A 144,179-nucleotide genomic window follows, 5' to 3' on the forward strand; every position below is an offset into this window, starting at 1 on the left:
CCTTGCAATCTTGTTCAGATATTCCAAAATTCGAATAATCGAATGCTGGATAATTGAGATTCCTCTGTAGTACAGAAGTAATGATAAAGTAATTAAAATAATTAAAGTTACAGTATATGACATAACTCAAAGGTATAAATTAAGGTATGCTAGAATACCTCATCCAACTGGAATGCCCACTTTGTTTTCCCTGAAGTGGAGAAGGCTAAGAGGAGATTTGGTAGAAGTTTTCAAAATTATGAAGGGTGTGGACAGAGTGGATGGGGAAAAACTGTTCTGGCTCATAAACAGCTCGAGAACAGGGGCACACTTTTATCGTGTTTTTCAAAGAAGTAAATGTAAGGTAAGGAAGAACATTTTCTCACAGTAATACAGTGTTATAATGCGATAGTTCTGCTCTTGTGCAATCTCACGTTATAAGAAAATCATGCAATAATCCCGCCATTTAAACTATTCGAGCCAGAATTGAATTATAGCCAATGCAGGTAAGGAATGTTCATATTCTGTAGATAAGGGTCTAGATTCTTCAATTGCATTAAAGCTATTTTGCTTTGAAGAAACATATGTTATAGCAGATAGGATTGAATAATAAAACTCACTATCTGACCTCCCAAAGTTTGTCTGCTGTTTACAAGTCACATGGATGGATTGGTGGATGGTTGGGGCCCAACAACACCAAGAAGCTTGACATTATCCAGAACAAAGCAGCCTGTTTGATTAGCACCACACTTATCCCCTTCTCCACTGACACTCAGTGGCAGCATCTGCACTGCAGAAATTCACCAAAGATCCTTAGGCAGCATCTCCCAAGCTCTGACCACTTGTATTAAGAAGAACAAAGGCAATAATTACAAGGAAACGCCACCAGCTGCAAGTTTCTTTCGAAGCCACTCACCATCCTGACTTGGAAATATTAGAATTAGAATTAGAGTCTATTGTCACGTGTAATCAAGTGTGGGGATGCAGGAGTACAGTGAAAGGTGTACCATCACTATTCCCAGCACAAAGGTACCTAGGCACAAAATCTTAGATACAACGTAGAAAAATAAAGAAGCAAAGTTAAAAGTTCAACAATCTTTCATAAGTGCTTAGCTATGATGAGCTCGCACTCCCTACAAGGTCTTGATCTCCACGGCTTTGAGCCACTGTCCAGGAGGCCCCGGGATGTCTTCTCTTGCTGCTGCTCTAGATGCCAGGGGACCTCCCTTACATCCACGTTGGGCTCGGTCTTCACGAATTGGGCTCGATCTCCGACTGTCAATTTCCCGATCTAACCTCCCAGCTGCTGCCGCACTCACAATGAAGCTGTGATGCTGTCACCGCTGGTGCCTCCATGACTGAGATCTATCCAGAAGGTAAGTTCAATCTCCCCTACTCTCACAACAGCTGCAAATAATGGGAGACCTTTCACATTGCTCTCCCCACGATGGTTCGATGTCTCACGCGCTGGGCTCACTCTCCTCTATGCTGATCTCCTCCATGCAGCACAAACTCACTCTCCACAGAAGGTAAGCACTTTAATGTTAGAAAATAAAGCAGTAAAACAAGAAAAAGGGAGTAAAATCAAACAGAGCAAATGAGCTCCAGGCAGGAGCCCTTATGCAGCGCTGCTAGTCTGCCGCCATCTTGAATCCGTCTATCGCTCTCCATCACTGCTGCTGGGTCAAAATCCTGGAATTCCCTCCCTGATAGCTTTGTGGAGCAATCTGCAGCAGGTGGGTTGTGACAGTTCAGAAAGGCAGCTTACCACCACCTTCTCAAGGGCAACTAGGGATGGGCAATATGTGCAGGCCAGCCAGCCATGCCGACATCCCATAATTAAATTTAAAGAAAGCCAAGAACTGCAGGTGCTGGATCTGAAACAAATAAAAGCCAGAAATTGCTGGAAAAACTCAGCAGGTCTGTCAAGGTCTGTACTTGAAAACAGTGAGTAGTTTAAGGTATGGGTTGCACTGCTGGGAAATGAGATGGAACCAGACTGATTTTATTATGGTGCACTTTTCTGAACAAAGATTATCTAAATATGCAATTCCTTTGCAACCTTTCCTCAATTTAACCTTTCTGGTCATCATCTCTTCATGTGCCTTACCTTTCCAAAAGCTTTTTTTTTTGGCAGGTGTCCTCATTTTAAAATACTCATTGGACGATCTACAAAAATATTCCTAGCTACCTCGATGAATCAACCGAAATTATGATCAGCATAACATCAATTGCATCAATGCAAATAACATATGTTTGCAAACAGATATCAACAAAATCAATGTACCATGAGCCACAGCTGAGCAGTAGAACAGGTTCCTCACAACACTATTTAATAATGGATAAGCATAATGTGTAGGATTGTGAGCCTGCACTTCTTCTGGGTTATTTGGGGCAGATCTGTTCGCAGCTCCTGTATCTCCATGGAAGGAACTGTGGGGCACAGCATACAGTAGGCTCTTATTGGTCCATGTCTGCTGATGTGTGTAATTGTTCTGATTTCATGAGTGTGCATATCTTTTTAGCATAGTCAACAATATTACTTTTAGAAGTAGTTTCATTGGCTGCTGTTTGGATTTTGAAGCTCAATATCTTAAGGGGCCATAAAATTCCAGTACAATCCATTGGTTAGCACAATCATCAGCCTCATATCAAATATGCCCTTTGAAGATTTTAAAGTGGCATCGAGTTGTGTCTTGTATAGTTAGGGGTAAAGGGGCTTGATTCATTGAAGGTTGTCCAGGGAATAGTTTGAGACTGTTTTCTACATGTTTTACTGTGCAACTTATCTGGAAATGTCTGCTTGCAAATGATGGTGAAAGTGAGGACTGCAGATGCTGGAGATTAGAGTTGAGAGTGTGTTGCTGGAAAAGCACAGCAGGACAGGCAGCATCCATGGAACAGGAGAAATAATGAAGGGCTTTTGCCCAAGATTTTGTTTCTCCTGCTCCTCAGATGCTGCCTGACATGCTGTGCTTTTCCAGTACCACACTCCGGACTGCTTGTAAATGATATCTGTTTATCCAAGTTTTACCATAATTCATTGCTGATTACCCTTTTTTTGCCATATATCTTTATAAAATCCCTGTGAAATAACTCCACTAAGGCTGCCATCCCATCACCAAGTTTCACACATGCATAATACTAACCCAGCTAGCTCAGAGCCGGCCCTTAGAGTAAGCGGAACCTCTGACATTCCTGTTCTTTTTTTCTCTCAGAGTGAACAGCACCTCTGAAGAGACTTTTTTTTAAACCCCCCACACCACCGCCTAACTGCGGTAGTACTTATTTTTTCCCCAGCACCCATGGTGTGTGTGTGTGTGCAGGTGTGAGACACAGTGAAAGACACAAAGTGCACGAATCTTTATTCAATTTCCACCACCAGGAAGATAGGAAAAGCACCCGAGTGGCTAGTGACAAGCACTGCCCTTCAAACCAAAGGGCAATGCTGTGTGATCAGACATTCCTGTTCTTTTTTTTCTTCTTTTTTCTTTTCTTTTTTTTCTTTTTTTTCTTTGTACTCACCATTTTTCCTTTTTGTAAATTTAACCCCCACACTACCGCCTAACTGCGGTAGTGCTTATTTTTCCCCAGCACCCATGGTGTGTGTGTGTGCAGGTGTGAGACACAGTCAAAGACACACAGTGCATGAATCTTTATTCAATTTCCACCACCAGGAAGATATGAAAAAACACCCAAGTGGCTCGTGACAAGCACTGCCCTTCAAACCAAAGGGCAATGCTGTGTGATCAGACATTCCTGTTCTTCTTTTTTGTCGCCTGTTTCTTCTTTTTTTTTATTATTCTTTTATCTTTTTTCTTTTTTTTTCCCCAGCACCCATGGTGTGTGTGTGCAGGTGTGAGACACAGTGAAAGACACAAAGTGCATGAATCTTTATTCGATTTCCACCACCAGGAAGATAGGGAAAACACCCGAGTGGCCATTGACAAGCACTGCCCTTCAAACCACAGGGCAATGCTGTGTGATCAGACATTCCTGTTCTTTTTTTTTTTTTATTTTATTAACCAAATTACAAAACACAGTTTACAAAAAACAGTTAACATTTACAGCTGTTTACAACAGCAATTTTACAAGGGAGAGGAGCAGCAAAGCTAGGCACCAAACCCTACCACTCAACCAGTTTACAGGGAGATGAGCACAAACCCCAAATCCCAGTTCCACATATAAAGGTCAGCGACAATGACATTTGTACATAAAAAGCCAACCCAGTTACATAAACAGTGTACAATACAGACCCAGCAAGTCCCCGTCCCTCCCACCTACATTCCTGTTCTTTTTTTTTTTATTTTATTAACCAAATTACAAAACACCGTTTACAAAAAACAGTTAACATTTACAGCTGTTTACAACAGCAATTTTACAAGGGAGAGGAGCAGCAAAGCTAGGCACCAAACCCTACCACTCAACCAGTTTACAGGGAGATGAGCACAAACCCCAAATCCCAGTTCCACATATAAAGGTCAGCGACAATGACATTTGTACATAAAAAGCCAACCCAGTTACATAAACAGTGTACAATACAGACCCAGCAAGTCCCCGTCCCTCCCACCTACATTCCTGTTCTTTTTTTTTATTTTATTAACCAAATTACAAAACACCATTTACAAAAAACAGTTAACATTTACAGCTGTTTACAACAGCAATTTTACAAGGGAGAGGAGCAGCAAAGCTAGGCACCAAACCCTACCACTCAACCAGTTTACAGGGAGATGAGCACAAACCCCAAATCCCAGTTCCACATATAAAGGTCAGCGACAATGACATTTGTACATAAAAAGCCAACCCAGTTACATAAACAGTGTACAATACAGACCCAGCAAGTCCCCGTCCCTCCCACCTACATTCCTGTTCTTTTTTTTTTATTTTATTAACCAAATTACAAAACACCGTTTACAAAAAACAGTTAACATTTACAGCTGTTTACAACAGCAATTTTACAAGGGAGAGGAGCAGCAAAGCTAGGCACCAAACCCTACCACTCAACCAGTTTACAGGGAGATGAGCACAAACCCCAAATCCCAGTTCCACATATAAAGGTCAGCGACAATGACATTTGTACATAAAAAGCCAACCCAGTTACATAAACAGTGTACAATACAGACCCAGCAAGTCCCCGTCCCTCCCACCTACATTCCTGTTCTTATCTGTTAGCCAGGTCTCCCTGATTGGACCAGGTTAATAGCCCCAATCAGGAACTCATATTCTATGAGATCCACCTGTCTGATCTTGTTCCAATCACGACATTTGGTTTGTCTCTTTTGATATCAGTCTCATGTCTTTATTTAATTATTGCCTGTGGGTGTTCTTTTATTTTAGATTTTACTCGTCCTTTTGACCTAAGATACTTCCTTTGTAAGAAATTTGTTTCTGTCTCAGCTGACCTTTTTGTAGATTTCTTTGTAGTTCTTCCATTCCCTTGTTTTTCCTACTCTCCCAGGAGCTCCATGCTGTGTCAAGTCTTTTCTCAGAATTTAGCCTGTTTAATTTATAGTCTAATTCAATAATATCTTGTCAACCTTGTTCCTCAGCATAAAATGTAAGAGTGTGTAACATCCCTCCAGATTATGGATGATCTCTGAAGTTCCAGTCAAGGGAAGACCTGAAGTTAAATTTTTTACTTGAATCTTTAACATCTGTGTTGAATAAAAGGAAAAAAGACATTAGCAAATATTAAGCTTTTAATCAAAGTTGTGCCTTTCTTCCTGAATCCAGTGGAGTCTGTGTTGTGTCAATGTATCATAAAGGTCAGAAAATAGTGCAGTAAATATCTGATTGATGGATACTGATGTATTTGTTAATATCTATTATCGAAGTAACATGAAAGATTCAACTGGAGGTAAAAGTCTTCTGCAAGTAAATGCTTTGTGAAAATAACTATATTTTAAAAAGCAGAAATGAACCTATCCAAAATTTTGGAAGCAGTAGGTTACAAAATCAGACAGCTTACAAAATTTGATATAGAGCTCATCATGCATACTTAACGGAAACTCTTTCAAGATAAGAATGGCCAACATTTATTGACGAGAGGACAGTTAAGAGTCAACTGCATTGCTGTGGAACAATATGTTAGCCAGAGCAGATAAGGAAAGCAGATTTCCTTTCATAAAGGATATTAGGGTTTTTATACCAATGGTTATACAATAAATTTTAATTCTAGATTTCTATTAGATTTTCACCATCAGTGATTATGCAATTTGAAACCAAGTCCCCAGAAGCTTAGAACCCAATGTTTTGAATTCATAGCCCAGTGATATTACCACTACACCACCACCTTCCCCTCCTCCAGAAGATGGATTTTATTTGTGACTCCTGACCTTGTGGGTTACATTGGCTGCAAAGATGTAAACATAATAATGTGACATGACTCCTTAGAGAATAAGACTGGGAAACAATAATGAAGACCCAGGAAATGGTAGCAGAGTTGAATAAATACTTTACATCTGTCTTCACAGCAGAAAAAACAAACAGCATTCCAAAACTACTAAATAATCAAGGGCAAAAGGAGGAGAGGAAAGAAATACAAAAATGATCTCTTGAGAAACAGTGCGAGGGAAACTATAGGGACTGAAGTTCAATAGATCAGCTGGACGTGATGGGATGCCTCCTAAAATATCAAATGATTTTAGTTACGGAGATAGTGTGGTAACCTTCCAAGAATTCTTAAATTCTAGAAAATGTCCCAGAAGATTTGAAAACTGCCAAACGTAACCTTTTCATTTAAAAAGGGAAGAAAGCAAAAAAGAAATCTATAGGCCAATCAGTTTAACATTGGCTCTTGGGAAAATGTTAGAGTTTATTATAGACAATAATAATAGCAGAGGATTTAGAAATACATATGATCAAGAAGAGTCAGTATGGCCAAACAAAGGTGAAAAATTATTAGAATTATTTGAGAAGGAGCAAGAGGAGACAGTGGAGGTGTGTACAATTACAAAATTTTAAAGGCATTTGGATGGGTAAATGATAGGAAGGATATATGGGCCAAATGCTGGCAAATGGGACTAGATTAATTTAGGATATCTGGTCAGCACAGATAAATTGGACTGAATGGTCTCAATGTGGACTTCAACAGTTTCCTCATTTCCCCTTCCCCCACCTCACCCTAGTTCTAAACTTCCAGCTCAGCACTGTCCCCATGACTTGTCCGGACTTGTCCTACCTGCCTATCTTCTTTTCCACCTATCCACTCCACCCTCTCTTCCTTGACCTATCACCTTCATCCCCTCCCTCACTCACCCATTGTACTCTATGCTACTTTCTCCCACCCCCACCCTCCGCTAGCTTATCTCTCCATGCTTCAGGCTCACTGCCTTTATTCCTGATGAAGGGCTTTTGCCCGAAACATCGATCTCGAAGCTACTTGGATGCTGCCTGAACTGCTGTGTTCTTCCAGCACCACTAATCCAGAATCTGGTTTCCAGCATCTGCAGTCATTGTTTTTACCGTGTTTCTGTGCTGTACAATTCTATGATTCTATGACTCTAGGTATCAAGCAAGATAAGATAATGGAGAAGCAGTGGAATTAAAGCAATTGGACTTACAGAAAATACTTGAAAAGCACCACACGTTAAGCTACTTAAGATAAGAGCTGAAAATGTGTTGCTGGAAAAGCGCAGCAGGTCAGGCAGCATCAAGGAACAGGAGAATCGACGTTTCGGGCATAAGCCCTTCTTCAGAGCCCATGGAGTTGGGGATAGTGTTTCCCATGGCCCTAAGATATTTGCTAATTTATGGAAGACAAGAAATTTGGGATCAGAGGGGGCATTTTCAGGATGGCTATCTGTGACTAAAGGCAACTTTATTGGAACAAACTAGAGTAATAGGGGACTTGACAGGATAGATGTGAAAAGGCTGTTACCCCTTGTGAGAGAGTGTGGGACCTGAGTTCATAATCTCAGAGTAAGGGATCACCCATTTAAGATAAAGGTGAGGACGAAATTCTTCTCTCAGAGGGTAGTGAATCTATAGAACTCTTTACTGGAGAGGACTGTAGAGGCTGTGCCATTTTCAAGGCTGAGAGAGACAGATTTTTAATTAGTAAGGGAATTAGGATTTTGGGGAAAAGGTGGGAGAGTGATGGTGGCAGACCTGAATTTTCTCCTTCTGCTCCTGCATCTTATAGACTTAAAGTCTAATGCTAGGATGCAAAACAGGGAGCTGTGTTGTGAGATCACATGCTTTACAATAGCTTCTGCTTGGAAAGAACAGGTTCAGTGGGATCAAAGGCTTGTGGCTACTTTGGCCCAATGAGCTTAACCCCATCCATCAAAACCAATACCACAGCTTTTTAAAATTTGCGCAATAAATTTTCTAGCATATTCCTAACATGTTGAAATCAAGGTAAACTATGTTTGTTCATTTTACAGTCGAAAATACAATGGATTTACTACCTTCTTCGATTGCTTCCTCGTCTTACATTTCCCAAAGCCTCACATAGTATTACATTGTACTATTTTCAAATTTACCTCTTCTCTTTTATGCTTTTCAACCTTGGTAGAATCCTGCACTATTGGTTTTGACCCTATATCAAAAAATCACAATTAAAAGTATAAGGAACAGCACGGAGCTGACATTGTGTTTATTCAGTGTCATGAAAGGCATTGACCTCAATCATAGAAAATCAATCCCTCAGGGAAAGGTTTGCCAGATCTGCAATGTGTACTAACTACTTCATATACTTCACATACACACCTCAAGGACTTCTCCAATAGAATAGGGAATACCTTATACTTTGAATCCTAATAATACGCTGGTATGCAAGGTGACATATAACATTCCAAGTTTTACTGTCCATTCAGGCAGTTTATGTAATAATGCGAACTTCATATTTCCATTAATTGACCTTTCCTGTTGAATCCACATGCACGTTTATGAAAGACTATTAACAATTCCTTCGGATTAGTTATTCATGCTTCTGATTCAGAACCTGAATATTGGTCAGAGCTAATCCTTCTATGGGATGTGTTTCAGAGCTGGTAAGCTGGAACAATGGTCTGAAGATGTGAATTTAAATCTCACCACAGCAGCAGGAAAATTGAAATTCAGACAATTAAATGAATCTGGGATAGAAAGCTAGCGAAAGCAGTCTTGACCATCTTTCGAGTGGTAACATTTATCACTGGCAGTTTTAGTTAGTGTTCCAGTGAGTACAGAGGTGACTACTGAAACTGACAAATTCTACTATAGGTAAGAGAAGATACTGCAGACAGCTGAGGTTAGGATGAGTTTGCAGCTCAGATTTCCTCTCCATGTTTTTGCCTTGCTTCTGATAGGCACTTAATTCCAAAGCGACTGCATTACATTTTATTTAGGTAGGGAGGCGATGGCCCAGTGATATTATCGCTAGACTATTAATCCCAGAGACCCAGCTAATGTTTTGAGAATCCAGGTTTGAATTTCACTGCAGTAAATGATGGAATTTGAATTCAATAAAAATCTGGAATTAAGAATCTAATGATGACCACAAATCTATTGTCGATTGTAGGTAAAAACCCATCTGGTCCACTAATGTCCTTCTAAAGGAAGGAAATCTGCCAACCTTACCTGGCCTGGCCGATTTGTGACTCCAGACCCACAGCAATGTGGCTGACTCTCAATTGCCCTTTGGGCAATTTTGGATGGGAAATAAATTCTGGCTTGGCCTGCAAAGTCCTCACCCCAAGAATGAATTTTTAAAAAACTGTGAAGCAAATTTGGAATAAAAACAGAAAGTGTTGGAGAAACTCAGTATGTCTGGCAGCATCCGTAGAGAAGGAAACAGAATTATTATTTCAAGTCCATGTGGAAAGATGTTTTTCAGATTTACAGCATCCATAGTATTTTGCTTTTATTACACAACCTTTCTCTGGACGCAAAATTGATATCGAAACTTCTAACTTAAACTACTTTGAAGTGTCCTCGTAGTGCTTCCTTTGAGCATGATGAGACCACAGCCTAGACTCAAAATCTCTATAGCAGATTCACTATGGTACCTGAATACTGGATATTTTGGCAACATGACCAGCTCATCTCAGGTGTGATTACAAATGGTATGGATCCTTGTCAAGTTAGTAAGGGTGCCTGATGGATTCTCCTCCATGTGATCTTCAGAAGCTCCTAAAATCAATGTAAGTGCTTGATCTTTTTGACATGACATTGGCACACAGTCTAAGCATTAAGCAGTGTAGGCAAGGTGACTGTTTTGGTGCTGGTGTAACTGCGGTAGATGGACTGTTCCATGTAACTGTGTGGGTGCCCATGGCTACCCCTTTCGTCTGGAGGAAGTGGGAGGATTCAAAGGAGAAGTTATTGAGGGTGAGATGGAACAGTCAGTTATGTGGAACAGTCCATCTTCCGCAGTTACACCGGCACCATTTCCCACCTTTTCCTCTGCTATATTGATGACTGTATCGACACTAACTTGTGCTCCCACTACGAGGTTGAACAGTTCATCAACTTCACTGACATATTCTATCCTGACCTTTAATTCACCCGGACCATCTCAGACACCTCCCTCCCCTTCCTGGACCTCTCCATCTCCATCTCCAGCGACCAATTAAACACAGACATCTATTACAAACCACTGACTCCCACAGCTACCTGGGCTTCACCTCCTCCTACCCTGTCACTTGTACAACGTTATTCCTTATTCCCAATTCATCTGCCTCCACCGCATCTGCTCCCAGGAGGACCAATTCCACCACAGAACACACCAGATGGCCTCCTTCTTCAAAGACTGCAATTTCTCCTCCCACATGGTTGAAGATGCCCTCCAGCGCATCTCGTCAACTTCCCGCACCTCCACCCTCGAACCCCACAACCTCCAACTGCAACAATGACAGAACTCCCCAGGTCCTCACCTTCCAACCCTCCAACCTCTGTGTACATCGCATCATCCTCCGTCATTTCCCCACCACCAGAGATATATTTCCCACCCCACCCTTATCCACATTTCATAAAGACTATTCACTCTCTTGTCAGGTCCACACACCCCATCAACTCAGCCTCCCCTCCTGGCACCTTCCCCTGCCACAGCAGGAATTGCAAAACGTGCAACAACACCTGCCCCTTCACCTCCGTCCAATGCCCCAAAGAAGCCTTCCACATCCATCAGAGTTTTACCTGCACTTAATAGACAATAGACAACAGGTGCAGGACTAGGCCATTCTGCCCTTCGAGCCTGCACTACCATTCAATATGATCATGGCTGATCATCTTTAATCAGTATCCTATTCCTGCCTTATCTCCATAACCCTTGATTCCACTATCCTTGAGAGCTCGATCCAACTCTTTCTTAAATGAATCCAGAGACTGGGCCTCCACTGCCCTCTGGGGCAGAGCATTCCACACAGCCACCACTCTCTGGGTGAAGACATTTCTCCTCATCTCTGTCCTAAATGGTCTACCCCGTATTTTTAAGCTGTGTCCTCTGGTTCGGCACTCACCCATCAGCGGAAACATGTTTCCTGCCTCCAGAGTGTCCAATCCTTTAACAATCTTATATGTCTCAATCAGATCCCCTCTCAGTCTTCTAAACTCAAGGGTATACAAGCCCAGTCGCTCCAGTCTATCAGCATAAGGCAGTCCTGCCATTTCAGGTATTGACCTCGTGAACCTACGCTGCACTCCCTCAATAGCCAGAATGTCTTTCCTCAAATTTGGAGACTAGAACTGCACACAATGCTCCAGGTGTGGTCACACCAGGGCCCTATACAGCTGCAGAAGAACCTCTTTGCTTCTATACTCAATCCCTCTTGTTATGAAGGCCAGCATGCTATTAGCCTTCTTCACTACCTGCTGTACCTTCATGCTTACCTTCATTGACTGGTGTACAAGAACCCCCAGATCTTGCTGTACTGCCCCTTTACCTAAATTGATTCCATTTAGATTGTAATCTGCCTTTCTGTTCTTGCCACCAAAGTGGATAACCATACATTTATCCACATTAAACTGCATCTGCCATGCATCTGACCACTCACCTAACCTGTCTAGGTCACCCTGTAATCTCCTAACATCCTCCTCACATTTCACCCTGCCACCCAGCTTAGTATCATCAGCAAATTTACTAATGTTATTACTAATGCCATCTTCTATATCATTAATATATATTGTAAAAAGCTGCGGTCCCAGCACTGATCCCTGCGGTACCCCACTGGTCACTGCCTGCCATTCTGAAATGGAGCCGTTTATCACTACTCCTTGTTTCCTGTCAGCCAACCAACTCTCAATCCAAGTTAGTACTTTGCCCCCAATACCATGCGCCCTAATTTTGCTCACTAACCTCCTATGTGGGACTTTATCAAAAGCTTTCTGAAAGTCCAGGTACACTACATCTACTGGATCTCCCTCGTCCATCTTCAGAGTTACATCCAGAAGATTAGTCAAGCATGATTTCCCCTTCATAAACCCATGCTAACTCTGACCTATCCTGTTACTACTATCCAGATGTGTCGTAATTTCATCCTTTCTAAGAGATTCCAGCATCTTTCCCACCACTGAGGTCAGACTAACTGGTCTATAATTTCCTGCTTTCTCTCTCCCATCTTTCTTAAAAAGTGGTATAACATTAGCCACCCTCCAATCCGCAGGAACTGATCCCAAATCTATCGAACTCTGGAAAATAATCACCAACGCATCCACGATTTCTCGAGCCACCTCCTTCAGTACCCTGGGATCTAGACCATCAGGCCCCGGGGACTTATCAATCTTCAGACCTAACAGTCTCTCCAACACCAATTTCTGGCAAATATAAATTCCCTTCAGTTCAGGTCCTTCAGCCACCGTTACCTCAGGGAGATTGCTTGTGTCTTCCCCAGTGAACACAGATCTGAAGTACCAATTCAATTCTTCTGCCATTTCTTTGTTCCCTGTAATATATTCCCCTGTTTCTGTCTTCAAGGGCCCAATTTTAGTCTTAACCATTTTTTTGCCTTTCACATACCTAAAAAAGCTTTTACTATCCTCCTTTATATTTTTGGCCAGTTTACCTTCGTACCTCATTTTTTCTCTGCGTATTTCCTTCTTAGTAATCCTCTGTTGTTCTTCAAAAGCTTCCCAGTCCTCTGTTTTCCCACTTATCTTTGCTAAGTTATACTTTTTCTCTTTTAACTTTATATGTTTCTTAACTTCCCTCATCAGCCATGACCACCCATGCCTCCTCCTAGGATCTTTCTTCCTTTTAGGAATGAACTGATCCTGCATCGTCTGCATTATACACAGAAATATCTGCCATTGTTCCTCCACTGTCATCCGTGCTAAGGTATTGCACCATTGAACTTTGGCCAGCTCCTCCCTCATAGCTCCATAGTTCTCTTTATTCAACAGAAATATTGTCACTTCCGATTGTACCCTCTCCCTCTCAAATTGCAGATTGAAGCATATTGTATTGTGGTCACTACTTCCCAATGGCTCCTTCACTTCAAGGTCCCTGATCAATTCTGGTTTGTTGCAAAACACCAGATCCAGAATTGCCTTCTCCCTGGTAGGCTCCAGCACCAGCTGTTCTAAGAATCCATCTCTGAGACACTCCACAAAGTCTCTTTCTTGAGGTCCAATACCATCCTGATTCTCCCAGTCTACCTGCATGTTGAAATCCCCCATAACAATTGTAGTAACATCTTTGCGACAGGCCAATTTCAGCTCCTGATTCAACTTACATCTGACATCCAGACTACCCTGTTTGGGTCCTGTAGATAACTCCCAAGAGGATCTTTTTACCCTTAGAATTTCTCAGCTCTATCCATACTGACTCTACATCCCCTGATTCTGGGTCCCTCTGCGCAAAGGACTGAATATCATCCCTTACCAACATGGCCACCCCACCCCCTCTGCCCATCAGTCTGTCCTTACGATAGCACATGTAGCCTTGAATATTAATTTCCCAGGCCCTGTCCACTTGAAGCGACATCTTAGTTATCCCCACAATATTATATCTGCCAATTTCCAAAAGAGCCTCAAGCTCATCCATCTTATTTCTAATGTTTTGTGCATTCATATATAGTATTTTCAATTTGTTACTGCCCTCACCCTTCCCATCAACTCCTATTTCACTCAACCTTACAGCATGATCCCTTTCTGACTTTTCTGCCTCATTGATACAGTTGTCTTTCTTGACTTCCCTTGTTCTAACTTTCCCTTCAATTTCCTTCTTAAACATCCAGTTTGTCCCCTCCGCCCCCCCTACTTAGTTTAAACACAGCTGTGTTGCAGTAGCAAACCTGCCTGACAGAATGCTGGTCCCTAACCTATTTAGGTGCAAATCATCTCTCTTGTAGAATTTATGCTTACCACAAAACATACCCCAGTGATCCAAGAATTTAAATCCTTGCTTCCTGCACCAGTTCCCCAGCCACACGTTCAAGTCCATTATCTCCCTGTTTCTGGCCTCTCCAGCCCGAGGAACTGGAAGCAAACCGGAGATAACCACCCTGGACGTCCTGCTTTTCAGCCTTCTTCCTAGTTCTCCGAAGTCCCGCTGTAGTATGTTCCTCCTCTTCTTCCCGACATTATTTGTGCCGACATGTACCACCACCTCTGGCTCTTCACCTTCATCCTTGAAGATTTCCTGCACTCTGTCTGTGATGTCTTTAACCCTGGCACCAGGAAGGCAACACACCATCCTTAAGTCCTGTATGCTGCCACAAAAACCACAGTCAGCTCCTCTCACTATGGAGTCCCCTATTACCACAGCTCTGTGCGATGTCTGACTCCTCCGGTCAGCCTCCACGCCAACTGTGGCGTAATCACTTCACTCAACCTCCTTGTAAAAGACTCCTGAGCTAAAGCCTCACTCTTCACTCCACAGGAACTTCCTTGGACCCTCTTTTTGGGGCAAGTCTATGGACTTTTAATTTAGGTTAGAGGAGGAAGGTGGGAGGGAGGCCCTACTTGTAGGGCCTGGGGTCTAGAACACACCCACTCAAATAACAATCACTTACCTTCCTGACCGGCTTTGTGCTCCGACATCACTTCTGCCCAGCACCCGACATTCTCTGCTGCACTTCCACACATCATTTACTATATCCGTTGCTCCCGATGTGGTCTCCTCTACATTGGGGAGACAGAATGCCTACTCACAGAGTGTTTCAGAGAACATCTTTGGGACACCGGCACCAACCAATCCTACCGCCCCATGGCCGAGCACTTTAACTCCCCCTCCCACTCCGCCGAGGACATGCAGGTCCTGGGCCTCCTCCATCGCCATACCCTCATCACCAACACCTAGAGGAAGAATGCCTCCTACCACAAGGCATCAATGTGGATTTCACCAGCTTCCTCATTTTGCATCCCCTACCTGAAGCCAGTTCCAACTTTACAACTTGGCACTGCCCTCATGACCTGTCCTACCTGTCCATCTTCCTTCCCACCTATCCACTCCACCCATCTCTCTGACTTATCACCATTACCCCCACCTCCACCTACTTATTGCACTTTCAGCTACCTTCTCTCCAGTACACCCCAATTCCATTTATCTCTCCACTCCCGTGGCTCACAGGCCTCATTCTTGAGGAAATGTCATGACCAAAATGTTGATCCTTCTGCTCCTTGGATGCTGCCTGACCAGCTGTGCTTTTCCAACACCTGACTCTTGACTCTGATCACCAGCATCTGCTGTCTTCCTGTAATGTTTATATGGTTAGTCCAGTCTTTCCAGTCAATAGTAAGAACCGGAGTTTGGTGGTTGAGGTGGCAGAAAACTCAGCACTGATAATGTCAAGTGGAGATGGTTCGATTCTCTCATTGGAGATAATCCATTGCATATAATATATGTGATACATCTGTTGCTTGCCAGTTATCAGGTCAAATGTTGACCCGATCTACCATTCTCTCACCAATTTTTGCAAACAACATGTTCCCTCACTCTACACAATCACTTGCATTTGCAAAAATTACAATGATCAGCTTAAAGTTTTGTACTTAATTCTTTTTCCTGATGGACTCATTTCTGTTTGTTGTTCACCTTATGTGGTCTGCTGTTTGAGGCTGTGTCCTCAACTCCCATGAATCTACTTGGAAATATTGCCCACCTCTCCTGTATCAACTTTTAAGGTGATTATAACCCTCAAGCTGAAATATTGGGCCAACTCTGCATGTATAACCCTAAACATGCATTTATTAGCTAAATATGGTAGGCTGGTGGTGTGGCTTGAATTATTTGTCAAGTTTAGGTTTAAACATTCATTTTGGTGCCGAAGAAATTGAGTTGTCTTATATACTGTGTTGACTTATATTCTGTGATCTATGGCATTTGACCCTGAATTTATTTAGTTTTTTTAAACTGAAGAGTGCAGCTGTCTCGCTAGATTTTCCTGTTGGTTTGCTGTCACAAAAAGACTGATGTGTTATATATCGAAGCGAATATTTTTTCATGCTGATTTAAATAAATGCTGATATATTGAGTGTAATGTGATAAAAAGTGTCAATATTGTCAAAAGGCATTGCATTAGAAAGTACAGCAACCGACTTAAATTTCCTGATTCAATGAATAGGTAAGTCAATGCTAATAATTGATGATAAAAATTAAAATATGTGGCATACTAGCAACTACATTCTTTCCATTTATGGTCAACAAATAAAAACCTGCTCGTGATTGAGAAGCTTCTGCACTTCTCAGTGTTTGTAGTTCATATTTACATGGACATATTGAGCAGTTGACAGGAAATGGGCACACTGGGCTGCATTGTTGTGGAAATCTGATACTGTTCTACCACTGGGGAGCTAAGGCACAGAATTAGACTGCTAAGGAATTATGCACAGACACTTTGCCAGATTGTCAGGTCAGACACACCACCAGGTCACCAGTGAATCACTTGAAGGAATATGATTAGAGAGGTAATGAGTGTGACAAGTCCACTCTACTTAACTATCTATAAGCTGGACACATATTGCATGCTGGACCTCCAGGGAACTGAATGCAGATGGATTAAACAATGTTGGTAATGGAGTGATACAGCTGGACGATCATAAGCCAGGTACACACACACACTTGACGTCTTGCCAAATATTTGTAATAAATGAGAGGACAAGTCAATCTGTAATAGAAAAAGGCTGTGAATAAAATCTAGGGCTGAATTCTATGCTTTTTTGGTTAAGTGCAAGTTGCATCAAGCTTCTCGGAAGGTGTTTTGCTTAGAGGCTGAGCAAGTTTTCCTACCATGTCTTAACAAACTCACCTACTTAGTATTTACTATTCACTACTTGCCCTGCTCCTATCGTCTACGCATGTCTGATTCCAGCCTCATCTCACCATGCATTGTCCTGAGTACAAATTGTCATTCAGTAGATATCTTGGAATTCTCCAGAATCCCTTGTGCCCGCTCCATCTCCACCTTGACAAACACTGCCAGCCCAAAGGTGCCCTGTACGATTCTTGACATTTGCCCAGGACGTGGCAGACAGGGGGAAATCAAATTGCCCTGCTTTGTGGCTGGATGGGATCGTGCACAGGCAGAACCTTCTCATCTCTACGACCTGCAGAGATGGCCACACCACCAAGTTGACACCCACATAGAAGCAGTCTCATAAAAGCAAATTACTGCGGATGCTGGAATCTGAAACCAAAAGAGAAAATGCTGGAAAATCTCAGCAGGTCTGGCAGCATCTGTGAGGAGAGAAAAGAGCTGATGTTTTGAGTCTAACTGACCCTTTGTCAAAGCTAAAAAAAAGGGGAGAACTGGGGAAGTATTTATACTAGGCTGAGAGAAGGTGAGTCATGGCTCCAGAAGCAAAGGTAGCAATAAAGAGGTGATAATGGCAGTGCATAGAAAGATAGGGAGATTAGGAGCTGTGAATGACCAAGGCTGAAGCCAGTGCTAAATATGTGGGGGATGGGGGGATGGGTGAAGCAGTGGCAAAATGGAAAACAGGGGAGAAGGGTAGCAAAGGGAAAAGAGGAGAGGAAAAAGGTGATGAGAGAGTGGGGAACGAGAGAAAGAGAGACAATCAAGAAATAAGAGGTGCAGAACAGTGAAAAAAAATATTAAAAAAGATAAATAAAATAAATGAAATAAAATTATCTGAAGTTGTTGAATTCAGTGTTGAGACCGGCAGGCTGTAACGTGCCTAATCGGAAGATGAGATGCTGTTCCTCCAGTTTGTGTTGAGCTTCACTGGAACATTGCAGCAGGCCAAGGACAGACATGTGGGTATGGGAGCAGGATTGTGTGTTGAAGTGGCAAGCCGCAGGAAGGTCCGGGACCTGATTGCATACAGACCGAAGGTGCTCAGCAAAGCGATCATCCAGTCGGCATTTTGTCTCTCCGATGTAGAGGAGAACACATTGGGAGCACCGATTGCATCTGGAGCTATGACTCACCTTCTCTTAACCTAACATAAATACGTCCCTATTTATCCCTTTTTTTTAGCTTTGACAAAAGGTAAATTAGACTCGAAACATCAGCTCTTTTCTCTCCTAACAGATGCTGCCAGACCTGCTGAGATTTTCCAGCATTTTCTCTTCTAGAAGCAGTCTCAGCTGTCTGGCAGAATGTCTAGCAGTGTCGGAAGATAATTGATAAATTTTTTCCATTCCGCCAATATTAATGCTACCATCTTCCTTCCGATACCTCACACTCACTCCATCTCTGCTACTATACCCAGCTCTCAGCAAGGCTTCATTGAACTTTTCTGACAATTCTGCCACAGATATTACCATAACCCATGCCTCTCAAACCTCTTTACGATTCTACCCGTAATTATTTTCCCTGTGTTAGATTATCCAGTGATTCCCTTATTGCTAGAAGTCATACATTTGTGGCTTAAGAGTCAGTTGTTGGTAACTGGTTTTTACAAGCTAGAAAGAATCTATGTAGTAGTCTGCAAATATTATTATCCAAAGGCAAAGTTGGATCTTGCATTGTTTTGGAAGCCACTGGAATATCTAGTTTGATAGTTTGCAGAATGCTTCAATGGGATTTAGTTATCAAGTATTCAAAGCATTTGGCATATATCAAGCCAAGGAATTCACTTTCAAATATCTAAAATGACTGTCATCCTGAGATAGTGGCTTTGATTAACAGCTCTTGGGTGCAGACAGGGTTCAAGTATGTGTGGGAGCATGGCCAATGAAGCTTTATAGTGCGTTTGATGGGCAGCTTGGTGGCCAGATGCTTATGATTATGGTCTTTCATTTGGCTACGTGAAACAGTCAGTTGGCCTATTGCCAGCAAAGAGAGACAAAGAGGTGGCTAATCTGACTCTACAATAGTATTTCATTGATGTACAAAATTAACAACCAAGATTCATGGATTCATGTTGCGCTAAAAGGTAGAACAAGAGAAGAGCATTATCTTCTTTGACATTTTAAGATGAATACTAAAGACTATAACCACTACAACTATACTGAGTATTAAATTATTGTTTCTTTTTGATGATCAATAGTATCTGCTGACCTATAGCTTGAGTAGACAAGCAGGAGGCTGGAAGAACACAGCAAACCAGGCAGCACCAGGAGGTGGAGAGGTCAAAGTTTCAGGTTCAACCTTTCTTCAGGATTGGGGGTGGGGGCAGGGGAGATGCAAATCAAGATATGAAAGGGAGTGTTTTGGATGGGAAGAGGGGTAGACTGGTGAGGCAATGATAAGTGAACACAGCTGGGTGGGTTCAGCCTGGTTGGTCAATAGGAGGAATGAATCTGATTGGTAACTGGAAGCAAGGATCGGTAGGTGGTATGGAAAAGGGTGGCAGGGCTGGTAAGAGAGTCAGGGGATGGGGTAGGAAGGTTATTTGAAATACCCGAAACTTTGACTTCTCCACCTTCCGGATGCTGCCTGGCTTGCTGTGTTCTTCCAGCTTCCTGTTCGTCTATTTTGGATTCCCGTGTCTTCAGTTTTGCTTTATCTTGGACTATAGCTTGAGCCTAAACCTGAGAGACCATATTCTCTTCCAACTGTTGAAAATGAGGAAACCCCGTGCTGTATATTGGTAAACTGAAACATGGTGTCAATGTTTTCTGTTTTCAACATTAACCAATGATTCCAGATGCAAAGTTAATGGGAGTGACCATTGAGCCTAAAGAGCACAAATAATATCACAAGCTAAAAATGTCAAAAAGCAGTGGTTAATGGCCTCTGAGATGTTTGATTCATTAGCAGTGAAAGGTACGTGTCAGTTTCATAAAAGTTTGGGAGGAGCTTAAGCAGTTAACCATGACTTACACTGACAGAGATTGGGTTTATTGAAGTACCATTCACCTCTTTCTTCCTCTGCCTTCCACAACTTGGTTCTAAGTGGTTTCTTATTGAAATATGTGCTTGATAAATATAAGCATGAAATGTTTGACAATGTGATGATTTGTTCTCGGTAGATTGTTAGATCCCATCTCCTGAGGCCTACACGTATGAGGTGTTTAAAAGCAAGTATTTACAAGACTGAGTGATTCCTCTTCAAGCGGGAAAAAGCCTACAGTTCTTGAATGGAATACAGAGATGCTGCATATTTGTTGCCTCATAAATATAAATAATATGGTGATTGAGGTTCAATTTTACTGAGAAGGGTGACTGCGGATGTAGATGGAGAATTACTGTATTACTTGAAGTACATTCAATGAGTTTTATAGAATGTGCTCCTGCTTACAACCGTCAATGAAGTTCATTATTTTAATACATTGTTTTAAAAGTGCATATAGTCTAATTTAAACAATGCAGTTGAATAGCTTATTCAGCACCATTATATTCTGCCCATAGCTTGGGCTATATTGTGAAGCAGTCTAACTTAAAACAACATATTTTATTCATTACAACTGTAACCCCGCCCTGCATTCTGGGTAAGATGTAACCATCATAGTCTGTAACCAAGTGTGCATACATCCACAGCATTTCAGCTGAGAGCACCAATGGGTCGCTCACGATTTGTTCTGCACCAAAAACAGATTATTAGAGCTGAAGAATAGAAAAAAGCAAAGAAAAGAAATGGTTTTCCCAAGTGAAAAACTTGCAATTTCCTTTTTGTGTTCAAAATGTATTAATGCAGAATTCTGCGGTGAATTATTTAATATGGTGCTCTATAGATAGAAAAGCCTTTCTGTTTGCAAGGAATATAGGCATCCAGTCATACAATGGAAATACTGGGACAAGAGTAAGCCCTTAAGCTGGTTCTGCTATTCAGTTAGATTATGGCTGGTCTGTATCTTAACTCTACCTCCTTGCCTTGGAGATGGGGATTTGAGGGGCAAGATCAGAAGACGCAAGGGAGGTGGCGGAATCAGAAACTCCAGTTGGGGGACAATCAAAGATCTGAGGTGAGGATGTCAGGGACCTAAGGGATTGATGGGTGAGATCAAAGCCTGGGGTTGAAGGTTGGAAGGAAGATAGATGTCTGAGTTAGGGTGGTGGTAGATGGAGAGTATGGGAGGGTTTGGAGCAAGGACCAATTTTTCAGCAGGGAGCCGAGGGGTCTTTCAGTATGAAATCCTTGCAGCCTTGTTGGGGAGATTGCAGGCATTGGAAATGAGATTGTAAAAGTATGGGTTGGGAGGACTCAGCCAAACGTTTCCACTTCTATGGGAGCGTTGCAGAGTTGGAAGAGAGTATGAGGACCTGAATGACACAATGTCAATAGTCTGAGGGGTTTGGGAGAGAATTTTGGCCATTGGAAATGTTCAGTGTGGTTTGAGAGTTGCTGATTGTTGGGGATTGCTCAGTAGCCCAGATAATGAATCCAGAAAAAGTGTTTCATGATAACCAGCTTGGATCCACAAAACGTCTCATCTGGACATAGCTACTGGGTTTCCAGATGCTCAGCAAACACAGCTAACCAGAGATATTGTTGCAAAACTGATGCAATGAGACCTCCAGTAGTAAGTGCCAACAGTGAGGGAGGGCACGAAGCAAGGAAGCCAGATAGTACCTGTAGATCTTCTTTGGAGGAATGGATGTCTTTGTCAGACAAAAGCTTCATGGAGAGTGAAGAGAAAGAAAAATATGCAGATAGACAAATGAATGATACTTCAACCCACTGTGTGAACTGCAAGGTCCATTTTATTCATTGCTAATTTTAAAATTAAGAAGGTGTTTATGGAAGCAATAGCCAATGTTTAACATTCTATAAAACTCATTGAATGTACTTCAAGTAATACAGTAATTCTCCATCTACATCCGCAGTCAATGTTTAAATAGTTGGAAAATGTTAGCACGGGATTCTGTCATTCTTGTCTGTGCCGTACTTAAGCTTTCTCTGTGCTGACTTTACACAGGTTTGTGTTTCTGCTTTCTGTCCAAAATAAAGTCCATTTTCCTGATTTCTCGTCATTCCTTTTAGTATTTTTGTAATTAGTCATCCATTTGGAAATGCTGCAATTGATTTAGCATTACTTACCACTTAGAGTAGAAACGTTTTACATTTTGATAATTCTTTTATCTAAGGAAGATTCTTCTAATTTTCATTATCTAATTCTGCTTTCGAGATTGTGGCCTCTTCGTTGTTATTTGCTGACCAATAGAAACTTACATTTTCCTTTATGTTTATCATTTTTGACACATCCATTGCTTGTCCTCTCACAGTTCATAGTGTGGAAGTATATAACCCTAGGCCCTCTCATCTTATAACACAGAACACTCATTCCTGATAGCACCTCAGTGAATCTGTGGTGCTTTCTCCATGGTTATTATATTCCTTGATAATAAGAATCTCACAGCTCTTACGCTTTGGATTCATTTGTTGAAAGCAAGTTTTTGCTTGGCTACCCTTGTTTAATGTTACAGAAATGTCTGTAGGCGTTGTCTTGCTAAGATTGTGGCAGATAATAGCAATTTGAGAACAAGAACACAGACTAGCAATATTCCTAAAATGTTAATTTGTCAAAATAGTGAAGGAGCAGCTGAAATGGGTAGAAGTGCAGAAAAATGTACAATATCGATAAAAATAGGTGGATACGTTTTAAAAAAAAAGCCTCAAACCAAGTGCAAAGGATGCTTTGAAGCTTATATCAAAAAAGATTAAACACAAAGTTGTCATGGTGACTTGTCCTGTGAATACTCATCAGCTGATACTGAAAATGCTGCTGTGTATATTATAAACCTGCTCCCCAAACAAATTGAACATTTATTCACTGAGTTTATATACTTGAATGGGAATTGCTTTAGCAAAAACTGCTATATGATAATGCTCTTGGACAAATGGATTCTCCAGGTTTTCGGGTGATATGAAACTCCCATAAGGAGCTCAGTAGCAGTGTGACCTGGAGCCTCGAAGGTCGTGGAATTTTTATTTGTACATTACAATGCTTTATTAAGAATGTGCAGGAGCATGTGGGAATCCGAGGAGCCAATTACAAAGGCCTCGACACTCTGCCCTGACTGAGCCCCTTCTGGTAAAGAAGCAAGCACCAAACAGCTTTTGTGAGCAGACTTTGGTGGTGTCAATGCCAGAGGTAAATAATAGGTATATCCCAGAACTTGTGACAGGATGAAAGCATGTGATATTTTTGAGGCTGGAATTCTGAGCCAAATATATTATTTTTAATGAACCATGTGTCAATATGTTCAATGTTATTTCAGTATCCAGAATGAGAAGCAGATTTAACAATTTAACAAATGTTGAAATAATTGACCATCACTACTGAGTGTTAGACAAGGAGTGCTTCTTCTGATTGCTTAGGAGAAAGTGAGGACTGCAGATGCTGAAGATCAGAGCTGAAAATGTGTTGCTAGAAAAGCGCAGCAGGTCAGGCAGCATCCAAGGAGCAGGAGAATCGACGTTTCGGGCATGAGCCCGATTCCTGAAGAAGGGCTCATGCCTGAAACGTCGATTCTCCTGCTCCCTGGATACTGCCTGACCTGCTGCGCTTTTCCAGTAACACACTTTCAGTTCTTCTGATTGCTTGTTGGATAATACTGATAAACAGTCTCTAGAAACTACACAGTCTGCGTTGTTTTCTTCGGTTTGTGCTGGTTTTCTGGTGAAATTAGAGCTGGGATAATCTTTCACAGCAATCCAACTATTGTGACTTGAAAACTAAAGTTTAAAGTCATATCTTGGATGCTATCTCTCCCATGTGGTTCCAGCTTCTATGCAAAAGTGAAGGGTCAGTGTGTGTCTCTTGGTAAAGGTTAGAAGCTTTCTGAAGCAACTTAGCATAATGTGCATTATGGGAGGAAGAAGTAACAAGCAGGGTCCATGTTGGAGGTGGGGAGGTATTTGTGAAGACAGTGGTACGTCTTGTGTGCGTCAGTACAAGCAGGAGTGTGCACATTCAAATGGTCTATTGCAGTTTGAAAAGAGGCCTGGGAGGTTGTTTATAATAAGGATGTTCAGGATGGCACAAAAGGAAAGACAGAACCTTCGGTACATAGGAAATGCAATAACTGACAATTTGACTTATCAGTCCCCACTGTTGTTTATGCTCCATTGGAATCTTCATCATCTAAAGCTTATATTGTACCCATCTATTCTCTTCGCCATCAAATACTTGTCCAGCTTCCCTGTAAGTGCACTTACTGTTCACTCCAACCGCTAGAGGAATCTTACTTTAATTGTTCTCTTGAGGTCATTCATTTTTTTTTCCCTTACACTTCAGCTAGGTCTTGGAAGAAATCTGATTTTCTTATTGCTTGCCTGCATCACTGCTGACTAATTTGTCTCAACCATTGATGGGCAAAAGCCATTCACTTGGTTCATGGAACATCTCTGCAGTTGCTTCAGAAGAATCTAGGACCTCAAACAGAGTGTAAGGGGGTGAATATAAGCTATGGCACGGGCTATCCCCACATGAAATTATTTGGGGAAGATTAATAAAATCTTAAGATGACGTAAGGAATTACATTCGGAAGAAGAGGGTGGTGCATGTATAGAATGAACTACTAGAGGAAGTGGTGGAGGCTGGTACAATTACAACATTTGAAAGGCATCTGGATGGATATATGAATAGGAAGGGTTTAGAGGGATATGGGCCAAATGCTGGCAAATGGGACGAGAGATATTTGGGATACCTGGTCAGGATGGACGAGTTGGACCAAAGCATCTGTTTCCGTGCTTTATACCTTGATGAGTCTACAACTCTAAGTAGGGAATTTAATTAGTGTGATCAAGTAAGATTCATTATTTAATTTGTTTTACTTTCATTCAAGAAAGGTTGTCAGGTTAAAAAGAATTACAACACGCAAGCAAAGTCAAGCTGCTGTTGATGCAGCAGACTGCCTTCACAGCTATGGGGGCCTCCAGGCTGGGACAGTAGCACAGGAGTTAGGGGGAGTAGATTAACTCCAGGCACAATAGATGTCCCTGCCATTTTTCATATGTGGGAAACAAGTAATTTGTCTGAACCAGACCATTTCAGCATTCGAGCCATGTACTGTCTACGTGACTTACAATGTATAAAATATCTCTTGTTTCTTGCTAGTTGACAGTGTGCTACCTCAGAGTCCTCTCTGGGGGTAAGCTATCCCAATGTTGGCTCCATAAATGATCATTAAACCTGTACCTGAGACTCTGAGGTTATTTTGTAAAATAATCTACTTTAACAAGAGGCACTCTGCCCACCACTTCCGAAAATTGCTTTCCACTTTTCTTTATTCTTTGATGGGATGTGGGCATGAACTGAATGCTTTAATGGCAGTTAAGAGTCATCCATATAGCTACCCATCTGGAGTCATATGTAACTACACAGAGTAATGATGGCAGATTCCTTTCCCTAAGGGGCATTAAAGAATAGAATGAATTTTTATGACAATCAATGATAGTTTCTTGGCTACTGTTACTGAGGCTAGCTTTGACTTCCATATTTTATTCATTAATTTTAAATTCCACCACCTGTCATAGTGGGATTTGCACCTATGTTCCCAGAGCATTAGATTAAGCTTTGGAAGACAGTACCACTATCCCACTTCTGGTTTAAGAAACTGCATTTTGAGTAGTGCCTGTGATGATGCATAATTACTTCTTCCTCTCAATCTGTAATGAGTGAGAAGCCCATAGGCCCACTGAGTATTGGCAACTTGCCAAAGAGGATCCACCAGGAAAATAACCTTATTCTTCCACTGTCTGTATCAGCTAGTGGAGGGAACATACTGCCCACTGTCTTCCTGCCAGACACCAACCATAACAATCGGTCCCATACATTCTCTTTGCAAGACTCTCCATTATAATTATTAACAATTTGTTCAGTCCTTCTGCCAGCAGTTAAGTGTGGATGATATCTTCCAGGCAGCCCAGGCATTGCATAACAGGGTCATGTGTTCACCCACCTAACCATTGTTGAATGTAAGGCTATAGCAATGAAGCCCAAAAGATTCAATGGCTGTCACTGTTATTGCAGTGACCAGCCACCGTCACAATTTAAAAACAAATATTCACAATCCAGAACCATTCTTCTATTCATCTGTTGGATTTGCTCCTAAATAGCCAGGATTTTATCATTCCTAGTCCAACAACTGTGATGTGAGAGTAGGGTTAGAATTTGAAAAGTGCATTTGCTCCAACTGGCTATTGTCATTATTAAGGCAGCAACTAAGTTCATCAATGAGGCCCTGCTTAACAGCCAAAGTTCAAGACTTGATGACATTTTCGGAGGTGTGACATAACATCGGAAAAATCACAGTTGCAACTTGGCAGCACGACCACGCAGGGAGGTACCAGTTGGATAGAAGAGGCCTAGTTAGTTTGAAACATTTGATCCTTTTAGAGTTCTTTGTGGTACAGGAAGGTCAGGAGTGCTCATCCCCAAATCCTCAAGGTGCTCTTGAACTCATCTCCCAGGCCCTCAGAAACTCTATTCTTTTTCTGATCCCTAATCACTGAGCTCAGGATCCATCTTCGTATTCAGGACCAAGAGCACTTGACACAGGTGTCAGGTTGAGTCCTGTTCAAGGTAGATTTCTACTTCCATTTGTGGCCAGGTGTTGAATCTGGAGGGGGTGAGGGGTGTTTGTGCCTGTGAGTTTGTGCATGTCTGTCTATTTATTCAAATATTTCTACCTGTTTAGATCAGCAGAATCTTCATGATCTTGAACTCATTGGGTGCCGTGCATGTTCCCATTTAAAATGAGGGCCACTGACCAACATTGTCTGTTTGTGGCATAAACAGATGAATTGTGTTTCTGAGAACCATCTATTCTTCAGGAAAGATAAACTAGCTTTTATGTATTCCCCTTCCATGACTTCAAGATGTCCCAAATCACTATGACTAATGAAGCACATTTGAAATATATGATGTTGGTTCAAAAGCAATTACATAGAAACAGCGACAACTTCATCACTTTCAGTGACTTTCATTATTATATTCAGGGATTCTGATAATAGTGCAGCCTGAAGCAGCACCTTCCTGTTTTGACACATGGACAAAAGAATTAGGAGCAGACCCCACAAGTCTGTTCCACCATTCGATAGGGTGATAGCTGAATCTCAACTTGAACTCTACTCTCTCATCCAATCTTCATCATGCTTTGATTCACTTTATGCACCAAAGATATCGATCACAGCCTTGGATATACTCAATCAATGTGCATTAACAACCTTGGATTGGAGAAATACAAAGATTCATAAGCATCTGGGTAGTGAAATTCTCAATCCTAAATTGCTGTCACCTTAATCTGGGACTATGAACCTCAGTTCTGGACTTTCCAGTGAGGGACTTGAACCATTTGAATGGGAATACTATTAGTAAGAGTTGGTTGAGGGTTGTTAAGAGGACTAGATAAAGCTTGCCAATGGAATTTGGCTGATGTTCTTGAATGTTCTCCTTCCTTTTGTTAAAGAACTTTGCTCTCTGCTAGAATATTTAGAATGCACTTTTATGTTGTATGACCAGAAAATAATTAAGTCTTTTTTGCCATTTAAGTTTAATAATGCCATCACAGACATTAAGAAACCATTAACAAGGTTTTGCACAGATATTTCCCTCATTCCGCTAATTGTTAAGAATTTATCTGTAAGCTTTTACAGCTAGTAGAATCTCTGGAGTCAGAGAAATTATAAGTCAGAAGAAGACCATCCCACATATTAAAGCTGTGCTAATACTGACTCTTCAACTAAAGGTTTTTTTTCACTGCTTTGTGATCTGTGTGTGTTTCTTGGGAGCAAATCAAACGAGAAGCAGTTAGGCAGGAGGCATAGTCCAAAAGTCATCAAAAATGAAGATTTTTCCTTTCGGAGGGAGAGTGTCATAATAATTTTCTGGGATAATTCTAAACACTTCAGTTCCTGTTGTAGGCTTTATAAGAATTAATTTCTCCACATGTTAATAGTCCCTCCTATTAGCTTCCACCTGTCCCAGGACCATCTCAATGTTGAAACCTTCTGTGCAGGGGAACACCCTACGTCCTTGTCTGGTATTTGGTTTCTTTAGGGTTATGCCACCTGTATCAGAAAGGGAATGGTTGTGGGTGCCACATTATGCCAAGTTAGAGACTCCTCAACTCTTACCGAATAGACTAGCTGCAAGTAGTAAGAGAAAGCAAGTTGGCCACTTCTGAGGTGCAGACCTGTGTTAAAGCTTTCACTTCCAAGTACATTCTGAATGTTGGTAAGGTTTTTCAATTGTTCTTTTGAAGAATGTTGGTGGACTAAACACAATGTGTTTATGAGTGGAAGAATTAGTGTGAGGGGCATGTTGGTCGTCTTCCTGTCTCAGTTGTAATTGAGACAGCCAAGAGAGCTGAGCTGACCATCTCGGCTTTCTCAAGTAGTCCCCACATCACAGTTACCAGTCTTCAACAAATTCAATTCAGTCCACATGAAATCAAGAAATGGTTGGAGATACTGGAAACAGTAAATGTTATGGGCCCTGACAATACTCTGCCAATAGTACTGAAGACTTGTGTTCCAGAACTTGTCGCTCACCTAGCCAGGCTGTTCCAGTGTAGGAGACAGCGAAGTCTGCAGATGCTGGAGATCAGAGTTGAGAGTGTGGTGCTGGAAAAGCACAGCAAGTCAGGCAGCACCCAAGGAGCAGGAAAATCGACGTTTCCAGCCGGTGCCCTTCATCGGGAATGTTCCAATATAGGTACAACACTGGCATTTACTCAACAATGTGGAAAATTGCCCAGGTATATGCTGTACCCAAAAAGCGGGACAAATATAATCAAGCCAATTACTGCCCATCAGTCTATTTTCGATCATCAGTAAAATGATGGAAGCTGTCATCAACAATACTGTCAAGCAGCACCTACTCAGCAATAACCTGCTCAATGATGAGCAGTTTGGGTTCCGCCAGGGCCACTCAGCTCCTGAGCTCATTACAGCCTTAATTCAAACTTGAATAAACTATCTGAATTTCAGAGGGGAGGTGAGAGTGACAGCTCTTGACATTGATGTTGCATTTTACTGAGAGTGGCATTAAGGAACCCTGGCAGAACTGGAATGAATGAAAAATGGCCCAAAGTCTCTGCTGCATGGAGTCATATCTGGCACATAGGAAGATGGTTGTGGTTGTTGAAGGTCAGTCATCTCAGCTCCAGGACATCTTTGCGGGAGTTCTTCAGGATAGGACCAATACCCAGCCATCTTCAGCTGTTTCATCAATGACCTTGTCTCCATCATAAGGTCAGAATAGGTGGGATGTTCGCCAAAGATTGCACAATGCTCAGCAACATTTGGGGCTCCTCAGATACTGAAGCAGCCATGTTCAAATGCAACAAGCTCTGGACAATATCCAGGCTTTGGTTGACAAATGGCAAATAACATTAGCACCACACAAATGCCAGACAATGAATGCCTCCAAAAAGAAACAATCCACATACTGCCCCTTGACATTCAATAGCACTGCCATCATCTTGGGGGATATCATTGATCAGAAACTCAACTGAACTCACCATACAAATGCAGTTGCTATAAGAACAAACCAGAGGCTAGGAATACTGCACTGAATAACTCACCTCTATATTCCTCAAGACCTGACCACCATCTGCAAGACACAAATCAGGAGTGTGACGGAATAATTTCCACTTGCTTGGATAGATCCAGGTCCAACAATACTCAGGTGCTTGAAATCATCCAGGGCAAAGAGACCCACTTGATTTGGCACACATTCACACACATTGGTGCCCTACACCACTGACAATCAGTAGCAGCAGCATGCACCTTCTACAAGATGCCCAACAGAAATTTACCAAAAATCCTTTAAGAATACTTTCCATGTGCATGACCACTTGCATCGAGAAGACCAAGGGCAAAGATACATGGGAACACTGCTACATGCAAGATCCCCTCAAGCCACTCACCATCCTGACTTGGAAACATATCAACTTTCCTTCAATGTCCCAGGGTCAAAACATAGTGGAACTCCCTCCCTAAGAGCATTGTAGATCTACATGGACTACAATAGTTTGAAAAGGTAGCTCACCACCACCTTCTCAAGCACAGCTAGGGATGGGCAATAAATGCTGGTGAAGCATAAGTGAATAAGGAACAATAAATAATGACACAGGTTGTCAATGGATGGACGCTGCCACTACTTAAGCTAGAACAAAGGGCCTGTATATAATAGAATAGAATATAAATTTATTGTCACATGTACTTTTACATGAAAAATACAGTGAAATGTTTTTTTAAGTTGCCATACCATGGTGCCAATATTAATGACAGAAGTAAAACAAAATTAAAAACTGTTAAATTAAGACAAAATTCATCACAGTTCTGTTAACAGCTCCTGGGTTCAGGGAAAGCTGATTAAGGAATGATGGAATATCCTGAAGATGCAGCCAGGATGAGACTACAATTCCTTGACAAGAACACCATGCTGGGACACACTGAGACAAGACCATCATGCCGAGCTGGCGGCCTCTGCTGTAGGAGGCCTCGTTGGTAGACTACAGGAAGCCACCTTGTTGCTGGGCTGGGAGAAACTTCCTGTTTCCCATCCAATGCTCCTCCAGATGCTGCTGCTGATTGGCCATCCATCCCTAATTGGCCCTGTTCCCCTAGCACTTTATTCCAGCATCTTTTCCTTGCTAAAGTGGTAATCCACAATTAGTACTCATTGCATAAATACAAAATAATCACATTTTTGGACCCATTTTCGACTGGAAGAAGTGAATATTCACTTGTCGGTTGTAGTAGAGGGACATTTGAATTACCAAATATTCTTGATAGCTAATTTTGGGCTTATAATATGACAGCAAAAACAGTTGAGAGAGGAAGAAGGCCAGGGTTTGCCTAAAGTTGCCATAATCTCAGAGGACTGCTCTCTGATTTGTGGTGCTTTAACCTGAAGGTCACCGTACTTCATGTGATGGGAGAGGTGGGGAAGGACAGCACTTCATGGTAACCTCAGCCAGGGTGGGAATCGAACCATCACTCTACATTGCAAACTGACTGTCTAGTCAACTTAGCTGACTGACCTCACTCTTGCTTTGTGTATTCTTCATATTCTGAGAGTTAGCAGAAGTATTATGTAAATATAGTCTGATTGCCTCTCCCTGAGTTCTTTACATCCATTGGTCCTCCATTCACAACTCTCTCTATAACATGAACGGCCAATATCAAATCTTCCTAGAGAAAATAAAGATTGTAGCAGTATCTTTACCTTCATTTTAAGTTGAGAGACAACTGATTCATATTTACATGATGTTAAAAACAGGATTTTAATTTGGTTTTCAAAATTTGGATTCCTGACAGGTGGATACATCATTAAAACTAAGTCCCTTGAGTATGTAGTTCCCCTGCTCTTTGATATGCTCATCTTGTGTAAATGTGATGCCCTGAGTGCAACTCATTATCTTCCTTTCGATCTTCTCATGCTTTGCCACTTGTAGTATAATGCAGGCATATCCGAATTGTGGTTAATTTAATTGTTGAGATGAGATCATCTTTACTGCATTGGGACGTATAATGGTTTTCCTCACTTTACCTCCAGTGACAGCGCTAAATATTTCCCAAGATTGACACGATGTCGGTTAAAACACTTGGGTGCAGGAAACTTCAAGTTATATGGAAAGCTGCTGTATCCTTCTGCAGAATAAAAATTACACTGACAGCAGCAAAACATATAGGTGGAGGCAGATCACATATTATAACTCATCTTTTGGCCAAATATATTGCCATTACCTATTGGGCTCATTGCACCTCAATTCTGCACTTGCTGTGTGTGCATAAATTTGTGCATACTTTGACCAGAGCTGGATAAAATCAGACAATTTTTTTTAAAGCAATGTTGTGGAATAGTTGAAGTCCATTTTTCTCTTTTATATGATCGCTAAAGTAGTAAAAGTCTCAAAATGCTCTGGAGCAAAAACCCATAAAAGTATTGATAAGTAAAAATAAAATTTAGTTGCTGGGTTGGATGCAGGAGGAGATGGTGATATGGTGGAACTCATCACTAAGCGTGATTACCCAACAAAATGTAACATGGAATGAGATATGGGGACTGGCAATATGAATAGAAATCAGAAGTTGAGTATTTTTCACCTTTCCATTTTGAAGGTGATGGCCAGAATATTATCTCATTTGTTTATCTTGAGTTCTCTGGTGACTGATAAAACATACCTTTGCGATTCTGGATACTCCAATATGACACTTAGTGGCTTTACTCATTGGGAGAGAAATCTGCCAACCTGGCCAACATGTGGCTCCAGATCTACAGCAGTGTGCTTGATACTTAACTCCCTTCTACAGTAGCCTAGCAAGCCCCCCAGTTTAGGGGCACTTAAAGATGGGCAATAAAAGCCGACCTCGCCGGAAATGTCCATAACCAATGAAAGAATAGAGGAAAAAAAACAGCATGTCCATTTTTGGCATCTGAAGCAACAGTGTGTGAAACATGGTGTGATGAATTAAACGGAATAGGAAGACTAATTTTCCGAATGGGCATTCCCATTGGGTGCGCTGGGTAGCAAAAGGGACAGCAACTGAATCTGATTCTTTATCTACTTCAGTAGCTGGAGCAAGGCCTGTGGCTGTATGCCCACTGTGTGTTCACCAGGGGCTCATAACCAGGAACTTCATATTTACCCTCTATATTTATCGGGTGAAGCTGATTGAGGCAATGTTCTCTTGTATGCCTATTCTCTGGAAGTAGAAGGAGTGCAGGGTTAATTGCGACCATTTTAATCTTTGGTCACCTTTGCCTGGCATATGTAAAAACCTAGGAGACAGTGAGGTCTGCAGATGCTGGAGATCAGGGTTGAGAATGTGGTGCTGGAAAAGCACAGCAGGTCAGGCAGCATCCGAGGAGCAGGAAAATCAGCGTATTGGGCTGGAGCCACTCCTGATGAAGGGCTCCAGCCCGAAACGTTTATTTTCCTGCTCCTCAGATGATACCTGACATGCTGTGCTTTTCCAGCAACACACACTTAACACATAAAGATTGAGCTGCATAGTTAATTGGCTGCAAACGAAGCCACTGAATCCACACTCCATTTCAACACTGGGCTGTGAGTAATTTAGGCTGCCCCGTGCATTTAGTCTTGTGCAACAGCTTCAGACATCTTTCAGCCATTCTGTTTCCTCAATACCAAATGCAATCTGACTTATCATTAGAGGATGTTGTGCTTCCTTCACTTTGAAGGCTTTGGGTGCAGGTTTGCAGAACCAAAGAGCTCACCAAATGTGCACACAGGCCTCAGTTGGAGTTTGACCACAGCATGTTGGTACCTGATGTTTATCAAGGCATTGGTAGTGAACGATTCAAAAACTAGAATTGATAAAAGTGACAGCTATATCAGCAGAAATTACGATAGGCACTGAATTTCGTCCCCTTCGTTCAGGCCCCTCAAACTGAGACTTTATACAGATTCTTTGGAGAATTAGTGTACCTGTAAGGTGACTTTTAAAATAAAATTCTTTTTCTAGGATTTGGATCATTTCGGAGGATGGTTAATATAGAACTACAGTGCTGTTGGTCTGTAGTCACATGTTGGGCAGATCAGGGGTGATGTTGGCAGATTTCATTCCCAAAAGGACCAAATGGGTTTTTATGGCAATCAATAGTGGCTTCACAGTAGCTATTACTGAGATTGGCTTCTCATTCAGATTTTTAAAATGAATTTAAATTCTCAGATTTGGGATTTGCACCAGCACTTTAGCCTGCGCCTCAGATTACTGGGGGGATCCAGTAAGATCATAACTACCTCCCTAACGTATGGTAGCCACACTTGACGAGGAGCCTTAGCAATTCATTGTATTCAATATGAATATTTTCTTCTGATTCTACAATGTACAGATGGTTGAAGCCAGCAGCTGAAAGACATGTATGTCAATGCACACTGTCCCAGGATTTGATTTGAAGCTGATGGATCGTGAACATTTTCTCTGGCTACTGGATCTGCCCTCTGATATCAGAAGATCTTTCTCCATGCTTTTTAAAATTGCAGGATGGGAGATCATTACATCAACATCGAGTACTTCCTCAGGGTATCTCCTCCTCTACTGTAGTAATCTTGGTGGAAATGTCATTTCCATTCTTAAGTGTTATGTCCGCTGAACATTCAACACAAATTAAAACTGCAGAGTGGGAGGAATCCAGAGAGAGATCCTGCCTGATTTCAGACTTCATCAAATGAATTTATTGACCAATGGACGAATCAAGGCACAGCAAGCAGCAATATAGTTCATTTATTTATTATAGACATATCTTAGTGACTCATCGAAAGGAAAATAATCAAAATGTTCAATCCCTATGCTAAATTATCATTCTATAATTAACTTCATATCATAGAATCCCAACAGTGTGGAGACAGGCCATTCAGCCCAACAAGTTCACCCCAACCCTTTGAAGACCATCCCTCCCAGACACATCCCCTTACCCTATCCCTGTAGCCCTGCATTTCCTGTGGCTAATGTACCTAACCTACACATCTCTGAACACTATGGGCAATTTAGCATAGCCAATCCACCTAACCTGCACATCTTGGACTGTGGAAGGAAACTGGAACACCCGGACGTAACCTACGGAGAGACGGGGAGAATGTGCAACCTCCACACAGTTGGTCACCCGAGGATGGAGTTTAGAACAGGACCCTAGTCCTGTGAGGCAGCAATGCTAACCACTGAGCTGCTCTTTTTCCATAAATGCATTTTTTTTCTTATAGTTTATTTTAAATTTACTGATTCTATTGGATGCAAGTAATGCTGGCCAGGTTATCATTTATTGTCAATTGCTGTTGAGAAGCTGGTGGTGAGCTGCCTTCTGGAATTGCTGCATTCTGTGTGGTGTTGATACAACCACACAGCCATTAGTGACTTCCAAAATGTTGCCATTGACACTATATAGAAATGGCAATAGAGTTCCAAATCATGTTATTGTTTGCCTTTATGGTTTGGTGTTGTTATTTGGGGAAATTACAGGTCCTGATGGTTTCATGCATCTTCTGCCCTTTTGGTCAGGATTGTGGTTCGGAAGTTGCTGTTGAGCCTTGGCGTTGTAGATGGTGCACACTGCTGCTGCCACTGTGCATCAGTGCTGAATGGAGTGCCTGTTGAATGTGTCAGATAGGGTGATTAACAAGCGGGATTTCTTTTTTGTCCTGGATGATGTTCAGCATCTTGAGTGTTGTTAGAGTTGTACTTTTTCACCACACACCCAACTTGTACTTATAGATAGTGGACTGTGCTTTAACTTGTGCTTGAAACAAGTACGATCAATTTCACATGGAAATGAAGGTCTGGAGTACCTAAAGTATGTGTGTCTGCATAGATACTATCCCTGGGTTTCCTGTTCCTTCTCCTTAAGCAGGAAAGCTTCTTAACTCCTTATATTCTGTAATACTCTCTTATTTACACCATATTATAAGCGCACTTTCAAATACAATGCTCTAGTGTTTGTGTCTCACACCTCTCCCTTGACATACTATTCTGAACTGGAGTCTTTCTGATGGCATAGCCATATGATCAATACAGCACCATGACAACACAGACAAACTTTGTCTGTGAAATAACCCCAAATGGTGATGGATTTAAATAGCTACCAGTCATACAAAAACAAATGAACATGCCACAGAGTACCACAAACATTTCATGGATTTTTTTCCCTCAAAGAAGGCCCTGCAAAAAACTCATCATGAAGGTTTTGGCCCATACATTCAGGCCACAGTCTATTTCATGTGACGTTTGTTAGATTCCCGTCGAATTTAAGGAAATTTGGGAGCATGATGCTTTGTACGTGTCTTGGTTCAGGAGTCTAATTTCTAACTTTAGAGACACACAAAAAAAGCCCTTGCAATATTTAAAATTGGATTTATTGTCACATGTACTCACATGAGTAAAGTGAAAAGTTTAGAAGTCACCACGTAAGGTGCCATCTTAGGTATAAGGTACCTAGGTACAGATTCTTGAGTTTCAACTTTTGGGAAACAAATAGTAAAATAAAGAAATAAAAAGTCTGGCATTACAGACCTTACATGATAGTATAATTAAAAAAATAGGCTGGGAACATTTAAGTTCTGAACACTTTGGATTAAAAATTTGATTAGGTCTGTTTTCAGGAACGAGGATTACATTCATTACCTTGTAGCTGTTGAGGCAGGCAGCTTGTGAACATCAACTATTACCTAATTTATCAGATCATAGCAGAATAGCTCACACTGTTGACTGCCTTAAACTGAGTAGAGAGCCTGTGCTGATGGGATAATAGTTTGTTCATCCCAATATGTCTCATCACATGGAATTAGCCAGAGATACTGCCCAACTTGGAAGATCTCCAACTTCATTGGGTCAGCTCCAATGGCACTACAGAACTCAATACTACACCTTTTATGTGTTGTACATAGACTCAAAGAAGTTGCTATGAAGGTAAGATACATTAAAAAAATCTTATTATTCCCCGAATCTGTGAATGATTTATTTTTATGTATCAATGCACATGGTATCACTTCTCTGTCATGCATCTAGAATTTAAGAATGAATTCTTTCTGCTAGTCTGAGTTCCTTCTGGTTGGAATGTCGACTACCTACCTTAATGTCACTATGTATTTACCAGTGTGTGCTTGAGCTGCTGGGATATCCCTCCTTTCAAAGCATCTTCCAGAATTCATCTATGGAGGCTCTGGACTAAAGTAGAACTTAATCTGACCATTTGATCATGTCAACATAACATCACTCAACACTGTCTGTGCCTCAGCTCATCTGTTAGAGAAAGGCTTTCAATCTCTGCACTACACCTAGGCCTGGTTAATTCAATGCTTTGCTGCCTGTGTTCCCACAATGTACCCTTCATAAGCTTACCATCCAAAATTCCATGGTCTGAGTCCTTCCTCATACCAAGTCCTGTTCTTCTATCATCCCTTTCCTCACTGACATTTGTTAGTACTTGGTTAGGCAACTCCTTGATCTTAAAATTCTCATTCTTGCTTTCAAATCTGTCCATGGCTTCCTTATCTCTGTAATTTCCTTTAGCCTCATATTTAAGATTTACATGTTTACTCTGTCCCTGAGATAAGTAGTTGGTTATTCAATATTTTTGCTATTGGTGAGGCACTCATGGTATTTATGACTGGGACATAGAATTGATCCGGTAAGGTTTATCAAAATGTTAGTGAGAGCAATATTCAATGCTTCCTTCTGTTCCTCTACAGCAACATATCCAGAGATGCTTCTTAACATAAATGTTCTGTGTTTCTCCAGTTCCAACCGTGCTTCACTGATTCCTGCACAATCATCTGTAATAGGAGCAGAAGGTATATTTACAAATGCATTCATACATTTGCCAATTCACCTTTGAAAGTAATGATGTGGAAAAATGATGTTCTCAGTATGAGAGCATTGAGCTGTTCATGTTAACTGCTCCACAAATCGGGAAAAGATAGCATGCATTTAGAATACATCAGCTTCATTTAAATCTGTCTCCCATATCCTTAACATGAGCGTCTTAGCATTGTCTTTCTTTTGATGCAGCTAAGCATCATTTATTCAATGCTTCATTCTTCAATCTGTCCCATTAATACAGCAGACTTTTGTTCGAGTGCACCATCGTTTTCTCAAAAAATACATGAATAAACATTATTGGCAATGGTCCATTGAGTAATTTGCAAATATTCTGCGTTCTGCTCCCCTATAGTGTGGCAAAAATAAATACAGAAATGTTGGAAGTACTCAGCATGTCTATCAGCAACTTGGTGAGTGAAACAGAGTTAATGTTTCAAGTTTAGTCAGAGTCTTTTTCAGAATTGAAGCAACATAGAAATGTGAATGGTTTGATGCAAAATGGTCTTCATTAGAGTGAGCACGCAGCTGTGCTTATTCGCAGCTACTTTTGGATTGCTGCATTGGATTACTGCCAACCTTGTTCTTCTAGAGAGTGAAACGTGCCAGTAAGAACCGTGCAAGGTGTGTGAGTATGGTACCTGGCACTGTTGAAGAGCTGGCAATGTGTGCAAGTTATAAATCTGTGGTTTGGAACAATGCAAATGGTAGAAGGATGAGATGTGCCAGTGATCACAGCTACAGATTAGTGAGCGAGTGAAAACAGTCTGGTGAATGATGCAGAGTATAAGGCTGTTACTTGCCTTGTAAGGAAATGCCATGCAAAGATGAGTTTGGCCATTTGCATGAGATTGTTAAACATTTTGCAGCTTTGCATCCTTAGGACTGACTACTTGCACTTGTTATTATAACTGTCAACCTTAGTATTTGATTGGAGAGTCTTCTGGTGCTCTGATGAAAAAGACTTATCAGTGTACCTCTTCTACCAAAACCTCAAATTGGAGAAATTGGTCGTAGACTCTGTCCAGCCCATGATGATTAGGCATCGCCCTTCCAATTCATCAACTCCTTTTTCACCACTTCCGCGTCCTGTTGTAGCCAGAATGTACCTCCCCTTTAAAATGTGCATGTTGGCACACTGGGAGCACTAGTTTGTCCACCACAGTGCAAATGGCATGATTTTTGCATGCTCCCAGAATTATTTTGAATGAATGCAGTTGGATCAGGCTTCAAGTTTTTGGGCCTTCCAATCTTATAGGTTAGAGATTATAATTTTAGCTGGGTTATGGCTCAGTTTGGACCCAGTGAACAGTTTTATCAAGTCAGAGTTGTTCGTCATCTCATTTCTTCAAAATAATGCAAAGTTGAAGTAGGAATCACTGAGATTTTGTAACTTCTCCCGCATGAGAAACGAGATATTTAAACTAAATTGTTTCAGAAGCTTCATACAAAGCCTTCTGATAACATACTCATTCTTATTGAAATCATCTCATTCGACTTCTATTCTGTCATCCATTACAATTTTCCCTGTTATTTTACTTCTGAGTAAACAAGTACTGTACCTTTAGTATTTTGTATCCATGACAACTGTACCAGCTCACTTTGCCATGTGTTAATCCATCACCCCAAACCAAGTGATCAGCCTCCCTTTAATTAGAGCTGAACTTTATCACTGGAGAAATTAATTGGGATCAAGGATTATCCACTTTACTATGTGATCCCCTCCCCAGTGGAACCAAAGTGACAAGCATATGACATAGATTAGAGCTTCTTGTTGCAATCAGTAATTCAATGTTTCAGTTTCCACAATACATGAGCACAAGGTGAATAAATTAGTGAATTGTAGACTTCTGATATGCTGCTGTATGTGATGTGTTGTGGTTTTAAAATCCTACTCATCTGACATAAACTGTTTATTTGCACCATTTACATTCCACCCAGGAGAAAAGAACAATTTATCATTTTGACTCGTTACCCTGATCAGCAGCAAGAGCCCACTTGGCCAGATTACTTCCTTATTGCATAGGCGTGTTTGGGTTTGATGACATTGTTGATACCTGACTTCAACTTTAACTCTATTGCTTGAGCGCGGAGAACTACTACAGCATTTGCAACAAGTGAAGACAGAGAGGGAGTGAGCCATGGCCAATGGAAATCCAACCAGGTAGGCTCTGTCTGCTCAAATAAAATATTTTAAACAGCTTGTAGGTTGGGCAGCAATAGATGGAGAAAGCCAGACAGAGCTAGAAACTGATATCTGTAACCTTTCATCAGAAATTTCTCCTTGTGGCTCTTTCGTCATTTGATTTTTGTGCCCACATCTGAGTTTGGGTTCAATACTGGTCAAGGAGATGACAAGGTTAAGAATTGTCTTTGGAGATTTAATCAACATGGCAGCTTAACCATATACCCTGATTGGATAATACTTGATAAATGGTCTTGCATTGATGTAACAACAGGAACGTGTGGCAAATTTGGATTGCTTCTTCTCTGTTAATACCATCTGGATTGAGTGATGATATTACTTCTTTGAAAAAGTATTTTTTTGTGTTCATAGGTAACTTTTATTCATGTATAGAAACATTTTCCTTTGCACTATTGACCTGTTCTTCTCGGCTCTGCTCCAAGACATGAATAGACATGTCAGCTTGGAAACAATTTAATTTGATGTTTGTTGGATTGTAACAGGTCTTGGGAAGTGATCTCTTGTCCTACAGTGAATAAACTATTGGTATCAGGCTGGACAGTTTTGCCTTTGGTCATGTGGAACTTTAGAACACCACCTATGACAACACATAGCAGCATTAGATCATTTAGGTTTTCACATTGAAGTTGTTACATATGATATATTTTTCAGATAAGAGGTCTGTTTGCTCTGGTTGAATATTCAATTGTGTCTCAGTAGCCTACAGTCTCTGTAGAATGTTCTGCATTAAATGGAAGTTTTGCTGTCTAATGCTGCTTGAATAATATTCTGGACTCATTATTCATTGTTATTAGAAATGCTTCAGAAATAGGTCTACTTTTGACTGAAGAAGGTCAGTGATCAATTTATCCAAGATGACAATTATTTTGCAAATAAGCTCTTGTTTCCACAGTTGCTTCATTTAGATAGTGCCACAAATCATTAATAAAGTTATCTACAGAGTTTCCTTAGGGTATCTGCTATTGAAGCATGATCTCTTCAGTGTCGTATTAGTTCTTGAAGGGAAATATTGATGGGAGGCTCATAAACATTATCTAATGTGCAGGTTACGTGAATTGGCCATGCTAAATTGCCCATAGTGTTAGGTGAAGGGATAAATGTAGCAGAATGGTTCTGGGTGGGTTGCGCTTCGGCGGGTCGGTGTGGGCTTGTTGGGCTGAAGGGCCTGTTTCCACACTGTATGTAATCTAATCTAATGTCTTATCTAAAACCTGAAAGAGCCGAGTATGCTGTAAATCAGAAACAAAAACAGAAAAGCTCAGCAGGTCTAGCAGCATCTGTGAAGAGAAATCAAACTCAACATTTCTGGTCTGGTGTCCCTTCTGAGGAGCCAAAACTTTGATTGCTTTTCACAGATGCTGCCAGACCTGCTGAGCTTTTCTAGCAACTTCTGTTTTTTTCTCTTATCAATCTGTCAGCTATGTATTGCATCATCTGATGTTCTTTCCATATATAAAGGGTGCTAACCTGTTCCGCATTTGATTTAGTAACCAATCTGAACCAATTTTAAATCTTTGGAAAATATAGAAGATATACTTCCTACATGCTGATGTATCAAATGGACCAGGTAGCTTGACTTTTTCTGTTGGAAAAATAAATTCTAGTAAACTTATGCTCACTGACATCTGTACTTCATTATTTTCTTGATTTACATTTTTGTTTGTTTAGATTTTGTTCTATAATTATTTTTCAGCCTTATTGTGTTCTTAGTTGATTAGAGTTATTGTTGAATCTTTGTTGCAATGTTTATTATTGTAGTGCTAAAGCAGAATGCTGTTGAAATTTCTATTGTCTTAATTGCTATTTTTAATGATCTCTGTGGTTTTCCTTTGCTAATTGGACATATTCATATAAATTAACATCTTCATTCATCTCTAAATGCCTGAAGGGGTTCTAAAGGATCTCTGGGTAGACACATTTTAAAAATGGCTTCAAACAATAGGATTCAATGATTTTCTGACTATCAAAGATGGCTGCTGTGACTTCCTGCTCGATCATTGTTACAATTTCTGAGGTATTAGATTAGGTTACTTACAGTGTGGAAACAGGCCCTTCGGCCCAACAAGTCCACACCGACCCTCGGAAGAGCAACCCACCCAGACCCATTTCCCTACATTTACCCTTTCACCTAACACTATGTGATTTAACATGGCCAATTCACCCAACCTGCATATTTTGGGACTGTGGGAGGAAACCGGAGCACCCGGAGGAAACCCACACAGTCATGGGGAGAATGTGCAAAATCTGTACAGGTAGTTGTCTGAGGCGGGAATTAAACCCGGGCCGCTGGCGCTGTGAGGCAGCAGTGCTAACCACTGTGCCACTATTTCTCTGAAAGGTCTTGGCAAGGGGGATGTAAAAAGGATATTTCCTCTTATGGATCAGTCCAGAACTAAAGGGTACTGTTTTAAAATTTGTGAGTCACCCTTTCAGGACAGAGATGAGGAGAAAATGTGTTCTGACTGTTGTGACTTTCGAACTCAGAAGGCAATAGAAGCCGGGTCATGAATATTTTGAAGAGATTCTTGTTGGGAAAAGGAATCAAAGGTTATCATGGTAGGGGAATATGGAATTAAATTGATCATTCATAGCCTTAATGAATTGTAGGCTGGAGGGGTGGAACGTTCTGTTTCTGCAGGGGAAACATGAGGACTGCAGATGCTGGAGATCAGAGTCGAGAGTGTGCTGTTGGAAAAACACAGCCGGTCAGACAGCATTTTGAGGATAAGCCCTTCCTGATGAAGAGCTTATGCTTGAAACATCGATTCTCTTGCTCCTCGGATGCTGCCTGACTGGTTGAGCTTTTCCAGCACCACACTCTCGGTCTGTTTCTGCTCTTATGTTCTATGTTTGTAGGTTTACTGCTCTTAATATTCCCCTTATTGCTGGCTACACAATGGCTTTATTAACTTAAATTGCGTATGGTGGTTTCTTTGCAGAAATCTTCTGGTCAGATTTGTTTTTCCTTCACAGCAGCTGTTGATCTCTGCAGCTCTTCTTAAGTCTTAAAGCTCTGGCAATGCTTTTCGAATGCGTTTTTTGAGTTTTCTTCTCCAATGATATCAGACCTGTTCCTTGATCTTCACTGCTGCCACAATGTTCCAGTCAGTGCCTCCCACCACTGCTACTGTCTTATGTCGTTATGCCCACATCCATGAATGTGGTTCAAGATGGAGACTGTCAAGGGGAATGTAACTTCAAAAGAATTGTGTGAAAATCTGAGAGCAGGTCACACTACTGTCACACTATTACTATGCAATTCTCTACACATACATTTCTCTTTAACCAGCTGTACAATTTACAGTGTACAATTTATGTCCTGTGGGGAGCAGTTCTGCTATTGCAAATTGCTTGACAGTCTTAGACAGCATCCACAACCTGTATCCTGCAGAAGCAAGGCTCTTGCTTCAGGCCCCACACCAGAGGCTTGGCCTCAGCAGTCACAGACCTCCAACACTCCCTCCTCCAAATCCTTTTCACCTCCCCATACTTGTGATCTACCTAGTGCAGTCGGGGTCTTCCAGGCAGTGCATTTTTCCAAAGTTTCCCACTGATTTTCCTAAATGGAATTTCAGCTGACAGGATTTAACTCTGAGCTAGACATTATAATTGTCCCAGTCCCCACCAAGTGGCTGACGCTCGGGTAAGCAATAAATTCAAGGCAATTTATTGTGTCAGAAATTAAGTCCATCAGCTTTATCACATTTGGCACTTTGGTGTACAATGTGGTTTCATCGCAGCTCTTCTGTCTGCATTGTCAATGATTTCAATGTTGCTCAATGCAAGATTCAAAGAAGTGGTGAAGGATGTAACAAGAATTATTCAAGCAGAAGATCATACGGTACACTTTCATGGTAGGGGACAAAATGAGTGACTAGAATCACTGAGCAGCAAGTCCATAATTAACCATTCCTCATTGCAGGGTGTTAGTGTGAATGTCCATCCTGTGAATTCTGCCCTATACCCCTCCTGCCCCATCGTCTTTATCAGACCGGGAGAGCAGGTCAGCGGCGAATTCTTAGTCTTCTCAGCTGCTTGGTGGGTGGTGTAGTCCTAGCCACGAGTCTGTTGGATTTGCTTCCAGATTTCCTGTCTGACATGGCTGCAGTGCTGGACAAGATGAAAATCACAGTGTGAAACCTCAGAAGATGCAATTAACGTTGTGCCTTGCACTGGTGTAAGCAACTAATATTTTCATATTGTGAAATAACAAAACAGAAACTGGCCTCTAACACAGCTGGAGGTTAGTTCATTTAGCCTTGAGCAAAGCAAACAAAAAATTAATTTAACTGAACACTTTTGACTTTGTCTCCCCCAATGCATTTCTCTCTAACTGGAGTAATCTCTATGTATAGTATTCAGTGCCAATTTTCTTTCTGTATGTGCTGTCATACCAGTTTGTCACTGGTGTAGTTTGCTGTCATCATCCTCTTTCTTTGATTGGATCTAAGGACCTGCTTTAAATATCATGATAGAGGAGATGATTTGAAGACGCTGGTGTTGGTCTGGGGTGTACAAATTTAAAAATCACGCAACACCAGGTCATAGTCCAACAGGTTTATTTGGAAGCACGAGCTTTCGGAGCTCTATTCCTTCATCAGGTAGTTGTGGCGAATAAGATTGTAAAACATAGAATTTATAGCAAACATTTGCAGTGTGATGTAACTGAAATTATATATTGAAAAAGACCTGGATTGTTTGTTAAGTCTCTTATCTTTTAGAATGATCATGTTGGTTTCAGTTCTTTCATATGTAAATCACGAAACTTTTTTTCTTAAAAAATTACATTCTCAAGTCAACTTTAACAATTGGTGTCATGTCGGCCCAGATAATGTATTGAAGGTGTGAGGTTCCCTGTGAGGCTGTCTGTGCCACAATGGTCAGACTGATTCTAATCTAAAAAAATGGATTTACAGAATCTTACATGGATTCATGCAGTTTTTGAGCAAAGTAAAATGTAATTCTGCAAGTACAAATTCATCCCACAAACTTATATATTTATGTGTGCATGTGGGTGTGTGTGGACACTTGTAATGCTGCTGATCCTCCCTGCCATCCCCCCCCTCCCCCGCCCACAAACACCCACATGCACACATACACATATGAGTTTGTGGGGTGAATTTGTCCTGGCAGAATTATATTTTACTTTGCTCAAAAACTGCATTCTGTAAATGTGTTTTTTAGATTAGAATCAGTCTGACCATTGTGGCACAGACAGTCTCACACAGGGAAACTCACACCTTCAATACATTATCTGGGCCAACATGACACCAATTGTTTAAGTTTACTTGAGATTGTAGCGTTTTTTAAAAAAATTACGATTTACATATGAAAGAACTGACACCAACATGGTCATTCTAAAAGATGAGAGACTTAACAAACAATCCAGGTCTTTTTCAATATATAATTTCAGTTGCATCACACTGTAAACTCTTGCTATAAATTCTGTGTCTTACAATCTTATTCTCCACAACCACCTGTTGAAGGAGTAGTGCTCAGAAAGCTAGTGCTTCAAAATAAACCTGTTGGACTATAACCTGGTGTTGTGTGATTTTTAACATGGTGGAGGAGAACCATTGGTGAATCTTAATGAGGAGAGGTTGTTTTAAACAAGATGTTGTTTATTGCATGATAATGGGGTTGTAAGTTACATTAGTGAGTCGGACATTGTCACTACAACTATTGATTGGAAGACTTGTGGACATAAATGTTCAATCTACAAGATTCTCTAAAGTTCTGTTTTCCCCCACACAAGTCCTATCATATCATTAGACTAGGGGGAGGCAATGCTCATGATATCATTGCTGGATAGTTGGTTCAGAGATCCGAGTAATGTTCTGAGGATCTGCGTTTGAATTCTGCCATGGTAGATCGTGGAATTTGAATTCGATAAAAATAAAATCTGGAATTAAAAATCTAATATGACCATGAATCGATTGTCAGAAAAACCTGCCTGGTTCACTAATGTCCTTTTTAGGGAAGGAAACTGCCATTCTTACTTGGTCTGGCTTTCATGTGACTCCAGACCCACAGCAATGTGGTTGACACTGAACCGCCCTCTGGGCAGTTAGGAATGGGCAATAAATGCTGGCTAAGCCAGCGGCGCCCTCATCCCATGAATGAATAAAACAAAATGGAGCATTATAGAAACATCATCTTGAAGTTCCACTCCAAGCCACTCACCATCCTGACTTGGAAATATATCGCCATTCGTTCACTGTCACTGGCTCAAACTCCTGGAATTGCCTCCCTAATGGCAATGTGGGTCAATCCACAGTGGTTCAATAAAGACAGCTCAATGTTATCTTCTCAAGGGCAACTAGAGATGGGCAATAAATGCTGGCCAGCCAGCCATGCCCACATCCCAGGAATGAGCAAAATAAGTATCTCCAGTACTCAGAGCCTTTACCGTATTGAGCACTTTTGCTGATTCTCTCTTTGCACAAAGCACCTTGTACAGGGCATGGAAGGCTGAATCAGCACTGGAGCTGAGAAACTAACACCCGGGAAGTTTGTAAAGAACATCCTAAAGTGCTGTGTGGAGTAAAGAGCCTCCACATTTTGCTTTAGATTCCTGGAGAGTCCTGATTCAAAGTTCAGTGCCATTTCCCTAATGCTTCACTGATACTGAGCACCTCATAGTTCCAGGGAGATTTGGAAGGAAGACTGGAAACCCTCTGCAACTTTTGCAAAGGAGGATATGCACCGATTTGGGGATGTCCTAAAAATCTCAGGGAAAATGTCACAAGCTCTCTTTTATTTCCTCTCTGCTTCACCTCAGGAATGCTAATTTACTCAATAGTGTAGAACATAAACTGGATCTTTGTCCATTTGAGTTTGAACGTCTGGCAATATGAGCTTTAACTTTAGCACGTTGTCAGTCTAGCCCATTTTAATTCAAATGTGCTGCTGGCCAGCTTCTTGATCAAAATAACCTGGAATTTGAGGGGAGAGGACTGGACGTTGGCCAACTTGGAATTCATCTACAAGGTTCAAGGTGAGTGTTATGGGGTGGTAGGTGATGTGGAAAAGGAATTCCAGGACAGTCAGTGCTCTGCGATCAAAGAGAGTCTGCAATTTCTTTTGCAGGGCCACGGGGAATATTCCTGCTCTCGAAAGATAAACTTTAAAAATCAGCTGGTAAAGCTCTGGCTTTCTGACTAGTTTTTTTTTGGCTTTCTGTGTCGGTGCTGGTGGAGACACAGACAGACTTCACACCTATTGTTAGAAAAGCTGAGCTATCTTGAGAATGCAAAGTTAAAAATCACACAACACCAGGTTATAGTCCAACAGGTTTGATTGGAAGCACTGGTTTTCGGAGCACTGCTCCTTCATCACAACCACCTGATGAAGGAGCAGAGCTCCGATAGCTAGTGCTTCCAAATAAACCTGTTGGACTATAACCTGGTGTTGTGTGATTTTTTAACTTTGTAAACCCCAGTCCAACACCGGCATCTCCAAATCATATCTTGAGAATGTAATTTAAAAGAAATTCTGGGATTTACATATCAAAGAATAAAAACCATTCTAAAAAAATGAAAGATTAGATTTAAAGTTGTTTAATGTATCACATCTCCATGACATTGGACTCCTTTGGCTATAAATTCTGTGATCATGATCTTATTTTCCATAATCACCTGATGAAGGGACAGTGCTCCGAAAGCTAGTGCTTCCAAATAAACCTGTTGAACTATAACCTGGTGTTGTACGATTTTTAACTTTGTCCACCTGAGTCCAACACCGGCAACTCCAAGTCATTGGTCAGCGAGATAGTGGGAGAGGATGAGTTTAGGGGAATAGTCTTGAAAAATTGGCAGTCTGTCCTTTCTTGTCCCTGTCATTCTTACAAATTCTCAGAATCTTAAAGATTTGAGTTTCAGTTTTTGATAGTCTAACAAAATGAGATCATATTGGCATTCTGCAAGATATTTTCCAAAGAACCTGTTCAAAGATGTCATGACACATCTCTGGAGCAGGTGGGGCATAAACCCAAAGCCTCCTGGTCCAGAGATAGGGATGCTACCTCTGCACTACAAAAGGCCCCAAGGAGACTTTTCCAATTTTGTTGTGCGGTTCACTCAGCCCAAGCAGTTCAATACACAGATCCTCTCCCCATCTGTGAATGGGGATAATGCAAAATTCATTTCCTTGTCATAGAGTGAGTTCACCAGTGAATAGCAACAAAGCAGGAATACACCGGACTTGATTCTTACTCTGGCATTAGTGAAAATAGGGTTTGTATTTGTCCTTGCTGGCCTTGAGAGGCTTCTTCCTACATGTGTTAGAGATGCATTGTCAAATTCAAACCAGATTTATATTAATACGAACTGACTTATTAACTAAATTGCATAACTGCACTGGCCTATTGCCAGCATAAGTAGACCAGATATGGTGCAGGTCAATGCAACATAAAGTCTCCTCTAGGCTGTAACAATGTGCCAAAGTTTCAAAGTCATTTGCTCTGAGTTTGAATTTTTCTCTCTACAATGCTCATCCTTTCTCTGTGAGCAGAATTATGGTCAGTGCTGCATTTGAATGATAATTTGATGAAAGGCAGTTAAAATTCCTTTCACTTTGCTACCATATCAACTATTAGACAGAGGAATCATTCATTTCCACTTTCTGCACTGGTATAGAACTCAGTTTCTCAGGTGAAAGATCAGTATTTGTCCTATAATTTATCAAAAATGTGTCACTCATTCACCATCAGTACAAAGCAATCTGTCTACACAAGTCTTTCATATGGTCTCATTTAATATTACATCTGATCACATTCACAGTCCTGATATGCTGTTTCGAAATAAATTGCTATTCTCAATTTTTTTTATTGTAGCCAATTTCTTTGTCTCACTTGCAAAACTGAGTATCATCGAACGATCTCAGAACTACCCAATGTGCTTTCCAGCCAATAATGCCCCTTCAAAAAGTGGTCATTTCTGTAATGCAGGAAATGCAGCAGCCAATGTACAATATCAAGCACAGAACTAAGAGATAATGATCAGATAATAGGTTTTCATGAAGGATAATCTGCTTGAGAGATAAAAAAAAATTGACAAGGACATCAGGCAAGTTTGTGTTTGAAATAGTACTATCGATCTTTTATATGGGGCGGGGCTGTGTGTTTGTTTATTGTAATTTTTTTTGGTTGTAAAGTTTCACCTCAAAACTCTAGAAAGAGGACATTGAGCCCATAACCTCCTGAGTCAAGTGTGACTACATTACCCAGCTGATTTCACACACATTATATACTTTCCCACACACATGCTGCATACTCTGTTTATCACAAGCATTCTGTTGATTATCCGACTTAAAACACAGAAGTTTCCTCCATTCTCTCATTTACTGTGTCTTGATCTGCTATTGCTTGCATTGAACAGTCAACTCTCAGCCCATAGTCTTATATGCATAATATGGGGTTTGTGTGGAGTTCAGAGATAGCAGGGAATGGAAATGTTATGTTGCATTCACGGATGCTGTTTGGAAAGTAAAAGGAAGTTGCATTTTGAGGTAATGTGATCTTCAAATTGCAGATTGTAGAAATGTAAGTGGTTTGATAGATTGCATAGTGTACAATAAAAAGCTCCAGGACCACAAAGTTAGTTTAACTCCGTTGGCTGGATCTAGGTTAGAGTGGTGCTGGAAAAGCACAGTAGGTCAGGCAGCATCCAAGGAGCAGGAAAGTCGACGTTTTGGGCAAAAGTCCTTCATCAGGAATAGAGGCAGGGTGCGTGTAGAGTAGAGAGATGCTGGATGGCTAGTTTGCAATGTAGAGTGATGACACCAGCATGGATTCAATTCATGAAGGACTCTCCATCTCATCCTCTCCCCTTGCCTAAGGTGTAGTGACCCTCAGTTTAGAGCACCATCAGTTGTGTCTCTCCAATGAGAGAGCATCCCAATAGTCTGCTAGGCCTATGGTGTTTGTCTTTGTGAGCATGGAGGAGCTAGAATTAGAAATTGAGTTTAAATGATAGACATTACTTAGATGACCTATGGGCACTTTTGGAATATTGCGTGCAACTCTGGTCTCCCAGTTATAGGAAGGATGTTATGAAACGTGCTAGGGTTCAGAAAAGATTTATAAGGATGTTGCCAGAGAGAAGGCTGAATAGGCTGGGGCTGTTTTCCCTCGAGTGTTAGATGCTGAAGGCATGACGTTTATAGAGGTTTATAAAATCATAAGGGGCATGGATAGGGTGAATAGCCCAGGCATTTTCAGGGTCGGGGAGACCAAAACATAGGTTTAAGGTGAGAGGGGAAAGACATAGAAGGGTCCTAGGGACAAGTTTTTCATGCAGAGGGTGGTGCATGTAGGAATGAGCTGTCACAGGAAGTGGTAGAGGCTGGTACGATTGCAACATTTAAGAGACATCTGGATGGGTTTTGGAATAGGAAGGGTTTAGAGGGATGTGGGCCAAATGCTGGCAAGTGGGACTAGATTAATTTAGGATATCTGGTCAACATGGATGAGTTGGATGAGTCTGTTTCCATGCTGTACAGTTCTAGGACTCCATGACTCTACATCTTTCATCTGCTTAAGTTTCTGCATTATTAAGAAATAGCTTAATCTTTTAAAGGTATAAACATGAGATCAATTATTCCTAAAGTACTGATTAACCAAAAAGTCTCAAATGAGGTCCATTTCGAAGATCATCGAGCATTTCAATTTTACTCTATTGTAAATACAGGGGAAAGGGATGCTGATTTAATTTGACTGTGTCTCTGTGTTATAACATTGTCATTCAATCTCTAGTTAATAGTTCATAATTACAAATTGCCTTTTATTCATATTTAACTTCTTGTGGATGTTTTGTGCAAAATAAGATATTCAAGATATTGTTTAGTGTTTACTTTGCTTGACTCTTGTATTGTAATTTTATTCCATTCTTTAAAAAATGGAATATTGTGACCCCATCACTTTAGTAACTAACTGAGATTTTGTACTTTAAAAAAAACATTAATGATCTCTCCCAACACTGCAAGACACAAAGCGGGCGAATGACTTTAGGTTTCAGAAACTGGAGCATAAAGGTCAAGATCAAAAAGATTGCGATTTGTTTAAGCAAGCAAATGGTTAAGGCTTTAGAACGGTGTGCTGTAAACTTCTTTGAATCTCTGGTTGGAGTTTTGGCTTTGAAGCAGATCGAGCCTCTGCCCTCAGTATGTGCTGACACTATCACTCTGTGTAAATGGGAAACATTTTTTATTCTGTTCTATAATCATTTTTCACCAGCTGGCACAGAAATAAATAAATAACTTTTCAAAATGCAGAGGAATAAAAAACCTCCCACACTCTATGATCCATAATGATTTGACTGGCTCCAAGGTAACAGCAGCTTTGCTTCAGTCAGCCTCATAGATCAACGAGTTTCTGAGTGAAGCATAAGCAGTTCCATTGCCCTCTGACACTGTCTCAGCTATTCTCTCACTCCTTTTCTTCTCACCAACCAAACTGAGGTGGTACCATTTAATTATGATGAATGCTTGCTTCTTTCATTCTTTTTTACCCTTCCTCCCCTCTCCTCTGACAATAATCGCCTGGTGGTTTCACTCTGTGCACTAACATGAAACAATTAAATCTTGAATGACTAGGCATCCCTGTGGGGAATTCTTGTTCTTGTTTTTATGACTTTGACAATACATGATACACATTGCTGGATGTTTAGGATTCATGCTACGCTAAAAAGGCCAATGACGGTGCAGTGGAGTGATTTCAAATAAATGAATTTGGAGAATAAGAACCTTCAGGGTTCAGGTTGTCATACTTAGTTGGTATTTGGTAAGCAAAAAAAGCCCTGTTAGTGTTCTGAGCACTGACTGCACAGCTAATGAGGGAGAAATTGAATTGTTATGCATGGACTAGTCTGAATTGTAATTACATTTTTTTAACGTTGGATTTTCTTTTCACTTTGGTTTAACACTAGTTTCCTCTCTCGTGGGTATCAACATAGCATCAAATTTGATTCTAATGATGTTCAACAATACTGATTGGATGGTGTTACCCTTAATCAAAAACTAATTAAATTTCGAAGTAGAAATGGAAGCAAAAAAAAAGTTAGAACTCTTTATTCTTTTTAATAGCTTGACTCCACGCTGGATGTCTGAAAATTGGGTTCCCCGATTCAATAGCTATGAGTCAGATAGAACTAACTAGTGAAGTGTGTGATTGGATATCTTCAGTTGGGGTGGATATGCAAAGCTAGGTTTGTGTTGCAGGCTTGTTAAGCTTTATCAGGGTGTAACTGAAGAGTAACATTGGACCCTGGACCATGTATTACTGTCTCTGAGGTGTAACTGAATTCAAGTGGAGTGTGGGCATCGCTGTTGATTAGAGCATGATTTAAATATTGCATTTACTGATGTTCAGAAGCTGTCATTGATTCCTGGTTCTGTGCATGCATAGTTGTGAAGGATTGATAGTTTTTAATAGCCCATTTTAACCCTGACCACCTGGCTGAAACTTAGACGTGTGTTGCAGTGAAAATGATAGACAATAGACAATAGGTGCAGGAGTAGGCTATTCTGCCCTTCGAGCCTTCACCGCCATTCAATATGATCATGGCTGATCATCCTTAATCAGTATCCTGTTCCTGTCTTATCTCCATAACCCTTGATTCTACTATCCTTGAGAGCTCTATCCAACTCTTTCTTAAATGAATCCAGAGACTGGGCCTCCACTGCCCTCTGGGGCAGAGCATTCCACACAGCCACCACTCTCTCTGGTTCGTTAATGTTTAACCACCATCTAGCACTATTCGTAAAAACTCAGATACTGAGGCAGTCCATGTTTGGACACAACAGATTTGGACAATATCCAGGTTTGGGCTGGCAAGTGGCAAGCCACTCAAACGCCAGGCAATGACCATCACCAATCTTACCACGACCTCTTGACATTCACTCATCTCTGTCCTAAATGGTCAACCCCGTATTTTTAAGCTGTGTCCTCTGGTTCGACACTCACCCATCAGCGGAAACATGTTTCCTGCCTCCAGAGTGTCCAATTCTTTAATAATACTATATGTCTCAATCCGATTCCCTCTCAGTCTTCTAAACTCAAGGGTATACAAGCCCAGTCGCTCCAGTCTTTCAGCATAAGGTAGTCCTGCCATTCCAGGAATTGACCTCGTGAACCTACGCTGCACTCCCTCAATAGCCAGAATGTCTTTCCTCAAATTTGGAGACCAGAACTGCATACAGTACTCCAGGTGTGGTCTCACCAGGGCCCTGTACAGCTGCAGAAGAACCTCTTTGCTTCTAATTGAATGATTTGGATTTCTCCAGTGTCCTGTTCCCTCTCATCTGTTTCTGTTTTATTCTGTTCAATTGAGCAGGCAGAAAGGACACCTCCAACCTCAGTGGGGTCTTCCTTTAACAGTGCACAATAAAGTGCAAAGAAGATGCAGGAATTGAAACAACCTTAATCTGTGCTGTGGGTGACACAGCTGTTGTGATTTTCTGCAAGGGAGAGGATGCAAAAAGATATACAAGGATAATGCCATTGAGATTACGTTGCCGCTTAGTGAACCAGATGGATTTTTCAACGATGCCCTTTAGAGAAGGAAACTGCCATCCTTGCCTGGTCTGGCCTACATGTGACTCCAGTCCCACAGCATTGTAGTTGATTCTTAACTGCCTAATCAGCGATGCCCATAGACTGTGAATGAATAAAGGATACCTTTCAGAAATGCATCCATGAAATGCTATGGACCATCAACGGCAGCAGAATTGTACAATCTACACCTCATGGCCTGGCATTTACCCCAGTCAACAGTTATCATCAAGCCAGGGGATCTGCTACAGTGTAGAGTTTAGGAGGCCATGCCAGGAGCAACACTAGACATATCTAAAAAAGAAATGTCAATCTGGTGGAGCTACTAAACAAGACTGCTTGTATGTCAATCTAAGCAGCAAGTGATAGACAGAGCTAAGATATCCTTCAACCAACAGATCAGATCTCAGCTCTGCAGTCCTGTCACATCCAGTTGTGAATGGTGGTGGACAATTAAACAAAGAGCTGAATTCACAAGGTGAGGTGAGAGAGACAGCCCTTGACAGCAAGGCTGTCTTCGACTGAAAGTGATAACAAGGAGTCCTGGCAAGACAGGAATCAATGGGTTTTAGGTGGCAAACTCTGTCTGGTTGAAGTCATATCTGGCACATAGGAAGATGGTTATGGTTATTGAAGGTCAGTCACCACAGCTGCAGGACATCTCTGCAGGAGTTCCTCAGGATACTGTCCTCGGCCTAATAATCTTCAGCTGCTTCATCCATGACTTTCCCTCCATCATAAGGTCAGAAGTGGGATGTTCGTTAATGTTTAACCACCATCTAGCACTATTCGTAAAAACTCAGATACTGAGGCAGTCCATGTTTGGACACAACAGATTTGGACAATATCCAGGTTTGGGCTGGCAAGTGGCAAGCCACTCAAATGCCAGGCAATGACCATCACCAATCTTACCACGACCTCTTGACATTCACTTTCCTTACCATCACTGAACTGCACCTTAATCTACATCTTGGGAGTTACCATTGACCAGAAACTCACTGGACTCCACACATAAACACAATGGTTACAAGAGTAGGTCAGAAGCTAGGAATACTGCGGTAAATAATTCCCAGGAGAAAGTGAGCACTGTAGAAGCTGGAGATCAGAGTTGAGAGTGTAGTGCTGGAAAAGCACAGCGGGTCAGGTAGCATCGGAGGAGCAGGACAATCGACGTTTTGGCTTAAACCCTTCATTAGGAATGAGGCTTGTGACCAGGGATCTGAGATATAAATGGGAGAGGGGATGGTGTGGTGGGGGGGGATGGTAGCTGAGAAAGCAACACATAGATGAATGTGAGGGAGAAGGTCATAAATTGGGGGATTGGAGTGGATAGATGGGAAGGAAGATGGACAGGTCACGAGGGCATTGCTGAGTTGGAGGCTTGGGACTGAAATAATATTGGAGGAGGGTAAACGAGGTAAGTGGTGAAATCCACATTGATCGCATGTGGTTGCAGGGTCCCAAGGTGGAATATGAGGCATTCTTCCTCCAGGCATTGGGTGGTAAGGGTTTAGCAATGGAGGAGGCCCAGGACCTACATGTCCTTGACAGAGTGGGGTAGGAGGTTGGGGTTGAAGTGTTCAACCACGGGGCGGTAGGGTTGGTTGGTGTGGGTGTTCCAGAGATGGTCTCTGAAAAGATCCGCAAGAAGGCGCCCTGTCTCCCCAGTGTAGATGAGACCACATCGGGTACAACGGATACAGTAGATGACATTGGTAGAGGTACAGGTAAATTTCTGTTGGATCCTTTGGGGCCTTGGACAGAGATGAGAGGAGTAGTGTGAGCACAGGTTTTGCACTTCCTGCGGTGGCAGGAAAAGATGCCAGGAGTGGGGTGTGGGCTGGTGGGGAGGGGCATGGACCTGACGAGGGAGTTACAGAGGGAATGGTCTCTCCGGAACGCTGATAGGGGTGGGGAGGAAAATATATCTCCGGTGTGCGATTTGTTAGTAGGTGGCAGAAGGGGTGGAGGTTGACGCGATGGAAATGGTGGTTGGTGGGGTGGAAGGTGAGGACCAGGGGGCTTTTGTCCATGTTGCATTGGGAGGGGTGGTGTTCAAGGGCGGTGGTGCGGGAAGTGGAGGAGATGCACTGGAGGGCATCGTTGACCATGTGGGAAGGGAATTTGCGGACTTTAAAGAAGGAAGCCATCTGGGATTTTCAATGATGTAATTGGTCATGCTGGGAACAGATGCAGCAGAGGCGGAGGAATTGGGAATAAGGGATGGCATTTTTACAGGAGGTAGGGTGAGAGGAGGTGTAGTCTAGGTAGCTGCAGGAATCGGTGAGCTTGAAGTAGATGTCTGTGGTTAATCAGTCCCTGGAGACAGAAATGGAAAGGTCTAGGAAGGGAGGGAGGTGGATGAAATGGTCCAGGTAAATTTGAGGTTGGGGTGAAAGGTGCTGGTAACATTGATGAACTGTTCAACCTCCTCATGGTGCCAATATAGTCATCAATGTAGTGGAGGGACAGATGGGGCATGGTGCTGGTGTAACTGCAGGATATGGACTGTTCCATGTATCCGACAAAGAGGCAGGCAAAGCTGGGTCCCATGCGAGTGCCCATGGCTACCCTTTTGGTTGGGAGAAAGTGGGAGGATTGGGAGGGGTTGTTGAGGGTGAGGACCAGTTCAGCCAGGCAGATGAGGGTGTCAGTGGAAGCTTACTGGTTGGGATGGTATGAGAGAAAGAAACGGAGAGTTTGGTAACCTTCATTGTGGTGGATAGATGTGTACAGGGACTGCACGTCCATAGTGAAAATGAGGCGTTGGGTGCCGGGGAAATGAAAATCTTGGAGGCGAAAGGCGTGGGTGGTGTCTTGAATATAGGTGGGGAGTTCCTGGACTAAAGAGAACAGGACGGTGCCAAGGTCTGCAGAGATGAGTTCAGTCAGTCAGGAGCAGGCTGACACAATGGGTCGATCGGGGAAGTCAGGTTTGTGATTTTTTGGTAGGAGGTAGAATTGGGTGGTGTGAGGTTCATGGACAATGAGGTTGGAGGCTGTGGATGAGAGTAAATAACTATCATTCGGACTTCCTGAACCCTGTCCATCAGTCATGAATGGAGTCTGTGACCCAAGTGACTTGAATGGAAAACTGTTTCTGGTAAAACTTGAGGGAGAGTGAATGACTCATCAGCATAAATTCTCTGAGAAAGAGGCAAAGATCTTGTCATTTTGACAGTGCTTGACCAAGCTTAATGTAAAGAGAGTCTTTTTTTTTAAAAAAGGGAAGTGACAGACAAAAAAAAAGAACAGGAAAAGAAATGTAATGGGCAGAGAAATGACTGTGTGCTCAGCTGCTCTTTCTGCATTGCTGACTGCTGAGGGTGGTTGGCAGGTAGCCTAGTTTGTTGTTTCACAGCATGGTCACCACAAACCAATTTAATGGCAATGAGTAAAAGAGGATGGAGGCAGAATTGAAGTAGATCACTTTTGACACCGACAATGCCTGGCTCAAAAAGAACATCCGTTGGTGTGTGATTTCAGTGGAGTGAGCTTTGCTTCTGACTCTGTGTGGATGTAGATGCTGTGAAACCATCTCCCCACTGTTACCGATGGTAGCTGTAACAATGCCTGACAACCCAGCTGAGTGCATCTTCACGAATGTGACCAATTAGGCTTTGTCAATAGACGATCAGCCTGCCATGCCTTCCTTGTTACAGGCATCACCGCTGTTAGCATGTCATGCTGTGGTTAAGATGTTTCTAAGGATCGAATCAATATTCAGTCTTTCAAATATCACACATAATTTCATCAGGTCTGTTGTCTGGGGAACAATAGATCTCAGGGCTTCCAAGGTGAAATGTGCACACCATTGCTTCCAGATGGATACAGGTGGTGAGCATAGAACACACAGATTAGTTTTCCTCCACTACCTCCAACTAGTTTGCTTTTTCCACCTTTTTAAGTAGCTGAGATGGGAGAATGTCCATTGAAAAATCAATTGGTGACAGTAATGAAGCTAGAAGAAAAACAAATCTGAAGCAAAGTAATTAGCAGACAGGCTCATGAAAGTCAAATAACAGCAGAGAGAGAAAAGAATGAAAATCAGTGCAGAATAGGTCTTAAAGCATTAAACGGGTTTATTATTGAGTCCTTTAAACTTTTGTATACAGCCCAGTGCCCACTGATCAAGCAATATCGATCGACACTAGACACTCATTATTTATGAGCATCTTTAGAATTTTTACTCATGCAAAAACACTCTTGCATCATTTGAATTACATTAATATAAAACAGTCACTTGCCTGTCTCAAACTGCACCAAGGGGGAAATTGGCAGGAGGTAGATGGGGATGATTTCGGGGGTAAAACCCATACTAAATTTGAGAACTTTGACAAGAGGTTTGACAGATTTAAGGTTAGGTCAGGTAGGGAGCATGGTCAAAGACTCGGGTCAGATGGCTGATTCCATGACCAACTTGGGCCACATTTGGTTTTAACTAATGCCAGAAGGTGGGTGCACAGCCCACCCAGTTTTAAGAAGCAGCTTGGTTCTTTAAACATGATATTGGGTTTCCAGTCTGCTTCATTCTACCTTCCAACATTTCTGTTTGTTTATTCATGGGATGTGGGTGTCACTGGCTGGGCCAGCATTTATTGCCCATCCCTAGCTACCCTTGAGAAGGTGGTGATGAGCTGCCATCTTGAACTGCTGCAGACCATTTGTTGCAGGTAATGCGAAAATCCCTTCATGGAGAGAGTTCCAGAATTTGACTTGGTGACACTGAAGGAATGATGATATATTTCCATGTCAGGATTGTGAGTGGCTTGGAGGGGAACTTGCAAGTGGTGGTGTTCCTGAGTATATGCTATCTTTGTCCTTCAAGATGATAGTGCTCATGGATTGTTGTCTTTCTAAGGAATCTTAGTGAATTTGTCAAGTGAATCTTGTAGATGGCAGCCACAATTGCTGTTGAACGTCGGTGGTGGAGGCAGTAGACATTTTTGAGTGTAGTGTCAAATCAAATGGGTTGCTTTGTCCTGGACGGTGTCGAGGTTTCTTACCTATGCCATGCAGATGGTGGACAGACTATGGGGAGTCAGGAGGCAACCTACCCACTCAGGATTCCTCATCTCCGACCTGCTTCTTCAGAAACGATATTAATGTAACTAGTCCAGTTTAGCTTCTGATCAATGATAGCCCCAATGGTGTTGATAGTGGGTGATTCTGTGATGATGATGACCATTGAATGTCAAAGAGCAATGTTTAGATTCTCTCATTGGAGATGGTCACTGCCTAGCACTTACATGACACAAAATATCTGGGTGGATATTGTCCAGGGCTTGCTGAAAGCAGCTATCTCTCCTTGGTAAGAGTTTGGTTATTCCTGTAGGTGAACATCATTACATTAATCTGCTTGATTGAGCATTGGACAACTGGGATTAGTCCCTAGCCCTTGATCATCTCTAGGAGGCTTGCAACCTTTCATTCCTCAAATCCTCCAATTCCTTTTCCAGGCCTTTCGACACCAACATCCCACCTGCAAGGTTTCTTACTCTTATCCCCGAGCCATCTCACAACATCACTTTGACTTTGATCTCACTTCATTTCCCTCAATTGATCCTCTTTCCTCTCCAGACCAACTTCTGTTATACTCCAGGTTGTTCCACCCCCTTCACTCTCCAATGTAGATCTACCCTGCCCTGTAGTCTCCCCTTGCCTGTCCCCAGTCAGATTGGAAGCCAAGTCTGTCACCAGTTAAAGCTGCATAGAGTGTGCAAGAGTTTTGGGTTCCCTTTTGTCTTTCCTACCTTCAGGTAAATTAAGTCAGATCCCTGCATTTCCTATTGTATGACTATCCTTTGGTTTTTAGGGATTTCATTCAGTGCCATTGTCAACAGCCTCATTTGTCCTGATGCATGGTTGATTTAATCAATATTAACCCGCCAGACATTACTTTCTCTGGCAAAGTTGGTTAATTCTGTGAAAAACATTTTAAAAGGCAATAGGGTCAATATTTTACAGCAGCATTGAACGATACAAGGATAATCATTGTGCCATGGGATCCATCGGTGCGACTGGGGCACGAGCGGTGAAATTTGGTGTATTGGGGAGGTGCTTGTGGAAGGATGCAAGCCTGTGTTTAACACTGGATGAGAAATGCAGGGAAGGATACGTTTTGGAAATTTTGTTCAAGAAAATCCATTGAGAAAATTCCCTCAAGATTGACAAGGTTGTTTGTTGTCTTGAATAATGTGAATGCTAAATGATCTTTGAGCTGGCTGAACCAACAATTTTTTTTCTTCCATTGCTTGTGATGTCCTTATCATAGTGTCTGAGCTGATATTCGCTGTCTGAATCTGCAATCTTCAATACAGTTCCTAAAGGTCACAATACCATAATGCTAAACCTCTGGCATCAAAAACATTCATTTAATAAAATAAGCATCTTCAGGCAGAGTGAAATATCTGACAACTGAAAGCATGATGTTCATTGCTAATGTCCTGGTTTTCACTCAAAATACATACATTTATTAACACTCTGAGCCTGTCCTCCCTACTGACCACCTGGGGCCATATGAGCTTTGACTGCCAAAGATCTGATGAATCATCCAGTCTGGCTTATTTCCCATGGCCCTTGACAGTAAATTATCAGAAAATATCCAGGGCTGAAGTTCTTTATAAATTTTGGTTATGATTGCCGGCTGTAACATTGGATATTTCAGGACTAGCTTTTGAAAGAAGGTCATTTGCAAACAGAATCATGTTGCTGGACTGTTTGGAGTCTGTCCAGTGCCTGGCTAGAAGTGGGAATGAGTCCATCAGCTTGAATGGTGATATCTGGGGAAACGCTAGAATCGATTATTGAAGAGATAATAGCAAAACATTTAGAAATTGGTAAGAATACAGGGACTGTCAACATGATTTTGAGAAAGGAAAATATTGTTTTACAAATTTATTAGAGTTCTTTGAGGATGTAACAATTATGTTGGATGAATGAAACTATTTCTGCAGATGTTCTGGTTTTGGATTTGCAAAACATATTCGATAAGGTGCCACGTAAAAGATCATTACACAAGATAAGAGCATATGGTTTTTCAGGTGATAAATTAGCATGGAAAGATTGTTTCTTATTCTCGACTTCTCAAAGTCAGTGCTAACATTTCATTTGCCTTCCCAACTGCCAACTGAATCTGAATGTTTACTTTAAGAGAATCTTGAACTAGGACTCCGAAGTCCCTTTGCACTTCAGGTTTCCTCATTTAGAAAATAGTCTATGCCTCTATTCTTCCTACCAAAGTGCATAACCTTTCCCTTTCCTACATTGAATTCCATCTGTCATTTTTTTGCCCATCCCCCAACCTGTCCAAGTCCCTGTACAGCCATCTTTTCAACACTATCTGTCTTCCATCTATAGATGTGTCATCGGCAAAATTAGCAACAAGGCCATTAGTTCCTTTTTCTGGCGTGTTAACCTATAACATGAATAGTTGTGGTCCCAACACTGATCCCTGAGGAACTCCATTAGTCACCAGCTGCCATTATGGAAAAGACCCTTTTTATCCTCAATCTCTGCCTTCTGCCAGTCAACCAATCCTCTATCCATGCCAATACCTTGCTCCTGACACCATGGGCTCTTATCTTATTTAGCAGCCTCCTGTGCAGCATCTTGTCAAGGCCTTTTCACAATTCAACTGGCTCTCCTTTTGTCTAAGTTGCTCATTATCTCCTCAAAGAATTCTAATAGATTTGTCAGGAGTGATCACGCTGGACGAAGCCTTGCTGATTCAACTCTATTTTACCATGCACTACCAAGTACTCCGCAATTCATCTCTTAATAATGGACTCTAAGCTCTTACCAATGACCAAAATCAGGCTCAAAAACAGAAATTTCTGTAAAGGCTCAGCAGGTCTGTCAGCATCTGTGAAGAGAAATCATCGTTAGCGTTTCAGGTTGAGTGACCTTTCCTCAGAACTTCAGTTATTAATGTTTGTCAATTGGAAACATTCACTCTGATTTCTTTGCACGTATGCTACCAGATCTGCTGACCCTTTCTGGCAATTTCTGATTTTGAGCCTGATTTACAGCATCTGCACTTCTTTCAGTTTTAATTTACCAAAATCAGGCTAACTGGCTTGATGTACTCAGTAATTAAGAAAACAAACTGAATGATTTTGAGTAGAAGAATTTGAATATCTTGCTATAACTGTACAAGGCACTGGATAAACCACATGTCCAGTGTTGTGTGCAGTTTCGGGTCACCTTAATTGAAGAAGGATACACTTACATTTGATGCAATTCAGAAAAAAGTTCACTAGGCTGATTCCCGGGATGAGGGATTGCCTGATCAGGAAAGACTGAGCAGATTCGATCTGTACTCATTACACATGAGAGGAATGAGAGGTGACCTTGTGAAATAGGTGCAATTCTGAGGGCTCTTGACAAGGTAGCTGCTGAGTAGAATTTCTCATCATCTCGGAATCCAGAATTCAGGGGTAAATGTATGTAGCTTTAAAATACGGGATCTTCTATTTAAGATGAAAGGAGGAGGAATTTCTCTCTCGGAAGGTTGGTTGTATTTATAATTCCCTACCCCAAAAAACAGTAAGCAGAATCATTGAATACATTCAAGCTGGGTCAGACTGATTTTTGATTGGCAAAGCTGAAATCGGATATGAGGGCATTAAGCAAGAAATTGGAATCATGGCCACATCAGATCAGCCACAGTTTTATTGATCCTGCTCCTATTTCTTATATTCAATTAACCCAGGAAATCTTTGAGGCTGTACAGGCAACTGTGGAAAGTATGTCTTTCACAGGGACATTCTCATTGATGATTACTCTGTTCTTCCCACCTAATGGCAATGTTCATAGTGGCAGTTGGGGTATAACTATGAATAATGTGCCATATAGATTTATGATTTCTCACTATTACGATGCATCATCAATTTGGACAAAATATGTTGTGATTAAAGCAATTGATCTAAATGATCTGGTAACACCCTTCATTTGTCATGTTAGTCCATATGTTTTCCAGGCAACTTATGACCATGTTCCTTCAATGATGCACTGTGTTTTGGTGTATGTGGCAATGCATTGAACTGAGATATTTCTCTCATGTTTGTTGCTCCTGTGTAATGGGAAAGTTAATTAAGGAGTTAAAAAAGAGCCTGAAAATGCCAGAGAAACTCAGCAAGACTGAAGAATCCTATCAGATTCAAAATAATACCACTGTTTCTCTCTCCATTGCTGTTGTCAGACCTGGTGGGTTTCTCCAGCACTTTGTTTATGTTTCAGATATCAAGGACCTGTAGTATTTTGCTTTAAATGAATTGGAGGTGCCGGTGTTGGACTGGGGCGGACAAAGCTAAAAAAATCACACAACACCATGTTATAGTCCAACAGATTTATTTGGAAGCACTAGCTTTCAGAGTGCTGCTCATTCATCAGGTGGTTGTTAACTATAACCTGGTGTGTGATATTCAGCTTTAAATGAAGTTGTTGCTCCAATTAAGCATCTATGACATTTTGATTGATCTGTTGATAAATTGGTTAATTTTATTGAAGTCATCTTCTGTATTGACCTAGACGTATGGAAGGAGCAGGAAATATAAATGCTGAGACAATGATGCTTAGTTGTGTTTATTGTCCCTCAGGATATGGTTACTGGCTACTGTATTTCCAACAAGTGACTTAGAGTTGTAAATGAAGAGGAAAATCTCTACTTGTCTGAATGTGTTCAGCTCCAACAATATACACAGTTCAACTCCATCCAGGGCAAAACAATTAATTTGATTGTCACCTTATCCACTACCTTCAACATTCACTTGTTGACATATAGTAGCAGCAGTGCGCACCATGTACAAAATGAACTCCAGTGACTCACCTAGGCTCCTTCAACAGCACCTTCCAAACCCACAATCTCTAACACCTAAAAGGGCAATGTAGCAGATACAAGAGAACAGCATCCCCCAAGTTCGCCTCAAGTCACGCACCATCTTGACTTGATGTTTCTTGACATTTCTTCATTATTACTCCGGTTAAAATCTTCATGCTCCCTTTCTAGCAGTACTCCACCCTATGGAGTGTAATAGTTCAAGAAGGGGGCTCACCACCAATTTCTCTAGGGTTTAAGGCTTGGGCAATAGCCAGAAATGCTGCCAATCTGCTTGAAGCTTGAAGTATTTTTAGTCATTACCCTGTGTTGCTGACCTACACTGGGAAGAAGTCACATCCTTACATTCAAAACCTTCCACAGACCTACTCTAACATGAGGTTTTTTTTTCTCCAACCCCACAATACTATTGCATTTCTCCGACTCTGACTTCTTGCTCATCCAGATTTTAATCACTGCATCATTAGTGGACATATTTTCAACTGCACAGCCCTAAGCTCCAAATCCCTCCCCTCTAAATATCTGCTTCTTTACTCCTCTTTCATCTTTGAAGATGTTGCTAAAGTCTATCTCTGACCAAAAAATCCATTCCGTAGCTAAGGGTTAAAATGTGATGCTCCAACAATATGTCGTGGGACATTTTGTTCTGTTAAAGGTTCAATTAAGATAATTTGTTGTTGTTGGACCTGTGGAAATATGTATTAGGATAAGGTTTGAATAGTTAATGTCTATTGAAAAGTAAGGGCGAGGCATTCCACCTTTGGTTCTCCTAATCCTGTTGTATCAAATCTTGACAAGGTGTCAGAACTGATTCCAAACCCTCTAATTCTGACTGGAATTTAATCTGAAGTACTGGTTCAATTTGACTTGAAGGAACCTCATCTACTCAGGTCAGAATGTACCCATTCTTTAATATTTGTGTTTTGTAGGCATTTTGAGTATGCAGCATATGAACAATTGCTATTTTGGCTGACATTTACCTAATATCACAAAGATGAATACCATTTGGCAGCCAGGTCTAGTTATTAACAGCATTATTGGAATAAGAACCCAACAAGGTTCCCATGGACCAATAGTCATTATTTAGAAACTGAACTGTGCTGAGGATGAATTGCAAACCAATAGGGTCATTAATCTACTAGAATGCTTCAGCATCTATCATACAATCAATTTCTGGAAAGTTTCATACTAGGCTACAACATATTTTAATTTCCCATTGCACACCCATGGATTGATTTATGGAGAGAATAATGTCCTTCTTTTTCAACCCTCACTGTTCCTATCTTCACAAAGGTTACTTACTTTCAGTTAAAAATGTCTAGATCCTCAAAGCTGAATTTACTTTGAGAATAAACCTTCCAACCAAGCTTAACACTACTAACCATTGCCAATGTAACTGCATTTAATCAGCTCGTTTTGCAGAAGTCTGTACTTAAGAAAATTAATTTACAGGTGGCAAAATGCACCTTCTTAGCAACAGTAGAAATATATTTGACAAACATTCCACGCGCTCCGACCTCCATATTAACATGCAGTTTGCTAAAATTGAATAAAATGCAATATTAAATAGCATCAAGAGAAAAAAAACCCAACACCTCAATTGAAGAAGCCAGATCTTAATTAGTGCTACAATGAAACAACCTCTCTGATATTCATAAGGATTCCCCGATGTTATTTCAATCAGCTTGGCTTTTGGTCATTTGTAGACCAGCCAAATTATGGAAATCATTAGAAATGCAATGTTTACATTTATTTCTTCAATTAATAAAACGTTTGAATCAACTAAAAAGATCAACATTTGGAAGGGATGTGCAGGTTCTATGGGAGACCCTGGCCAGTCAATGACTTGAAGAAGAGAAATCCTGCTCCCCTTGATGGGAACAAGTTCTCCAGGCAAAGTATTTCTTGCCAATTGGTAAGGTTACTGAGGAAATCAATGCCACAGAGCTTTGTTCCTGGAACATGCCTGTCATGATCTCTGCAGAATGAATATTTACAATCCAAGTACATCTTATGACTCAAAGTGCTAGGAAGCAGCAACGCAGGACAGCAATTTGATTGTGGTTGTGAAGGGCTAGTTATGGAATGCTGGAACAGTTGGGACAAATTACCTTTTAATGCTGCTACAAGCTGCTTGTTAGCTACTGGGTCCATCTCAAAATTTTGTTGTCTGTATTCTAACTTCCATTCACTCATCCTTCCTCTGTGCAGCCTTGTATTTGTTCCTGGATATGCAATGCAACACGCTCAGTTCTGGCATGCCCTATTCTGTCCTTCAATCAATTAAAATGAAACAGAAAGGCTAGGAAAGATGCTGGCTGAGGATCACCTGGCTTCCATTACAGCTTTGAACTATTCCCCTGTCTTAAAAGGGAATAAAGGAACTTTCCAAATGTTGGCCTCAAAACCAATCAAAAGTGTCTCATCAGATTGAATAAGTCATTCTAAATGAAATAGTCTATTTCAAATCCTCAGCCGTATTAACTCACTGCAAAATGTGCAATCATCAGGATGACCTTACATTACTTAAAGAAAAAAAAAGTTGAACTGGGAAAAGCCACATCGAGGAGTGATGCCTGTTTTGGTCTGTTTTAAAATAACAACAGCTAGGAGCTGTCTGTAGTTAGTGAAAACCAGTTTCAGTCAGCCTGTGAACCAGACTTGAAATAAGCTGAGAAGTGTCAGGCAGACAATGTATCTAATTGGCTCCAATTAAAGTTTGCCTGGGAACTAACTTCCCAGAAATTTAACTGTAGGAAGTCTCCCAGATTGCTGAGCATCCTCAAATTCACAATGCCCTTATTTTAATTTTAAAGAATTGATCCCAGAAAATGTCAGTTTGCCACTCGGTGCACTGGTGATCATAAATCGGAGACTGAGATAATTAAACTGTAATAATAGATTACCTTCACTTGGATATAATCTTTGCGAGTGAGAGACAATGGGTGGTGAGGCATCATATGCAATTGGGGTAAGTGCAAGAGAATAAAAATAGTCATCTGTATAAAATTTAACTATTGCTGAGAAAAGGTACAATTTGCCAAAGGTTTTGGTTTTATACCCATCAGGACAATTTGCAAGAAATGCCAGTTTTAAGCAAAAAACAACTTTTGCACTGTATGAATGGAGAATGCTGCCTACAATTTTGTTACATGGAGAATTCATTAGTTAAAATGATTTGGCAGTTAGCTGTAAGTTTTTGTCCATAGGTTAAACCAAGCAAATTGACTCTGATTTGTCAAGGCATTGCACTAAGAAATGAATCAGCAAATGATGGTCACCTAAGTTGTTGAGTTGAAACAGATGCAGTGTGTGCAAATGTTTGTTCTTTTCAATGTTTGTTAAAAACTGAGAAATAAATCATTTGGTTATCAACCCGAATATTGCCACCAATGGTTCATGGTCAAATTATTTTTATTTTAACATTACAAAACAAAGAACTGCGGATCCTGGATGTCTGAAACAAAAACAAAAAATGCTAATAAAACGCAGAAGATTTGGCAGCACCTGTGGGAAGAAAGCAAAGTTAATGTTTCACTTTCTGGTGGAGTCACTGGACTTGAAACGTTAACTCTGCTTTCTTCCTACAGATGCTACCAGATCTCCTGAGTTTTGCCAGTCATCTGTTTTTGTTCTGCCATGCTTCTGTGTGTGCTTTCGGATGGTTTGTTACATTAAATACATGACATAAATGAATTGTTATTATTCAGTATTGGATATTGGAGGAGGCCAAACTGGGCACTTATGGTTGTGTTGCTCCTTCTCTTTCTCAAAGAGTTGTAGAGGTCTACAGCATGAAAACTTACCCACGTCACCCAATTTTCACAATATAAACTAGTCCTATTTGCCTGCATTTGGTCCCTATCCCGCCATATTTATCCCATTCATGTACCAGTCCTAAATGCAAAATTATACTCCCTTCTGCCACTATATTTGGCAGCCTGTTCCAGGTACTCACCACTTTCTGTGTGAAAAATATTGCTCCTCTGGACTCTCTTGTAAATCTCCCCTCTCCCTTAAACCCATACTCTCTAGTTTTAGACCCCCCTGCCATGTGGAAAAGCTGTCCACTATCTACCTTATCTTCTTCTCTCATGATTTTATACATCTTTAAGGTCACCCCTCAGTCTCCTATGCCCCAGGGAAAAGAGTTCCAGCCTATTCACAACCTCTCCTGATAACACAAAACTTCCAGTCCACTAGCATCCTAGGAAATCTTGTCTGCACTCTTTCTAGATTAGTAATATCCTTTCTACAATAGGGCAACAAGACCTGCACGCAATACTCCAAATGTGGCCTCACCAACGTCTTGTATAACTGCATGATGAAAGCTAGCATGTCAAAAGCCATCTTTACCCCCACCTTGTCTACCAGTGATTCCATTTTCAAGGAATCCCTAGATCTCTTTGTTCTATGACACTCCCCAGGGCCCTACCAATAACTGTATAAGTCCTACCCTGGTTTACTTTAGATAAATGCAAGCTGTTGGATTTTGGTAAACTAAACTCCATCTGCCACTCTTCAGCCCAATGGCCCAGTTGATCAAGATCTTGCAGCATTCCCAGAAAACCACCTTCACTATACCATCAATCTAGGTGTCATCTGCAAGCTTACTAACCCTACCTCCTGAATTCTCATTCAAAGTATTCTGCTTGGAGGTCAGTGTTGAGTGCGGTCCTGCAGTGCTCTGTTCTTGGGTCTCTGCTCTTTATAGTTTTTATAAATGACTTGGATGAGGAGGTTGAGGGGTGGGTTAGTAAATTTGCAGATGACACAAACATTGGAGGTGTGGTCGATAGTGTAGAGGGCTACTGCAGGCTGCAGCATTACATAGACAGGATGCAGAGCTGGGCTGAGAAATGGCAGATGGAGTTCAACCTGGATAAATGTGAAGTGATGCATTTTTGAAGGTTGAACTCAAATGCTGAATATAGGATTAAAGACAGGATACTTGGCAGTGTGGAGGAACAGAGGGATCTGGGTGTGCAAATACATTGATCCCTCAAAGTTGCCACCCAAATGGATAGGGTTGTTAAGAAAGCATATGGTGTTTTTGCTTTCATTAACAGGGGGATCAAGTTTAAGAGCCGTAAGGTTTTGTGACAGCTCTACAAGTCCCATACGAGACCACACTTGGAATATTGTGTCCAGTTCTGGTCGCCCTACCATAGGAAAGATACAGAGGGTTTGGGGAGGATGCAAAGAAAGTTTACCAGGATTGCCTGGACTGAAGGGCTTGCCTTATGAAGAAAGGTTGAATAAGCTCGGGCTTTTCTCTCTGGGGTGAAGGAGGAAGAGAGGAGACCTGATCGCGGTATACAAGATAATGAGTGGAATAGATAGAGTCAATAGCCAGAGACTTTTCCCCAGGGCAGGATTGACTGGTACGAGGAGTCATTGTTTGAAGATATTAGGAGGAAGGTATAAAGGAGACGTCAGAGGTAGGTTCTTTACACAGAGAGTTGTGAATGCATGGAATGCGTTGCCAGCGGAGATGGTGGAAGCAGAGTCATTGGGGACATTTCAGTGACTGCTGGACATGCACATGGATAGCAGTGAGTTGAGGGATGTGTAGGTTAAGTTATTATATTTTACATCAGGATTAAACCTTGGCACAACATCATGGGCCAAAGGGCCTGTTCTGTGCTGTATTTCTATGTTCTATGTTCTAAATCTTTTCTATTAAATGATGAATAACAGTGGACCCAGTACTGATTCCTGTGACACACCACTGGTCACAGGCATCTAATCTGAAAAACAACCCACTACCATCACCCTCTGTCTTCTACTGTCAAGTCAATTTTGTATTCAATAGGCTAGCCTTCCCTGGATCCCATGAGATTTAACCTTACTCAACAACCTACCTTGTCAAAGGCCTTGCTAAAGTCCATGTAGACAATGTCTACCATACTAGGAGAAAGTGAGGACTACAGGTGCTGGAGATCAGAGTTGAAGAGTATGGTGCATAACTCTTATGCCCGAAACATCAACTCTCTTGCTCCTCAGATGCTGCCTGACTGGCTGTGCTTTTCCAGTATCATAGTCTTTGACAATGTCTACCGTACTGCCCTCATCTACTTTCTTGGTCACTCTTCAAAAACCTCAATCAAATTCATGAGACATTATTTCCCACGCCCAGACTGACTATCCCAAATGAGTCCTTGCCTCTCCAAATGCCTGTAGATCCAGTTTCTCATAATCCCTTCCAGCAATGTATGCACCACCGATGTTCAGCTTACTGATCTGTAGTTCCCAGGCATTTCGCCTGCAGCCTTTCTTAAATATTAGCACAACACTAGCCACCTTCTAATCTTTGGGCACTTTGCCCAGGGCTGTGGATGATACAAATGTCTCTGTTAGCTGCCCTGCAATTTCCTCTCTAGTCTCCCACCAAGTCCTAGGCTACACATCATCAGGTCCCAGGGATTTATCTACATTAGTGCATTTTGGGACATCCAGCACCACCTCTTCTGTAATGTGGACTCTCTTCAAGACATCATTATTTATTTCCCCAAGTTTTCTAGCATCCATAGCTTTCTCTATAGTAAATAATGACGAGAAATATTCATTTGGAATCTCACTGACCTCTTATGGATCCACACATAGCCAACCTTATTGATCTTTGAGAGACTCTATTCTCTCCCTAGTTACTCTTTTTTTGCCCTTCATGTACTTGTAGAGTCTCTTTGGATTCTCCTTTGCCTTATCTGCCAATGTTATCGTGTGTCACCTTTTAGCCATCTTGATTTCTCTCAAGTGTACTCTGACACTCTGTGTACTCTCTAGGAAATCACTTGATCCCTGCTGCCTGTACATATGCCTCCTTCACTTTCTTGACCAGGGCCTCAATAACTCTAGTCATACACGGTTCCCTATTGCTGGTTGCCTCACCTTTCACTCTAATAGGAATATGCTGGCCCTGAACCCTTATTAACTCATTTTTGAAAGCCTCCCACTTACCAGATGTCCCTTTACCTGTAAAAGACTTCTCCCCAATCAACTTTTGGAATTTCCTGTATAAGACCATCAAAATTGGCCTTGCACCAATTCAGAACTTTAACTTGTGGACCGGACTTATCCTTTTGCATCATAATTTTGAAACTAATGGAATTACGGTCTCCGGTCCCAACGTATTCCCCTACTAACACTCCCATCACTTGCCCTGCCTTACTTCCCAAGAGAGGGTCAAATTCAAAGAGGGGGCCATCCACAGACTGCATGAGAAATTCTTCCTGAAAACATTTAACAAATTTCACTCCATCCATGCCCTGAACACTCTGGCAGTTCCAGTTCATGTTAAGAAAGTTAAATCCCCGAAAATTACAACCCTATTATTCTTGCATCTATCTGCAATCATCTGACTTAGTTGCTCCTCAATCTCCTGCTGACTATTCTCTCTGTCTCCTCCTCCTCTTCTGCAGAAGGTAATTGTAAAGACTGGTCTTCCAGGAGCATTGCTTGTCCATGTGATGATCTACTCTACCATATTTCTGGTGCTACCATTGCTTTTGTTAGAGACCAGCTCCTGCACTGCATCGTTACCAGTGAGCTATGTTTGGAGTGGATATCCCATGTTATTACATAGCCAGCCTGTGAACTGGCAGATTGATTGGTATGGAAGTGGAATACAGGACTGGCACAGAAGTGAATCACTGCAGCAGACTTGAGACAGAAATGTTGGCACGGGTGTTTGGCAAAGCATTTCATCCAGTCTGCATTTCATCTTCCCAAAGTAGAACAGACCTCATTGTAAGCAGTGAACACAGTAGACTGGATTGAGTGACGGGTAGGTAAATCACAGACTGGGTGCCTGTTTTAACAGTTAAAATGGATCAATTGTACTGACACTCCACAGTGTTTGAAATCACTATATATAATAATGATGACTACATCCATGGAACGGATGCCAAGAAGTTAACGAGCCTAAAATGAAACCCAGTGACAGTTTGAGCCACCGGATGAAAGCACATGGTCAGCCCAACAATCCAAGTGCCAGAAGTGGGACAAATAGCTGAAGTGAAGCTCAGCGATAGCAGGAATGTAACTCAGCCAGGTTCAGACCTGAAGACAGAATCCAAGGGAATGGCTGCAGTAGCAGCACCGAGTATTAAACACTTACCCTAGCACTGGATTAGTGGTGCTGGAAGAGCACAGCAGTTCAGGCAGCATCCAACGAGCAGCGAAATCGACGTTTCGGGCAAAAGCCCTTCATCTGGAATAATGCTTTTGCCCGAAACGTCGATTTCGCTGCTCGTTGGATGCTGCTTGAACTGCTGTGCTCTTCCAGCACCACTAATCCAGTATTTGGTTTTCAGCATCTGCAGTCATTGTTTTTACCTTGTACTTACCATAGCAGTCTAGCATTAGACAATGTAGAAGGACAAGGTTAACTCCTCTTCATAATTGTGTAAGCCCACAGCAAATATTTGACTCCATATAGACATGCAGGATGAGGCCTGACATGCCGAGATTAATGTAAATGACAATAAAACTAGTTTAAATTTGTCACTGGAGAAAATGTATCAATCCTTTCAGATGCTAAGTCATATTTGAGCAAGAATTTTCAGATTATCTTCCATTCATTTTTGGCGTTTAGGAAGTACTTGAAGAAGGGGCCAGATATACACTACAGTTTGTTACAAAGGAAGATATGCTCCAGGCACCTTGTACTTTATTCCTAATCATTATTCTGTGTTCAGCAGTCCCACTTGTTTAGGTTGAAGTATGCTTCAGTTGGCATACATAAAAGACCGGGACTTTAACTCTGTGCATCAGGTGTCACCTAGCTCTCCAGAACAATCAGTCCCAGTATCACAAGGTGGTTGTTGAGGCCTCTCATTTTCCTCAAAGCTGATGCTGGGAATTAGAGACCAGTCACTGTTCTTTTCAGTTTATAGTTACAAATAAGGGAGTCATAACTCAAAGTCTTTAGTAGCTTGAGTCTGAGACTTTGGACCTTCCTGCATCTTTGGATGAAGGTGACACTGTTCTTGAAAACCAAACAACTGTTTTGGGAGAACCAGTCCTTTCCTGAAGAAGATAAAGAAGTAAAATTGTCTATTTATTGCAAGAAGATATAGGGGCAATAAATATAGCCATAGTTTGATGAAGTTTCATGTGGTGTGGAGTGAAGTCTAGGTGACTACAGAAAGCAAGAACAAAACCTTATACAAGGTCAATGACTAATGAAAGTGGGTGAAGTTTTGAATCTTTCTACAGCCATATGCAGTGACTGCTGAATCCGAAAAGTTTGGATTATGGAGTGAGAATATGCTCTTCAATCATGTGGACCAAAGTTAAAAATCACACAACTCAGGTTATAGTCCAACAGGTTTATTTGGAAGCACTGCTCTGAAAGCTAGTGCTTCCAAATAAACCTGTTGGACTATAACCTGGTGTTGTGTGATTTTTAACTTTGAACACCCCAGTCCAACACTGCCATCTCCAAATCATGCAGAATAAAAGTCTCAACACTTCAAAATAAAACCAGAACAATGTTATAAAAACCTTGCATTCAGACAACTATTGATAGAGGGGAAAAAAATCTCTGATAGAGATTTCAGAACTTGAAGGGGTAACTGTGAACGATTAGCCAAAGAAAACTTTCTGCTAAGTTTGTGAACAATGAGTGAGAGTACAAGTACCTTTGTTCCCTCATTAATGGCAGAGATCACTTGTAAAATGAGGTTGACCTTTCAAGTGGATCTACAGATTAGAACATTGCAAAGGTCTTTCGTCTTGATCCTGTTTTGGCAGTGTATTCAGTTATCTACAATGGTGCAACCCAATTTACTTACAGAGTCCCTGAGATTGTTCTTGTCTGCACCTCAGCAGTTTGATGCCACATTAAGTGTCAAACTGATATTGCTGCCTTTAGAAAAAGAAATTCCTACCACAAAAGAGGCCTTCGTTTCTTCACCTCCAGCATTGTCTTCAGAATTAATCTGAAATTGATTCTTAGATCAGAGAGAAAAGCAGTTAGAAAGGAAAGGGAGAATTTCAATTGCTTGTCTTCAGTGGTTATGTTCATTTGATTCCTGGAATCTTCAACTTATGTGTCAGTTTTCTTTTCTTAATTAGTCTTCACTACTGCTATATTCAAGTCTTCCTGAGTGTTAGACCAGCCATTGTTATAAGCTGTCAGGACACTCCACCAGTGCATTAGGAAACATCAAGAAATCACAGTTGCCCTTCACATCTGAGAAAAGAAAATTCTGCTGGAGATTATTTCTTCAAATTAGAGACTTGTTAGGTCTTGTGGTGATCCAGGGATGAAATAAACTGTTTGGAGAGCAAAAAGACAACAGTCAAAACAGTTTCAAAACCCATGGAACAATATTTCCAAAATTGAAATCAATTGTTCAACTATACAAAAACTACAAAGTTCACCAACAAACCAAGGGGCTGGAATGCAGTGCCCGATTATTCTTGAAGTGTCCTTGCTGTTCAAGAATTGGATAAGATTATCAAGTGGCAAGTCAGGTGCTGGGCCATACTGTAATATAACATAGTCTAAAACAAGCTTGCAATGCTTGTTTTAGTCTAAAAATGTTTTATGCTAACGTGTAGTGCTGAAGGTGTGGCAATCCAGTCCAATGTGACAGATAGTGCCCTTCATGCACACCTACTGAACCTCTGGGCATTCATTTTTCTCCAATAAAACATGTACAGTCTGATTTTCTTGACCCTTGCGTTTTGAATGATTTAAATGGTTATATTATTTTGCTCTGTAAATTGTTTTGAACTTTATCACTCACTGATCAGAGAAGATTCCTCTGAATTTACTTTTCAATAGGTGTTATTTAAGTCCCTCGTCTTGGTCCCTTTACTTTTGAAGTAATAACCTGAGTTTACCTTTCTGTATACCGTTTTATATAATTTAAGATCCTGCTTAACTGATTGCTTTCTTGACTGTGTGAAGCTTGAGTTTTCTACTTTTTTCTTTATAGCTCATTCTAATGATTTTTCAGACTGGTCTCGTATGTAACCCAGGCTGATGGGAGGTGTGTGTAGACCCTACCACCACCACCATCATCCCCACCCATGCTTCCATGCTGATAAAGTCCTGAGTAGGAAGCCCACAGACCTGTGCCAGGCAGGTAAACTCACCATGTGAGCAAAACAGCAAGAAAACCCTGGCATGTCTGCTTTTGGTTTCCAGGATGTCTCATTCAAAGTCAAGCAGTGAGCTAATAAAAATGTCCCATCCTTGCTGCTGACCCCATTCCCTGTGACTCCTGCCATGTTTTCTAGAGTGAGTGTAATGCCCGTGGCTGCATACTGAAGAGCTGGTGACCTGTGACAGACCTTAGTTCTCAGTGGACAGAGCTTCTCTTCCCTGAGGGTTCTTTAACTCTGGAGGAACACCTGATGTGCGGAAGGCTTTCTTGAAAAGAGATACCTCAAAAGTCTGCAGACTCAGCAACCAAGAACTCTACTGTTTCATTTACAATTTTGCCCTTCTCACTGCAATCCAGTTTATCTCTACACACTTCAGTTGTGAGCCAGACTTTGAGCAGTTATAAACTTCACTTGTCATGGAACTGCATATGAGATCAAACATCATTTTGTAAGTTTTTGAATCCTCTGCGCTTTCTATTTTAATTTTCCTACTTTGTGTTTGCATGTTGCCACAGCTTACTGTTTTCAGCTACTATTGACCTGCTGCTATGGCTGTCTCAATGCTCCTCTTGATGCAACCCTGAGAAGGTATGTAAAAATGGGTTGAACTGCTGATTCATCTTCTATGTTTTTTGTGCAGGAAAACACATAGCCATTGCTCAGTTTAATGACTTTCTGAGATTGGCGACTTTTACAGTGGAGAACTGTGAGCATAAATTGCATTCTTCAAGGCCTTGCTAGCTGCAATGCACCAGTTTGTTATTTTACCTTCAATATAATGATTCAAAATGCAATGCATAATGGAAGAGTCTCATAGCCTAAGTATTTCAACAGGCAATATAACTTGGTTTAATGTTAGTAGGTGATTTGCTATTATTTTGATTACTTATGAGCAACTCAAAGTGTTGATTTTGTGAGTACATATTTAATTTATTCTCACGTGACAAAAAAATCACCGACAAACATTTTTTTAGAAATAGCAGAAAGCTTCATTTCAACTTTGATAATCATGTAACCACATTTTGATGACCTCCAATGTTAACCGTTAGACAGATGAAACAAGCATTTATACACATCAAAAAGATTCGACTCGGCAGCTGTTTCCAAGGGAACATGTGTAAAAAAAAGTACTCTCATGCAATTACTTGCTGTGAGTTTGCCTTAGCACAACTAAGCAAGACCACATTTGGTACATGATGAACTGAACACTGTCAAATTATAAGGCACTGAATGTTTTGTTTTTCCACAATCATTTAGAACAATATCCAAAAGGGAGTACTATATAGCTACTCTTCCCTCCATTAATAATAAATGTTTCGGCACTGAACTGTTATTAAACTGCCTTTGAGTTAACATGCGAACCTTCCTTTAAGATGTTACTTCCAGATGCCATTTTAAATGTTCAATGTGCCATCCAATAGACCATAAAACATAACAGCAAAGATTAGCCATTTAGCTCATCAAGTCTGTCTGCCATTCAATGAGATCATGGCTGATTGGATAATCCTCAACTCTGCCTTCCTTTCTATTCCCCATAACCCTTGATACCCTTACTGATAAAACAATTTTTAATCTCATGATTAATAGCTTACTAAAACACAATAGTGAAGCTGAAGTCAAACTTAGAACATTCAAAGCATTAGAGAAGGGGAAGATTATCTGGACATTTTGTTCCAAAGACACTCATACCTTTTAGATCAGGTCATGCGCCAGCAGGTGTGACAGTGAATGAGGGAGGTAGCGCATCTCACAAGAGGAGCCTCAGCGAGTGCAACTTGTCTCACCAGTTTGAGCTTCTTGCAGTTTCTGTGAATGAGTGCTGGCTCATCAGTGTAAACTGACCATAACATCCTGATGCAAGGAGACATTTATTGGATGATAAATTGGAATGTCATTGGAGTGAGAGAGGCTTAATGTGTCATTACAGGGATTATTGCTCTTCCCTGCAATTGAGAGCATGTGTCCCAGGCTGGTGTTGCCTGCTCAGTGTTCAGGGTTAAGGCCATCTCTGATTCATAGTCATAATCATAGAGATGTACAGCATGGAAACAGACCCTTCGGTCCAACCTGTCCATGCCGACCAGATATCCCAACCCAATCTAGTCCCACCTGCCAGCACCCGGCCCATATCCCTCCCGAGCTTTGGAGGTAGTTAGAAAGGGAAGGGACTGACCCAGTTATTGTGGTATCAATGATATAGCTAATGCTAAGAAAGAGGTTTGACAAGGGTTCGAGGTTTATTAATGGACAGGGAGATTTGAACATACGGATGGTCCAAAGAAGCAGTAATTCTTTATTCCCTTTGCATCAGGTCATTCCAAACATGAAGAGAAATTATGGTTAAGCAAAGAGGTGACAGTGATGACAGGAGGGCATTGACTGGGGCAGCTAGAGCAGTCAATCAGATCTCAATTGGAGATTCATAGGGAAGGATGAAAAGGCCATTCAGCTTTCTTCTTCTTTTTAATGTTATTGTGGCAGATTGAGCACTTCAATACCTTTTACCTACACTCTTCCCCATAACTCTGTATGTCACTGGTAAACAGAAATTTAGCAATCTTTACTTTTCACATTCCCAAAGCCTAAACTTCCACAATTTTCTGGAGTGCAGAGTTCCAAAGGTTTGGGCAGCATGTGGTTCAGTGGTTAGCACTGCTGCGTCACATCACCAGGGACCAGGGTTTGAATCCAGCCTCGGGCGACTGTCTGTGTGGAGTTTGTACATTTTACCCGTGCTTGTGTGAGTTTCCTCCGCGTGTTCCGGTTTCTTCCCACAGTCCAAAGATGTGAAGCTTATTTGGATTGGGCATGCTAAATTGTCCGTAGTGTTCATGGATGTGCAGACTAGGTGGATTAGCCATAGGAGATGCAGGGTTACAGGGACGGGGGAGGGTCTGGGTGAGATGCTCTTTGAAGAGTCAGTGTGTATTTGATGGGCCAAATCACCTGCTTCTATGCTGTAGGGATTCTATGCTTCTAATCCTCGAATGAAAAAACTCTCCTCTTCACAGTCCTAAATGGCATCTCCTTTTATTTTCCATTGTCTCCCTTTTGTTCTAGACTCCCAATCCAGGTAAACAACTTATCTAGAGCTACTCTATCCAACCCTTTTTAAGTATATTGTCAGTTTTAATGAGACTGCCTCTTATTCTTCAAAACTCAAGAGAATTCAGGCTCAGTTTGTACAATCTGTCTTCCTAGGAACAAGTTTGGTGAACCTTCAGTACACTCCCTCTATGGTAATAATATTCATCCTGAGGTAAATAAACTAAAACTATGTGTAGTATTCTAAGTCTGGTCTAACCAAGCTTCTATGCAGTTGAAGCAAGACTTCACAGGTACTGTACTCAAACTCTTCTGAATGTAAGTGAAAATTCCATTAGCCACCTTTAATAGCTTGTTTTATTGACAAGGACACCCGAGTCCTTTTGTACATCGACATTTTCAACTTCTGACCATTTTAAGAAATACTCCACATATCTGTTTAGATGAGATTACTTTACTCTGTGGAAACAGGTCCTTCGGCCCAACAAGTCCACACCGCACCCGCCGAAGCGCAACCCACCCATACCCCTACATCTACCCCTTACCTAACACTACGGGCAATTTAGCATGGCCAATTCACCTGACCTGCACATCTTTGGAGTGTGGGAGGAAACCGGAGCACCCGGAGGAAACCCACACAGACACGGGGAGAACGTGCAAACTCCACACAGAGAGTCGCCTGAGGCGGGAATTGAACCCGGATCTCTGGCGCTGTGAGGCAGCAGTGCTAACCACTATGCCACCGTGCCACCCATCATTTCTACAGAAGTGGATACTTCATATTGTTCCACATTATGTTCTAAATGTCATGTTCCTGCCCACTCAGTATCCCGATCCAAACCTTGAAGGCACTTTTAATCTACCTAACACATTTATGTCTCACACATTCCTGCCTAGCTTTGTATCAGAGATTAATTTGGATGTGTTGCTTTTGGACTGCACATCCAAATCATTGATTTATATTGTGAACAGTTGGGGCCCAAGTTCTAACCTTTGCATCACCCCTGTCAACACACCCAGCCAATTGATTCCTGATCTCTGTTCGTGGACATTTGGCCAATCCATGCCAGCACATCACTTCCTGTCCTATGTGCTTTAATTTTGCTAAGCAATCTCCCATGGGAAACCTTTGTAAAAAAAAATCTTATACATCAATTTCCTTTTCCCTTTGTATCAATTTAGTAAGTAACATTCTCAAAAGCCACAGCATTGTCAAATACAATTTTCCAACTGCAAATCCACATTAGTAATTACCAATCTGAGCAATTTAATCCAAATGTTCATTTATCCTATCCCTATAATAGATTTTCTATTCCTGATGTAAGGCTAACAGGTCTGTAGTTCCCTATTTCTTACCTTGCTCTTATTTAAATAGTGGGGTGACATTTGCTAGTTTCCAATCTACAGGAATCATTTCAGAATCTATAAAATTTTACAAGATGATCACCAATGCATTGATCTTTCTTGTCTACACTTTGGGATGTAGACAATTGGTCCTGGAGATGTATCGACTTTCAACCCAATTAATTTCTCCAGGACAACTCTCTCACCGATACTAATTTATTTCAACTCCTTATTCAACCTAATCATTTAAATTTCTAATTCTGGGGGACTTCTCGTATCTTCCTCAGTGAAAACAGACACAAAATAATCATTTGGGTTCACTACCATGTCTCTAGTCCTCTTTTATACATTTTTCTGACTGCCTGAAATAGGCCCACATTTGCCTTTGCCAAATATTTTCTTTTTAAGTGCCTGTCAAAGCTTTTCTAGTCCAATTTTTATGTTGTTGCTCGATTGCATTCATATTCTATTCCTCCTCTCCTTGTATTGCGGCCACACATCACTGAAGCTTCACTTACAACACTATTATTAATTAGCCTTTCTCATAACATCATACCAGATCTAAAATAGCTTCCAGACAATTCCTCAACATAATATTCTAGGAAACCATTCCTAGCACACCTCAGAAACATATACTCCCTAGCTTGAGTGCTTGTTTGGTTTGTACATTCTGACTGGAGATTTAAGCTCACACATGATTATTGATTTACTCATGCTACAGGCTTCTCTCTTTTTCTAATTAATAACATGCTCCACGCTACCATTACATTTTGGTGGCTTATAAATAACTCCAACCAATGTCTGCTGTCCTTTTGCTGTTCCTTTGCTCCACTCAAAACATGTCACACACATTGTTCATCTGACATGAGATCGTCCCTTACTAACCCATTGATCCCATCCCTTATTATTAATGCAACTGCAATCCTCCACTCTGTTCCCTCCTCTTCTGTTTCCTAAACATCAAATATTCTTGAACATTTGCTTTACATTCCTGGTCACCTTATAGTCATGTTTCTGTAATGGCAATTAGATCATACCTAAATGTCTTTATTTATGCCTTTAGACTCAAATATTCCGTTTCAGTGCATCTCACTAAAACGTTTGTACTTCCACTCCTATTTCTTATGGTCTTATGTTTAAACTTGACTGGGTATGTATTGAGATGTTATTTCTCCAGCTGGGAAATCTAGAATAAGAGGGCAGAGTTTCAGGATAAGGAACTGCTCACTGAGGGCTGAGATGACGATTTCTTCACTTAAGTTATTGTGAATCTTTGGAACTCTCTACCCTAGGAGGTTATGGATTTGCCAACACTGACAGACACATTTTTGATGCCCAAGGGAATTAAGGGCTAAGGGGAGCAAAAGGGAAAATGGAATTGACGCCAACATCAGCCACAATCACACTGAATTGTCTTGGAGTCTCATGGCCTGCTGTTGCTCCCATTCTTACATTCTGGGTTTAGCAGATTTGGAAATGTAACTCTTTTTACTTTATTGAGACATGCTTTAGTCTTTTGGAAGAACTTTAATACTTGTGAGTTTTTCAGGGTCCATTAATACAAATAAAAGTATCTATTATTTGATTCAATATGACAATAGATATTCAAAGATTTCACATAAGGCAGAGAGCATGAATTTTTTAGAAACTGCTTCAGAAAAATCACGTTGCTATCTCTTTTGCCCTCAGAAATTAACAGCTGGGAGTGAGACGGCACACTGTACAAATAGGGATGTAATTCCTTGAAATGTTACAGCTCATGTATGTAAGTATGTGATAATGCTGCTAATCTGGTTGGTCAGCACTAACAGAATATTAGCCCAATTTTAGTTCACGCAGTTACAATTCCTTCAGGGAGTAATCTGGGTTAATGTGCACACTGTATATTAATATTTTTAATGACTTGTTGCAGACTTTTATGCACCAATTAAAGACAACTTTGTAAGTGCTGCTGTTTGCCCTGTAGTCCATTATTAAGGTAATGTTATGTATGCAACAAAAAGGTCGAGCATTGAAGAGAACCACACAGCAGCATGGATGCTGAACCTTTCCTCCATTTAAATGTTAAGATTAAAACCCTGGGTTTCCCATCATAGCCTCTCTTCCCTATCCACCAACTTCACTCTGTTGTCTGTCCACTGTTGTAAAAACAATGACTGCAAATGCTGGAAACCAGATTCTGGATTAGTGGTGCTGGAAGAGCACAGCAGTTCAGGCAGCATCCAAGGAGCAGTGAAATCGACGTTTCGGGCAAAAGCCCTTCATCAGGAATAAAGGCAGTGAGCCTGAAGCGTGGAGAAATAAGCTAGAGGAGGGTGGGGGTAGGGACCAAGTAGCATAGAGTACAATAGGTGAGTAGGGGAGGGGATGAAGGTGAAAGGTCAGGGAGGAGAGGGTGGAGTGGATAAGTGAAAAAGGAGATAGGCAGGTAGGACAAGTCCGGAAAAGTCATGGGGACAGTGCTGAGCGAGAAGTTTGGAACTAGGGTGAGGTGGGGGAAGGGGAAATGAGGAAACTGTTGAAGTCCACATTGATGCCCTGGGGTTGAAGTGTTCCGAGGTGGAAAATGAGGTGTTCTTCCTCCAGGCATCAGGTGTTGAGGGAGCGGCGGTGAAGGAGGCCCAGGACCTCCATGTCCTCGGCAGAGTGGGAGGGGGAGTTGAAATGTTGGGCCACGGGGCGGTGTGGTTGATTGGTGTGGGTGTCCTGGAGATGTTCCCTAAAGCGCTCTGCTAGGAGGCGCCCAGTCTCCCCAATGTTGAGGAGACCGCATCGGGAGCAACGGATACAATAAATGATATTAGTGGATGTGCAAGTAAAACTTTGATGGATGTGGAAGGCTCCTTTAGGGCCTTGGATAGAGGTGAGGGAGGAGGTGTGGGTGCTGTTGAAGAGTGAACTGGAGAACTCCTGACCTTAATGCCCTATGTTAGCTTTGGTTGAGTTGCCAAGCCTATATCATCTGCATTGCTGAGTTCAACCACTGTAACACCTCTGACGTCTGTCTGTGATTCAGCTTATGTATTGCTAAAGTTCTTACCTATGGCTTTGTTAGCACCAAATACAACTGCTCTAATGTTCTCCCGGACAACCTTCCATCTCCTATCTCAGTAAACTTAAGCTCACCCAAAGTTCTGCTGCTTATGTTTGAACTGGTGTCAAGTCCCATTTTTTCTGTCAACACTGTTCTTGCTGATATATGTTAACTAATGGTCTGAATTGCTTCAAATTTGAAAATCTCTCCTTGTTGGTGAACTTTGTATGTAACATAGGGCACTAGGTCAGGAGCTCTCCAGTTCACTCTTCAACAGTGGACAGATGACAGAGTGAAGTTGGTGGATAAGGAAGAGAGGTTATGATGGGAAACCCAGGGCTTTATACGTTGGTCTACATAGCCCACCACAGAGCAAGATATTTTCCTGTTGAGAAAGATGTCTTGCAGTCTAAAGCTAGACGGGCTAATCCGTGTTTCCCCTGGATGGGGAGGTTAGAACCGGGGTCAGGGTCTCAGGATATAGGGCAGGCCATTTATTATTGAGATGAGGAAACATTTCTTCACTTGGAGCATGGTCAAACTCTGGAATTTGCTGACACTAAAGATTGTGGAGACCGGGTCACTGAGTTTAATACAGAAAGGGATTGGCACATTTCTAGATATTAAAGGCATCAAAGGTTTTTGGGGAGAAACTTGGAATATGGCTCTGAGATAGAGAATCGCCATGCTCCCAATGAACGACAAAGCAGGGTTGAATGGTTGACTTGTCCTAGTTTATACATTTCTATTCATAACTCTAAATATCAGACTTACACACATAGTCTGGGTTCTGTGCTCACTGATGTTACATTACATAACTGACTGACTGATTGAACATACTACACTGATTCCATTCAATACTGACTGAAGGTTAGATGGGTATTGTTGTACTTGAATGTCACATATTGTGGTTTAATATACCTGCTTTTAAAGATACAGGCCTATCTTGTTTGGAACCTATGCCATAATGCAACGCTTACAAACAATTTTTTTTTTGGCTGCATCTCCTGCTCATCGCTGTAACCTCATCACAAGCCCAATGATAGTTTGAGATCTCAGATTTTCTCTAATTCTGAGGGTTATGATAGATCAGCAAAACTTAAATAAGTCATTTTTAGGAGCAGCTTAAGTGAGCAGAGAAGCCGAATTGATTAGGGAGAGAATCTCACATCTCAAGAGCATTGTGTAAAGGAATGGTTCTGAAGGGGTTTATGTTCATGTTGGTGGAGGTAGGAAGTTCTACTCTTATTTTCAGAGGGAGTAGATGCATCTATACTAGATCCCTTAGGTTTGACTAATCATACCTGACCAGATGTTGTACATTTTTTCTTATGCAGCAAGGCAGTTTATTGCATGATAGAATCATGTCTCTTCTGCAGATACTCAACAATGGTATATTATCTCCTTGGATGCTGCTTGAACTGCTGTGCTCTTCCAGCACAACTAATCCAGAATCTGGTTTCCAGCATCTGCAGTCATTGTTTTTACCTATTATTCACCTAGTCTAATTATCAGTTAGGCCCAAGAATACATTAAGGAAGAAAGATTGTTGCAGCAGACTATCTCAAACAACCCTCATCTAGGATTCCATATGAGTACAGGTGACAAATATCACAAGGTACCAGGAGTGGTCAGCTGGTAAAATACCACATGGTTGCAGAACACAGATCTGACCCACACCATGAATGGAAGAAATGTTTAAAAATCCAGAAGAAAAGGAGAAAGGATCACATTAATTAGTTTGCCACTTAAAGATCATTATCACTTTAAGAGGAAAGAAGTGTAATTGTCAACAGAGAGAGACAGGAATGGCCATAGAAATAGCTAAAAGGCTCAACACTCCAAAGGCAACACTTGGTGCCAATACAAGGATCTAGGTCAGGAAAAGACAGAAAGGCCAGCACACTTAGCAATTACAGAGGCTAGCGCAAAGGAAGCTGTGTGGGGGGTAACTGAAGGATTTGTAAGCCAAATTTGGAGATTCTTAAGGAAAAAATGATAATCTTTATGAAAAATGACAATTGGATGAGAATGGGAAGGTCATGGAATGTAAAAGAGAGTTATAGAACATAGAAAATAATTGCTTTATCCAGAAATCCAGAACATTACAGGCAACCAAGTATTAATGTCAACAAGGCAGCTGTTGGTGTTATAGTGCACCTACTTGTTATAGCAGAGAAGAGTTCCTCTGTGAAGAAAATTAGGATGATTAAAGTTTCTGCAGAAAAGATAATGTACCAACAACAATACCATCTACAAAAAATGATAGAAGATAGTGTGTTCTGAGAAACGTGTGAAACCTCCAGACAATCTGCTTTTTGAAGTCAGTGACTTGGGAAAAGTGTATGGTAACCATTCTGAAGTTTGAATGTATTATAGGATACTTCAGAGAAAAGTAAGATTAGGTAATTGTTTGGATGGGGTTAATGTTCATATTGCATTAACTCCAGTGATACTACTGATGTCTCTTAATTCTGTGAGCGAGGACAATGTGTTCCATTGTAGGTTTCAGAGGGCAAAAATGCATCTGTATCAGCTCCTTAAGGTATTAATAATCAGGCCTGATTACTGAAATATAGTTGTACTAATTAATATCATGCAACAAAGTTCTTTGTTATGTAAGAACACTGCCTCTGCAAGCTATAGACCTGTCAGTCTGACTTTGGTGGGTGGGCAGGTTGGAGTTTGGAGAAGACGCTGAAAGGTCTGATTTTCCTGCATTTAGAGAGGCAAGGAATGATTAAGGATAGAGAGCATGGTTTTGTGTGAGAGAGATCACGTCTTACAATCTTGATCGAGTTTGTTGAAGAAGTAACTAAAAAAATTGAGGGCAGAGCAGCAGATGTTGTTTACTTGGACTTCAGTAAAGCCTAGATACTGCATGGTAGACTAATTCGTAAAGTTAGATCACATGGGATTCAGGGAGAGCTTGCCAATTAGATTCAAAATTGGCTTTACTGTAGGAGAGATGGTGGTAGTGGAGGACCAGTGGTGTTCTGCAGGGATGGGTACTGGGTCCACGTTTGTTTGTCATTTCTATAAACAATTTTGATGAGAATATAGGAGATACAGTTAGTAAGTTTTCAGATGACACCAAAGTTGGTGGTATAATGGACAGTGAAGAAGATTATTTAAGATCGCAGAGATCTTGACCAATTTGGCCAATGGGCTGAGGAGTGGCTGAGGATTGGAAAATACGAGGTATTGCATTTTGGTAAAACAAATGAGGTCAGAACTTAGACAAATAATGGTAAGGCCCCAGGTAGAATTGCAAAACAGAAAGATCTAGGGGTTCAGGTACATAATTCTTTGAAAATTGTATCATAGGTAGGCAGGGCAGTTAAGAAATTGTTTGGGAGAGTTGCTTTCACTGCTAAGACCTATGAGTATTGGAATTGGGGCAACATGTTGAGGTTGTACACGACTTTGGTGAGGCCTCTTCTGGAGTACTGTTTGCAGTTCTGATCACCCTGTTGTAGGAAGGATATTATTAAGCTGAAAAAAGCTTCAGAAAAGATTTACCAAGATGCAGCTGGGAATGGAGGCTTGAGTTATAAAAATAGTTTGGATAGGCTGGGGCTATTTTTATTGGACTGTAGGAGGTTGAGGGATAACTTCATGGAGCATGAATGAGGAGCATAGATAAGACGAATAGCAAAAGTGGGATAGTTCAAAACTAGGGACATATTTTTAAGGTAGGAGTAGAAGATTTAGAAAGGACATGATGGGCAACTTTTTCTTACACATTGAATAGTGTGTGGAATGAACTGTCAGGGGAAATGGTGGATGCAGGAACAGCTACAATGTTTAAAAGACATTTGGATAAGTACATGAATGGAAAGGTTTGGAAGGATTTGGGCCAAATGCAGGCAAGTGGGACTAGTTTAGTTTGGGAACATGGTCAGCGTAGACTAGTTGGACCAAAGGATCAGTTTGACTCTATAACCCTTGTAGATACTCTGGTATGTGTACTGTATGTATCCTCTGCTACTAATTACTAGTTAGGCTGAAGACAAGGCAAAGACAAAGGGGAATTGGTGGCAGCAAACAGTGCTTGCCAAGTAGCATACTGGTAGAGGTGGAAAATGCCATCATGTTCCTGTTGTGATTGGATTGGTTGACCACAAGATCCTTGATTGGGATTGATAACCTGAGCCAATCAGGAAGCCCCAGCTGACCTATAAATAAAGAAAATATAACCAAGAGAGGGGTCTTCTCAAACAGACGACTGACTCCGAGGTGGCTGGCTACAGCCGTGTATTGTGCACTAATAAATAAATAAAGGGTTACTTCGTGACAGGATACTGGCCCCTATCAGTTATTTCAGTTCCACAAATGGTGATCTGTTTCAAAAAAACAGCTGAAAATGCTACTGCTAACGTGGGAGTGATGGATTTTGGAAAGGTCATCGACACCCCCTTCAGACTGCATTAAATTCAGTGTTTCAGAAACATCACAGGGTTTTATAGCATTCCCAGGACACAGAGTGCCTTAGATCTCTCCCCTGTAATATTCAAACAACTGCAAAATATTCCATAGCGTCCCCGAGGAGACAATGATGCCACTGTGTGATCAGAGAAGAGAATCTGAAGTTCTGATTGTAACCCTGTTTGCATAGTTCGGTGTGTGCTAGAAGTTAGACTATATCTCCTGTATTCTGTCCAGAATGAGTAAATTATCATGGAGAAGGCCTAGCATGAATAGTTAAAGAGGGTGGAAACCTTGAACAGTGACGGTACTGAGACAGAAGGAAGAGTCTGAGTGTTATTTTTTGGTTAATGCTGAGGAACAGTAGGATGAGCAAAGCCTTGTAAGTAAAGCTGAGTGTTAAATACTTTACTCATACTTTAATATTTAATGATACAGCAGATGAAGGAGTGATTTTCTAAATTAACATGTAATTTGCAGCGAGATGATCTCCTGTTCTTGCCGACAGTGTGAGTCAGCATGATGGACTAAAACAACAGCAATGAAATGGGTTTGAGTCCGATGTCATTTTTATGTCCCACCAGATGTTATGTTCTGTCAGAGAGTTTATAGTATGAATCCTGTCGCCAGCAGTCAGGCCTGGCCTTGAAAAATCTTTTAAAAACCACTTCTTCATTAAGCTGTTACTGTCTATCTGCTATACCAGCATCTGAAAAGTGAACCCTGAATTTAAGGTAACATCTTTTGTGCCTTTGCTGAAATCAACATTGATGGATTAGTTTAAATTTAAACTTGTTGTCTGCTACTCCTGTGTGGTACATGCATTAAATACATGCAGTCTATCAACAATGCTCCTATTTTATGCTGTACTATGGGAGTGGAGTAGTCTGTTGGGGATATCGTTTCGATTCAGCTGACTGCTTTCCTTGCTCCACTGAAGGCTCGAATGGTCTTGCACGCATGTCAAAAATAATCAGTTCTATTGTGGCTGTAGGTCCTCTACTTCTAAGACATCTCCTATCACTTGCACAGTGGCAGGTGCAGGCAGTGGGATTGACAGTAACTGGAGAGTCACCTGCCTATTTGTATGCCTGCCAAGCTGTGCTTGAGCTGAGTTTGCAGATCAGCCCAATGATCCACTTCAGCACAGGCTGCTGTATTGCCCCTAGTCTCTGAATCCCTTGCTTATATTGTCTAAAATTGCATGGCCACTTAATCCCAGTATTCAGAATTTGCATATATTCCTTATTCTGTGCAAGCTCCCACCTGCACAGACAGGTGTCTGGGGAGTATTTGAATCAAGTTTACAGATGAAAGAAATTTGAAGAGCTTAAATAGCTGCAGTCTCTGCACCATAAGGGAGTGTGACTTATGGAAAAAGGGTTCCTACAGACTGGCGATGCTTCACATGTTGCCAGTTTTACTGTGGGTGTAATTGGAACTTGTGTTGAACACCGTGAAACAAAGATTGACTTCCTTGACACTGATGGACACCTCCTAGCCCACAGGATAATTAGTGGAACTGGTTTGGCAGCAGATTGTTGTCACAAACATCCCAGGAATTTGACTAGAAAATGCAGATGACCGAAGACTTGGGGAAAAAAAATCTTGAAGGTAGATTACAACAGTTCAAATGCATAAATCACAAGCTTTTTCTGTACGGTCTGTTGCTCTTTTATCACAATGCCTTCATATGACCTGACACTCCTTGTGCACAGAAATGTTTGCATGCCCCTGGATTTGCATGTGATGTGATAGTCTGGATAGTTTCTGGACTACAGCAAATAGGCCAGACTTGGAATGGACTGCTGAACTCCCTTTGGTGAGCCAGATTTGTGGTATTTTTAAGACAATTAATATCGTTATCATTATGCTAACATTCAGGACAGATTTTTCTCTAATTCATTTTTTTCCCCACCATCTGATTTAGTGGAGTTCAAATCCATGTCCCCAGAATGTTAGCCTGAGGTTCTGGACAATGAGTCCAGTGACATTACCACTAAGCTATCACCTCCCTGCTACCAGAACTCCACGTTATTTTCATAACATCATCTGATATACAATAGCCAGATAATGTAGATGATTCTGAAGATCATTGGACCTGGCTACACTCTGGAAGAAAGTGAGGACTGCAGATGCTGGAGGTCAGAGTCAAGATTGCGATGCTGGAAAAGTGCAACAGGTCAGGCAGCATCTGAGGAGCAGGAGAATTGGTATTGCAGGCATAAGCCCTTCATCAGGAATGCCTGGCTACACTCTCCCAATCTCCTGTGCACACGTTCACTGGTAGTCCATTAGAATAATGGAAAATTGGCTAGCTTTGGATATACTGGGTACCAGCAGAGGCTGTTAGCTTCACTTTAGGGCTTGTTTATGCGTTGCATGTTAATTGTATATAGGTGATGGACCTTAACTGGGGATTTTTTTGAATTGCTGCACATAAACATGGATAGAAACTGTGGTTGTTGGGTTTGGAGATGTACACGTGTCATATGCATCCCTGTAAATAATGATAAAATATGCAAAGATTGTCTTCAGTTCTATCATTTACTGAATGATTTTCTGGAAACACAATAGTTTGCAAAATAGTTACATCTAAGAATAAGAGGGCACATTTAATCAAGAGAGTTGAAGCCTGGGGAAAGCAATTTTAAAGTGAAATATTCCTGTGTTGTCAGCCTGTGTAACACAGCTTTGGAGCCAAAACATAGGATTAATCAACAGCTGCTATGGGATGCATCCTATTACAGCTCAGCCTTCTTTTATTATGCACAAATTCTTTGTCTGGTGGCTCTGGATCAGAAGCAGTAACTAGCAATTTTCTTTGTTTCCCTCTGATGGACACCTTCGCTCTGCTTATGGTGGCTTGAGTATCAAGTACTTCTAAATGAGTTGTCCTTCCTCTGACCCTGGATATATTGATGAGATCATGATCAAGGTCACTATTGAACACTCCACTGTGTGTCTGGTGATGGAGTGAGCTGAAGTATTTCTGGGCCTGGAATGTTAATTGTAGAAAATGAAACTGGGTTGTCTTTATCTTAGTAACTGGAGTTGGCCAATCAGTCTCTTGTGCTTATTCTGATATTCAATGAGTTCATGATTGAACTGTACTTTCAGATTAGGCTTCTCCAATGGTGTACCATCTTGAATCCCAGGATTCAATATTATATTTGTATCAATCTTGCCTGTTGCAGCACTTTGCCCAGCTGCTCATTGCCTTCTGTTACTTGCTTCGTCTATTCCTAAGAGGTGAAAAACAATTACCAGATATTTTAAGCTGTGTATTTTAGGATTCAGCATGCTTTTATCACTGTACACATGGCCTACTTCAAGTATTTTGTCTGCAGAAAGTTTGAGAGCTAACTGATCCTTTCTAATTGTCAGTTCTATGCACGATTAATTATAGGCAGTCAGTCTTCAGGCTTTTGTAGCTGCGTCATTCCGGTGTCCTTTTGTGTTACAATGGCAGTGGACCTCTCACAACAATAATAACAGGAGTTGAAATGTAGCTGGGTCAGGACTGGAAATTAAATATAGTGTGTTCAGAAATGTTCACAAGAAATAGGAGAAGGAAAGATTGCTTTGAAGCAAAGCAATTTTTTTGTGTTTGCAGCTAAAACTAATGGAAGGTAAGGAGGCTAACGCTGGGCAGAGTCAGTCAGGGAACTTGCCTCATTCCTGGGTTGTTTCTCTGTTGGTAGACAAGTGGTTAGCACAAAACATCTTTCCCATCTGCAGCCCGCTAAAGTAAAAGACAGAAAAACAGCTGCTGCTGTGTTTAAAGAGGTGAATTTTGGTTGTAACTAAACTAGAAAGACACCATGTTATGGATGCCTGACGATGATTGAGAGTGAGTGTAGAGGAACATGGGTGGGGATGTTGCTGCAGAAAGCATATAAGTGGTGAGCCTTCTACAGACTAAATTACAGACCTTTAAAAGGTTAAACAATGGATTATGATATCCTTGGTTAGATTCCATTGCAATTTGGAAATATTGAGACAAGATCCAAAAGCATTTTAATTAAAAAAGGATTCGAAGGTAGATTTAGAAAAATTACTACCTCTTCTAGTGGAACCTAGAACAAGAAAGCATTGTAATAAAATTAGAGTTACGTCATTCAGTAGTGAAATCAGAAAGCAATCTTTCAATCATGGCAATTTGAATTTTCTGCACAATGAGATCTGGATAGGTGTTCTCAATGTCTATCACCAACAGAAGTTCTGTAGCACCACTCCTGACTACTTTGGCTGAATCATAAATATTGCTGACCCAGTTTAGCAGCTAAATGATAAGGGAACAAACAAGAAGGGAGACCCTACATGATTTTTTCCAAACCTGTCTACCAGTCACAGAGGTATCTCACCATGACAATGTTGGTAAGAGTGACCACCACAAAGACCTTAGAGATAAAGTCCCATCTTCTACATTTAGAACCCTCTCCATCATATTGTGTGGCATTACCACCATGCTAAGTGGGATTGATTTCGAATAGATCTACCAACAGGTAGCCTTTTGAGAGCATGAGAAAATCTTCAATATCTATTTATTCTCCGATAAGCCACTCAGTTGTGACAGGGTTCAGGAATAATCATGTCAGTTGGCTTATTAATGAGTCTCATTGGCATTCTGCAGGCAAAGGCCAGGAATCCTGGGTTAGTTTTTCTGCTTTCCAACTGAATTGGGGAGATTCTCCTGCGGCTGAGAGATTGACAAGAGGCCTCTCCCACAATTAACTGGGTGGCTGCAATGGATCCTTTAGCAACAGCCTGCATGAATTCCAGTGCAATGTGTCCTGCTGCCTGCTCTGTCCCTCTACTATTTTACTGAAGTCACACTCTTCCCCCACTATCACCGAGGCCCCCAAAGCACTGTTTATGATAATGGATTATTTAGCAAATTTAAATGGCGACATTTTCAGGTTAGGGTGTATGCTTGCAGGTGTTTTTGGGTGCTTAGTACATCCTCATACATAAAGTAAGGTCAAACTTTCTTGTGTGTCTGCCAGAAAAGGCAAACAATTTGACTCCCAATTAACATGCTGTCTGCACAGTAAGAGGAATTTCAACTCTGGTTTAGTTTAATATTTTCATTGACATTGACCTCAATCATTGAAAATCCAGGCACAGAATATTTTATATGCACAATTCAAGGGGAATGCAATCTTTTTCATCACCTGGCAATAACACCTCTGTATTTCCATGCTGATGTGACTGTGCTGTACCATAGAAATTAGTGTATTTAATCCCTTTGCTCCTAATGTTTTGGGGCAATCTATATCTTGCTGTCGATTATATTGATGAAAGGAGAATTTCATCTTATGTTGAAGAAGCAACATGCTTTTTTTTATTTGTTGTATGAATAAACAGTTTTTAAAATGAAGATAATCAGTAGGGAAGCTGTTTTTTTCTTCAGTCTAGAGATTGCAAAAACAGAAGTGGTTAGTACTGCTGCCTCACAGCACCAGAGACCCGGGTTCAATTCCTGCCTCAGGCGACTGACTGTGTGGAGTTTGCATATTCTCCCCATGTCTGTGTGGGTTTCCTCCGGTTTCCTCCCACAGTCCAAAACTGTGTGAGTTAGGTGAATTGGCCAGGCTAAATTGCTCATAGTGTTAGGTGAAGGGGTAAATGTAGGGGAATGGGTCTGGGTGGGTTGCGCTTCGGCGGGTTGGTGTGGACTTGTTGGGTTGAAGGGCCTGTTTCCATACTGTAAGTAATCTAATCTAAAAATAGAATGCTTTTGAATTGTAAATGCACCAGGATGTGGTATCTTTACCCCACATGCTTGAATATTCATATTCTGTCAAAGGATTACTAGACACGGAAATTATGGTCAAGGACTAGGTCTTGTCTAAAGAAATTAACCTTTTGTATATGATTATTTTTCAGAGACATTTGTGCACTGCACTTTCCCCTTAATATCATAGAATCCCTAAAGCACATGACCAGGTCATTCAGCCCATACTGACCCTCTAAAGAGCATTCCATCAAGACCCACCTCTCAAATGATTTGGATGTGAACATAAGAGGTAAGTTTGCAGATGACATCAAAATTGGAGGTGCAGTGGACAGCGAAGAGGGTTACCTCAGATTACAACAGGATCTTGATCAGATGGACTGAGAAGTGGCAGATGTAGTTTAATTCCGATAAATGCAAGGTGCTGCATTTTGGGAAAGCAAATCTTAGCAGGACTTATACACTTAATGGTAAGGTCCTAGGGAGTGTTGCTGAACAAAGAGACCTTGGAGTGCAGGTTCATAGCTCCTTGAAAGTGGAGTCGCAGGTAGGGGAAAGTGAAAAAGGTGTTTGGTATGCTTTCCTTTATTGGTCAGAGTATTGAGTACAGGAGTTGGGAGGTCATGTTGCGGCTGTACAGGACATTGGTTAGGCCACTGTTGGAATATTGTGTGCAATTCTGGTCTCCTTCATATTGGAAAGATGTTGTGAAACTTGAAAGGGTTCAGAAAAGATTGACAAGCTTGTTGCCAGGGTTGGAGGATTTGAGCTACCGGGAGAAGCTGAACAGGCTGGGGCTGTTTTTCCTGGAGCATCGGAGGCTGAGGGGTGACCTTATAGAGGTTTACAAAATTATGAGGGGCATGGATAAGATAAATAGGCAAAGTCTTTTCCCTGGGGTGGGGGAGTCCAGTACTAGAGGGCATAGGTTTAGGGTGAGAAGGGAAAGATATAAAAGAGACCTAAGGGGCAACTTTTTCACGCAGAGGTGGTACGTGTATGGAATGAACTGCCAGAGGATGTGGTGGAGGCTGGTACAATTGCAACATTTAAGAGGTATTTGGATGGGTATATGAATAGGAAGGGTTTGGAGGGATATGGGCCGGGTGCTGGCAGGTGAGACTAGATTGGGTTGGGATATCTGGTTGGCATGGACGGGTTGGATCGAAGGGTCTGTTTCCATGCTGTACATCTCTATGACTCTCTGTCCTATCCCTGTAACCCAACATTTCCCATGGCTAACCCACTTAGGCTGCATATGCCTGGACACTATAGGCAACTTAGCATGGCTAGTCCATATAACCTGCATATCGTTGGACTGTGGGAGGAAGCCGGAGCACCCTTAGGCAACACACAGACATAAGGAGAATGTACAAACTCCATACAGACAGTTGCCTGAGTGTGGAAATAAACCTGTTTCTCTGTGAAGGAGCAATGCTATCCACTGAGTCACAGCTTCTAATTAGTTTAAAATATTGGGTAGGATTATCATAATGATGTAATTCACAAACAGAGTACTATGTTCTAAAACTATTGCAAACTATTGGGCTACATTCTGACGACGAATGTTTAAGTGCTTGAAGAGTAAATCAATTTATAATTTTTGAAGTAATTGATTCAGTTTCTGATTTTCATTTTCCAGCTCTATCTTATCTGTAACTAAACCAGATAATAGGCTTCAACGTAAATGACACAAACCAAAGTAATTTTCCTTTAGGGTAGGCACGGATGTACAATAAAAATACATTACAGTAACTTGTACATAATAATATTGATATCTTTCAGCCTTTGGTGCAAGGTTTGAAGTTTCTATTAACTGTTTAATTTTAAGATCTAACTCAATTACATTTTTGTTTGCCTGAGTTAAGAAAGCCAATCTCTTACTTTCTTAGCCCTCATTAGTTAGATTCTAGGCTCAAGCATGTTTTCACAACTTTCACGGCATTTATTAAGTTGATCAAAATGAAAGAATGATGCTCAGTAAAATAATGGATCTAGACAATTCACAATGGAATAGCAGCTGATAACCTCTGGATGACTGGGCAGATGTCTCTTGCTCTGTTCTGTTGATTACATTTTTTTCTGTCTTCATTCTCCTTCACAATGCATCAAACTAGTATTAACCCTTTTGCTAGCCACTGCCTACTCGGCATGCACAGTGGCATCTTGAATTTTAATTGGCTTGCGTGAACTGCACACAATCAATCTCAGATTGCTGAGGTAGTGTGACCTCAGTTTCTGCTTTTGTTCCATTAAAAGTGGCAGTCACCTTACTATATAACATCTTGCTGCCCCCTGATATGTTTGTTGAAATGTGAAGCAAGTCACTTTGTCCCTCTTAGTTTGCTAATTTCCTGTATCTCTAAACAGATGAGTAATATGTGCATCTGTTTGAAAGTATGTAGTATTACCCTGGAATGATTTATATTGTTCCAAATGCCTAAATGATTCGTCCAAATATTAATGGAACATTCCAAAGCCATTCAATATCCTTTAATTAAAGAATTATGTGTGATTCCATAGTAACTGTTGATGCCTGTTTCTAAAAAAAATAAGTTAGTTTCAAAAGACCAGACTAGCTGCTTCTTAATCTAATTCTTTGATTGTTGGTGTTGTATCAAGAAATATAAAGTCTAGGCAAGCATTGGGAAACCATAAGACCATAAGTCAGAGCACAATTTGGCCATTCAGCCCATTGAGTCTGGTCCACCATTTGATCATGACTGATATGTTTCTCAATCCCATTCTCCTGCCTTCTCTCTGTAACCTTTGATACCCTTATTAATCAAGAACCTATCCCCATCTTAAATAGAAATAGTTAGGCCATCATCAATCCAAATGCTCAAACAGGTTTGAAGGGCTGTATAGCGTACCTCTGTTCTCGAGTACTGGAAAAAGTCCAAATCGGAGAATTGATTTTAATCACCAAGTTGATATGAGGATAAAACAGAACCTTGAGCACTCTAATGGCTCTTGTTGAATAATGCTGCTCTTATATCTTCAAAGCTTTGAAACTGAAGCTCATCTGAAATAACAGGAAACTTAAATTATGATTAACAGGTTAGGTGGAAGGAGGAAGTCATCATAACCAATTAAAAGCTTGCAAGATCATCAGGACTTTGATATTTTAAGGGCTCGTGCTCAGCATCTGGTACTTTTGGACTTAATGTGTTAATCGCACAAATGTATCACCAATTGTAGATTTTCTTGTATTAACTTGTATTCATTTAAAGATGTGGATATTGCTGGCAAGGCCAGAATTTATTACTCATCCCTAGTTACCTTCAAGAGGATAATGGTGAACTGCCTTTTTGAATCACAACAGTACATCCACATTGCTGTTTGGGAGAGCATTTCAGGATTTTGACCCAGTAGCAGTGAAGTGGTTGCAATGTCAGGATGGTGAGTGACTTGAAAGGGAATTTAGAGGTAGCGGTGTTCCCATGTATATGCTACCTCTAGATGTTATTGGTCATGGACTTGGAAAGTGTTAATGATCACTGATGAATTTCCATAGTGCAGCTTGTAAATGACACACAATGCTGCCACTGAGCATTGATAATGTAGGGAATGAATATTTGAAATTTTGCTGTCTATTAAATAAGTCGTTTTGAACTATATGTTGTCAATTTTCTTAAATGTTTTTTGAGCAGTACTCATAAAGGCAAATAGGAGTAATGATATTCTTATTTTATGTCTTGTAGATGATGGACATGCTCTGGGAAGTCGGCAAGTAAGTTACCCATTGCAGGATTTTGCAGCCTTTGAGTGAACTCTTGTATCCCACCATTTATATGGCTAGTCCAGTTCAATTTCTGGTCAAAGATAACTCCAAGGATGTTGATAATGGCGGAGTCAACGATGATAATGCTGTTGCATATTAAGGAGTGATTGTTAGATTCTCACTTGCTGGAATGATTATAGCATGGCAATTATGTGATATGATTGTTACTTGCCTCTTGTCAATACAAACCTGGATTTTTGTCCGGGTCTTGCTGCATTTGAAAATAGGGGCCAAATTGACAGATGATATAATTACAAATTTCCAAGCTTGCAGATGATTCAAAGATAAGAACATAACAGAATAGGGGCAGGAGTGGGCAATTCAGCCTCATGAATCTGTCCCACCCCTTCATCTTGGCTGATCTCATCACTGCCTCGACTTACTCTCTTGCCCACTCCCCAAACCCTTTAACTTGTCACTAATTAAAAACCACCTCCTTAAATTTATCCAGTATTCTGATGTCCACTGCACTCTGGGGTCGTAAACTCCACAGACTCATAACCATTTGAGAAACGTAATTCCTCCTCACCTTAGTTTCAGTCTTAGGAGTTGCAGACATAAAGCAATCATCTCTCCTTATAGATTGTTCTACATGTGGAGACATTCATTCCACATCTAATTTGTCAATCCTCTTTAGCATCTTATAAACTCATTGTTCTAAGCACGAGTAAGTATAGGCCTAAACTGCTCATGCTTGCCTCATGAAACAAGCATTTCGTCTCTAGAATTAATCTAGTGAACTTTATTGAACTGTCTGTAATGCAATTACACCCTTCCTCAAGCAAGGGGACCAAACTGCATGCAGTAGTCCAACTGCAGTCTCACCAATACCTTGTACAAAGTGCAACAACACTTTCCTACTTTTATGAGCAGAATTGTATTGAGAGCAAGATGTTAAGCATTTTCAGAAGAACTTGGACAGACTTAATGATTGGACAAGATTACAGCACATAGAATATGATGTGGGAAAATGCGAGGTTATCCACTTTGGTAGGAAGAACAGATGTGCTCTTAAACAGAGAGAGGTTGGAAAATATAGATGTCCAAAAGGATTTGGGGATCTTGATAAAAGTAACTTAAAGATAACATGTAAGTGCATCAAGTTATTAGATTAATGGATTGTTGGCCTTTATCAGAACAGCATTTGAGCACAGGAGTGAAGTCTTGATTTCTCATGTATTTATTCATGAATATTCATTAGATTGCACTTGATGAACTGTGCGCAGTTTTAATCTCCTTAATTCAGGTAAATTATTACTGCCATTGAGGTACAGCAAAAGAGGTTCACCAGACTTGTTTCTGGAATGGCTGTGCTGTCCTAGAAAGAGAAATTGGGTACTGGGCCTGTGTTCTCTAGCATTTTGAAGAATGAGGTGATCACCTTGAAATATATAAAACACTTAAAGGGATAAACAAGGTAGATGCAAGTAAGATATTTTCTCTGGTGGGGTATCTAGCACTAGAAGCTACAGTTTAAAATTAAAAGGATTTAGCACTGAGTTGGGGGTATCTTTCTTTTTTGCTCAGATGTTGGTGAATCTTTGGAATTCGCTATCCCAAAGGATTGTGCTTTGGTCAATGAACAAATGACTCAACTGAAGCTGGGGGTGACCCAGGTTGGAACCTCAGTCTTTGAAAATATTTATAGTACAGTTTGATTAACCTTTTGATTGTCAATGACATAAGAGGGATGGGGATAGTATGTATAAAAGGCACTGAAGTGTTTATCTTGAGATAATAGTCAAATGACAGGCAACCTAAGGTTTGAAAACCCTAACCTAGAATGAAATAAAAGAAATAATATTTTCAGAGGGTTGGTATGGATATGATAGAAATTTCTCACCTAAAAGATGCCAAATAATAATTGGGGATTAGCAGAAGGAGGCCCAGTAACTCACCAAGCCTAATGATACAATACTGAGGTCCCCAAATAGGCAAGAAATCTCCCCACCTGAAACATGGGTATGTAGGTAGCTTAAATGTGCAAAATGGCAATCTTTGTAGCTACAGGGCCTTATGAAACCACTTCTCTAGTTATCACCTACTACGGTATCTCTTCTCATTCCTGCACTGTCATTTCTGTCTTCCTTAAGGCCTACTCTGGCCTCCATCCTATTTCTCATCTGCATGTACTTCTTTGGCAGCATCATCTGGAAATAGCAGTTTAGGATCCATGTGTATGCAAATGATAACCAGCTCTACCTCTCCTTGTCTCATCCCCCATTACTAAATTATCAGACAGCTTCCAAAAATCCGTTAGTGATTGAACCCAAAAGAAAATTCACTTAAGTACATGAAAGCCTATTTTTGGTTCTGGCCACCAGCTTTGTTCCTCAGAGAGCAATTCCATCCCTCACCTTGGCCGCTCTGAGGAGAGACATTTCACAGCTTGGTGTCACACTTCCTCTTGAGACGAGCACCATCTGTGCTTCTTATGCTCACGAATATGTGACCAAATTCTGCCCCCACTCCATTTTCAAGTTTGCTAATGACACCACCATTGTTGCTTGCATCACAAACAGCAATGAGACACAATGCAGGAAAGAGGGAGAAAGTGCTACTGGTATGGGATAAAGACAGCAATTTCTCCAACATCGGCAAAATGAAGAAGCTGGTCATTGACTTAAAGAAGCGGAGTGGAGGGCATGCCTCTGTTTGTGTCAATGGTACTGCATCAGGAGAGCAACCAACATCATCAAACACCTTCCCACCCCAGTTATACTCTCATCCACCCTCTTCCGTCGGGCAGTAGATATAGAAGTTTCTATACACGTGTGAATAGATTTAAGAACAGTTCCTTCCCTGTTGTTTGGACTTCTGAATGGACCTTATAAATTTTAAATTTAATGCTGATCTTGCTCTCTGTGCAGCCTCTCTCTGCAGCTGTAACATTGTATTCTTCACTCTGTTCTCTTACCCTAATGCACTTAGTTTGCTATGATCTGCCAGTACTGCATGCAAAACCAAAACTCTTCACTATACCTAAGTCCTTGTGACAATAATAATAAATCAAATCATCCCAATACATGTCTATTTCTACTTTGGTAGCATTGCCCATTTCCACTGTACCTCCATTCCTCTGCTGTTGACATCTTCATTCATGCCTTTATGTTTGGACTCAACTATTTCAATTCATTCCTGGCAATTCTTATAAACTCAAAGGCGTTTAAAACTCTGCGTCCATATTTAACTCTCACCAAGTCCTAATCACCTCCATCCCAGTACTTGCTGATTGGGCTTCTAGTTAAACAACACCTCAATTTTAGAACATGATTTTTTATTTCACATCACTTAATCCCTGTATTTGTAACTTTGTTTAGCTTTTGCAATCCTTCAGGATTTCTGCACCTCTCCACTTCTTATTTCTCAAGTATCCCCAGTTTGAATAACTTCATCATTGGTCATGCATTCCCAACCAAAGCCATCAGGTCTGATCCTCTGATTCTTTCAATCTTTCCCTTTTTTCTTTTAAGATGATTGTTAAAATCTGTCTCTGTTATTAGAATTAATATCGCTCCATCTGATATGATGTTAAATATTATTTGAATACATTCCCATGGTACACCGCTGGTTATTTTAATACATAAAGGATGTTGTATAAATGGACATTAGATACCCTACAGTGTGGAAACAGGCCCTTTGGCCCAACAAGGCCACACTGACCCTCCGAAGAGCAACCCACCCAGACCCATTTCTCTACATTTACCTCTGACTAATGCAGCTAACACTATGGGCAATTTAACATGGCCAATTCACCTAACCTGCACATTTTTGGACTGTGGGAGGAAACCCACGCAGACACGGGGAGAATGTGCAAACTCCACACAGACAGTTGCCCGAGGCTGGAATTGAACCCGGGTCCCTGCTGCTGTGAGGCAGTAGTGCTAACCACTGAGCCAACCATGCTGCCCCATTTGCCATTGTTTTGCTGTACTCCTGTTCTAAACAACTTGGCCAGGAACGTAGATCAGGAGACAAAGTTATTTCTGCTGACAGGTACACCAGTTTAAATATTTTCATAAGGTGTGATGGTGGATTCCAGGCATTCCTGTACTGAGGCAGAACTTCCCTGATCAGCTATGTTTTGAAAGATGGTGAATCTTGAAATCATATTGACTTCTTCAAAAAGATTTAGCTTTCACCAATAGAATACTGACCAATGCAACCTCCAAATCCAACAACAATCTTTGAATGAACGTTTTAACAGCATATGAAATGAGGTTGGAAGGGAGTTGGACAATAGTACAGAAGTGGAAAAAGGGGCACTTAGTAAAAGCATGATCACGTGGCCAAATTCATCAATGATTCAAATATGACATCATGACATGATCACTGTGGTTCAGCCTCTGGCAGCTGTGAAGGAGAAGGCTAGAGATGGGTGGCAAGAGAACAGAACTTTTCTCAATGATTAAAGGCAACAGCTTCAGCCTTTCCTATATTTAATTGGAGATAATTTCTAATCATCACACAAGTTTTGTATCAGCTACCTGACAATTTGGAGACAGTGCTACAGCCAAAGAGCATGGTGCTGAGGTATAGCTGCAGGTTGATAGTCAAAGAGAATAGCTTGTGCCATTCTAGATCAAAATCTATATTGCCTTGGACTTTAGGATTATAAACAACTCTCATCTAAATTGACAATCTCTCCCTCCTGCCATCACTTATTGTAACATAAACATTTCTCGTATTATACCATTGTACCTCTATCTTCCAAGATTGTTGTGTCAGAACAGCATCTGATTTGAGTAGGTCTACAGATCAGGTATTTCAACAACTCATAAGTTTCTCCAGTTAAAAATTTAATTACCTCCTGGATATAGTTGAGCAGACAAAGATGACTAAAACACTGAAAACTAATTTCTAACCATTAATTCAAACTGGTAGATTGTGTTCCTGAAGTGAACTAAATAAAGATAGAGTCAAAGAGTCATAGAGATGTGCAGCATGGGAACAGACTCTTCAGTCCAACCCGTCCGTGCCAAACAGAGATCCCAACTCAATGATTTCATTTCTGTGGAAGATCCAACAGTCTTTTTGCAAATGGAGTATCACTCTGAATGACATTAAGCATAGATGTAACTGTATACTTATGAAAACAGACAATAGGTTGGCTATTTGTTATGAACAAATTATCTACAATATTTGTCAACATAACAGCAGTGACAGCACTCCAATTTGAACCAGTAATGGTTCAACACTTTGGGAGATTTTGATGTTATAATAATGTGCTACCTTATTTGGTTATTTTTCTTTCCAGTCTAAGTTGTTTGTTAATTCTCCTGGAATTAGCTCCCATTACTGTTTGTCAGAAGCAAGAAAGTTTGGAGCAGTTTCCCCAAAATGTGCAGAAAAAATGCTCCAGGTTTTCCAATAATTTCAACACATCACATTTTTCATTTGGTAAGAAATTTTGATTATTTCATTTTCTGTTTCTTAAAATGTTGCTATACTCTGTCTCAATGAGGAGTGAAAGAGGTGTAAAAAGGAATTAGCCTATTAATCACACTGAACGTGAATAGAGCAGAAAAGCAGATCTCGAGTGTGTTACCTATTAATTAGATATTCCTAATCCAGAAAACCGGCACACAAGAATTGACACACTCTGGTCTGACTTCCAGTATTCCAGATAATTTCATCCAAAAATGGAAGAAAGTCAGCTTTGAGGGATGATTTGAAGATTCCGGTATTGGACTGGGGTGTACAAAGTTAAAAATCACACAACACCAGGTTATAGTCCAACAGGTTTAATTGGAAACTTTAGCTTTTGGAGCGATGCTCCTTCATCAGGTGGTTGTCACAACACCTGATGAAGGAGCAGCGCTCCGAAAGCTAGTGCTTCCAATTAAACCTGTTAGACCACAACCTGGTGTTGTGTGATTTTTAGCTTTGAGGGAATGATTGTTGAATTGGGGTCTGACACGGATGGTCAGACCACATAGAGTCATAGAGATGTTACGCACAGAAACAGACCCTTCGGTGCAACTCGTCCATGCCAACCAGATATTCTAAATTAATTGAGTCCATTTGCCAGCACTTGGTCCAAATTCCTGTAAACCTTTCCTATTCATATACCCATCCAGGTGCATTTTAAATGTTGCAATTATACCAATCTCCATCATTTCCTCTGGTAGCTCATTCCATACATGCACCATCCTCTGCGTGTGGAAGCCCCTGTGCTGAGTTACTGCAATGCAATGTTTATCTGTAATTTGTTTATCTGACAGTAATGTTTATCTTTTTAACTATGTCTTATTTCTAGCTTATACTATGAATCACAGGATAATAATGCAGCTTCTTTTCTTTTTTATTCCTCTTTTTTTGTATCTAAGATTTGTGCCGAGGTACTTTGAACCTGAAATGGCACCATGAGAAGTGACATTGTAAACTTTTCTGTAAACCTGTAGTTCTGTACTCAAGTACATGTGACAATAAAGGATATTCTATTTGATTTGTGCTGCTTTTAGATATATAGGTGGTTCCAGTGAAACTTCACTTAATAGAAATAATGGAGCCCATGGTAAAAATGGGGTTATGGCAGACCAGAAAAAAAATCACTCAAGATTGCTCAACAGCCACCCAAAAGTCTAATGCCCAGGATAGCACAACCTGAATGAAGGTATAAATCATATTTATCAATGGAACAAAAGTAAATTTGACACAGTACCTTTTAAAAAATATTGTTAATGCAGGGACAGAGGGTCTTCATGATGCATACGTTAGATGCCCTCATTCCTGTTAAGTGAACTATATCACATATTCTCTCCTTACACTCAAACGCCTTATATAATATTTAACTTCTTTTCCAGTGTTATAACCTTTCTTTTGTGTTCATCACCTGCAATGTTATCACCCGGATGCTTCTTGCGATCATTTCTTTTCACTATGCCCTTCCATTTTTTTCAAAAACAGGGACACTCTAGGAGTAGTGCACCTTTCAGAGATTAGAAATCACACAACACCAGGTTATAGTCCAACAGGTTTAATTGGAAGCACTAGCTTTTGGAGCACCGCTCCTTCATCAGGTCTCCAAATCATGACCTTTCGGAGGAAGCTGCTCAATGCATCACTCTTAGGAAGCTGCTCTTTGTACAGTCCCTGTCACAGAAAGTTGCTCTGTCGGCAGCTGGCTTCGGTGCATGTGCAGAACGAAGCAGGCGAAACGATCGCTGCTGGAATCGCGTTATTGAACAGAGGTAGGCGTTCTTGAAACTCCTGTTCCTTAATTCCTCAGCAACGTTCTAAGCAAAACTGTGCTGCTGGAGCACGCGTTATCCAAGAACTACCTGCAGTATCTGTCAAATGGGATCTGTTAGAAATAATGGGCTCCTTGCTAAGTGATGTGAAGTCCTTTAGCACTTTCAGTAGTATAATTTAAAGAAAATAACTAGCACTTATTGCATACTTGGCTGATTCAATACCTTCCGCACACATGTTTATGACTCTTGCAGATTGTGTGAAAATGGATATGTGCAGACTGTTAATGCTGATTGCTATATAGTGAAATTGTAGAACTACATGATTTATTTAATATATAGTGAGCACTTACTATAGAAAATGACAAATTAGGTTCTTTCTTTGGTGCACAAATGCTGCTGAATCCTTTTGAGGATAAGAAGATATTCTGAGCTCATCACAGCTATTATATATGTGTCACTTCACTGTGATTTATGAGAAAAGAAAGAGATCTGATGAGGTGTGATGAGTAATGTCCTTTAGATTCGCACCCTTAAAGAATCATTTTCTAAACATGGCATTATATAACAGGACAATTTCAAGAGGTACTAAGTCTTCTGTTGTCTTCCATAATCTGAATGTTAAGAACTAACTGTAAGTGCATATACCCAATACTGATATTGCTCACGGTGTTTTATAAAAGATGCTCAAGACAGCTGACTATAAATGAACTGACTATGGCACGAATGCTCCCTGCTCAGCCATTCATACTGTCTTTATCTGGACTGGGTGAAAGATAAATGGTAGTAAAAAGGCTTTGATGTCACAAAGAAGAAAACGGCCGCATTGTGCCGGTGAGCCAACTTCTAAATTTTTTTTCTTGCACTATGAATTCTGATTTATTGCCTCTATTTCAAAGCCCTTGGTTGCTGTGAGAGGTTAACTAGACATTGAAGGAATACACAGTCTTAGATCTAGATTATTGAATCTGACAAACTCATTTTATTCCAGGTTTATTAAAAAACATATTTTGCCTGTAAGCATAGACAGATGAAAAACCAAATGGATTACTGCATAGTTGTGAGATATTAAACTTCTGTACTACTTAGCATATTTTTACCTTACTCCTGTTTTTAGTGATGTTTAGAAATTCTTCCAAGGTACTTTGGCTCATCAGTTGTTGTTTTCCTCAACTTTTAACTGGATTTCAATAAAATATGAAGTTCTGATTTGTGTTCTATCTCTCATCAGTGTATAGTGAGCCACCTTTTAAATGGTGATTTGAACCCAATGGTTCTCAATTTTAGTTAGTGTCTTAAGTGGGGAGAGAAATGTCAAGAGATTGAGGGAGAGAGTTCCATAATTTAGGGCCTAGGCAGCCTTGCCCTTCCATATCTCTACAACTGTCCTTGGTTCTGAGATCTCGGAGCCTCTCTAATGCTAACAACTTGGACATGCCTAATTTGAATTGTGCCTGTATTGGTAACTCTGTCTTCTCTGCTGAATGATGTAGAGGTGCTGGTGTTGGACTGGGGTGGACAATGTTAAAAATCACAACACCAAGTTCTGGTGCAACAGGTTTATTTGGATGTACAAGCTTTTGGAGCACTGCTCTTTCATCAGGTAGCTAGTAGAGTAGGATCATGGGATGCAGAATTTATAGCAAAATACCATATTGTCATACAACTGATACAATATATTGAACAAACCTAGATTGCTATAAGTCTTTCATCTTTTAGAATGTGTTGCAGGTTTCGATTCATTAATATGTAAATCCCAGAATTTCTCTTAAGTTACATTCCCGAAATAACATAAGGTTTTATAAAAGATGTGTTGAGGTTAGAGTCTATATGTATTCCAGTCTTGAGTCAGACTGGTTCTATTTCCAAAGTAAGAATTTATAAAATGTCACTGCCTACAGATTGTATGCTTTTTGAACAAAATAGACTGCATCTGCAAATAAACTTCCCCAGTATGGGAGCACTTCAGCGGTCAGGGACATTCGGCCTTGCATCTTTGGGTGACCATCCTCCAAGGTGAACTTCAGGGTATGCAAAAATGCAAAGCGGCTGAGCAGAGGCTGATACCAAGCTTGGTACCCATGAGGATGGTCTCAACTGGGACCTTGGGTTTATGTCACACTGCAGGTGAACTTACTGCACCATATACTCACACCGAAGCACTCTTACATAATCTCACACTCATGCAGACCCTCTTTCATACACATGCCGTCTCTCAGAAAGACAGACAGACACATACATACTGTGCACGCACACACATACTGTGTGCACACCCTAGCACAGGCATATACTCCAAAACATTCATGCACACATTCTATCGTTCATGCACGTGTGCGCACACGCACACACTCACACACACACTCTCTCTCTCCCTCTCACATGCACACACATGTGTAAATCTATGGGGTGAATTTGCATTGGCAGAACTGTATTTGGAGATGCATTCTATTTTGTTCAAAAAAGCATACAATCTGTAGGCAGTCAATATTTTTTATAATCGGTGTGACATTTTATAAATTTTTACTTTGGAAATAGAACCAGTCTAACTCACGATTGGAATACAGACAGATGCTAACCTCACACTTCTAATGCATTGTTTGAGCTGAGATGTCACTTTTTAAAAAATAAAATCTTAAATTTTCTTGGGAATGTGACTTACAAAGAAGTTCTGGGATTTACATATACATGAATCAAAACCTGCAACCCATTCGAAAAGATGAAAGACTTACAGCAATCTAGGTTTGTTCAATATATTGCACCAGTTGTATGACAATATGGTCTTTTGCTATCAATTATATATCCTATGATCCTGCTCCACTAGCTACCTGATGAAGAAGCAACGCTCTGAAAGTGTGTAGTTCTAAATAAAGCTGTGTGACTATAACCTGGTGTGTGATTTTTAACTTTCTTCACTGACTTCTTCGTTAAAATTCATCTTTCTTCAAGTTTTTATCTATTTTAGTCTTCTTAGGTAGTCCCTCAAAATCGAAGATGACTTTATTCTCCTCCAAAGTTAACGGTCTACCTGTTGTAATATCTCCTTGGGTGGTTAATGTTGAATGATCATCCTATGAACAAAGAACAAAGAACAAAGAAAATTTACAGCCCAGGAACAGGCCCTTCAGCCCTCCAAACCTGAGCTGATCCAAATCTACTGTCTAAACCTGAAGCCCAATTCCTAAGCATCTGGATCCCTCTGCTCCCCACCTACTCATGCCTCTATCCAGATGCATCTTAAATGAATCTACCATGCCTTCCTCTACCACCTCTGTTGGCAACATGTTCCAGGCACCTACCACCCTCTGTGTAAAGTACTTGCCGTGTGTATCCCCCTTAAACTTTTCGCCTCTCATCTTGAAAACGTGACCTCTCATTATTGAATCCTTCACCCTGGGAAAAAGCTTATCTCTATCTACCCTGTCTGCCCTTCACGATTTTGTACACCTCAATCAGGTCCCCCCTCAATCTCCTTTTTTTGTAATGAAAACAAACCTAACCTATTCAATCTCTCTTCATAGCTAGCACCTTCCACAGCAGGAAACATCCTCATAAACCTTCTCTGCACCCTCTCCAAAGCGTCCACATCCTTTTGGTAGTGTGGTGACCAGAACTGTACACAGTATTCTAAATGCAGCTGAACCAACGTTGTGTACAATTTTAACATGACCTGCCAGCTCCTATACTCAATATCCCGTCCGATGAAGGCAAGCATGCCGTATGCCTTCTTGACCACTCTATCCATTTGTGCAGCAACCTTCAGGGTACAATGGACCTGACCTCCCAGATGGGCGGCACGGTGGCACAGTGGTTAGCACTGCTGCCTCACAGCGCTGGAGACCCGGGTTCAATTGCCGCCTCAGGCGACTGACTGTGTGGAGTTTGCACGTTCTCCCCGTGTCTGCGTGGGTTTCCTCCGGGTGCTCCGGTTTCCTCCCACAGTCCAAAGATGTGCAGGTCAGGTGAATTGGCCATGCTAAATTGCCCGTAGTGTTAGGTAAGGGGTAGATGTAGATCTCGATGTAGATGTAGGGGTATGGGTGGGTTACGCTTCGGCGGGGCGGTGTGGACTTGTTGGGCCGAAGGGCCTGTTTCCACACTGTAGGTAATCTAATCTAATCTCTCTGCTCATCAACTTTTCCCAAGGTTCTTCTGTTTATTGTTCAATTCACTCTGGAATTAGACTTCACAAAATGCATCACTTCACATTTGCCACTTCTCCGCCCAACTCTCCATTATTTATATTCTCCTGTATTCTTTGACAGCCCCTATGCTTTCTGCTCCTCCACCAATCTTTGTGTCATTTGCAAACTTGCTGATCATACCAACAGTGTCCTCTTCCAGATCATTTATGTAGATCACAAACAACAGTGGTCCCAGAACTGATCCCTGTGGAACACTTTTCTCCATTTTGATAAACTCCCTTCAACTACTATCTCTGTCTTCTGTTGCTCAACCATTTATCCACCAAGCTAGAACACCCTGCACACCATGTGACTTCACTTTCTCCATTAGTTTACCATGGGGAACCTTATCAAATGCCTTACCAAAGTCCATGTATATGACATCTACAGCCCTTCCTCCATCTATCAACTTGGTCACTTATGAGGCACCATGAAACATTTCACTATGTTAAAGATGCTATGAAAGCCCCAGCTATTTTTGTGGAGTAACTATGGTGAATGGGGAATTTAACATTTTAATTTGCAATTACTTTATGGTCAGTAGTGACATTCATAAGATTATTTTCTATCCTCCACTCATGGATCATTTGGAGATGGTAAGCAATAATCTGATTCTAAACTTTTGCTTTTGCAAATAATTAAAGGGCATGCAAAGATGAAGTCACCATTGTCTTGTCAGACGTTAGAGTTGATTTCTTTAGAGAGATGGAGAGAGAGAGAGGACTGGTAATGGTTTAACTCAAAGGTCACCACACTTCAGTCTAAGGGAGAGGTTCAGGAAGAGGGTCCTTCATGGTGACCTTGGCTGATGCGGCATTTGAAGCCATCACAAGCCAGCCATCCAGCTAACTGAACTAACTGACCCCTTTAAAAGGGCATGTAATATATGGGTCACTTTATATGATCACAGTTATAACACATTGATGCAGTCTAATGATGTCCTATCGCATAACACTGAGAGTGGATGGAAGAAGGCACTGGCACAGCCCTGCTCTACCATGTTTCTATGTGGGGTTTTATAGCTAATCGTTTGCTCTAATCTTGTCCCAGGCTCTCAAGAACTGTTAATGATGTTTATACATGGTAATGTGGTGAACAGACCCACAAAAACATCAGGAGACAACAGGGAGAAAGTGTGAGGGGAAGCTCGAGAGCAGGGGGTGAAGGACTTTACCCAGCAATCAGACTGGAGAGAGGGAAACAATCTGCCAATTCTGAAACAGGGCAAGAAGCATAAAAATCTTTGGCTGCCAGAGCACCAATTAAACAAAACCACACAACATTGACCAGCACAACTCACCATCAGTGCAGTCTGATAACAGCTGATGCTAACTGCATTACAACAATGTCAACTGCAATGGACATAAAACTTGACTCTTCCTTCAAGCATGCAGATGGACCTAACCAAACTGGGCACTCGATCAACTTGCTTCATCACTTCAACAGATACAAGTGCTTCCAACCTCGATCAGAAGCTTGATAGTGAGCTGTGCCATGACCATTTAGATTAGAAAATCGATAGAAGAGGAAACCTCCAAATGTAACAATGTAATTAGACTTTTGATTTTTATCTTTGTTTATGGCACAATCCTATCATAAACAGGACAAAAATTCAATCCTTGCAGCCAGGAATCAGGGGAGACGATTGATTTTTTAAAAAAATAAATGATCTGTACTACTTTGCTTATAATTCCAAACGTATTATCGAAAAATGAGCTCATAAGGGACTGCATCACCAGTGAAGGTATTGAATAAAGTATTGTCAGAGTTGTTGCAGTGTAAAGAGAACCTTACATTATCAAAAGCAGTACAGTTCGCCAGACAGACTGAAGTAGAGAAGGATACACTTTTTATTCAAGGGCACAGCGATGTTTCCTGGGACTGAGCCATTAATTCTAAACAGGCTCAGTTTGCTAATCACAGGCTTGCCTTGCACCAATAGGCCAATGGATGTGGTGAGCAGTCATCCCCATTTTTTAATGCCTGCGTTGTGGTGGGAAAACTCCATATTGGCATCAAAATGACCAAGGTATCAAGGCTGAGTGCCATGCATGTCATAACAAAGGCCATTTGAAGGTAGTTTTACAAAACAACAGCAGCAGAAGACATCCAAGTACAAAAAAATAATTAAAACCAGATGACTCCAATCTTCAACAATCCAAGAGGTGGATGCTGTTGAAGAACAAAATGCAGACGCACACAAGACATTTATTGGTACACAAGGTACATGGTTACAGGCACGAATCCTAATTTTCATTACGGTACAGGTGGAGTGGCAATGGTCAGGCTACTGAGCCCAAAACTCATCCACTTCGGTCGACCATCTTTTTTTCTTTTTATTTCTCTTTACTTTTATGTTTGTTTTCTTTTCCTTTAAAGTACTTTCTCTTTTTGCCTTCGGTTGCAATGGCTTCGGCGGTGGCATCATTGGTGGCAACGGCACGAGTGGGTCCTGTGGAATGGTGGATGAAGATGGCAGCGTGGGCCTGGAGAGCACAGAGGCTGAGTAAATGACAAAGGAGAAGGCATTCAGTGGCAGCGGAAGCAATGCCAGGGCACCCCAGCCGGCAGTCTGCTCATGGGTCAGGAGCAGGTCCTAGGCTCAATCTCCCGGGCCAAACTGGCAGGCTGAGCCGAGGCTCCAGGTCTGTGGCTAGGCCTGACGGCGGAGGCGGTAGCGGTGAGTTTGGTCCCAGCACAGGATCCTGCGACATCGGTGGTGACTGCATGGGCGAGATTATCCCAGCGCAAACTCATGGTAGTGGCAGTGTCAGTGGAGGTAAGATGGCGGCGGAGAGTGGCGACTGTGTTCTGGCAGTGGCAGAAATGGAGTTAGTTAAGCAGCAGGGACACGAGGTATGGAGGTGGTGGAGCCCACATCCTGGCCCATGGCTGAACCTGAAGCGGGAGCTGTTCCAAAGACCATCTCATTTTTATTGAGATATGACTACAGAATGAACTTTATTGATTTATTTTTCTGGCTTTAAGTTCTGTGGTTTGGTTTATTTGAAGATGGAGCCAGAGATTGGTGACACTAAACTATATTTTTCACTGTTTTTGTAATAAATACATGTGACAAGAAATCAAGTCAAATCAATTGTCAATCCACTCTTTCAGGTGATTTCTCCAACTGTCTTTCACTCAACATCAGGAGGTATGTCAATCAAAGTATGTAGGCACATGCAGACTACAATTGGAAAGAGCTGAAAATGTGTTGCTGGAAAAGCGCAGCAGGTCAGGCAGCATCCAAGGAGCAGGAGAATCGACGTTTCGGGCATGAGCCTGAAGAAGGGCTCATGCCTGAAACGTCAATTTTCCTGCTCCTTGGATGCTGCCTGACCTGCTGCGCTTTTCCAGCAACACATTTTCAGCTCTGATCTCCAGCATCTGCAGTCCTCACTTTCTCCTACAATTGGAAAGAGATCATTTCACATGTTGTATGCCAGTCTTTAATCTTGTTTATTACTAAACTGAGGTGAGTTTTTGGCTTTGAATCATTATTATCCAACAGCAGCAGGAATTAAAATTGACTCATCACATTGTGAATCAGTGGAAGAAACTCCATCCCTAGGATGTATGGAGGGATCATAGTATTCCTACCATATGGAAAGAGCTATTTGGCTGAAAAGAGTGAGCACCGACCCTTCAAAGTACATCCCACCTAGACCCAGCCTCCGATCCTGTAACCCCTCATTTATCCTGGCTAATCCACCCATCCCACGGTAGCCCAATGGTTAGCCCTGCTGCCTCACAGCGCCAGGGACCTGGATTCGAATCCAGCCTCTGGTGACTATGTAGAGTTTGCACATTCTCCCAGTGTTTGTGCGGGTTTCCTCCGGGTGCTCCAGTTTCTCCCACAGTTACAAAGATGTGGAGGTTAGGTGAATTGGCCATGCTAAATTGCCTATAGTGTTTAGGGATGTGTAGGTTAGGGGCATTAGTTAGGGATAATGTATAGTGAAAGGGTAGGGGAATGGGTCTGGGTGGGATTCTCTTCAAAAGATTGTTGGGCCAAAGGGCCTGTTTCCACACTGTAGGGATTCTATGATCTTTGTACTGTGGAAAGAATCCAGAACACCCAGCAGAAATCCATGCAGTGACCCAAGAGTGGAATTGAAGCTGAGCATTGGGTATAGTGAGGTAGCAGTGCGAATCACAGTGGTATTGCATATATTTCATCTCTGTGGCAAGGCTAGAAAAACTGGGAAAAACTATGCACCAGGATGAACATGTCCAGCTTTAAAATGGCATCCTAGGCCTTAATGAAAGAGCAAATCAGCAGTGGGAGGGAATGAAGCTGCCATTGATGGTGAAGTTTGTTAAAAGAAGAGGCCTTGGATCTTGCTCTACATTTTGGCAGCAATGATAATGTTAAAGTCTTAACTGTCTCTTTTGAAGAGAGTCCACTTTTTGTTGAGAAAGGGGATAGTGAGGTGAATTGGTCTGCTTGTTTGCCTGGACCCACCAATGACATGCAATAACAATTGCATATGGACAATGAAAGATTATCCAGGGAGAATTAGACTTATGCCCAAATAATTATATCAAGCCAATATATAAAATCAGAGGTTCTTACTCTGTGCAAATGTAAACTGGAGGCTGCAATCAAATCTTTGAGCAAACCATGGAAGTAATCAATTTCTCTAAGTAAAGGAATAGAGATTCAACTTCTGGAGCTGAAGAGAAAATGCCTATCTCTGAGCATCAAAGGAAACCTGAAATTATTATTTACTGTTCACTCATGGGATGTGGGTCTCTCTAGCTGGACCAGCACTTATTGACCGTCCGTAATTGTCCAGAGGACAATTCAGAGTTAACCACAGTGCTATGGGTCTGGAGTCACATGTCGACCAGAACATGAGAGGGTGGCAACTTCCAACCCAAAAGGACACTTAGCCAACCAACATTGGTTTCATGGTCATCATTAGACCCTTAATTCCACGTTCCTTATCAAATTCAAATTCCATCAACTGCCATGGCAGGATTTGAACCCCACTCCCTATGACATTAGCCAAGTTTCTGGATTAATAGTTTAGCAATAATACCGCTAGGTCATTATCTCCCCATTTCAATATTGAAATTAAGCAAGATTTAGAGAAAGTTTAACTCCAGAGCAAAAACTAAGCAGAACTATTAGCAATCAAAAGCAATGCCAGACCACAGAGCAACCACAGAAACACTTGAACTAAATGCCCATCTTATCGCCAATACAACTCTTGTAGACAACATGCCTGATGCTAATGTTGAACTTTCAAACCAGTATGCGGATTAGAGAACTACACTGGAATTTACTATAGATCCCAATTCTGATGTAGGTTTGAGAGAGTCTAATTTCTTAAAATTGTCAAGTTAATTTTCTTGTTTTTGGTGAAATCCTATTTCCTGATGGAGTTTGTGGCAATGTGGTAATGTCAATGGGTTAGCCATCCAGAACCCCAGAATAATTTTCTGAGGTCATGAGTTTAAATCCTACTATGGCAAATTATGAAATTTAAATTCAATACTAAAGATAATGGAATTAAAGCTAGTCTAATGGTGACCATGTAAGCACTGTCAATTCGCATAAAAAGTCCACCTAGTTCAGCTATGCCCTTTTCAGGGATAAGATCTGCCATCTTTGCCTGGCCTGGTCTATATGTGACTCCTGACAATATGACTCTTAATAAATACTGGCCTAACCCACATCTCATGAATGAACTTAAAGAAGAAAGCTTCAAGCACCATTGAAGATTGATGCCTTTAGAAAATAAACTTGAAAAGTGGAGGGTTAGGCAGAAGTTGAATGAAAACTGTAAGTCATTCACAATGTTAAGGTTTTGCAGGAAAAATTAACTTGAGCAGAAGTTTGTGTATGATTTAATAGCTGCATGTTATGAGCTAATCTGCATTACAATAGTGTTGGATCATATAGAATGGAGATCTGATGGAAGAAGGCACTAGCCCTACTGTATCCTGCCATTATATTTAGATTCATAATGAATAAATGTTACTAGTTTGTGCTTGTGCTGAAATCCAGCTTTCATCTGTTTCAAGCTACTTATGATATTTATACAGAAAATGTACTTGGAGGTGACACACTCTCCCATTCTTCCATTGGTGGGTCCATTTTTCAGAATGTTGTATGGTGACGAAATGTCTGAAAACAAACCTTCAAGCTCAGTGAGCTAACTTACAGACTTATCATCAACCTGAACTACACATTTTCTCAAAAATCACCTTTAGATACTTATTAAATCAACCTGTTCAGGTATCAAGTGCAAAATCACACAACGCCAGGTTATAGTCCAACATGTTAATTTGGAAGCACGAGCTTTCAGAGAGCGCTGGTCCTTCATCAGGTGGAACTGATGAAGAAGCAGCGCTCTGAAAGCTAGTGTGCTTCCAAATAAACCTGTTGGACTATAACCTGGTGTAGTGTGATTTTTAACTTTGTCCACCCCAGTCCAATACCGGCATCTTCAAATCATGTTCAGATATATTATGACACTTAAATATCTGCACAGAGGCTGGTGTCCCCTCATTAAGTCATCCTGTATTTATTTGTGCACAGTACATTGGCGTTGGACAGCTAGCTTGGAGTCAGTCCCCTGAACTGAGGAGATTCTAAGTCTCCTGGCTGTATATATATTTTTTCCCTCAAAAAGTAACAAACTGGCTGTCTAGATCAACCAGTTCAGGAATCAGGTCCCCACACCCCACACCCAAACAGTGGTAGTGTGTATTTTTCCCAGTGCCCATATCATGTGTGTGCAGGTTTAGGACACAGTGAAGAACAACAAGTGCAGAAATCTTCATTCATGTTCCACCACCAGGAAGAAAGGAAACATCTGAGTGGCCAATAACAAGCAGTGCCCTTCTCACCAAAGGGCAATGTCTGAGTGATCGAAAAGGTAAAGGGGAGGGCAGGGCATAATCAATATGGAGTTGGAGGGGGAAATAAAGCACTCCACACCCTGTGGTGCCCACCTCTCCCTGAAAACCTCCAGGGCATTGGTAGACACTGCACGCTCCTTCTCCAGGGACACCTGGGCCCAAACATATCGGTCTTCCAGTTGTATTGGTCAACCAGGGCTTTCATGATTAACAACCCCAATCAAGAATCTCGTATTCAGAACGATCCAGCTGGTTCAGGTCTCTACATTTGAAGCAGGTGGGACTTCAACCAGGCCTTTTGGCCCAGAGGTAGAGACACACAGACAACCCTAAGCAAACTTTTAAGGTCGCTGAAACTATCAGCATGGTAAGTGAACTGCAGGGAAGGTGTAATATATACAATCAGTTCACCTCAAGGTAATGTGGCTTGTGTGTCTCTGTGTATGCTCACACACACATAGGTATCAAATGTAGCACTGCTTCATTTCTGAAGCTCTTCATTATGTGCTTGATCGCCTGGGAAACCCTGTCATGTGTAACTTGAAGAAAAGGAATGTTTTTGAGATGGGGGTTGGGGTGCACGATGGAAGGAAATTGTGATGTTTCCTTTGAGAGTTCACAGGCTATTGAAAGAATACTTAAGACTATTGCCAGGTGGTGAGTCTGCTGAAAGCATAAAATTTCTTTTATTTGGGGTATTTGTTCTGGCCTGTGTTGACAGCACCTCACAAAATGAATTCTAGCTGGAAACTCCACTCTGCTGACAAGCACCACTACTGCACTGACAGCTACACAATACAGCGGTCAATACCTTTCACTGATCATTCGCTTCTCTTGTGTGGAAGTCATCAATCTCCCATCTACAATACAACAGCTCAATGCACAAGACCAGATGTTTGAACGATCTATACAAATTAGTCTGAGGGTGGCCACTTTTAACTACATAGTCTCTGACAAAATGCTTTTTTGCAAGTTTGCAATATGTCTTCCTGCTCTCTCTTTATGCCTGGTTGGACATAGTAAATTTGTGTGTTTGTAAGCATTTTTGCAAGTTATGTTTCGAGTGTCCTATTTAAGGCAAACTTTGTCACAAACTGACTTTTACGTCAGGAACTGAAGTCCACTTTTGGTATGTTTGCTTCGGTGTTATATCTGATGATTGTTCATTTGAAGTACAGGAATTGCACTGGGTTAAGTATACGATGCAGCTCCAATTCCAGAGAATTCCTGGCTTTTTTTTCTTCCTTTGTCTCTGGGGATTGAGGATGACTTACTTGCACTGGGTTTTCAGATAGTTGATGCATCCAATGATCAATGCCTCATCCTTAAACTGTGCGTATTCCTGACCAACCTCTTGATCTGCTTGGTGTCTTTGAAAATAACTTTCTTCAATTTGGTTTATGACAAGCACCTCAATTCCTTGAGTCAGTGAAGATGTTTGATCTCTTCAGGCATGCTTTGAGGAAAGCACTAAAATGTTTCTCATGTTCTGGGATTTTCCAGCCATGACCAAGTCTGACTGTAGCCGTTGCTTCAGGAGTTTGGTGTTATGGACCAGACCAAATTCCTTTAAAGTATTCAGCAGGTAGTCTGGACTATAACCTTTGCTTATTTTAAAGGTCAATGTTAGCTGTTGCATTCCAGATGCAATTTGATTGGTCAAGCTACTAGATTTAAAACAAAACACATTTTATTCATCCACTATAGTTAAAATACAACAAAAGGAAGAAGGAATTGAGAAGGTGACTAAAGAGGTGGACGAGGGTAAAGCGGTAGATGTGGTGTATATGGATTTTAGTAAGGCATTTGATAAGGTTCCCCATGGTAGGCTACTGCAAAAAATATGGAGGTATGGCATTGAGGGTGAGTTGGAGGTTTGGATTAGGAATTGGCTGGCTGGAAGAAAACAGAGGGTAGTAGTTGATGGTAAAGGTTCATCTTGGAGTGCAGTTACTAGCGGTGTTCCACACGGATTTGTTTTGGGAACATTGCTGTTTGTCATTTTTATAAATGACCTGGAGGAGGGGCTAGAAGGTTGGGTGAGCAAGTTTGCGGATCATGCGAAAGTCAGTGGAGTTGTTGACAGTGAGGAAGGATGTGTCAGGTTACAGCGGGATATAGATAAGCTGCAGAGCTGGGCAGAAAGGTGGCAAATGGAGTTCAATGTGGGTAAGTGTGAGGTGATTCACTTTGGTAAGAGTAACAAAAGGATGGGGTACTGGGCTAATGGTCAGATACTTGGTAGTGTGGATGAGCAGAGGGATCTTGGTACACAGATCTCTGAAAGTTGCCACCCAGGTAAATAGTGTGGTGAAGAAGGCATATGGCGTACTGGCTTTTATTGGTAGAGGAATTGAGTTCCGGAGTCCTGAGGTCATGCTGCAGTTGTATAAGACTCTGGTGCGGCCGCATCTGGAATATTGTGTGCAGTTTTGGTCGCCATACTATAGGAAGGATGTGGAGGCACTGGAACGGGTGCAGAAGAGGTTTACCAGGATGTTGCCTGGTATGATAGGAAGATTGTATGAGGAAAGGCTGAGGCACTTGGGGCTGTTTTCATTAGAGAAAAGAAGGTTTAGGGGTGACTTGATAGAGGTGTACAAGATGATTAGGGGTTTAGATAGGGTTGACTGTGAGAACCTTTTTCCATGTATGGAGTCAGCTATTACGAGGGGGCATAGCTTTAAATTAAGGGGTGGTAGGTATAAGACAGATGTTAGGGGTAGATTCTTTACTCAGCGAGTCGTGAGTTCGTGGAATGCCCTGCCAATAGCAGTGGTGGACTCTCCCTCTTTATGGGAATTTAAACGGGCATTGGATAGGCATATGGAGTTTAGTGGGCTAGTGTAGGTTAGGTGGGCTTGGATCGGCGCAACATCGAGGACCAAAGGGCCTGTACTGCACTGTATTTTTCTATGTTCTATGTTCTATGTTCTATGTAATGTAACTCTAGTGAGAAAGTTAACAGAATAATAGATACAATGACTAATTACTAATTTACTTTTCCAATGTTGTAACATTCCATGGCAGAAAAATTCAGAAAACAGGTTGTCTCACATATAATTCCAGTAGCAGGCAGAGATCCCCAGCTTTGGGCTATAACCAAGAGAGGAGAAGTAGCTTTCACTTCTTCAAGACCCCACAGCAAATGCTGGAACCTAAACTGAAAACCTTGGTTCTGTGAGAGTTCCATCACACCCATTCAGGCTGCTTTTATTGTTCCAAACTTAAGGACTTAAGCTCACAAACTGTATACTTTCTTACAGATTACTCATGACTCTTGTTCAATCTTTCTTTTTAAAAGAAACCAGGACAAAATAACTTCTTAAAACCACAGCGTTGTCACGCTGATGTCGTATGCATAAAATATCCCACACAATGCAGTGGGTTTTGAGTGATTAACATTTTGATGCTAGCCATATTTCTTAGAGGAGCATGACATAGTTGTACTGCTTTTCCTGCCACTGGATTTGTAAGATTTTGCAAGGCACTAATCTGAGGAAGCTGCTGTAGGTTGTCCAAATTTTGCAGGTCAGTGAACCATGGCCTCAGCCTTGAGTTAGAGATCCTGATGTGAGATCATCTTTTCATCAGTCAGCCAAAGACTGATTGGATACATTGGAGGTGATGATGAGAGGTTTGTTGAGAGTAGTCTCCAAAGACGCAGGATCGTATTGTCGATTTTAATTGGGCAGTTATTTAACCGAGAGTTGGCCGAAAGAAAAGCTTTGTTTTCTCATATGTTTCAGGGAAAGAGTCGAAAATGACCTGGAGCTCAGTTATTGTGTCAACATAAACACAAATATGGAGCTCTTTATAGTACTTCAACTGCATAGGAAGCTCTTATTGTTATGAATTCTTGTTTAGCTTTAATGGGGCATCTTTAGTTTGAAGCAGCGCCTTGCTGAATTTTGCTTAACAGTTCTGATTACCTACCCGAATGTACATGGGAGGAACCTTTTTGTATTCAATTCGATTGTAGTTACATACATTCAAATAAGTAATGAGCAAAACCGAAACAAGTTGATATTTTCTTGTATTTTATGTTTCTTTATTTGTCTCTTTATTGTTTTGTTAAATTCTCATCGGAGAGAGAAATATTTCTGATTGTGCCCTCCTGATAGGTTGCTGTTTGTGTGACTCCCTGAGGATTGCTGTGACTCAAGTCATATTGTGTATATGTATTCTCCTCGTCATTAAGGTACAATGCTTCTCTGCTTGGGTAATGCTTTATCTGCCTTGAGAGTAGTTGAAATCCGATCAACTAAAAAGACAAAGTGCTTTGGGGGCTAGAACTTACGGTTGCTGAATTTGGAGCTAAATGTTCAACCATGTGAGTCATTGGACTGACTAGATGACAACAATTGTTCAACATCTACAACCATGCAAATGGAAGCTTTTTAACATTACCATTCTTCTGCCTTTTGTAATTGTGAAAAAAAAGTGAATAGTACTTGCAAAGGGGTTTTTTTAAAAACAGAGGGCTCTAAATCTTTGTGTCAATCATATGATGCGTGCAGGTGGCTGGAAGCATTTCACAGCTCAACAGTAGTTTTTGTTCAGAAACACACAACCTTTATTTAAAACTTCAACATGGAATAAAAGCCTGGTGACAGTTTTAGTGCTGTCTATTACTTCTGAAAATTATTTTTGAAAGTTCTACTCGTGAAACTGCAGAATGAAACGTGGCTTCAAGTCACTGTCTGAAAAGGCTGATCAAGTCTTTATCTCCCTTAAAATATGGTGTGTACAAATTCTGAGAGGAAATAACAGAATTTACAGCTGAATATATTAAGCTGCAATGCTTGAGTGTTAAGGATGGTTATAGCATTGTAACTTGAAAGTATATGGGATAAGGCCAATTGCGAGCAAGTCAGACAGGACGTGTAATGAAATATGAAAAGTATTCATAGAAAAGTATAGCGAGTTAATCCAGGTGGAAACGTCTTGTGTTGTTTGGGTTAACTTGTGGAATAGAAATTAGCAACATCTGTCTCTTTGATGGAGGTGGACTATCCTTCCATCTTGTTGGACAAAGATCTTCTTGTTTGTTGGACTTTGCAAAATTCCACATTTAACAAGAGACGCCTATTACTGAACTTGCTTTAGTGGTGATTAGTCTGGTTTGATCTGAATTAGGATGGAAGGATCAGTTATTAAAGCTGTAGGATTTTTACCTAAGGGCTGGAGAGTAGCAGGTTTTGATGACTCTTTGGTGTACAACTGTGTCCTCTTGAATTTTGTAATTGTGTGTGTCCTTCCTGAGAGAAAGATAACTGCAGTAACAGCTGTCTCACAAATACATGAGACTTTGTTGTTCTTGGAAAATAATTGTTTCTTTTTTGGGCATTATGTTGTGCTTTGAGAAAGAGCTTGGCTGATTTCTTTTTGTGTTTGAAGCGCCTGATAGTTGATTTCTGCCTTCTCTGACATTTGAGAACATTTGCAAGAGTTGTTATTATGGAAGTGGTCTATTTACCTGGTGCCGGTTTTCCAGTTGAATACACTTGCTATATAGAGTCATGGAGTCATAGAGCACGGAAACAGAGCCTTCAGTTCAACCGATCCACGCCGACCAGATCTAGTCCCACCTGCCAGCTCCCGGCCCATATCCTCCAAACCCTTCCTATTCATATACCCATCCAAATGCCTTTTAAATGTTGCAATTGTACCAGCCTCCATCACTTCCTCTGGCAGCTCATTCCATACACGTACCACCCTCTGTGTGAAAAAGTTGCCCCTTAGGTCTCTCTCATATCTTTCCCCTCTCACCCTAAACCTATGCCGTCTATAAGGTCACCCCTTGGTCTTCAACGCTCCAGGGAAAACGGCCCCAGCCTATTCAGCCTTTTCCTATAGCTCAAATCCTCCAACCCTGGCAATATCCTTATAAATCTTTTCTGAACCCTTTCAAGTTTCACAACATCTTTCCAATAGGAAGGAGACCAGAATTGCATGCAATATTCCAACAGTGGCCTAACCAATGTCCTGTACAGCTGTAACATGACCTCCCAACTCCTGTAGTCAATACTCTGACCAATAAAGGAAAGCATGCCAAACACCTTCTTCAGTATCCTATCTACCTGTGACTCCACTTTCAAGGAGCTATGAACCTGCATTCCAAGGTGTCTTTGTTCAGCAACACTCCATAGGACATTACCATTAAGTGTATAAGTCCTGCAAAGATTTGTTTTCACAGAATGCAGCACCTTTATTTATCTGAATTAAACTCCATCTGCCACTTCTCAGCCCATTGGCCCATCTGATCAAGATCCCATTGTAATCTGAGGTAACCTTCTTTGCTGTCCATGACATGTTCAATTTTGGTGTCATCTGCAAACTTTATAACTGTACCTCTCATGCTCACTTCCAAATCATTTATATAAATGATGAAAAGAAGTGGACCCAGCACCAATCCTTGTGGCACTCCACTGGTCACAGACCTTCAATCTGAAAAACAACCATCTACCATCACCCTCTGTCTTCTACCTTTGAGCCAGTTCTGTATCCAAATGGCTAGTTCTTATGTGCACTCAAGGGAGGTATGTATCAATGTATATGTATCTAAATAGTATGCAGATTCATTCTTGAACTCACATTCCCACATACTATTTACATATACAGACTCTCTGCTCCATGAAGCACAATCAAGCAGACAAAAATCTAACAGAAAGAAATAGAAAATTATCTATGTGGCCATGTTGGTATTTGGATGCTCAGGACCCTCAGAATGATGCACTTGGTTGTTCTGTTTGTTTCCAATGTAGCCAATGTGACACCAGCGCTGGGAAGGAATGTGTATAGGTGGGCCATGCATGTAACTTGAAGCCTTTCAACTAACCAGATCGTAATGGCACCCAGCTCTTCAGGTTGATTTGATGCACAATTTCAAACTTGGAATATCTGGTTCTGCTGAATCTATGTAATTCCCACACAAAAGAACATGTGTTCAGCTATAAGAGGAAACCTCAACTACCACTATTTCAAAGAATAGGCTTTCAATTGACAGGTAACTATTGCTATTGCAAAGTGTCTGAAGTATTCAGGAGCATCTGAAGAGATGTCCTGGTATGTTGAAGGGACTGGTGAGGGCAGAGGATCTGCTGACCCAATGCCTCTGGGTCAGCAACACAACACGGATAAAAAGCAGATGCTGTGGTTGAAGGAAGCCCTGGAAGAGGGGGAGGAGGAGAAATAAAACAAATTTCAAAGGTTTGGAGGACGCACCGGCAGGCTTTCTCTGCCTGTACCTGCCTATTCAAACTGGTTACCTTTACATAGTTTCACCATCATCTTTTCATGATTCCCACCTTCCCACTCATACCCATCTGACACTATTTGGTAGCACCACTACTAACCGATCTGACTGAGTCTTAGAAGTCATAGTTATGAGACTAGGTCTGTGGCAGGTGGTATGGCAGGTAGCAAGAGGGGAAAACTCTACTGACCTCACACTCACTGATCTATCTGTCGCGGATGCCTATGTTCCTGACAATAGCCTCTGGAGCAAGACCGATGGAAATGAGGTCCTCCATATCCACATTTGAAGATGACATTTACCATCATGTGTGCCACTGCCACTGAGCTCAGTGGGATGGTATTCGAACCGATACAGCAAAGCAAAACTGGGCATCCATTCATCAACAACAGCAAAAGTGTATTCAAACACAGCCTGTACCTTCATGGGTCACCATATTTCCCATTCCAACATTGCCATCAAGCAGGAAGATCAATCGAGGCTCAATGAAGAGTGTGGGAATGGTGTGAAACAGCTCTGTCTATTGCCTGCTGCTTCTCAGTAATTCCAAAAGCAGTGAATCAAATCCAAGCAATGCAGTTCTTCCACATCAAAAATGAATAGTAGCAGCTAATTAAACAACTATCAGAATGAGGAGGTTCCACAAACTTACCCATCTTCAATGATGGGGGATAAGTGCAAAAGGCAGTCTAAACCTTTGCAACCACCTTCAAGTACCTACCTCCTAAGGTCCACAGTGTGAAGGATGTCAGTCCTCAGAAGGTTTTATTTATGCCGAGTGCTATTATCCCTGCAAATATTATTGCTGGGCAGGGCAAATGGCACCCTGAAATCTGGCACGATGGATCTTTTTAATGTGTGGTCTTTCACTGAAACGCAAACATGCAATGCTGCAGATTAGTTTTTAATGATAAACAGAAGCTTATTATGCAAAAAGATGAAAATTCAATTAAATAAGCCAAATTAGTCATATATAAGACAAGTTTAAAGATTTCGAAAGACAGAGTAAAATTAAATCCCTGCAATCTTAACAATACTCCTTTGACAGTACTCACACTGAGAGAATTCCCATCTCAATCACAACTTTAAGTCTTACTTTAACAGCACTTCAATTCCCAATCTTGAGTCTGATAGCCTTTTATTTGACTCTTCACATATCTTAGACACTCTCAGCTTCAAATAACCCCTTCTGATTTTAGCCAATCACTTCTGTTCTGGAATTTGAAAGTAAATTCCTTACACTGAGGTTATTTGTTGCTTATCAGTTAAGTCCATAAGACATAGGAACATAAGTAGGCCATTCAGGCTTTTAAATCTGATTCAGAAAGCAATAGTTCCACTGGGAATTAAACCAGGACTTTCTATATGTAGGGCAGATGTGATAACCACTGCACCATGAAACCCTTCATATTTAAATTCCCAGCTGTCATTGTGGGATATGAACTCCCATCTTGAATCATTAGACCAGTTCTTTGGAGTGCCAGTTTAATCACATTATCATTGTGTTACCATGTCTGACAGTTCTAAATTATCTCATATTTTCAGGAGCAAATGTCTGATGCATTTAATTTTACTCAGGAATTCTGCAAATCTGAAACCAAAGGCCTTTCTTCAAACAATGTGCGTTTCCCTGAACCGAGAAAGAAATCCAGTCCACAACATTCTATCTGAAGTGTAATGCACAATTTTTACTTTGTTGATGAGTTTTTCGAGTCAAAGGTAAACAAATTCCCAATAGCCTCCAAAAAACAGCTTTTCATATTGTTTATTAAAATAAATTACCATGGCTACAGAAATACTTTCAAGTTCAATATTAAGCTGCTTCATGTACTGAGAAAACTCATGTGCTGCCACTTTAAAATTCAAAATGCATTACATTAAAATGTAGATGAATTGCACACCTTTCCTTCAACAGTTGTTATGAACAAATATCTGAAGCCACTGGATACTGGGAGATCATAGGCCCTGAAAACTTCCAGGAAATCATACTGAATTCTTGTTCTTCAGGACTGGCTCCATCCTTAGCCAAACTGCTGAGTACAGTTACAACCCCAGCATCTACTGGCAATGTGGAATATTACCCAGGTATGTCTTATCCAAAATAAATGCACCACAAAACCAACTCAGGCTGTTCTTGCCCCATTAGTGTACTCTCAACCATCAGCAATGTGATTCAAGGTATTGTTGACAATGCTATCAAATGGCTCTCACTCAGCAACAACCTACTCTCTAACACTCCATTTAGATTCTGCCATATATAAGGTCACTATTAATCAGAAAACTCAGGTAATGTTCTGGGGACCCAGGTCCGAATTCCAAAACAGAAAATGGTGAAGTTTGAATTTAATTTTAAAAAATCTGCAATAGTGATGACTATGGCCCTGAAGCCATTATTGATTGTCAGAAAAAAACCCATCTAGTTCATTCATGTCCTTTAGGGAAGGAAATCTGCCATCATTCCCTGGTTTGGCCCACGTGTGACTCCAGACCGATAGCAATGTGATTAACTCTTAACTACCCTCTGGATAATTAGGGAAGGACAATAAATGCTAGTCTAGCCAGCGACACCTACATCTAATGAATGACTTAAAAAATTAGAACATAGAACATAGAACATAGAACAATACAGCACAGAACAGGCCCTTCAGCCCACGATGTTGTGCCGAACTTCTAACCTAGATTAAGCACCCATCCATGTACCGATCCAAATGCCGCTTAAAGGTCGCCAATGATTCTGACTCTACCACTCCCACGGGCAGCGCATTCCATGCCCCCACCACTCTCTGGGTAAAGAACCCACTCCTGACATCTCCCCTATACCTTCCACCCTTCACCTTAAATTTATGTCCCCTTATAACACTCTGTTGTACCCGGGGAAAAAGTTTCTGACTGTCTACTCTATCTATTCCTCTGATCATCTTATAAACCTCTATCAAGTCACCCCTCATCCTTCGCCGTTCCAACGAGAAAAGGCCGAGAACTCTCAGCCTATCCTCGTAAGACCTACTCTCCATTCCAGGCAACATCCTGGTAAATCTTCTCTGCACCCTCTCCAAAGCTTCCACATCTTTCCTAAAGTGAGGCGACCAGAACTGCACACAGTACTCCAACTGTGGCCTAACCAAAGTCCTGTACAGCTGCAACATCACTTCACGACTCTTGAATTCAATCCCTCTGCTAATGAACGATAATACTCCATAGGCCTTCTTACAAACTCTATCCACCTGAGTGGCAACCTTCAAAGATCTATGTACATAGACCCCAAGATCCCTCTGTTCCTCCACCTGAGTAAGAACCCTACCATTAACCCTGTATTCCGCATTCTTATTTGTTCTTCCAAAATGGACAACCTCACACTTGGCAGGGTTGAACTCCATCTGCCACTCCTCAGCCCAGCTCTGCATCATATCTAAGTCCCTCTGCAGCTGACAACAGCCCTCCTCACTGTCCACAACTCCACCTATCTTTGTATCATCTGCAAATTTACTGACCCACCCTTCGACTCCCTCATCTAAGTCATTAATAAAAATTACAAACAGCAGAGGACCCAGAACTGAACCCTGCGGAACTCCACTTGTAACTGGGCTCCAGGCTGAATATTTACCATCTACCACCACTCTCTGCCTGCGACCGGTTAGCCAGTTTTCTATCCAATTGGCCAAATTTCCCTCTATCCCATGCCTTCTGACTTTCCGCATAAGCCTACCATGGGGAACCTTATCAAATGCCTTACTAAAATCCATGTACACTACATCCACTGCTCTACCCTCATCCACATGCTTGGTCACCTCCTCGAAGAATTCAATAAGACTTGTAAAGCAAGACCTACCCTTCACAAATCCGTGTTGGCTGTCCCTAATCAAGCAGTGTCTTTCCAGATACTCATAAATCCTATCCCTCAGTACCCTTTCCATTACTTTGCCTACCACAGAAGTAAGACTAACTGGCCTGTAATTCCCGGGGTTATTCCTATTCCCTTTTTTGAACAGGGGCACAACATTCGCTACTCTCCAGTCCCCTGGTACCACCCCTGTTGCCAGTGAAGACGAGAAGATCATTGCCAACGGTACTGCAATTTCCTCTCTTGCTTCCCACATAATCCTAGGATATATCCCATCAGGCCCGGGGGACTTGTCTATCCTCAAGTTGTTCAAAATGTCCAACACATCTTCCTTCCTAAGAAGTATCTCTTCTAGCTTAAGAGTCCGTTTCACACTCTCCTCTTCAACAATACGGTCCCTCTCATTCGTAAATACTGAAGAGAAATACTTGTTCAAGACCTCTCCTATCTCTTCCGACTCAATACACAGTCTCCCACTACTGTCCTTGATCGGACCTACCCTCGTTCTCGTCATTCTCAGGTTTCTCACATACGCATAAAATGCCTTGGGGTTATCCTTGATCCTATCTGCCAAGGATTTTTCATGCCCTCTCTTAGCTCTCCTAATCCCTTTCTTCAGGTCCCTTCTGGCTATCCTGTATCCCTCCACTGCTCTGTCTGAACCCTGTTTCCTCAACCTTATGTAAGCCTCCTTCTTCCTCTTTACTAGACATTCAACCTCCCTCGTCAACCAAGGCTCCCTCACACGACCATTTCTTTCCTGCCTGATAGGTACATACATATCAAGGACACGTCGTATCTGCTCCTTGAAAAAGTTCCACATTTCCACCACATCCTTCCCTGACAGCCTATGCTCCCAACGTATGCTCCTCAAATCCTGTCTTACAGCATCGTAATTTCCCTTCCCCCAATTGTAAAATCTACCTTGTTGTGCGCACCTATCTCTCTCCATAACCAAGGTGAAAGTCACAGAATTGTGGTCACCATCACCAAAATGTTCACCCACTAACAAGCCCACCACTTGTCCCGGTTCATTACCGAGTACCAAATCCAATTTGGCCTCCCCTCTGGTTGGACAATCTACATACTGCGTTAGGAAAGCTTCCTGGACACACTGCACAAACACCGCCCCATCCAATCTACTTGATCTAAAGAGCTTCCAATCAATATTTGGGAAGTTGAAGTCGCCCATGACTACGACCCTGTGGCTTCTGCACCTTTCCAAAATCTGTTTCCCAATCTGTTTCTCCACATCTCTGCTGCTATTGGGGGGCCTATAATAAACACCCAACAAGGTGACTGCACCTTTCCTATTTCTGACTTCAGCCCATACTACCTCCAGAGGCAGATCCCCCTCAAACTTCCTTTCTGCAGCCGTTATACCATTTCTAATTAGCAATGCCACCCCCCCTCCTTTTTTACCACCCTCCCTAATCTTACTGAAACATCTGTAACCAGGAACCTCCAACAGCCATTCCTGTCCCTCATCTATCCATGTTTCTGTGATGGCCACAACATCGTAGCCCCAGGTACCGATCCACGCCTTAAGTTCACCCACCTTATTTCTGATACTCCTTGCATTGAAGTATACGCACTTGAGCCCATCTCTGTGTCCGCAAGTAGTCCCTGTCAGTGCTACCTTCTCCACAGCCTCCCTACAGTCTTGGGCATCCTGACACACAGCTAGCTTACTTGCTGGACTACAAGTCCGGATCCCATCCCCCTGCCAAATTAGTTTAAACCCCCCTGAAGAGTGCTAGCAAACCTACCCCCCAGGATATTGCTGCCCTTCTGGTTCAGGTGCAACCCATCCTGTTTATACAGGTCCCACCTTCCCCAGAATGCAGTCCAATTGTCCAAATATCTGAAGCCCTCCCTCCAAGTGGAAAGATAAACTGGCATAGGAGGTAATCTAGAAAGCTTCACTCGGTTGATCCTTGACATAGATAGGATTTCTTGCAAGGAGAGGTTGTGGGCAGGTTAGACTTTAACTCATTGAAGTTTGGGAAGGTGAGAGGTAACCTTTATTGGAACATTAGATTCTTAGGAGATTTGACATTGTAGATGTGAGAAGGTTGTTTCTCCTTCAGAGAGAATCTGGGACATAGGCTTAGATTCAGCTTGTTGGATCAGTCACATAAGATGGAGATGAGGACGTAATTCCTCTCTGAGAGAATGGTGAAGCCATGAAATTCTGTACCACATATGGCTGTAGACACCACATTATTAAGTATATTCATGGCTGAGATATATTTTAATCAGTAAGGGAGTCATGGGTTACGGGAACAAGACAAGAAAGTGATGCAAAAGACGATCAGATCAGCCATAATCTCGCACTGGCTGAGCAGATCCGATGGACTGACAGTGTCTGCTCCAATGTGGTATGGTCTGACAGCAGCTGAGACTTCAGGATTTTGGTCTCTTTCTGTTGCCCTGTTTTGCTCCAGAATTTCATTAGAGGATGGAATTTCTTCATCTACTTCTTCAACTAACTAATGTTAGTTGCGATTGCTGTTGTTGCAAGTACTTGTCATTTCAAGTTCTGTCATTGCAATTGATGACATAAGTAGCGAACTTTACCTCTTTGTTACCTCAGACAAATGAGTGAATCTTCAAAAGGGACAGCATTTTCTGCACCAAACAGTGCACGTTTTCCCTCTCTCAACTCTGGTACTCAAATGTGGCTTTGTAGTTCATCACCTGCTGCTTCCTGTCCCCAACCAGCTTCTGTTTAGGTATTTACCATATTTCTGGAGTCCAATTGCTATACTAACCTCATCCTTCACCCGCACCACTGGGCTGCCTCTGTGTTTTGAACTGGAGGCAATTGGCCAGGACCCAATGAAGCAATGAGTCCAGTCACCATATGTCACTACAAAATAAGCTCAGGTCCACATTCTTGTTAATGAATCTGAATTGGCTTTATTAAATATATGTGCAAAGAATGGTAATTTCTGGTGTCCTACAGGTTCACATTCCAATTCCTTTCAACATGACATACCTTGTTACACCGTTCGTAACATAAAGAATAATTAACTCCTTAATCCACATGGCCCGTGGAAGCGACAAAATGCTCTGTGACATGCCTGTGAATGCACCAAGTTTCTTGATGCATCTGTTCATTAGATACCTCAGCAAAAGGACTCATCAGTGATCTCTGCAGCTGAATGTATCTACAGCTGTCTCTTTTGCTGAGTTGAATGTGAATTATCCTTCTCTCTGGTCTGGCTGCAGCCCACTTGTGACTGATGACTCGCCATGTGTTAATTCTGATTCAACACCACCTTTTAAAATGTGTGCACTACCAATATCTAAACTTGATTTGGAGATGCCAGTGTTGGACTGGTGTGTACAAAGTTAAAAATCACAGGTTATAGTCCAACAGGTTTAATTGGAAGCACTAAATTTTGGAGCGCTGCTCAATATCTAAACTGGTGGTTGTATGTGGGAATCAAGTAATGGTGAGATGGAGATTCTGAATGTTAAACTTGAATCCAGTTATGCCAGCTAAGTTAGTGATGGGGCTGTAGGACACCAGAGGCTATGAAAATGGCAGGTAATAGATGTTCTTTTCAGATGTATCTGTTGACCTTGACCACCAGTCAAGGCTCCTTGTGAACTCCTGTCAAGTCCTTTGGATCTGATTCCAATCATTAACCTCCCTGGGCATTTGCTTCCATCTCCTTTTGGAGGGCCTCCTTGCCCCATGCACAACCATGACCTCTCTCTATTGGCCCCAACGTTAAGGCTGCAACTTGAATCTCCGAACCTCTTTTAGGATTAATGTGCTTAGGCAGTCAGCAATACATTTCCCCTGAGCCCAGCATTTCTATCATTTAAATGAGAAGGGAGCACAAAGTTTGCATGCTGCCTGCCTCAACAACAACTTTAAAATTGACCTCATTGATATATTTTTTAAGTCCTAGATAGATCTATTGGTCCAAGTGATTGTTTCTGTGCTATAAAAACTTTGAAAATTAAATACAGAATACAAGACCACTCAGCAATAATTCTCTCCTGTTTAGCATAAAAATCAATGAAATGGATCTCAAAGATCTCCAGTCATTAGATGATTATTCAGAGCACTGACTAATTCAGTGTCCTTGCTATTAAAATCCATCGTGAAGCAGAAAGTGAGCAACAGTTAGCACAGTATTGTCATATACAGGAATTTGATTAAATAGATTCTGTTGTGGGAAATTGGTTTTATGTTTTCCAGTAACTTCAATATTATGGTATGCTTGGATTACAAACTGACCACCTCGAGAATGTAATGATATGAGAACAATTTGGGGAATAGGACCTCATTTCAACGAAGAACTAAAAATCTCATGAGAGAAAGAATCTAACTGTTGTATAGCTTAAAGTCTAATCCATTTCCTATTTTCTTCTTAAATTCTTTTGGATGAATATTATTACCTATGTTGATTATGGATCATAACAAACTTCTTATAACAACCATCTACCAAACACATCATGACTCTGTTGACAACTAAACAAGTGGTAGGACAATTATTTCTATAATATTGCAAATACATCCTTTGACTTTTGGCTTCCTTTCTGAGTAAAGTGCCTTAATATAGTTAATCAGACAAGCTTGTCGTCATAGTGCATTTGTTTTGAAAATCCCAAAGAATGTCAATCAACTTTTCTGATCATTGTTTAATAAGTCTAAATAAGTCTAACTTAAATAGGTTAATATGCAAAATAAATATTGTGTACATCCTAGGAGTTTGTTTCTAAATTGAAGGGAGTTCTTAGTCACTTTGAAGATGCACACTTTTAGAGTGAATAATATTTGACATGTCAATCTAAAAAATCAAAAGCCTATTTTGTGAGTTTTGGTAATTTTTAGCTTGATATATTTGAAATAGAAGATGTTTTTTGTTTTTTGTATTTGTTATGATATGTTAAATTCCAATTTGAGTTTTAACAGAAAACTAAGTGTTAGTGGTCAATGAACTAAATGCACCAATTAAGCCTATTATCAGAGAGGCAACCTTCATCAAATTAAGTGAGGAACCATTTTTGATATCATTAATCCTTAACACTTCAAATGAGTAACTTTTGAGTAATGTACTCATACACAGAGAAGCAACATCATTGGAATACTAGCATCTTAAACTCTGCAAGCTGATCACTACCAAAGCACACATTATCCTAACTTGGACACGTATTGTTCTTCCTTCATTGCTACATAGTTTGGTGGAATTTTCTAACACCATTGTTGAATTACAATCCCGGGAAGGAGAATGCTAAACATTACCTCCTCAAGGCATGCAATAAGTGAACAATAACTGTGGTCTTGCAGTTATTCACAGTTCAAGTAAAGCATCACTTAAGTAAAGATTTAAAAGCTGAGATAAGAATAACATTTCATGGGACTGAATCTCTATAATGGTGATGTTGGAAAATTAGGTTGAACATGTTTTCATGTTTATATCAAGATCTTTCTGACTATCTTCTGTATATATAGATTCCTTTGTTTCTCTTCTTTGTGTAATATACTTATATTCTATTGTTAAATAACAACTGTAGCCTTGTTTCTATGAAACCACCATGTTAACCAATTATAGAAATTTAAATGTATGATCTGTCAAGCTAGGTTTTATGCTGGACCTGATTTGTCCAGCGTTGCTATAATTTGTAATCATAACATGGTTTTTTATTATTACTCATATAATTGAATCATTGCTGAAAATGTGAATTTTTACTTTTTAGACATGGTAAAATATGCTTTATGCTTGTGTAAGCTAATGCAAATACAACCTAGAGAACACACACTATTAAGTTCCCCTCCAAGCAACTCACCATCCTGACCTTGAAATATATCGCTGTTCCTTCACTATTACTGGTTTAAAATCCTGGGAGTCTCTCCCTTATGGCATTGTGGATCAACCCACAGCAGGTAGACCGCAGTGGTTCAAGGAGGTAGCTCACCACCACCTTCTCAAGGGCAACTAGGGATAGGCAATAAATACTAGCCAGCCAGCGTTGCCCACATCCCACAAATGAATATATAGAAAAAGAACACTTGTGATTTAGCTGTGATGCAAAAAAGATATATCAAAATATACAAAGTTAGAAGGCCTTCAGGAAATAGGGAAAACCAATGGAGGTTGATCAATACCTTTAATGAATACTTCCATGATAAGACAGGTAGAATCTTCATACGTTCATAAGAATTAAGAGCGTAATTAGGCTATTTGGCCCATTGGGATTGCTCTGCCATTCGATCCTGGCTGATATGCTCCTCACTACCAATTTCCTGTCCTCACCCCATAACCCTTAAACCCATTACTAATTAAAAATCTGTCTAACTCCTCCTTAAAGTTACTCATTGTGCCAGCATTCACCCCAGCAGCGAATTCCACAGGTTCACAGAGAAGTAGTTTCTCCTCAACTCTGGTTTAAATTTGCTCCCCCTTATCCTAAGACTACAGCCTCTCTTCCTGGAATGTCCCACAAGAGGAAGCATCTGCTCCACATCTATTTTATCTATATCTTTTATCATCTTGAATATCTCAATTTGATCTCCCTCATTCTTCTAACTTTCAGTGAATATAGGCCTACACTGTTCAATGTCTCTTCAAATGACAAACCCCCTCAGCTTTGGGATCAATCAAGTGAACCTCTTCTGAACTGTTTCCGATGCCACTACATCTTTCGTTAAATAAGGGAATCAAAACTGTGAACAATTCTCCAGGTGCAAGAGTGTGTTGCTGGAAAATTACAGCAGGTCAGGCAGCACTCGAGGAGTAGGAGAATCGACGTTTCGGGCCCAAGCCCTTCATCAGGCCTGAAATGTCGATTCTCCTGCGCCTCAGATGCTGCCTGATCTGTTGTGATTTTCCAGCACCCCACTCTCGACTCTGATCTACAGCATTTGCAGTCCTCACTTTCTCACAATTCTCCAGGTGCCGTCTCACCAATACCTTGTATAGTTGCAGCAATACGTTTATAGATTAAATTGATTAGATTCCCTACAGTATAGAAACAGGCCATTCGGCCCAACAAGTCCACACCGACCTTCCGAATAGTAGCCCAACCAGACCCATTCCCCTCCATTTACTCCTAACTAATGCACCTAACAGTATGGGGAATTTAGCATGGCAAATGCACCTGACCTGCACATCTTTGGATTGTGGGAGAAAACTAGAGCACCCAGAGGAAACCCATGCAGACATGGGGAGAGTGTACAAACTCCATACAGTCACTAGAGGCTGGAATTGAACCCAGGTCCTTGGCACTGTGAGGCAGCAGTGCTAACCTTTGTTTTTTTTATCTTTAGCTATTAAAGCCAACATTCCATTTACTTTTTTTATCTGCTGTACCTGCACGCTAATTTTCTGTGACTCACGAATGAGGACATCCAGATCTCTCTGAACCGGAGCACCCTGAAGTCTCTCCCCATTTAGATAATAGGTTGCGTTCCCATTTTTTCAGCCAAATTACATGACTTCGCACTTATCCATGTTAAAATCCATTTGCTACATTTTGGTTCACTCTCCTAACCTATCTCTATCCATCTGCAAAGTACTTATTTCTTCATTACAGTTTACCATCCTGCTTATTTTTGTGTCATCTGCAAATTTGCCTATAGAGCCTCTATCTCTGTATCCAAGTCGTTAATGTGTTTATAAATAGCTGGGTCCAAGGACAGAACTCTGGCACCCCAGTTGTTACATCTTGCCATCCAAGGGAAAAAAAATTCCGACTCTCTGTCTTCTCTCCATCAGCCTTCATCTATCCAGGCTAATAAATTACCCTAATCCCAAATGGTCCAACCTTCTGGCACCTTATCAAATGCCCAGAAGTCTAGATATATTACATCATTATCCATTTTGCTTGTTACATCTTTGAAGATCTATAGCAAATTAGTCAAACATGATTTGGTCTTCATAAAACCATGTTGACTCTGATGTTTTGACTTTCCAAATATCCTAATATTGCTTTCTTGATAATTAATTCTTTAAGGTAGCTTGAAGAAATTGAAAAGAATTAAAGACTACAGTGGGAATTATTTATAGCATTGTCTCGCACCTCAACCCCTTCCCCAGACTTCATAGCAGTTGTAAAATAGTAGAATATATAAAATGCAGTGATTAGGTAAGCATGTAACATAAATGAATCATTTTGAATGGTAGATTTCACTTTCATACGAACAGATGAGCACATTACCTCATCACAAAGTTAGTAGGATAGTTTTCTGTATTGGGAACCAACACTCCTTATAGTAATAAGGATAAACCAGATTTAATTAACTAATTAACATTTCCCCAATAAGGATCACAATATTTGAGATTACATTTGTTCAAAAGGAAGTTAAAAATCACACAGCACCAGGTTATAGTCCAACAGGTTTAATTGGAAGCACACTAGCTTTCGGAGTGACGCTCCTTCATCAGGTGGTAGTGGAGGGCTCAATCCTAACACACAGAATTTATACCTGATGAAGGAGCATCGCTCCGAAAGCTAATGTGCTTCCAATTAAATCTGTTGGACTATAACCTGGTGTTGTGTGATTTTTAACTTTGTACACCCCAGTCCAACACTGGCATCTCCAAATCAAAAGGAAGATAAGTGATATATCTGCTGGGATTTTAGATTTAGTTAAGGTTGACTTTAATATGATAGGGCAGACTATCCAACAGTAAATTGGCAAGATTAGATTAGATTTTGATTAGATTAGATTAGATTCCCTACAGTGTGAAAACAGGCCCTTCGGCCCAACCAGTCCACACCAACCCTCCGAAGAGTAACCCACCCAGACCCATTCCCTCTGACTGATGATCAGTAAACAAACACTAAGTTTATGGGAAGGATTCAAAATATCATTTAGCGTGAATTGAGAGTCAGTTAATATATTTTATAGGCAAGAACTTAAAGAAAAGCATGCATGTCTAAAGAGGCAAGAGTTTATGAGGCAATATGAAACTCAAAGAAAAAGACATGCAAAAATGGAAACAGGAGCATAGGTCCTGGCAATGGGGAATACAAAGAATAACAAACAGTGGCAATAAAGTCAGCATAAAAATGAAGTATGGAAAGTCTTGCAAAGATGTCCAAACCAATATTATAATCAACATTTTACAACTATGTTAGGAAAAAATCGAGAGCATTTTCAGATAAACAGCAAACTCAGTCATCCCTTAAGCTGCCCACAGGTTATTCAGCCCCTTCAAAAATAAGTCAAAGCAATCAGCACAAAAATGCCAGCCCAGTAGAAGAGAGATGTCTACCTAATATTTAGTGTTTTAAGTTCTGATTTGAAGGTGCTGATGTTGGACTGGGGTGTCCAAAAAATCACACAACACCAGATTATAGTCCAACAGGTTTATTTGGAAGCACAACTATTGAGGCACTGCCTCTTCATCAAGTGAGTGAAAGAGCATTGGTATGGAACATTTTCTGCCCTGCACCACCCACCACTTATGGGGTTGATTTAAGAAGCATTGGTGAAAGCATTTGCTGATGTGAAAATAATGCCTGGCTCCTAACTCTGCTACAGGATTATAATGCAAGTGCATATTTAGAAGCTGCTGTGTGTGCTGACCATAAAAAGAGTGTGATTTAAAGGTTGCAATGCATGGGGCTCCTGTACAAACTCTTTGACTTGGTGATTTTTGTCCAGTGACGACTGAAAGTGATAGTCCCAGCAAAATTGCTGTCAAGGTTTGTATTTCATGAACGCTGAGGTGTCATTTTATCACAAGAACCACTATCATCATGCTATCCAGGATACATCAAACTGTCTTCCCTGCGTCATTAGTGCTTGGATTATTAGACAGAGAAGAAATTATATATGGACAGCTCATTTGAGAACAATGTGATCCTCTGTATAAATGGCTACAAAGCCTCATGAAAGTTCTCCTTCGAGGAATGTGGAAACATAGGAATTAGAAGCGGGAGTAAGCAACTCAGCCCTTCGAGCCTGAACTACCATTTAACTTGATCATTGCTGATCTTATCCTGATTTCAACTCCACTTTCCTGCCTGCTCTTCATAGCCCCATATCCCACTTTTTTATCAGAAAGATATCTATTTCTTTCTTGAATCTGTTGATTGATTCTGCCTCCACTGCACTCTGGGGTAGTGAGTTCCACAGGTTCACAACCCTCTGAGAGAAATTGTTTCTCTGAATCTCAGTTTTGAACCTACCCCCTCTCATTCTACATCTATGACCTCTTCTTTCAGACTGTCCGATAAGGGGTAAAAACAATGACTGCAGATGCTGGAAACCAGAGTCTAGATGAGAGTGGTGCTGGAAAAGCACGGCAGTTCAGGCAGCATCCGAGGAGCAGTAAAATCGACATTTCTGGCAAAAGTCCTTCATCAGGAAAACAGGCAGAGAGCCTGACGGGTGGAGAGATAAGTGAGAGGAGGGTGGGGGTGGGGAGAAAGTAGCATAGAGTACAATAGGTGAGTGGGGGAGGGGATGAAGGTGATAGGTTGGGGGGGGGAGGGCGGAGTGGATAGATGGAAAAATAGATAGGCAGGTAGGACAAATCACGAGGACAGTGCTGAGCTGGAAGTTTGGAACTGGGGTGGGGTGGGGGAAGGGGAAATGAGGAAACTGTTGAAGTCCACATTGATGCCCTGGGGTTGAAGTGTTCTATAAGGGGGAACCATCTGTTCAACGTCCACCTTATCAATCCCCTTTAAAATTTTATACACCTCAATCAGATCCCCCTTCATTCTTCTGAATTCCAGTGAGTGCAAACCAAAGCTATTCAATTGCTCCTCATACGACAGCCCTTCCATCCCTGGAATCAACCTGGTGAACCTTCTTTGAATTGCCTTCAGTGCCGTCACATCCTTCTTTAAGGAAGGAGACCCAAAAGTGGAAACAATATTCGAGGTGTGGTCTCACCAAAACCTGATAGAATTGAAACCAGACTTGTTTACTTTCATAATCCAGTCCTTTGCAATAAGATTCCATTGACTTTTTTAAATTTTATGCTGCATTTGCATGCCAATTTTCATTGATTCATGCACTTTGACACCCAGATCTCTCTGTACTGATGCACTTTGAATCTGCTTCCCATTTTTTTCTGATCAAAATGGTCATACCCACATTAAACTCCAGCTGCTAGACTCTTGCCTATTCTCTGAGCCTGGATTAGTGGTGCAGGAAGAGCACAGCAGTTCAGGCAGCATCCAAGGAGCAGCGAAATCGACGTTTCGGGCAAAAGCCCTTCATCAGGAATAAAGGCAGTGAGCCTGAAGTGTGGAGAGATAAGCTAGAGGAGAGTGGGGGTGGGGAGAAAGTAGCATAGAGTACAATGGGTGAGTGGGGGAGGAGATGAAGGTTATAGGTCAAGGAGGAGAGGGTGGAGTGGATAGGTGGAAAAGAAGATAGGCAGGTTGGACATGTCCGGACAAGTCAAGGAGACAGTGCTGAGCTGGAAGTTTGAAACTAGGATGAGGTGGGGGAAGGGGAAATGAGGAAGCTGTTGAAGTCCACATTGATGCCCTGGGGTTGAAGTGTTCCGAGGCGGAAGATGAGGCGTTCTTCCTCCAGGCGTCTGGTGGTGAGGGAGCGGCGGTGAAGGAGGCCCAGGACCTCCATGTCCTCGGCAGAGTGGGAGGGGGAGTTGAAATGTTCGGCCACGGGGCGGTTTGGTTGATTGGTGTGGGTGTCTCGGAGATGTTCCTGAAAGCGCTCTGCTAGGAGGCGCCCAGTCTCCCCAATGTAGAGGAGACCACATCGGGAGCAACGGATACAATAAATGATATTAGTGGATGTGCAGGTAAAACTTATTCTCTGAGCCTATCAATATCCATCAGTAAGCTTTTTATTTCCCATTCCCCCCACCATCACACCCACTCCAGTTACAGGTTCCGCCCCCACTCCCAGCTCTACACCCACACCAGATCCCAGCTCCCAGCCCTGCCGAGTTTTCACCATTCCCCCAGACCTCCCCCTCACTGAGGAGGAACGATCAGTCCTCAGCAAAGATTCACCTTCATCCCCCTCCGTCCACGCATCAATGAATTTAATACACACCGTGATGTTGAACAATTCTTCCGTCGCCTCCGCCTCCGAGCTTACTTTCACAATCAGGACTCCTGCCCACCTTCCGAGGACCCCTTCGCCCACCTCCAACACACTGCATCCACCTGCACACCCTGCCCTCGACCTCTTCATTTCCAACTGCCGCCGGGACATTAACTGCCTCAACCTGTTTACCCTCTCCCCCACTCCAACCTCTCACCCTCACAACGCGCAGCCCTCCAATTCCTCTGCTCCAATGCCAACCTCACCATCAAGCCAGCGGATAAAGGGGGCGCAGTGGTAGTCTGGTGCACTGACCTCTACACCGCTGAAGCTAAACGTCAACTCGAGGACACCTCTTCCTACTGCCCCCTCGACCATGACCCCACCCCCCATCACCAAGCCATCATCTCCCAGACCATACAGAACCTCATCACTTCAGAAGATCTCCCACCCACAGCTTCCAACCTCATAGTCCGGGAACCCCGCACTGTCCGGTTCTACCTCCTTCCCAAGATCCACAAGCCTGACCACCCTGGCCGACCCATTGTCTCAGCATGCTCCTGCCCCACTGAACTCATCTCTACCTACCTCGACACTGTCCTATCCCCCCTAGTCCAGGAACTCCCCACATACGTTCGAGACACCACCCATGCCCTCCACCTCCTCCAAGACTTCCGTTTCCCCAGCCCCCAACGCCTCATCTTCACCATGGATATCAAATCCCTCTACACCTCCATCGGCCATGACCAGGGCCTCCAAGCCCTCCGTTTTTTCCTCTCCAGACGTCCCCAACAGTACCCTTCCACCGACACTCTCATTCGTTTGGCCGAACTGGTCCTTACCCTTAACAATTTCTCCTTTGAATCCTCCCACTTCTCCAGACCAAAGGGGTAGCCATGGGCACACGTATGGGCCCCAGCTATGCCTGTCTCTTTGTTGGCTACGTAGAGCAGTTGATCTTCCGTAATTACACCGGCACCACTCCCCACCACTTCCTCCGCTACATTGATGACTGCATTGGCGCCACCTCGTGCTCCCGCGAGGAGGTTGAGCAATTCATCAACTTCACCAACACATTCCACCCTGACCTTAAATTTACCTGGACCATCTCTGATCCTTCGTCCCCTTCCTGGACCTCTCCATCTACATTAATGACGACCAACTTGACACTGACATTTTTTACAAACCCACCGACTCCCACAGCTACCTGGATTACACCTCTTCCCACCCTACCTCTTGCAAAAATGCCATCCCGTATCCCCAATTCCTCCGCCTCCACCGGATCTGCTCCCAGGAGGACCAATTCCACCACAGAACACACCAGATGGCCTCCTTCTTTAGAGACCGCAATTTCCCTTCCTATGTGGTTAAAGATACCCTCCAACGCATCTCGTCTACATCCCGCACCTCCACCCTCAGACCCCACCCCTCCAACCGTAACAAGGACAGAACGCCCCTGGTGCTCACCTTCCACCCTACCAACCTTCGCATAAACCAAATCATCCGCCGACATTTCCGCCACCTCCAAACAGACCCCACTACCAGGGATATATTTCCCTCCCACCCCTTTCCACCTTCCGCAAAGACCGTTCCCTCCACGACTACCTGGTCAGGTCCACGCCCCCAAACAACCCAACCTCCAATCCTGGCACTTTCCCCTGCCACCATAGGAACTGTAAAACCTGCGCCCACACCTCCTCCCTTACCTCGATCCAAGGTCCTAAAGGAGCCTTCCACATCCATCAAAGTTTTAATTGCACATCCACTAATATCATTTATTGTATCCGTTGCTCCCGATGCGGTCTCCTCTACATTGGGGAAACTGGGCGCCTCCTAGCAGAGCGCTTTAGGGAACATCTCCGGGACACCCGCACCAATCAACCACACCGCCCCGTGGCCCAACATTTCAACTCCCCCTCCCACTCTGCCGAGGACACGGAGGTCCTGGGCCTCCTTCACCGCCGCTCCCTCACCACCAGATGCCTGGAGGAAGAACGCCTCATCTTCTGCCTCGGAACACTTCAACCCCAAGGCATCAATGTGGACTTCAACAGTTTCCTCATTTCCCCTTCCCCCACCTCACCCTAGTTCTAAACTTCCAGCTCAGTAACTGTCCCCATAACTTGTCCGGACTTGTCCTACCTGCCTATCTTCTTTTCCACCTATCCACTCCACCCTCTCCTCCCTGACCTATCACCTTCATCCCCTTCCCCACTCACCCATTGTACTCTATGCTACTTTCTCCCCACCCCCACCCTCCTCTAGCTTATCTCTCCACGCTTCAGGCTCACTGCCTTTATTCCTGGTGAAGGGCTTTTGCCCGAAACGTTAATTTCGAAGCTACTTGGATGCTGCCTGAACTGCTGTGCTCTTCCAGCACCACTAATCCAGAATCTGGTTTCCAGCATCTGCAGTCATTGTTTTTACCTCGTTTTATTTCCCCGTGACAGCCGGCTTTCGTACCTATTTTAGTATCATCCAGGGTTCCAACATTCTGTATCTGAGCCAGGCTGCTTCAGCATCTGCTTGCATTTCCTTGGCTGCCACCTCCACTTCGCAAGAAAAGTGTGCCATGTCATTGAAACAAAATGAGCAAAATTGTGTAAAGCAACAGATTGTGCTCACTGTTTGAAATGAAACCTCCCAGATGGAGTTGTTAACATAGATATTCTAAATTATGCTCATGGGTTTCATAAAACATGCTTACCAAAGTAAAGAGTACATCTATCTTAACCCTCATCCTAATATGAGCCATTTATTTCTAAATCAGCCAGGTAAAACAGAGTTGAGTGACTCAGCCAATTTGTGCTTGTGTTGGTAATCAACTCTCAGCCCCAAATATAAATACCTTATTTTCCATCACCCACAGTCAAGCCTTCAACTCCTCATATTAAAGGAAGCAAATGCCAACCACATTGACTCTGAGCCAATGTCGACAATAAGGCTACATTCAATCACAATCTTGATTCTGAATAAAAATCAAAAGAACTGTGGATGCTGTGAATCAGAAACAAAAACAGAGGTTGCTGGAAAAGCTCCGCAGATCTGGCAGCATTTGTAAAGAGAAATCAAAGTTAATGTTTCGGGTCCAGTGACGCTTTCCTCAGAACCTTGATTCTGTTTCTCGAATCCTCAATCGCCGGTGTTGCAGACCAACTTATCACAGTAAGCTTTTCCCACCATTAACATGGGTATAAATTCAGGGCAACTCACCCCAATGCCAGTCGTAAGACAAACTCTTGTTCCTGCCAGTGGATCCCAGTGCTCTGTTTCTTGTTACCTTATTAACGTGATGCATTTTTTTTTCCCTGCTTAGCTTTCTCTGCGGCACATTATCACTCTATCATAGTCTGGACCATCAACAATAAAAGCTGTAGACTGTTTGTTGATCTCTCTTTCTGACAAATGACTCCCTATTCTTGATAACAAATCCTATACTTATGAATCATATGACTCACCTCTATTGTAAAATCCCATCTAAGGGTGAAATTTTCCTGTCCTTGGAGGTGATGAGAGAGGTGGCAAGATGGGAAAATAATGGGGCAGGTTGGCCCTGAAGAGATACCCAGTATCATCTTAACATCTCACCAAGTTCTGGGTAAAAGGGTGCATTGGACAATCTTCTTGATCTCCCACCAATTAAGGTCCTTAAGTAGTTAATTAATGGCCAGTTATAAGCCACAGCTCACGACTTGCCCCACTATCTGCCTTCCCAGCAGGCAAGAAAGATGGCTGATTTCCTGACTGGAAAACCAGAAATACCTACCTACAGGGATGAGAGGGGTGGGGTGTCCAATCTATGAGTCTTTTCCATGGATGACATTGGGGGACTGCACGGTCTGATGGGAGGCAGAAATTAGATGTTGTGCATGGTAAGTACTTGGCATTAAATGTTAAGGTTTATTGATGGGGCAAAGTATCCTCAACTTGGCAGGTATTTCTATCTATCTTCTCTTCCCAAGCCAAAAAAAAAAGTTGGCATGTTGTAGGGATCTGACCAATCTGGGTTATGGTGAGATTTCAGACAGATTCATGCAAGAGGTCCGGTGTGGCTTATCTCGATGGTAGGAACAACTTGCTGCATCTTTTATGCATTACCATTGAGGCGAGATTCTTGCTAGTCTGCAGTGATTTGCCTATTAAATGGGTAGTTGTTTTTTTAAAGATCTTGTTAACTGAACATCTCGCCAGATTAATATAGTTTCCTATCTTACTTAACTCACTAAGCAAATTAGGACCAAGACTTGTCAGCATTGATATCAGAATGGGTATCTGACAACTTCAGCTCACCCCTGGTTGCAAAGAGCCTTAGTATGAAATAGCATCTCGGGGCATGATCCCTGGACCCCAGGCACATGTACTCATCATCCACAGTTGTTGACATCTGATGTTTGTCAATCCCTCCAGATCCTCGTGGCAGCTTTCTGATCCACTTGCAGAATGCTTAGGAATTTTAGATGTACATTTCAGAGCACTGTAAGACCAGAAGGCCGTTCGGCCCATGAATTTGCTCTGCCATTTGATCATGGCTATGCTTCTCAACCCCATTCTCCTACGTCCTTCCTTTAACCCTTGATTCTATTATTAATCAAGAACCTATCTATCTCTATCATAAATATATAAATGACAATGGCCTCCATAGCCTTTGGTGGCAATGAGTTCCATAGATTCACCCCTCTCAGCTCCATTAACTGAGAGCAATTGTGGAATGTGAAATAGTTATTGGTCATCAAGCCAACATTTGAGCTGAATTGTGGCAGTGAACTGCAGTCTCCATTCGCTTTGTCTGTGGTTGTTTTTGTTGGCTGTAACTGAAAGCTCATATTTAGAAGTGTCTAATTGCTTGTCAGTACGTGATCTTCTGTAACTGGACTATGAAAAACTCTGGGTCTACAGTGGGCATTGGAGACAGTAGAGTGACTCAGTGTGTCGGCAGAATGTAGCTAAGGACAGGTAAGTGGCTGGGCCAGGTCGTTCAACAGTGTTGAGGGAGAAAGCATATCATCCAGTGTGAGCAGCATGTTTTGTGACTGCTGTGCCATTACATTGCTAATGATGGGAAATGCCAGATTGTCAACTTACCTCATGTGCCCCTCTACCAGACATACCAGGCTCATAGCACTGCTGTATTGCCTTGTCATTTAGTATAGACACAAAGCCAGGAAGCTTCTCTTGGCTGTTAGCAGTCCTCAGAGAGCCTTTGCTCAGGGGATCCAGGCACTGTGAATCAACAGCATCTTCTGATACCAGTCCTGTTAAACATCTGCTTACTCAACTGGCAATGCATTCAACATTTAAAACCTGTATTCCTTCCACCAGTGTAACATGGCCCCATTACGGAACATCCTGTTGGTTTCAAATTGATTTCTTCCATCCCAGAGTTAGTCCAAAATGTTGAAGAATTTGAAACCCATTGTCCTGTATCACTCATTGAAGCAAACTATTAATTGTTTATTGTTCACTTCATGAAGCTCCATTAAAAACAGAGGGAACTTCACATCAGGTATTTCTGCTGTGGTGCTGCCCACCGTGTAGTACAGCAGTTAGATAAACCAGTAACAGAAACTCAGATTTAAGGAATACCATCTCATTAACTCATTTGTTAACCTAGTGTTTAATTTACTGGCACTCCGTGGAGTTGAGGCAACCTCCTCCCTCCTCCCTCCTCCCCCCATCCTCCTCCCTCCCACTCACTTCCTCCTCCCTCCTCCTCCTTCTCTTCCTCTTCTTCCCCCTCCCCCTCCTTCCTCAGGTTTGACCCACAAATACACAATACCCACCACAGATTGGGCAAGGAGACTAGTCCAAAGTCCACCCCAACCAGAACATGAATTGGCTTCCTTGCACCAGACTGCTCCAGTGTGCAGCCGACTGAGCCAATAATCCCCAAAGAGGTCTAAGTTGCTATTGGCAATGTAGACTTTTACATGTGTGGTATAGCCTGGAGCTGTGTATAGTGATGGTGGAGACTGGAATGTAAGTATCTTGTTTATGGTAGGAAAGATTAAAAAAAATGAGAAAACAGTAACTATTCATTTCTGTTGAGTTAAAACAAAGGAACGTCAGGAGGAAATAATTTTCTGTGCAGACTGCTGTCTTAATGTGATTCTTAAAAAAATCTATTAAATGTTCAAAAGCATCTAGGGACCTTTAACTATGTTAGCAGTGCTATACAAATGCCAATTGTTGTTGCTTTTGTTCATAAACATAAGCTGAATTGACAATGCTACTACAGCTCAGTCTTTGTGAACTTGGGTAAGACTTGTTCTAGGAGCATTCAGTGGTTTGTTTTGTTTAAAAATATCATCATGATAACACATGACGCTTAATTTTCAATTTTGATTATTTGAATTTCAGCAGTTGCTATAGGTATATTCATGCTGAAAAGCAAAGGCTGTATAAAACATGTACCAAGATTTTTTACATTTAAAAGTGATATATTTATTCATATGATGTGGTAACCAGTGTCAAGGCCAACAGTTCGTGCTTGTCCCTCCTCCTCCTCTTCCTCTTCTTCCCCCTCCCCCTCTCTCCTCAGGTTTGACCCACAAATACACAATACCCACCACAGATTGGGCAAGGAGACTAGTCCAAAGTCCACCCCTTCTCTATTCTTGAGAAGGTGATAGTGAGCTGCCATATTGAACCGTTACAGTTCATATGATGCAGTTAGACCAACAGTGCTGTTTTGTAGGGAATTCTAGGATTGTGACCTTGCTACAATGAAAGAATAATAATATATCTGTAAGCCGCAATATTGTGCCACTTTAGAAAAATTTGCAGTTGATTATGGTGTTCCCATGTGACTGCTGTCCTTGCACTTCCAGGTTTTTGCGAAGGTGGATTTAGGAGATGCATTGACATGACTTTCTCAAGGTGAGGCAATGCATCTTACAAGTGATAGAAACTGCAGCGACATTACGTTGGTGGTGGAAGGAATACATGTTTTAAATGTTGCATGCATTGCCAATCAAGCAAGTAGATGCTTGACAGACACTATGAATTCAAAAGATGCATCATTTGTTGTGGAATTCCCAACCTCTTTCCTGCTATTGAAGGCACAGTATTGTTTTATGATTGGTCCAGTTAAGTTTCTGATCAATGGTAAAATTTCAGAATTATGGTAGAGTATATGGTGATGATAATGCTGTTGAATGTCAAAAGAAACAGATTAAACTCTCTCTCTTGTGAGAGATGATCG

Source organism: Chiloscyllium punctatum, chromosome 7, assembly GCF_047496795.1.
Source record: "Chiloscyllium punctatum isolate Juve2018m chromosome 7, sChiPun1.3, whole genome shotgun sequence".
NCBI classification, from domain to species: Eukaryota; Metazoa; Chordata; class Chondrichthyes; order Orectolobiformes; family Hemiscylliidae; genus Chiloscyllium; species Chiloscyllium punctatum.